At 48.3% G+C, this 143,064-nt stretch overlaps 1 protein-coding gene across 3 annotated transcripts; it reads left to right on the top strand.

Annotated features, from left to right (window-relative positions):
• The first annotated feature begins 41,037 nt into the window (after positions 1-41,037).
• Positions 41,038-137,493, top strand: Atp2b4 (ATPase plasma membrane Ca2+ transporting 4). Of its 3 annotated transcripts, none has more exons than XM_051147416.1 (22): positions 41,038-41,462; positions 87,604-88,255; positions 101,060-101,257; positions 101,766-102,023; positions 102,586-102,711; positions 103,350-103,484; positions 104,988-105,023; positions 106,393-106,554; positions 109,396-109,610; positions 109,917-110,159; positions 111,093-111,334; positions 112,532-112,763; positions 113,647-113,826; positions 114,487-114,574; positions 115,521-115,627; positions 123,626-123,817; positions 124,242-124,455; positions 125,344-125,555; positions 126,743-126,850; positions 128,246-128,419; positions 131,886-131,993; positions 136,658-137,493. In XM_051147416.1, exons 2-22 carry the CDS (start codon positions 88,066-88,068, stop codon positions 136,961-136,963), a joined length of 3,726 nt encoding a protein of 1,241 aa, XP_051003373.1. In that variant the 5' UTR covers positions 41,038-41,462; positions 87,604-88,065; the 3' UTR covers positions 136,964-137,493. The 3 variants fall into 3 exon arrangements, with proteins under 3 accessions (XP_051003373.1, XP_051003372.1, XP_051003371.1); XM_051147415.1 differs by having other exon boundaries at positions 41,040-41,462; positions 131,886-132,060; positions 136,658-136,824; XM_051147414.1 differs by lacking the exon at positions 131,886-131,993 and having other exon boundaries at positions 41,041-41,462.
• Positions 137,494-143,064: the final 5,571 nt, after the last annotated feature.

The following is a 143,064-nucleotide window of genomic DNA, read 5'->3' as shown; positions in this document are numbered from 1 at the left end:
AGGATGAAAGGAGCCTGCCCCAGTTAAGTTTCTGTTGTTGTGATAAACACCGTGACCAAAAGCAAAGTTGGGAGGAAAGGATTTGTTTCAGCTTATAGGTCAAAGTCCTTCAGGGAGGGAAGTCAGGGCAGGAACTCAAGGCAGGCGCCTGGGAGCGGGAACTGAAGCCCAGGCCCTGGAGAAGCACTACTTACTGGCTTGCTCAGCCTGCCTTCTTATCCATGCAGGACCACCTGCCCGGGGTGGCACTGCCCACAGTGGCATGGGTGCTCCCACATAGTCAGTAACCAAGAAAATGACCCCCACACTTGCCTATAGGCAATAGGATGGAGGCATTTTCTCAATTTAGATTCTTCTTCCCAGAGTTAAATTCTCTGTCTGTCTCTCTGTCTCTCTCTGTGTCTCTGTCTCTCTCTGTCTCTGTCTGTCTGTCTGTCTCTCTCTCTCTCTTACACACACACACAGACACACACACACACGCACATACACACACATACACACACACACACAGCCCAATATAACAGAATCCCCTGGAAGGGAGGTAGCTGATGCCATGTTAAAAAAAGACACATTGCCTAGATGATGTGGAGACAAATGGACTCTGTCCCTTCACCAGTCACGATGGGGCAGCTGATGGCAGGGAAGTGGGTGGGAGTGGTAATCTTTCCCTGAGATCTTTGGTTTCCTGGAAGAAAAAGCCAAGTAGATCTTAACCACCACATCTTGGGAGGTATGGCTGAGGAGATGTGATGGGAGAAAGGGAGGGCCAAACAGCATCCTGGTCACATGATCACAACAACCATTATGTCCCATGCCAAGTGCTCTGCCCCCTTCTCCTGCCCCAAACCCCAAAACTTGTCAGACTGCCTGTCCCAAGTGCTTGGCTGCTCAGCTGCCATCCTTCCACCCACAGCTGGTCAGAGCTGGTCAGAGCTGGTTTGAGACTTGAACTCTGACCCCTTCCCCTGGCCCCAGCCCTTCCTTCCCAGAAGCCTTGCACACGACTCATAGGAGGAGGTTGGGAAAGCCCCAGGCCCAGGAACTACAACCTCCTGGCTCTCCTCACCTGCTCCCTGAAGATGGAAAACCTGAGCAGGGTCCCCTTCCTTGGTGCCTGCCCAACACCAAGGTCAAGGTCTCTGTGCATGCAGTCATGGGACTAGGAGAGTGTCGGGCTATTTGGTTTTTGGTTGGTTGGTTGTTGGTTGGTTGGGTTTGTTTTACTATTGTACCACACCTTCAGAAACTTCTGGAAGTCCTGGCAAAGGAATTCTATTGACAAGGCAAGAGCAGCCAGGGGCCAGGTCTAGTGAGGTCCAGTGTTCTATTCTCTAAGGAGAGACCACGAGCTGTCCAGAATTGTTGGGCATGGGTATTTCCCAGCTGTGCTCTGAGGGCTGGTGCCATGGGCTCATTTTCCAGGAAGGGGACTTTCTAGAGGGGAGGCAGCTCCACTAATTACTAATATAAATGTCTTTTGTTCTTAATGAACAGTCTGTCTTCTGCTTCCGGGCTCCTGGTTCGATCTCCTGCTTTCTAGGAATGGAGCCCTGAGGTTCAGTGGGGGTAGAGACACCCACTCCTTGTTCCCCTGCAAGCCATATCCTTTCAAAGAACCCAGGAGCTTGGCCTCTGCTTTTCCCTGGAGGAGTTAGTGAGGAGAGAGGTCCGGGAAGCGGAAGCGTTGGGGATAAGAAAAGGAGGAAATGGGGGAGGGAGATGCATCATCTTGATAAGAAAGGTGGGCAAGGCTTGCAGGATTCCTGCAGGAAGCAGGATCTTGAACCTCTTGCCTTTTTCCTGTGATGGCACCTGTGTCCCTTTATCACTCCTTCACCTCCCTCTTTCCCAGTGGCTCAGGAAGGAGAATTCTAGAGCTGGCTCACATTTTACTCTGGGCTACGCTGAAGGGTAGGAGGTAGCAGAGGGAGACAGAGTGGTTAGGGCCCAGGCTCTTGCTCTCTCTGTTCCCACTCTGCCCTCCCCCACTGTGTTTTAAGGTTGCCAAGGAAACCACACAACTGATCCGCGATCTGCATCTTCTATTTTGTTACACCCCCACCAGCAAACTTTGTGAGGCCGAATCAGTGGGAGTGTTGTCACAGCCAAGATGATGGGCAAGGAGAGGGTGCCGATGTCCACCCACACAGCTGTACATGCCTGCGTGTGCACAACACACACACACTCCAGCCTGAACATGCAGAAGCTTGTGCCAATCCCTAAATATCCTCCCTTCCACCACACCTACTTGAGTAGAGAAAATGAAAAACAACCTGGAAAAAAAAAAACCCTTTGCTGTACCCCACCATCTTATGCAGGAGAGCTAGCAAAGCAGCCCATCTTAGGGATGAGTCCTGGGGAGCCAGGAAAAAAAGCAAGAGAATGATCCAGAAGGGCTCCTGTGGGAGTCCCCTGTGTGACCTTGAGAAAGGCTCTGAGATTGCCTCAGTCTCACAGCTGCTCCGAGGCATGACAAGTTCAAGCACGTCCTGGGTGCCAAACGACAAGGTCAAAATGATCTGAGGTTCTGCTCGCCAGTTCAGCTTTGCACTCTCTTGGTGCATCATGGCTGAGGCACTAAGGACAAAGGGACACTTTCTATATATCAGCCACGATGCCTGGTGATGTGTATACGTGTATATGTGTGCATGCACATATGTGTATGCATGTGTGTCTGTATATGTATGCATGTGTGTGTATGTATGCGTGTGTGTCTGTATATGTATGCATGTGTGTGTATGTATGCATGTGTGTGTGTGTGTGTGTGAGTGTGTTTACATGTATGGGTGAGCATGCATGTGAAGGATCAAGGTAAATTTCTGGAACCATCTTCCATCAGTCTTCCACCTAACTCATCGAGGTAAGATTGCTCAGTCATACCCAGAGTTCAGGGAGATAGGTCATCTTCCTAGACAGCTCACTCTGAGAATCCCCAGTCTCTGCTCTCTGAAGCTAGAACTATAGGGTGGAACACCATGCCACCATTTACATGAGCTCTGGAAATCCAAATCTTAACCATTGAGCAGTCTTCCCAGCCTCCATGACTGTTCTTCCTGGAGGGCCTGAGTGTTTGATGTGTGGACAACTGTGGAAGAGAGGGAGGCATCTGGTGTAAGATGCTTGTACAGCCACCCTGGGATGAATCCTGTCTAGAAAGTCGATGTCTGTTTAAAATTAAGTCATAGCACAGGCACAGTGCATGCACCCTTAATCTCAACCCTCATAAGGTAGAAGCAGGAGTATCACTGAGAGTTTTGGGCTAGCCTGGCCTACATAATGAGCTCCAGGACAGGACCCTGTCTCAAAAGACAAAACAAAGCAAAAGAAAGAAAGAAAAAGAAAAAAAGAAAAAAAAAAAAGGCATAGGAATCGGCTTCAAATGTCAGGAAAAGGAGTGTTGGCGAAGGGAGGGAACACTTTTGTTACATGGCAGGGCTTCAGATAGGGTGCCAGGCTAGACCTGTTCCTCACTGCCCACATCCCGCCTCCAACAGGTAATGGATGCTCAGGTAGGCTCACTCCGCACAGGCCTGGTGTGTCTGTCTCTACCAACGCATTCTTGTTGGATTGTCTTATCTTCCCTTCTGTCTTTCTTGCTGGGCTAAACGTTTCTTTCCGGGTCTTAGAATGACCCCTTGCCTGTACCCCCTATTCCCTGACCCCCAGCGGCTGGCCCTAGTGAGAGCTCAGGAAATGTGTGAGGGAATGAACGTGACTATGTGAGACTCCTCCCATGGCAGGAGCTCGGTTTATAATGTGTCAAATGCCAGGCTGAGTGGGCTGTACAGGAGCCTCACCATGGAGACGAGGGCTGAGAACCAGAGGGAAGCTGGGTTCTTACGCTTTGAAGTGCCAGAGAAGAAGGCAGTTAGCAAATGCCCCTCTCCACCAAAGGGCCGTGGGGGTACATCTTCGAAAATGCTCTGCGGAGAGGGGCCTGCTGGTGTGCATCCAATAGTAACCCGGAGGCTTCGGTGGCTGTAAACCCGGAATCATGGGGATTGAGATGCAATTGCTTTACAGTCATTAAACCCCATTGTGAAGGCAATTATACAAAGGCCTGCTGCAGATACCTGGGCCAGGAGTGGGCTGGAACTTCCTGGAGCACTCCACCTCCCCTGTTGGGGAAAGGATCTAGAGAGATATAGGAAAGTAGCAAGAACTACTTAAAATAGAAGGGAAGAAGCGGAGCGAAGGGCGAGAAGCACCGGGCGAAGGAGTGTGTGGGGGCCAAAGCTGGGCCTGTTGACAAGAGCAGGGAAGGAGGAGCAGGCCTGAAGCCGAGGAGCCAAGGGCTGAAATGGAGATACTGGTAGAGATCTCTACGGCACAGAGTGAAGCTTGCGGCCATTACAGAGGGTCAGAGAACACCTGCTTCAGTTACACAAACACATATCGCATGCCTTCTGCCTGTCCCACTCACTGTGCTAGGGCAGCAGGCACACAAACCCTTGCCTTCCAGGCTATACAGCCTAGTGTCAGAGATGCACACAAGACTAGAGTTGTAGACATTGACCCCCCCCCCCCGGAGGGGGTCTGCCGAGCTCAGTGTTGAAGGATGCGCTAACCAAGGAAGGAAAGTAAAAGGGAGAGACACACACACACACACACATACACATACACGCCAGTAAGTGCAAACAACTAGAGGCTTGGTCCAATGGGGACCAGCACACAGAAGCAGACAGGACAGCAGGCGAGATGGAGAGGACCAGGGAACAGAGAGTCACATGTGCTCAGCCAGAGTCTGTCTAGATTTCAATTCACAGGTGATGGGGAGTCACTGGTGGGTTTTCTTGGGACACGATATGGTAAGGTTTGAGTATCAGGAATGTCTCATTGACCACTGTAAGGGAGGTGAATTCATATGAAGGAAAGCTATAGTTGGGGAGATCAACTAGGAATTGGGTACCAAAGTGAAAGAGATGTGTACCATTATCTGAGGCGAAGGACTCAGAAGAGGAGCGTGTAGCAGCATTGAGAGAAGAGAGTGACATGTGTGTACATCACCTGAAACAAAGCAAGCGAGCAAGACTAGCTAGAGATCAGGACTTGGGCTCCATAGGCAAATGAATATGGTTTTGGCAAATGAAAGCGGATAGGCACTCCTTAAAAGATAATATCTAAGGCCAAACTGGAGTTGGGGATGCACTTCCTCCAGCAAGACCACACCTCCTAATCTCTCTCAAGTAGTGCCACTGCCTGATAACCAAGCATTCAAATCTGTGAGTGTATGGAGACCGTTCCTGTCCAAACCACCACAGGCATGTGGCTTATGCCTTTAGATCCTGGCACTCAGGAGGCAGAACCAGACAAATCTCTGTGAGTTTGAAACCAGTCTGGTCTACATAGAGATTTCTAGGACAGCTTTGGCTATATAGTGAGGCCTTGTCTCAAAAAAAAAAAAAAAAAAAAAGACCAAAAAACACACAAAACAAAACAACAACAAATCCCACAAGAAAACAACCCCCACACACAGAAAGAATAACTTCATAATTTTAGTGATGTGGTAAGTTTCCTTCTGACCCATTCTCTCTAGTTTCTGCTGCTGCAAAATCAGAACTGAGCCGTGCACACAGCTCTGCAGCTTAAAAACACGTCACAGGCATTCATGACAGAACATACACTCCAATGTCCTTCTTCAATTCTGTAGGCCCCTCATCTCAAATTCCTGGCCTTTCCTCTCTCTCTCTCTCTCTGTGTATGTGTGTGTGTGTGTGTGTGTGTGTGTGTGTGTGTGTGTGTGTAAGTATGTACACATATAAAACAAATATATGTGTGAATACATAACTACAACCTGCCAAGTCTGTTAAGTGCTGCTTGTATGTATGATTTCAGAGCTGGCACTTTGTATGGGATAATTCACTGGGGGCTTATCCCTGGGGAAGACTAGCTCCCCCTCTCTCACCATCGTCAGTTGTCTGTGATGCTTTGTCCGGAGTTGTTCAGGTCTTGTTTAGCAGCCACGCTGTTGAGGTGTCATGGAGGGAGCATCTCTATTATATTTAGGAGACACAATCTCAGCAAGTTTCCTGGTCCTGGTCCTCTGGCTCTTACAGTTTTTCCACTCCTGTCCCCTAAGTTGTGCTACAGATGGAGCCACTGGAGCTGGGTACTCGGTAATCAGATGTCCTCTGCATTTTGACCAGGCTGTCGCAAAGAGAAGCTTTACTGGTGAGCCTCGGAAGCTACATTTATCTGTGGGCATAAAGATGAAAATTTAGGTCACTGTTAGGAATTATTCTGCTTTAGTAAAGTGGCGGTACTAGGTTCTCCTCTACGACCCATTACCTCACTCAGGCAGTTGGCTACGTCTCCCTCTTGTTAAGTGGGCCTCGAGTCCAGTTAGAGATCTGTTGGTTACTGCCAACATACGAATGCCACCCTTAAAGCTATCTTGCCACACTGGCCTTTGTGGTTCACAGCATCACAGCTGAGCAAGGCTGCTGGTTGCTTTCTGTCCTTGGCAGATTTTGTAGCACCTTCTGAGACTATGATAGTCCTCGGGTCAGATCCAGCTTGGATCCTCCGTGTCCTCTATGCCCAGTGTGTGATGTCCTCAGCAATAGAAACTTACCAGCAACCTATGGGAGGCAGCCAAGGCCAACAGTAGCCTGTGGGTTTCCCTGACCAACACCTTGAAAGATGGTTTCTCACACCTGGAACTGGAAATTTTATTAGGTAGTCTATGGCTCTTAGGGGAAGCATGGTCAACTCAAGTGGCTTAACTACTTCATTTAATCTATATATTGTTTAATGCCCTTATTATACATATACATGTATATGTCACACACAGGGTTATATGTATTATATATAATAATTTGTGGCAAATAAAAATAATATGGGGACTGGAAAGATGACTCAGAGCTTAAGAGCACTGGCTGCTCTTCCAAAGGACACTGGTTTAGTTCCCAGCACCCACATGGCAGCTCACAATTGTCTGTAACTCCAGTTCCAGGGGATCCAAGCAAAACCCCAGTGCACATAAAAAATAAAAAGGAATCATTAAAAAAAAGTTTTTTAAAAAATAATATAATTGCTTGTAGCCTTTTCAAACAACCTTACTGTTATTTTTCTGTCTTCCCTCCCTCTCCTTCTGTACTGGTCCCTATCCCACTTGTTTTAGTTTTTGAGGCAAGGTTTCTCCATGTTGCCTACCCTGGTCTCAAACTCCTGGGATCAAGTGATGCTCTCTGCCCCAGCCTCCTGGATCCGTGGAATTACTGGTACACATCATTAAGCCTGCTCAAATTGTCATCACTACTAAAGTTGAAAACCACAGCTCAGTATGATATCACATACTGAGTGTCCTAGAACTTGGGTTGTGGAGGCAGGAATTCACACACTGAGTTTAAAGCCATTCGCACACACACACAAACCTTGGTTAAAAAAAATAATGAAAACAGAGCTCAGGAGGTGGCCCAGCAGTAGGGAGAGGTGTTTGACTCTGTGTTCTATCAGATCCCCAGAACCCACAAAAGTAGAGAGGAATGACTTCACAAAGTTGTTGTCTAATTCCTGCATTGAACCATGTGTTGTATTCCCATTCTGCCCCCCTCACACACACACATGTGTACACACACACACATACACACGTGCACGCGCACACACATCTCTCATACACACACACCAACAATTACAATAGGATGTTTAAAACTTAAATAAAATCACAAAGAAAAAAACCAAAAACAAAAACTGAAACAGCACATAGCCTTTTCCCTGCCTCCCTTTAAAAATAAATGCTGCCTGTCTTTTCTGTCCCACCAACTAGGAGGTTGGTCCAACCTCTGCCCAATTCAGGCCTCCACCCTGGTCTCCATTAGAGTCCTACCCCAAGGCTATGCACTCCTATGTCAATCTGCAGACCACCCAGCCCAGCACACTAAGTCCCTTGAGGATAAGATTGCTGTCTTGCTCTTTTTGGACCCCAGAGCCTGGCACTCATTGTGGCAGGCACATTCAATAGATGCTCTTAAGTCACCTTTGAGTCAGGTATTGTGGCTCCCCACCTGCAAAGCCAGCATTCAGGAGGCTGAGACAGGAAGATCACTATGAGTTCACATCATCCTGGGCTACAGAGGGAGACCCTGTCCCATAAGCCCTGAACAAATGAATGAATGAATGAATGAATGAATGAGTATTGCTTCGTGAATCCCCCTGTGGGAGAGCGAGCACAGGGATTAGGTATCTATCTAGGGGTCTCCAAGGTCACATCTGGCAGGGACATCCTAACAGCTGAGCAACCTGGGTCTCTCTGACCCTCCCCTGGCTGTCCTGTCTGCCAGATCCCCTCTCAGCAGAGCCAGCGGGGAGCACTCAGGGTGCTCCTTACTTAATGGTCAATGGCCCAGACTCATCGCCCCATTGATCACATGCAGGCTGCTTGGAGCCCAGCCCCGATTCCCATAAATGGAAAGCGATTTGCTCTCAGTCCCAAGATGAATCATTTTGTCTTTAATAGCCTGTCCTTTGCTGGCATTGCCACAGCTGTCTGCTCAGCCTTTTGGCCGTCTGTTGGCAGGATGCCCTTCTGGGCCCTGTTAATTACCAAAAAGGGGGTTATAAAGAGAAGGGAACCCCTCAAGGAGCGGGGGAATGGTCAGCAGTGGGCCAAAGTTAATGAAAATGACACAACTGTCCTTCCTGGGCCCAGGCAAAAGTCTCAGGCAGGCAGGGAGCAGCTCTTAACATATTGCCCACTTGGGGAGCTTTTTGGGTCACAAGACAGAACTAATGGGATGGAAAATCCAGCCAACCTGTGCTGGCTAGTTTTATATCAACTCAGCGCGAGCCAGAATCATTTAGTAAGAGGGAAACTCAATTGAGAAAATGCCCTCACCAGACTAGCCAGTGGAACATTTTATTGGTCAATGGGTGATGTGGGTGGGGCCATCCCTGGGCTGGTGGTCCTGGGGAGCAGACAGTAAGGAGCACCCTTCCTACCCTCTGCGTCAGTTCCTGCCTTTATGTTCCCGCCTTCTGGTGCTGGCCTGACTTCTCTGGGTGACTATAAGCCATCAGCTGAAATAAACCCTTTCCTCCCGAGTTGCTTTTCATCACGGTGTTTTTTATCACATCAATAGAAAGCTAAGGACACCACCTGAGCCTCTAGGGAAACTACCCAGCCTGGGGTCCCTCTGCGCTGGACAGTCTGGTGGTGTGGAGTTCAGCAGATTGGGGCAGGATTTTGCATGCTGAAAGTGAACGGAGAAGCTTCAGGTCCTAGACTGAGTTTCACATTTGCTATAAAGAAAGCATCATGGGGAGAAAGTCCAGTCGGTGCCTATAGTCCTTTGGAGGTGGCCGTTCTGGGACACCATATAGGGAGGCAGCCATAGATTCTCCCTCTACGTAAGAGTGCTGGTTCTACCCTTCTATGGGGAGAGGCCAGCCCACCAGTAGCTAAAGGACTTGCTTCTGGCCCCAGTCTCTGGCCTCTACCCATAATGGTGGTTCTGGGACCCAAAAGCTATGTTGCTAATGCCTAGGACCTGTCTCTAGGGCCCGGGGTCCCCAGAAGCCCAGGAGTGTATTTACTCTTCCACAATGGGGTGCTTTTTAAATACGAAATATGAGCCACCCAACAGATATGATATGGAGAAGCTGATTATAGTGGTGGGGGTACCCCAGAAAGAGAGAGACAGGGAGAGAGACAGAAAGATAGAAACAGCAAGAGAGAGGAACAAGAGGGAGAGAAAGGTGGGTTTGTCCTTTTTATAATCCTGGGTAGGGCCACGCCTATTGGGAGGCAGGTAATGACATCATAGGTTGCTAGGCAGACTAGGGCCAGTATGCTAACAGGACTTATTGCTCACATCCTAACCTGGCTGGAAAGGCTGTGGGAAGACTGACTTTGAAGGACACTGACCTCCCTGCCTGCCTAACTGGTAAGTAAACACATGCCTGGTGTTGGGTTGGGGGGGGGGGTTTGGGAGGGGGGGGAGCGAGTCTGATGCACAGGAATTGCACCCTGACCTCAGGAGACCACCTCTTACCTGAGGGATCTTGAACTTCAGAAGTTCACCTTGTTTCACGAGCCACAGCCTGGCTGGGAGGAAGAGGGAACCATGGCCTGTCCCCAGTGAACCACTGAGGCTGTAACCCTACTAGGCCGCTGCTGTGGGGTTGAGAGGAAACATCTGTTTGCACAATATACAGCCTCTAGGGAAGATGGCAGACTGCCCCAAACTTTCCACCTCTCCTACTTCCTCTCTTCTTGCCTCAGGCAGCCTGCCTCCTCCCCACCACACCGGATTTGTCCTGAGACTACAGACTCTTGGAGGCCCCAGCCTCCCATGACCTTGTCAGAAGTTTGCTTTCAAGAAACCTCCCCTCACCCTCCTGCACTCTGACACACCAGTGCTTCCTCAGCAACGTGGTGACCCTGAGGGGAGCCAGGAGCCCAGGGAAGCTGACGGAGAAAAGCCAGGATGCTCCCCTCTTGACTCACTCCCACATTACGGGCCTCACACAATGTACAAGGGCGGAGCCACGTGAGTTTCCTAGATAAGGCTGTCCCCGCAGAAGAAGGGGCCAAAGACTCATCCAATAGTATTTTCCGGGCACCTACTATGTGTCTAGCGATGTTCCAGGGACAGATGTGCACACACAGGAACCGCCCAGCTCCTGGGCTTACACTCTGCAGCTCCTCCTCTAGTAGGATCAACTGGTGTCTGAGCTAGAGAGAAAGTAAGGAAGGCTGGCAGATCCAGGATAGGCCGGCCCAAGGACCCCACTCTCCAGTCCACACCCTGGGAGGGGGGGTTGGGCGGGGAGAAGGGGCACCGTCAGTGATGACTGCTCATTAGAGAGTCTATCAACAGTGAAAGTAAGGATGGAGGTCAGGGCTAAGTGCCTGCCTAGCATGCACAAGGTCCTGGCCTCTGTCCTCGCAGCACCACGGTAAATAAGTAGATGAAATGAAATTCGAAAATGAAAATGTAAAGAATGAAAAAGAAGAGCAAAGGTCTGTGGGCAGGTTGGAAAGATGACGAGAGAAAGGGTCACCATGGCCACCATTGATCCTCCCTCTCTGTCCTCTTCCACCTTCATCCTCCTGACTCCTCTTCCCCCCCTTTCCCCTCCCCTTCCTCCCCCTCTCTCTCCCCCTCCTCCAGGCCTGTCCCCTTCCCAAGCCTCCAGGTGACTCTGTTTGCTCTGTCAAGGCCCAATGCTGGGACAGCAGCCCCTAACAATTTGTTCCTCTGGTTCTGGGGCTCCCGACAGCTCCTGGGAACAAAAGCTACTGGGGGAACACCAGCCTTCCTTACAAAGATCCCGGATGGAGCAGAGAAAAGAAAGGGGAAGTTGTGGGAGGCAAGGAGTTAACCTAGACTAGGTTAAACTATGTGAGATAATGTGCGTGAGGGCTCCAGAAACCCTGATGCCTCTCATTCTCAGGAAATATTAATCTTCTTCCTTTCCTTGTCTATGCTGGACAGTTCAAATGCTTTATTAATCATTTATAACACCACCATAGTAATAAGATTCATAAAAATTCAAATTGTAGGAGCTTGGCTCTGCTCTTCTGGCTTCAGCTCAGAAAGCCACGTCTCACCATCTGCTAGGAAAAGGGTGGGCATCATCCTTGGAATTCTCTCACCCCATTACATTCTGAGCACGCCCCTTGCTTTAGATGACCTTGGGAAAGGCAAATGTCTCGAGTCTTGTCTGCCAGAAACAAACTGAGATAAGGGATGAGGAAGGTCTAGCTCTCTTCCCCTGGCTGTGCTTTCAGAGGCCTCACCTCACCCCAGACATGACGCCAAGGACCTCACTGCACCTGTCTTAGATCCTGGCACCTGATCACAGGCCCTGGTCATAGCTGGCTTCTCTGTCCCTCTCATCTGTTTTTCATCTGTCGCTAATGGATGTCTCCCCCATGAACTTAGGCACTCACAGATGCACACTGACTGACCTGGATGGAGTCTTTATGTCCGCCTAGAGAAAGGGAGGAGGGAAGAAAGGAGGTGAGAAGGACTTGGGGATTGTTGTTGTTGTTTGTTTGTTTGTTTGTTTTTTAAGTAGAGTTGTGCCCTTTGAACAACAGGACTGTGTTCTGAGAAACGTAGAGTTATCCACTATGGGAATATCATAGAGTATATTTACACAAACCTAAGTCTGGGTCAGTCTCTCCGCATGTCTCTTTGTTAGTAGCATGTTTTTTCAGATAGAGCCTAACTTTACAGCCCCATGTAAGATGTGTGTGTGTGTGTGTGTGTGTGTGTGTGTGTGTGTGTGTGTGTTCTCTCACATGTGTGTGGGAGCCCATAATGACCAGAAGAAGGCATCTGATCCTCTGGAATTGCAAGAGGTTGTGAGGCACCTGACATGATGGCTGAGAACAGAACCCAGGTCCTGGCTTAGGAGTGTAGCTTAATGGAACATTTGCCTAATATGTGGACATTTGCCTAGGCTCACTCCCAGTACTGGGGAGAGAATCAGATCCAAGCCCATGTCTTCTGCAAGAGCAGCAAAGGAAGTGGATCCCTGCCTCTTAGCTGCTGAGCAATTTCTCCATCACCCAGACTAACCTAGAACTCACTGGGCAGCCTAAACCGGCCTTGAACTTGCTATAGTTCTCTGGCCTCAGCATCTTGACTACTGGGATAGCAGGTGTCCACCACTATGCCCTCAAATCATGGCCTCTTCTTACGCTGTCAAGGAATAAAGTACATATGATCCCAGCATGGTGATACATCTGTGGAATCCCAACATTCAAGAGGCTAAGGGAAGAGAATTGAGGGTTCAAGGCCAGCATGAGCTACCATACGAGACTTCATCTCAAAACAAAACCAAAAACAGAGCTGGAGATGTAACTCACTTGGTAGCATGGCTGCCTCACATGTAAAGGCCCTGGGTTCAATCCCCAACAACATATAAACCAGGTATGATAGCCCACACATGTAACCCTAGGACTCAGGAGGACCAGAAGTTCAAGGTCATCTTTGACTAAATACCGAGGCCAGTCCAAGCTATGAAAGATACCATCTCAAAACGATTAGCAGCCTGGGAGGTTTGCACACACCAGCATCATCACAGGCATGAACGCACAGCACACTCTGTTGGGACCTTTCCAGGTATCAGGATTCTTTCTACTATAGTCTTGTGGAATGGTTCTCATAGATGCACCCCTCCTTAGCTAAGCTACCATCCCGCAGTGCAGGACTATGACTATAAAGTGTCCTCTTTCCTTCAGAGAGGCCACCCAGCTCTCAGTTGAACCAAACAAAGAAGTGAGCAGGGAGCTGGCCTTCCCAGGGGCTGACTCTACGGTAGAAAGACAAGGGCTCCGAACCTCTCCAGGCAACGCCACATACACTTTCGACATCTCGGTGGATTCCTGCCTGCGTCAATCCTGTCCCTTCTGCCCTTTCCCACTGTCCTCACTCCCAATTTCCCTCCCTTTTTCCTGGACCCCAAGCCCTGTAAACCCTCCTTGCTCTGCTAAACCAACCCTCTTTCATTTTTTCCCCTTTGCTGTTTAGAGTCCTCGTCCTTCTCAGTGAACCGGCCTTCCCACCTGTGATCCTGCTCCCTGGCCAGCCTACTGCCACCCTGTCAGTGCCACTACCTTACTTTGTGATCTCACTCCTGGTCGTTACAAGAAGTGACCTGTTCTCCTCAGGCTCTGCTGTAGCTCACCCACTACCCCCTTGAAGACCCTCCCTCAGCCCTCCCTGTCCACTTCTGGGGCTGGTGTTTCTTTCTTGGAGTGTTTGGAAACTTGCTTGGGTTAGAGCAATGGCTCTGTCTCATGCACACAACCCTTGTCTGACCTGTCTCACTACACAGACAGACTGAATTATTCATTAGCAGGAGCGAGAGCTGCTGAAACCACCTGCCAGGGGGGCTGGGATGTTTTGGTACCTCTTACTGATGCAGTAAGCTATCTTTCTGAGCTGCTAAAATTCCATCAAATAGGAATGGGGGCCAAGATGATGGCCAGAGATAAAAGCCCTGTGCATTTGAAGCCTGACTTTGCCATTTCCAGGTTTGTGGTCTGTGTGTCTGGCCAAAATGCTTCATTTTCCCAGGGGTACCCAACTCTGGTGTACGGGAAAGGGGCTTGTTTTCTCCTCCCGTGTCATGGACCACTTTGCCCCCTGGAGAATGAGGTCTTCACAAAGTGATTTGGAGGATCTGGAGAAAGAGGCTGTTGGTTTTGGTCAGCTTTCTCACCAACAAGCTGGCGCAGGGACATGGCAGGCACACCCAGTCCTGAAGGTGAGATGCAGGGAGCGGGTAAGTAGTCCATAGAAGGTACCATGCTGGAGACACCATTCTGCACTTAGGACATTTCTATTCTGCAAGGGCCAACAGGTCCAAGAAAGACAGGTGCAGAAAACAGCAACTATGAGTCCCAGAAACAAATACAATGTGGAGACACACTCTTCCGTGGAGAATGTTTAGACACAGAGGCCTAATGCATGCGAATGCCTGTCAGACCACTGTTCTTGGTCTCTGACTCCCAGCCCTGTCTATCTCAATAGCTAAGAACCCACAAACATTAGGCTCTGGGTCAGTCCTCAGAGGAAACGTCCATGACCACAGCTTCAGGCCTCTGGTGTCTGCTTTATGAAGCTGATGGATGTAAAGATCAGAAAGGCTAGAATCCTGTCCCAGACCATCCAGGTCAAACAAGTCCTCTTCTGAGAGAGACATATGAGATGGCATGACCACTGTGGCCTGGGATGCCGCTAGGTGTGTGTTTGCCTGCTCACTATAGGCTGGTAGTCTCCCCCACCCCACTGTGCTCACAGAGATCTGATGGTCCTGTTCTGCCAGCCCCGTATGAGCTTGGGGCAGTAGGCAGGCGGAAGAATGGGAGGAAAGGGGGGATGGTTCAAACCTGGTGATTTCCATTTTAGTCACGGAACTTCTAGATGAGGTTGGGAAGCCAAAGAAGCTTTGAACGTAAGGAATTCCCTGCCGTGTCACAATCCTCCTCACGTCATGCAGACCAAAAGCAGTGGTCATACATAGCTGCTTTTTATTTTATGTGTGAATGCTTTGTCTGCATGTATATGCGTGCACCATGTATTTGCAGTATCCACAGAGGCCAGGAAAGGCCAATGGATCCCTTGCAACTGGAGCTGTAGTGGGTTGTGAGCCACCACATGGGTGCCAGGAATTGAACCCGGGTCCTCTTTAGGAACAGGTGATTTTAACCTCCAAGCCATCTCTCTGGTCCTCAAGAGCAGCCTTTTAAAATGTATGTTATGTGGACTGGTAAGATGGCTTAGTGGGGAAAGGCATTTGCTAGCAAACCTGAGGACCTTAGTCAATCCCAGTACCCACATGGTAGAACGAGGGGATCAACTCCTATGAGTTGTCCTTCAGACTCCACATGTGTGTCATATGATACACACACGCATGCGCACGAGAGAGAGAGAGAGAGAGAGAGAGAGAGAGAGAGAACATAAATCAAATATAATTTTAAATGTTTAAATAAAAATGTGTTAAAAGTAAGGAAAAAATAAATTTCAGAGATGGCTCAGCAGTTAAGAGTACTGGCTGCTCTTTCAGAGGACCCAGGTTCAATTCCCAGCACCCACATGACAGCTCGCAGCTGTCTGCAATTCCAGTTCCAGGAGATCCAACACCCTCACATAGACACACACCACACCGTCATACAGACACAAGTGCGGTCTAAACACCAATGTACATAAAATAAAAAATAAATAATTTTAAAAAAATAACTTTTAAAAAAGAAAAGAAAAAGAAAAAAGACATTCCAAAGCTTGCCTGTGCTAAAGTGAGAATCCAGGACAGTCCTGGGCAATTTAGCAAGGCCTGGCCTCAGAATCAAAATATCAAAACGTCTGGCATGGCGACACATACCTGTAATCCCAGAACTCAGGGCGCTGAGGCAAGAGGACCATTCGTAAGTTTGAAGCCAATCTCATCTATGGAGTTCCAGGCCAGCCGTGGCTTCACCTTTTCTTTCCATTCTGAGACAGAGGTGTCTCTAGGTTGACTCCTGGATTGGAGTTTATCCCACACCAGCCTCCTGAGCAGATGAAACCAAAGGTGTGTACCATCACACCCCGGAAGCTTAGTCTCATTCTTGGCCACCTAATCTAGACACATCAGCCAACTCCTACAGAAGAAAATTTTCAGTGGGCTAAGGATGTAGCTCGGCAGCAGAGTGCTTGCCTAGCATGTGTGGGGCCCTAGGGGAAAAGAACAACTTTCTTTCTTCCTTTCCATTTCATTGTTTTCGTTCATTCGTTTGCTTGTTTGTTTTCATTTTGGGTTTTTGGCTTTTTGAGACAGGAATTCTCTGTGTAACAGATCCGTGGCTGTCCCGGAACTCTCTTTGTAGTCCAGGCTGGCCTCAAACTCACAAAGATCCACCTGCCTCTGCCTCCCGAGTGCTAGATTAAAGGTGTGCACCACCACTCACAGATTGAACAATTTCTAAGGGAAATTCTTAGTGTGTTCATTTTTTTTCTCCCTCCTTAGTTTGTCCTTAATCCTGAGTCCTTCATAAGCATGTTTGTTTGGAAATAAACAACAATAAAAATTATAACAAACGCCAGCATAGGAGGCAGGTCATCTCCACTACTCCTCTCCCCAGAGCCCCTGCCCTAAACCTGAAGGATCAGCCTGCAGCGTCAGTGGGGTCGACAGTAGAAGTGGAGGCACAGGGATTATATGAACGGGGCAGAGATCACTGAAGGATGCTGCAAGGTCGGCGCCCAGACCTGTGCCTGATGTGCTCCTTAAACTTGCAGCTCTTAGGATGCTTTATCTGAGCTGAGGAAAGAACACCCTCCCTTGGCCTGCCTTGAAGAAGGAAAGATAACAAGGCAAAGTCTGGCTTGTCTAAGGCTGGCCTGTACCGTCCATAGTCTTGTGTCAGCTTCCCAAAGCCTGCGATTACAGATTTGTGTCACTGTGCCCCAACCTCTATTCTCCCCTGATACACACTTGTGATGGTAGTACTTGGGTGTTTCAGTTGCGTGTGGCCTCAAACTCTTCTTGTCTCCATCTCCCAAGAGCCAGAATTACAGACAAGCACTGCCACTCTCAGTTCGGGAATCCCTCCTGGAGAGCTTCTTCTTTGCCCCTGGGCAGCTCCAGACTCCACTGGATGGATCACTGAAGTCTTCCTTGAGGCCAGGGTTGGATGCCATGACCTCTCCAGCCACCAGACAAACTGTCATGGATGGTACAGCCACACAAGGAGATACCGAAGAAAGTTCAACAGCCTCTGAAGAGCCATGTTTCACCTAAAGACATTGCTAATTCTGCTTCCTACACCCCGTGAGGCTGACAACAGCTCCAGATCCTTGGAGTGGGTGCTCACCGCCCTAGGACACCTGCCTGTCCCCTTTGGACCGCCCAACTCCCTCACATCAGGACCGCATGATAGGCTGCCCCTCCTGCCTGGCCTCTCTAGTTCTCTGCACGGATGGCTGAGCAGACAATCAATATTTATCTGACTCTGCCAGGCTTGCCTCTCAGGAGGCCCAGCACGTCCCCAGCGTGGGCGGGTTTTAATGCAGACACAAAGCTGGTGAAGAGACCAGCCAGGCTTCCCGTTTCTTGCATCCTGGACTAGGTTGAGGTCAGTGAAAGCCAGGTGGCCACAGTCTGGCATTCTAGTGACCACTCCCTCACAACTGTCACGGTTCATCTATGCCCCTATCTCACTGGGGCTGTCTTGTCCCTGACCAAGGCTTATGGCTCCCGTTCACGCTGATGTTGACCTGACAAAAATCCCTGAGTAAATCAAGGGGAGAAGAGCAAGCAGCTGATTCGACACCAGGTGCACAGCAGGGCACAGCTGCCAGGCTAGAGGGGGTCTGGGGAAAGTCCATCTGCTCCCTGGGTCCTCTCTTTACCAGCTCCTCCTCCTGTTTATCTCATCATCTATCACTCTCTTGAACCTATCCCCTGCTCTGCAGTGTCCCCCGGGGTCACCCACACCTCCGCATGGCCCCCTTGTTTTCCTGGCTAGCTCCATCCTCCTCTGGATGTCTTCCCTGGCTAAGCCTCCCCAGCCCCGACCAGTTGCCTGTTTCCTTAGTTCCCACATGAGCAGCTGGCACCATGGTAATCTCCTCTCGTGAAGAATCAAGTCTCGTGTGCTATAAATTGTCTCCCCTGCATCTGGAGAGCAGGGACTGTGGCTAACCGACCCTGGGCACTTGTCAGAGCCATTTCACAAGCTCCACAAATGTTTGTTGGTTGACTGAATGACCTCTGTCCTCCACACGTAAGCCAGAGAATTTCTCAAGGATAAGATAGAACTAACGCCCTCCCTATCTTTTCTTGGACTCTCCAAATAGAATCAATGAAAGGACACCCATCCCTAATTGTTTATTGAGTGGAGAAAAACCCAGAAACATCTTTGTAGCTGCCCACTGAGCTTTCCTTCCCTTCCCCCTGCTCAGTAGACTACTCCGAGGCCCTTTAAACAGCTAAAGCACCAGTCTTGATCAAATGGGTCTCGGTTTGGTTTGAGAGTTTGCCTACTGATCCACTTATCAGTCTCTATAACAGTTGTATCAAAACCATCCCAAGGAGCTGGGCGTGGTGGTGTACGCTTTTAATCCCAGCACTCAGGAGGCAGAGGCAGACGGATTTCTGTGAGTTTGAGGCCAGCCTGGTCTACAAAGCAAGTCCAGGAACCCTGTCTCGAAAAACCAAAACGAAACCAAACTAAAACAAAACAAAAAACCAAAAGCTGTCCCAGGGTTCAGAGACTGTGACTTAGTGGTAGAGCCTAACCCTGGGAGGCCCTCTTTGATCCCTAGTACTGAGAAAACATTTTAAAATCCTAAGAGAAGAAAAGCAAGCTCCGCCCAACTTTCATGCTTCCCCACTAGCACAGGACTTTTACCACGCGCACTCCATCTTCATGGGTGGGTGTCTACTCTGCCGGCGAGGAAATCGAGGCTAAAGGCATAGTAATAGATGTGGCGTCTCTGTTTGGACCATGTTCTTCCGACTCAGCCCCGCCACCGCCCAGCCCTTGTCTGCTCGGATGTGGATGGCCCTTGTTACAAACCACACCCCCAGAAGCAGTCTCTGGTCCTCAGAGACAACGGAAGTTCCTTGAAGAAAAGAGGCTGGGATGGCCTCTACTCAGAGATGCCCATGCCTTGGGGATTCCTGCTGGAGTTGGGGGGTGGGGGCGGAGCATGGTGGTCAGGGGGCGGAGCATGGTGGTCAGGGGGCTCCTTGGCACTAAGCCAGGGCTCTAGGCCCAGGCCGTCTCCCCACCCTCGCAACTCAGACGACAGTGCATTTTAGCAGCACTCAGGAACCAGCAGAGCAGCCTTTTCTCTCAGTCCTTTTTAGTTCCTTTCAGAGCCCACAGTGATCTAGGAGACCCTGATCAGGTTCAAGCTTTTTTTTTTTTTTCTCACCAAAAAACCAAAACAAAATAAACAACAACAAAACAAACAAAAGTCAAAGAAGGGAAATTCCTGATGACACACGACATGGAGACTCAAAAAGTTCAGTCTTTTTTGTTGTTGTTGGGTTTGTTTGTTTGTTTGTTTGTTTGTTTTTCGAGACAGGGTTTCTCTGTGCAGCCTTGGCTGTTCTGAACTTAATTTGTAGACCAGGCTGGCCTCAAACTCACAGAGATCCGCCTGCCTCTGCCTCCCGAGTACTGGGATTACAGGTGTGCACCACGGCTCCCAGCAAAAGGTTAAGTCTTAACACTTGAGGCAAATAATGGTGGTGTGCCTCATCCCTTCCTCATTCTGCTTTTTGGTGGTTTTTGTTTGTTTGTTTGTTGTTTGTTTGTTTTTAATACAGAGTCTTCCTGGGGTTCCAGGCTGGTCTTGGACTTATTCAGTAGCTCAGGCTTATTCAACTCACTCAGTAGTCCAGGCTGGCCTTGAACTTAGTATCCTGCTTCCACTTGCAAAATACTTGGAGCTGGTGTCCAAAAAGTGAGTGGCCCTTTTAAGAAGCAGAAGATACATCATGCAAGATAGTAACTATATGGAAATATGCTTTCTCTTCCCCCTTTTACACAGATGGCAGAATGTTCTACATATTGCTGTGTGCTTGCACTTATTTTTACTAAACAATATGTTCTAGGGATTAGTCTGTCTTCAGACACAAAATGCTTTCATTTCCTTTGATTAAGTGGCAGATATTCCATTGTCTATAAATTCATTTAACCAGTCCCTTTGAAGGTTGTTTCAGTTTTTGTTTTGTTTTTTTTTTTTAACCTTTTTTGAAAGAATCTTTCTTTATAGCACACACTGGCCTCAAAGGTATGATCCTCCTGCCCCGATAGCGCTGGGATTATAGCCACGGGACACCAGGCCAGGCTCCCATCTCTTTTTTCCTTTTGGATGGTAAAGGATGCTGGAGACAGGATGCAGGACCTCATTGATGCATGCTGATCATGCACTCTATTGCTGAGCTCCCTGCCTCACTCTGTGTTGGCTGTGATGTGTTTTTCGGATGTGGAAGGTCACCTTCAGGTACAAACCTAGATGGGAAACTGCTGCAGGAACTTAACTCCCTACGTGAAGGGGCATGGGACAGTGAGGGGACAGACTACAGCCCTGGCCCTGTCATTCCCCTCTGGGCGCTCTGGTGAATTATGTAATTGTTCTTGTTGGTTTCTTGATTGGTTAGAGAGTGTGCCCCTTGTGAGGCAGCTTGGAGGGCTGAGTGTTGAAGTTTTATGTATGCAATGCCTGGCACAAAGCCCTCATGGGAGCACTTAAAAAGCAGGAGCTTCAGACCCCCCCCCACTCCCCCACACCCCTACCCCACCCCTGCCAACCCAGCCCAATCACCCTCTGTCCCTCCTTCCTTCATTCCTTCCTCCTTTCTTCTCCGCTATTGCTGTGTTGGACTTTCTACATTTTGTTTGAAGCAACCTGGCTCTGTAGGCCAGGCTAGCCTTCTCAAGGCAATCCTTCTGTCTCAACCTCATAAGCGTTAGGATTACAGGTCTGACTCAAACCAGCACTCTGAGCTTTTTACTGGCCTCCCAATGCCTCTTTAACACCAACTGCACAGCCACCTGGATCTCTGCAAGCGCTTGCCCACCTCCCAGCCATCTCCTGCAGGGATAACCTGCCTCTGCTCTGCCATCTTACCAGGTTCTGACATACTGGCAGTGGTTCAGCAAAGGTCTAAAATGAACTCTTCCCTCCTCATCCTCCCAGACTCAGCCCTTCAGCAAAGAAATGCAAGGTCCTTTCCAGCAGACTGAAGAAGCCCAGCTTCCTTTTTTTCCCCCTGTGGAGCTTGATAATGGGAAAAGGGTTTTAACTGTGTATTTAAAATCCCTAGTGTCTGCATACCCCGTCTCCCCACAGGCACCCACATTCTGGAGGAGCCTGGTATTCAATATCCAGCTATTCCGCCTGGGGTGGGTGGGGGGAATTGTTCCCTGGCCCCTCTCCGTCCTTCTCCCTTGTGTGTCCCTGGTTTGGACACACCACCAGAGACAGCATCACTAGGGACTGCTGCTGGAGGGTGGAGGGCAGTGGGAGGAATTATTCTGGTTTCTCTCTGGGAGCATAAATGCTTTTTTAATTGCTGTCAAAGGCGGCTCTTTGGGAATGTATTATTGATAGCAATTGAAATGAAAGGAAAGACAAAGCCGCACTCTTCCCTTTGCTTGCTCAACCCTCTCTCCCTCCACAGCTGCCCACCCACATCCTTCCCTCCCCTCCAGACCCCAGGCCTCTGGCAGCCTCTTTCTCCCATGCTCCATTTGCCAGCTAGGCCTTCTCACCTGCCTACTCTTCTTTCCCCGTTTTCCCTGAGCCTGGTCCTCCTCCCCTCCTCCCCTCCTCCTCCCCTTCCTCCTCCTCCTCCCCCTCCTCTTCCCCCTCCTCCTTCCCCACCTAGCAGGAGAAGTGCTGTGTTCCCTTCCTGTCTCTGACTCTGCAGCTTCACAACTCTTGTGCTGCCCTGCCTTGCTGCAATTGGACCTCCCACCCCTCTCTGAAATGTCACCACCTAACCAAGGCCACTTCTGCTCCTTTCCCTTCCCATTCTCCTCCCCTCCCCTCTCCTCCTCTCCCCTCCCCTCTCCTCCCCAACAAGCTCCCCTTTCTGCTCGGCTCTTTCTCTTGCTTGAGGCCTTCGGTGCTCAGTGTTCCTCCTCCAACCTGGAGCAGCTGGGGTACTTTCTCACTCCCAAACCTTTTCTATTTCCATCTTCTTTGTACAGGGTGGAGCGCCTACCCCAGGACACAGTCCCAGGTTCTATCTCGTGTGTGTGTGTGTGTGTGTGTGTGTGTGTGTGTGTGTGTGTGTGTGAACTGGTCAGGGGCTTCGGTTTGTCCTGCTGGCTCTGGAGGGGTCGGCACCAGCAGAAGCACCATAAGCTATCTCTGATGGCAAAGGTGTTGGAAAGTTCTTTCCTGTTTCCAACTGCCTCTTCAGACTGGCCGGCTCACTCATCTCACTGCAGTAGATCTCATTTTTTCCTATTTCCTCTACCCTGGAACAGTGTCTCTTGACCCTCCAATTCCTCAGCAGGGTCCCCTGTGCCTTTAAGAAAACTCAATGCCTGTTCTTCCCCGTGTGGAGCCCCCACTTCAGACAGCTTCAGAAATAATAGTTAATCTTCCCATACGGGCTGTTCTGCTCTTGTGGAGCCTGGGTAAAGGGCTCATTTACTCCCCACCCCACCCCCACCCCTCTAACTCCCCTTTACCCTCTCCCCTCACCCATTTCTCCCCGCCCCACCCCCAGCCTATAGGAAAGGAGAAAAGGGATAAGACTGAGGAGAGATTGGTCCAATCTCATCCTCTCCCTAAGGCTCACTTGCCCTAAGTCACCATCTACAAGTGTTTCCTGAGCAGCTACTGCTAACCCTGCCAGCCCCTTCTCCCTTCCCCAGGTCCCCCAGGTCCATCCTCACTAGCACAGCCGAGAGTCCTGATCACATACAACCGGACTCTACCTCCAAGGAGGACCGGCTGTTGCTGGGAAAGCACGGCTTGCCTTTGCATGTCCGTCCTAGATGGAAGCAGTGCCTTGGGCCACTGGAATCTCCAAGTCGGGCTTCTCCTTCCCCATGGTTGCCTTCAGCGATCCCTCTGTCTCCCCACAGTGATCCACTCTCAAGTGTAACTACGGCATAGCTCACAGTGCCAGCCTACTCTGGCTCAGTTCAGCTGACTGACAGGCCTCCCAAGGCCAAAACGAGGCATGGGAGGCCTGAGAGCAGATTCTCGCAAGTCCCTCCAGGCTCTAACTAGGTTCTACCACACTCTCACTTTCACTCTGGCCAGGTCTGCCTTGACTCTTGCCATGGCAGCCGGCACAACAGTGAAAAGGCTCCATCCGTTCTTAGAACCCACCCTGCAGGAAGCTGGCTGGCCCCAGACTTCAGGGGTAGCTAAGGTAGACTTTGGTCCCTATGAAGGTGTGGGACCAGGCTAAGAGCAGGAGAGTTGGGCCGTTTCCAGCCAACCATTGCTACAGCATACAAACTCTAACAGAGGGCTCCAGGGGACCAGCCAGATGGGGGTTTGGTCTGGGGCTCTGTCTCCACACTGGATGTCCTCACCCCTGCTGACACCTGTGCTGAGCTCCACCTCCAGCTGGGAGCCCAGCCTGCTCTTGCTCTTGAGCTCTCTCTCCCACTCTCCCTCCCACCTCTCTACCCTCTCACCTCTCCTCTCATCCTCCCTCCCTCCCTCCCTCATTCTGCCTAACTTCCCTTTCCTGTACTACTCTGCACTGCTTCCGCTTTTTAGCATCTTCCCTGCCTTCCTTTACTTCTCTCCCTCGCACCATCACCACTGTCTCTTTCCTCTCTCCCACCTCTCTTCTCCCTCCCTCTGCTCAGATTCCCTCCAAATCCACACCACCTTCCCGCCTGCCACTATATTTAGCTCAAAGCTGGGGGTTTCGGACGGCGCCCGCTGCTGCCAAACGAACGAAGCTGGCAGAGCTGGCATCTAGTCTTGAAGGGTCTGTGGCGTTTCCATGAGAGGCTCCAATAGCCTGACTACGTAACTGGGGCCTTTTTCCTCTGCCAGCACCAGGCCCTGGGCTGAAGGAGGGCAGAGATGGGCCTCCAAGTACAGTAGTGGGAGTGGATCTGGACCCTGTCGCTCACAATCAGGAGAGCACAGAAGGTTAGGACCAGCTAGGTGAAGAGTGCCAGGATCTCACAGATAAAGCAGACAGTTCGCAACAGAACCATGGTGACCCCCCCCTCACTGCAGCCCACTGTGGGCTATGAACTGTGTGTGTGTGTGTGTGTGTGTGTGTGTGTGTGTGTTCATAATGTAGAACTACAACCCCGTCTCTCATCATGTCTTTGTGTTGGGCATGTGTGCTACGTTTGTCATTTGTGCGTATGCACATGTGTGCATGCACATGGAGACTAGATTTCATGTCAGACATCTTCCTTAGTCATTCTCTACCTTATTTTTTGAGGTGGCTGCTGGGATGGCTAGGCAGCAAGCCTCAGGGATCCTCCTGTCTGTGCCCCCCCCCCCCCCCCCCCCGGCGTCGCGGTCACAGGTGAACACTTGCCCGTCTGGCTTTTTATAAGGGTGATGAGGATCAGAACCCAGGTCCTTGTGCACACATACACAGCATCACTTTACCCACTGACCCATCTTCCCAGCTTCACAGCCACTTCCTGGTGTGACATCAGCACTTCTAGAAGAAGAGCTTCTGTAAAAAGCATGTCCAAAGCTAGGCCTGGTGGCACATGTCCATAGCTTGAGCATCCAAGAGGCTGAGATGTCACCATGCAAGTCTGAGACCAGCCTGAGCTACATAGCAAGATCCTATCTCAAAGGGAAAAAGAAATCATATCCCAGATCGGAGCCTATGGTCTCAGCTACTTGTGATGTTGCGGAAAAAGGACCGCTTGAGCCAGGCTGAGCAGCACAGCAAGATCTCACCTGAAAAGGAAAATCATATTCAGGGCCAGCAAAATGGCTCAGTGGGTAAAGGAGCTTGCTGCCAAACCTGACAAGTTGAGTTCAACTCCCAGGACTCACGGGGGAAGGAGAGAAGTGACTCCTACAAGCTGTCCTCTCACCTGCAAACACACACAGCACAGACTCACACAGGCACACAGGGAGACATATGCAAATACACCCGCACAAATACATGCAATTAAAATGTTTAAATCATATTCAATACTTGAGGGACACTTTATAGATACACTAGGTGGCTGGAACATACCTTTTGCTTTCTGTATTGTTTTGGTTGGTTTTGAGATAGGTTCTCATTCTGAGGACCTGGCTATCCTGGAATTTATTTTGTAGGCCAGGCTGGCCTTGAACTTCCAGTAACTCTCCTCCTGCCTCTACTTCCCAAGTCCTGAGGTGACAGGTGTGTGCTGCCATGCTCGGCACGCCATTGCATGTGGTGCTTACAGTTATTATCAATGGTGATGTGGTCCTGACCTGTCTGACACTGGGCCTGAACTCTGGTGTCCGTTGATACACCGTTTACAATTATCCTTTTTAAAAGAAACTCCTGGGGTTTTGAGGGTTAGTAAGAGGGAGATCACCATAATGCCAAATATGTAGATGCAGAAGCCAAGGTTGTGAATGGAGAAATGGCTTGCCAAGGTCATAGCCAGCCATTTCACTCACTCGCTCCTTCTATCCCGTTACTACCTACTATGGCTGACACTCCGCTTCACTGCAAACATTCTCAACAGAGCGAGAACCAGAAGCCAATGTTGTGACAGCCCATCCCAATGAGTTCAACGTGATGAGGCCACTGAGATTCTTAAAAGGACAAAACTACTCCGGATTCCACTGGTGTGAGGGGCATGGGGGGTGGCGGGTGGACCTGGGCGGGCAATGAAACACAAACGCAGGCCAGTTTGGATCACGCCTGACTCCTTGGCCTTATCCTGACTCAGTGGAGCAGGACCTTACAGAGGCTGGTGAACCGGAGGACCAATCAGACTTTGCCTACCATCTTGGGACTTCTCAACCTCTCTGTGTGACATACTGATTTCTTCCTCCTGGTGGGAATGTCACTTATGAGAAACTGCAAAAAGGCTAAGACGGGAAGAAGAACAGAATAACTTGAGGGATTATAAAGAGGAGCCTGGAGCGGGGAAGGTGTTGCCCGAGTCGTTGTGCAGCTTTTCTAAGTTGTACCCCTGCAAGCATCCTTCTACTCGCTCACCTCCGTCCTCCACCTGTCCCTCCACCTGTAACACCAGCACTTGGGAAGCTGAGCTAGGAAGTATGGCCACGAGTTCAAGGCTAGGCTGTGCTGTAGACTGAGGCCTTGTCTCCAAAAAGAAAGAAAGAGAAGAAGGGAGGATAAAAGAGAGAAAAGCCCTCATCTGGAACTCTAGCTCTATTACTCATACTTAAATGACCAAAGCCTCAAATAATTGGGCCTCAGTTTTCCCATCTGCAAAATAGGCACAATAATAATAATAATACATTGCCATAAGGATCAAATGGGATAATGGATGGGAAGCAGTTTTGTAAACTGTAAGCTGCCCCACTCCTGAGAAACTTATCATTAATCCCCTCGTTTTCTTCAACACCAAAGACTGAAAAGCTGAGGAGAGGCAGTCAGAGCTGGGGCTGAGGCATTCCATCCGAACCCTGCCCTCTGGCCTTCCAGACAACCGTGGGAAAGAAGCCCTGGAACCCGTGAGCCTCATCAGGAAAGGAGGAGGAGTCACCCAGTCCGCCACGTCAGCCCAGGACGAGAAGGACTCGCAAACAGATGGCTCATCTCTAGTCCACAGCCATTCTGTTAGTCCGGAGCCATTTACTGTGTGTTGAGCACACTCAGTGTGGTGGCAAGAGCCTGGTCCCCAGCAGGAGCAGGCAGCCTGGTCTAGCCCTTGCTAAAAGAGTACAGAAGTCCCCACCCCTGCTTCCAGATTTCCTGCCCATACTTCCCCTAAGTGACTGACCTAAGTAGGATGGCAACTGACGTCACCCCTGAGGGCACTCCATACGCCCAGTGGGGACTTAAATGACGGCAAAGGAAGGACATTCTGAGCAAAGGATGTCTTGTTACTGTCACTGCCTTTTGACGTCTGTCTTCGTCCGACTCCAGCTAACACTGTGGTCCCTTCACTGGTCCCCACAGCTCTGGCCAGTCTTTCCCATCTATTCCACTTCCTGCTGTCAGACAATCTTCCTACAACAAGGCTTCCTGCTAGACACTTCCAGTGACTTCCCCTGTCACCTACAAGAAAAAGAACAATCTAAACAGCAACTTCAGTGTCAAACTGGCCAGGAGCAAGTCCCAGATTTGCCCTTCGTGGGCAGGCTGCTTCAGCCTCGCTGAGTACCTCCGTCTCCATGGCAAAACGAGGCCAAGAGGACCTGATATATTACTGCGATTAAATGTTAAGGTACAAGTGTGTCTGTATCTGGCTCAGAGAATCTGTTCGGTATTTGTCACCTTGTTCTCTTTTGCTCTCCTCTTCTACTCAGAATCACAGCCCTCTACAGTCTCCTCTCACATGGGGCACAGGTGGAGGCTAATTGCGCCTCCACCAAGGGAATTCTGGGAGACTGATCCTGGCTGCAGATGTATCACATGGACAAGGCACCAGGGGAGCTGAGAAAAAGATAAAAGCGAGGGCTTTCTTTGAGGCCGAGGGTTGCCACATCAGGCTTAAAGCCTCAGAGGAAAAGGGGAGGCGAGGTTGGCTGCAGGACTGAGTTGTGGGAGCCCTGAGTCAGTGGGAACTAGCTCATCTGCAGTCAGAACATTGGTTCTTGATGCATACGACATAGATAACATTAAGCAGAGCCTTAGGGAGGCTTAGGGAGCAAACGCTTAGGGAAGCTTCTGCTCAGCCTCGGGGGAACCCACCTTCTTTCAAAGGCAGCATACAACCAGGGAGTCATGGTTCCCACAAGTCCGGCAGCACAGGGGAGAGGGCAAGTGGGTGGCCAGAGAACCAGCCGACGCAGGGACGGCGATGACAACAACAACACGATGACTTCACTTACCGAGTTGTCAAAACCCACAATGTCTGCAAACCACAGCATCTGCCAAGAAAGAATGAGTCATCAGAAGACACAGGAAGGAGGGACTGGGTGAAGTGGGTGGGACGGGCTGGGCAGCATGGCAGACGAGAAAAGCAAGTATTTGACAACACACCGGTTCAAATCCTGACATAGCTTTGGGGCCTAAATTCTCAATCTCAGCTTTCCTTTGACAAATGAGGAATAACAAGAGTACTTAGCTCATGAGGTTGCTCTCTCTCTCTCTCTCTCTCTCTCTCTCTCTCTCTCTCTCTCTCTCTCTCTCTCTCTCTCTCTCATTTAATTTGAGACAGGATCTCACCCTGTAGTCAAGACAGACCTCCAATTCACAATCCCCATGCCTCAGCCTCCCAGGTATTGGCATGGAAGGTGTAATCTCTCCATGCCCATCCAGAGATCAGCCTGATCCATTTTTGTTCCTTAGTATCGAGCTGCTACGTGCTCCAGGCATGGTGGCACACACCCTTAGTCCCAACACTCAGGAGGAGACAGAGGTAGGTGGATCCTCCGAGTTCCAGACTAGCCTGGTCTACATACCCTGCCTGAAAAAGAGAGGAGCTTGGCATGAAGTCAGAACATTGGCAGAACTATTCCCAGGGCATTTGAGGAACTCGTGAATTGAAGAAAAATAAACACTGTTTAGTCAATAAAATCTCATCTCTCCTGGGTGCTCACAAGAGGCAGAACCTCCTTGAAAAAATTCTAGTTTTCAAAATGTAGCATTTTTATCCTCTGATAACTTGGATTAAGGCACTTGTGATCATGGGGCACAGTGTCACACTTGTGCAATCACAGAACTCTGGAGCCTAAGGCAGGAGGAGAGTGAATTCACAGCCAATCTGGGCTGCAGAACGAGACCCTGACAGAGGCAGCTGTGATGACAGCCAGTGTGAGTCGGGTGCCCAGGCAGAGGAGGGTTTGCCTCTGCTGTTACAGAAGAAGGTGAGAGAAATCTCCCAGGCCACAGAGTGGAAAGAATGGGAATCCAGGAGATAGACCTGGAAACGTGGCTGTGGAGGGCATGGCAACCCATCAGAGGTCATGGGGACATCAGACCTCTCAGGGGCCACAGGCTGAGCTTATCTACTAAGTGACTAGACCCAGGATCTTACAATCTTTAGTCAGGGAACTTGGGTTAAGTGCAAGAGAAGGCAAGAGGAGGTAGGAATGGAGAGAAGTCAGATGTCTAAGAGTCATGGACGCCAGGACCACAGTCTTCTTAAAAGAATGAACGGGCTGGGTGTGGTGGCGCATGCCTTTGGTCCCAGCACTCAGGAGGCAGAGGCAGGTGGATAGCTGTGAGTTCGAGGCCAGCCTGGTCTACATAGGAAGTCTAGGACAGCCAAAGCTACACAGAGAAACTCTATCTTGAAAAACAAAACAAAACAAAAACCAACAAAAAAAAAAAAGGAAAGAAAAGAAAAAAGAAAGAAAGAACAAATGGAGGTTGGGGTGGTGGTGGGAGAAGGGGGGGTGTGCAGGGTGTGGGGGACCAGACTGGAAACTGAGTCACAGCACATACAAGCTGAATGAACTTGCCTAAACTGCTGAACCAGTCTGGCCTTTAGTCTCTTCATCTATAAAATGAAGATAATAGTAGCCTCAATATTGGGTTCAGATACAAGGACGTAACCAAAACTTGTAGTATAATTCTAGAAACGCTGGAGGCTATGGCCAGTGCTAGGGCGTCCTTTAGATTCTATTCCAATATTTTTCTTGCTACAGACAGATTCAGAAATATACAGAGAAGAGGGTCTGTTCCTAGAGAGGACCATTACACACTCCTCACTTCCCTGAGTGGTTACTCATGGTTCTGCCCAGGTCAGTCCAAGCCAGGTGGCAACATAATGCTGCTCCTCCTCCTCCTCTTCCTCTTCTTCTCCTCCTCCTCCTTTTTCTTCGTTTTTCAAGACAGGGTTTCTCTGTGTAGCCTTGGCTGTCTTGGACTTCCTTTGTAGACCGGGCTGGCCTCCAACTCACAGAGATCTGCCTGTCTCTGCCTCCTGAGTGCTGGGATTATAGGAGTGCCTCACCACCACCAGGCTATGATGCTCTTTTTAAAAGACTCCTCCCTGCCTTTGGAATATGTCAGGCTGCTCTTTCTTATAAGTAGCCCTCTCCTTTCAATGCCAGCAGCCTTTACATTCATTCCACCTTTGGCTCATTCTTTAATTCTTACTGTCATAATTACTGAGATATGTTCTTTCAGGCACCATGCTAGCCACTGAAAGTACAGAAAAGCATAAAATATTTTTGCCTTCAAGAAAACTGAGACCCAGGCAAACCAGGCTAATAAACAGACTGTGAACTCTAAGTACCTCCACAGAGGGAAGCCCAGAACACTACGGAATCCCTGAGGATCCCATGCGAGGGAGCTTAAGGAAGGCTTCACTGAGGAGCCGAGTCCTAGGGAACTCCCGAACAAGCAGATCTGCACTGAAGTTAACACACCGCTTACGTTCCTCAGCCCTTATTTCACAAGAAGCTCATTGTCACATTGTCAGCCAGGTGTGGTGGTGCATGCCTATCATCCCAGCACTCGGGAGGCAGAAGCAAGTGACTCTCCGTAACTTTAAGGCCAGCCTGGTCTACAGAGTTCCAGGACAGCCAGGCCTTCACAAAGAAACCCTGGCTCAAAGGAAAAAAAAAAAGGAGGAAGAAAGAGCAGCAGCATCTCATGGCCAACCTCATCGTTACAAGGAGATCATGTGATGCCGCACCTGAGTAGTTACGAGCAGAAGTTAATAGCCCAAGACCTACGGCCATTTGGGTGAGTGCTATTCTCTGATGCTAAAGCAGGCGGTCCGGGCAGGATGGACCACCTGAAGCCTCCATGTTCAATGCAAACTGCAGGAATAGAAGTCTATGCCTCACAGAGCAAAGTGGAAGCATAGCCTGTGGGGACAGTATGGCTACACAAGGCTATTAAAGACCATGGTTTTCAGAACTAGCTCCTGAGCCACCACAGCTGCGGCTCAGTGATTGCAAGGCACAGCCCTTTGGCTTTCCCTCAGTCTAACTAGCTCGGTCCCATACTACCAGAAAAGGCAGCCCATGGCGTTCCCCTCTCTCCCTTTCTGTGATGCCACCGGTGGAACCCAGAGAAGCCTGGGGAAGCTGACCACTGTGCAAGTCAGGACCAGAGCCCTGTGGCCATCCACGCGCCTCAGGTAGTACACACTCCTCCATGGGCTCAAATATGTTTAGCCTTTTCTCTCTATCACTTTCTCCCTGTTTCCAGAAACCACCCAAACCAGAACAAACCAAGGCATCAGATAGTGCCTGGTAGGAGCAAGCCATGGAGCAGTCAGTCCCTCCTTGTCTCTGTGGCTTTCAAGCATCTCTCTCACTACCACATGTACCTCTAAGGGATGAAGATGACTCTAAGTTGGGGCTCTAGGTCACTGATGGAGGTCTAGAGCAGGGGAAAGCCTGAAGAAGTTATGAGTACTCTCGAGTTATTTCCTGGTAGGTTCTTGCATGAATCTGCAATGAAAAAGACAAAGTGAGTCAGGTCTATTCAATCTTTTGACACTGTGACACAGTGTCATCTGCCAAGCTGACAGTACAGAACCACACCGCTGAGTTGAGAGAGAGTGTAGGGTCTTATACTGGGGTGCACTCATAGCCGTCCTTTGTGACGTGTGCTGTCTGTAGCCTCTAGCTGAAAGTGAGACATACTTGGGAGACCCTATGACGAGTTTGCTTCTCTCAGGCTGGGTCTGGTGGCACTTGTCTGAAACCTCAGGGCTTAGGAGGAGGCAGCAGGAAGATCTGGAGGCTAAGGCCATCCTCAACTACATAGAAAGTTTGAGGTCATTTTGGACTAACTACATGAGGTCATCTCTCAAAACAAAACAAAGTCGGAGGTGTTCTCGCCCTCCCCCTCCGTAAGGAGCCTGCAATTGTTAAGCCAGGTGGAGGTTAATTCTGTTTGGAGTGGAGGTGGGGCCAGGGACCAAGTGATCTCCCATCAGGACAGGATACCTCTGTTTCCCAGTGCTTATTGGATACCCAGAGGAGTTGAGGGCAGAGCTGAACAGGTAGCTGTCAGAGAAGGATCAGTTTCTGTTGTTTTGTTTTCAGCATTTCTTGTTCTTATGAGAATCTGTGTTCTGAATGTTTGTTTCTCTCCCCCCACCCCAGAACATACACCTAATCTCTAACGCAATAGGCATCGGTAACTGGTACCCCAGTAAAGACAAGCCTGGGACAAGGGTGGGGCTTAGTGGGAGAGTATTTGTCTAGCATGTGTGTGGCCCTGGATTCAATCCCCACCACTGAGGGCGCTATGTGCCCTTCCCACCATGTGAGGACAGGACCTAGCAAGAAGGAACCATTTAAGAAGTCAGAGTGGGTGTTCATCAGACACCAAATCTCTAGGCAAAGCGACTTCCCAGTGCCTAGAACTCCAAGACTACATTTCTGTCTATAAATTACCCATGCTAGCTGGGCACGGTGGTGCTCACCTGTCATCCCAGCACTCAGAAGGCTGAGTCAGAATGGCTGAGAACTGGAGGACAGCCTGGGTGCTGGAGCAAGACCCTTTCTCAAGAAAAGCCAACACCAAACACATAACTAAACACCACAAGGTGGTTCACAACCATCCTTACTTCCAGTTCAAGGGGATCTGACAACCTCTTCTGACCTTCTTGGACACTAGGCATGCATATTATGCACAGACCTAAGTACAGGTAAAACACACACATAAAAATAAATAAGTCTGAGGTAAGTAAGTAAGTAAGTAAATAAATAAAATCACACACACACACACACAAACCAAAACAAAACAGGAGAGTCTCCAGAAGTTCCTTGGGTCAGCTAGCCTGCATACTCAACGTTAATGCAACAAAGAGGCCCTATCTCAATTAAGATAAAAGGTAGTGTGGGGGCAGGGCACCAGAGGCAATCCTCTCATCTTCCATGTGTACTATGGCACAAGAGTGCCCTTGCTCACACATGAATATATTCACATACACATTTACATACATGCCATACACACAGAAAGAGAGAGAGAGAGAGACACTTAGGAAGGAACCCTTTGTAAACTACAAAGAACACAGAAGGCTTTTAAAGCCTCTGAAACAGGGCGTGCGTGTGTTGGGGGACAGGTGGCAAAGGCTTCCTGTCTAGCCTGGGAGCCAGGAAGGGTTCTTCCATTGGGCTTCCTTTGATCTTCATTTGAGACTTAATGAGCACTTAGGGCATTGCTGACACTCTAATTAGGATTAAGACTTAGAGGCAAAGCACATCACGTGTTCCCTCCCCTACACATCCCTTCCTTAGCTCTACTGATCACAGCCATTAAACAACAACAACAAAAACCCTGTTTTAAAATGGCATTAATTTGCTGTAGCCCAAAACAAATGAGAGACAAATATTTTGCTAGGAAAACAAATCATGAAACAAACTAGAGTTCAGAGGGGGAAAATCCCCCAATAAAACAATAAGCTAGCTAATGAGTTCAAAGTGAAATTAAAGCCGAACCACTGTAGCTTCCAAACAGTTGAACCAGAATGAAATTTGAACAGCAAAATATGTTCCCAAGAAAGTCAAACTAACTCTGCATAACATCTCTCTGCCTCTCACCTCTTAGGTCTTCCAGACCAGAAATGGTGACACCTACCTGTAAACCCAGCACTTGCAAGTTAGAAGCCTGACCAGGCTGCACAGCAAGACCCTGACTCAAACTTGACAAATGGATAAATCAGTCCATAAAAAGGGATACAAGGGTGTCCTCCTGCATTTCACAGATGCACCAAATGTCTTAGATGTGCTACCACCGGCCTCAGAGAGGGAAAGAAAAAACAATCCTTTCCTTCCCAGAACCCATCGCTGAGCACCGGACCATCCTAGGAAACTGACACCTCCTGACCAGCGCCATCCTCATCCAACACTCATCTACTAGGACCTAGGCAATCCCAGTGAAATGGGACTTGGCACGCCCACTCAAACGTCAATGCTGCCATAATCAGAGCATGAAACCAACAATGTAACAGAAAAGCAGACAGCCAGCAAACGCAACTGAGCTGCAAAGCTCTCCCTGAAGACAGTGGCTAGGTCAGCAGTTCTCAACCTGTGGGTCACGACCCTTTGGGGGAGCCCAGCAAGCTTTCCACAGGGGTACCCTAAGACCACGGAAAAATACAGATATTTACATTATGACTCACAACAGTAGCAACATTACAGTGATGAAGTAGCAATGAAATCGGTTTTTATGGTTGGGGATCACTACAGCATGAGTTGTATTAAAGGGTCGCAGCGTTAGGAAGGCTGGGAATCACTGGTCTAGGTGGTTCTCCAAGACCCAGCTCCTTGAGCCCAGGGACGAAACGTCCTCTGTTTGCACTCAGATCCTACCCTCGCTGATGCACATTTGCTTTTTGAAGGGCTCAGGGAAGAGGCTGGCCCTTCCAATTCTCTCCACAGGAATCCCAGGAAGTGGGAAAGTGAAACTGTTGCTTGGGTGATATAGATGGCCACCCACACGCACTAAAGGACAAGCTGGAAGGAAGCCAGGGCCCCTTGCAGAGGACTCAGCAAGAGGCCACTGGTGAGGTAACCTGTTGGGAAGCTGCGTTTGCTAGGCTGCAGCTGCTGATGTTTTTCACTTATCTCTCTTAGGAACACAACCAGAACAGTCCATCCTTACGGTCTTAACCTAGAAGCTGCAGCCACTATTGTCTTCCATGAGTACAGCCTTCCCTACGTGGGTCCTGATGCCATCTTCACATGGACTTGTCTTGACCATGGACGAGGATGGCTTGGGAGGAGGGTGGAGGGGGGTGCAGACTGGCTACTTGAGTTCCCATCTAGTTGTCTAGCCGTCCCGTCTCCTGCCATCTTGGCTCAGGCCAAGCTCAGGGCTGTACGCGTGGTGTGTGTGTGTGCTTAGCACTTCCCCCTGGTCTTCCAGCTGGTACTCATTGGTGTCCCCTGCGTTTTGGACCAGCCTGCAGTCACGTTAGCACCTCAAGCAGTCCTCTTGTCCTGGTTTCTTCCTCATCAAATCCCTCGCTCTGCTTATGTGTCGGAACACACCCAGGACATGAGGTTCGCCCTGCCTGCAGCCATCACCAGGCTCATTCTGCTGGTTGGTAGAAGGAAAACCATTTAGGCTGGGCATCTTGGTGAAAACCTGTAATGCTTAAGAAATTGAGGCAGAGAGATGTCTGCCATTTACTCCAGTCCAGCCAGGATGCCAGTGCACTTTCCATTTCGCCGGCATTAAGCTTTCTCTGAGGTTTTCAGTGAGGGCCAAATTTCAGACTTCACCAAAAACTCCATCTTGATTTTACCTGTTTTCAAGACCCTCTACACCTGCACCAGAACCCTCTGGAAGGCAGGGACTCTGATATAATTTAGCCACCTGAAAGATTTTGATTGGCTTTATTTTGTAATTCCAAAATCAGATAACATTTCATTCTGTAAAGTAAAATAAATATCCCACCAATCTGTCTAGATGACGTAAGTTTTATAGATAGAGAAAGGCAGACAAAAGTCAAAACAAAGAATAAGAAAAATTTCAAAGTTATCTTGCTTGCCAGTCAAAAAACAGAGAGACAGAACAGAAAAATAACTAAGTCATTAACTTGTTTGCGTAAGGATTTGTGCTGGCTAGTTTTATGTCAACTTGATACAAGCTAGAATCATCTGAAAGCAGGGAACCTCAACTGAGAAAATTATTTTATAAAATCTGGCTGTAGCATATTGTATTAATTAGTGATTAATAACAGAGGGCCCAGCCCATTGTGAGTGGTGCCACTTCTGCAATGGTGGTCCCGGATTCTATCAGAAAGCAGGCTGAGCAAGCCATGAGGAGCAAGCCAGTAAACAGCACCCCTCCATGGCCTCTGCATCAGCTCCTGTCTCCATGTTGCTGCCCCTGTTTGAGTTCCTATCCTGACTTCCTTCAGTGATGCACTACGGTGTGGAAGTGTAAGTTGAATAAACCCTTTCCTCTCCAACTTGCTTTTGGTCATGATGTTTCATCACAGCAATAGCGACCCTAGCTAGGACAAGATTAAAGTACATAAAAATAACTTCACTGTCTTAGTATTGGCATTTCCTTTCTTGGTATCTTCTCTTTGGTTATTTTGCTTTATTTTTGAGAAAAGGTCTAATGTAGCCAGGCTGGCCTTGAATTCAGTGTGTAACAGAGGATTATCTTGTTTGGAGGTTCTAGCAGGGGAGAATAGCTACTTTCATGTCAACCGAATCAACCCCAGCTATCAATGGGGTGACAGATATCGCAGCCAGATCGTCCTCCCATTCACAAAGCATGGTTTTGAACTCCTGATTCTCCTGCCTCCACCACCCTCTCCTGTGCCTGGCGTATGGCATTTGCACCATACCCAGCCTCCCCCATGGGTTTAGACAGTCTGGCAATAGTTGAGTTATTGGCAAGGTAGAACTTTAGCATGGGTGACTCCATTTTGAGTTTCAGCCTGGTCTGTTGTGGCCCAATGCAGGAACTTAGTCCAAAACAATTTCATTTAACATATATAACTTTGCTCTATGACAATGCCCAGCAGTTACACTGTGCCGGAATTGTCCTTGCTCACCACTTGTAGGTTCCCTATTCACCCTGCACGCTACTACCACAGTCTTTAGGGCAGAGGCACATGGACCTTACTCAGGGCCTGCTGTGCACTAGACACAAACCGTGTCCTTGGTCTTCATTCTCACTTCTCACTTTAGAACCTGTTCCTTAGCACCTTGACTGTCCTGCCTCATCCTAGTGCCTCTCCAGACAGCCAAAAGCTTACTCCTCAAAGTTGTTTGTACACTTCCAAGCAGTCTCCTTCCCTGCGCCTGGCTCCTATTCCCATCAAAAGCAAGTTCCCCCTTGGAATGTCCATAGAAGTGGACATTCATACCCAACACAGAACACACACTGCATTTGAAAGGACAGCTATAGCATCCTCTTATTGTAACTGTTTGTGCTATGAACACATCTTCCATACCCGTGTCTCTGGGTGCAATGGATGATGAAACAGTAAGCATCCAGTGTGGGTATACTGCACTGGATGGCAGGCATTCAATAGTCCTCACAGAACAAACAAACATGATGAATATGTGTCAAAATGGAGGAGCCACCTCAGAGGGCTTCCATATTATGTTTCTATATTACTTAGTACAAATGACAAACATCCCAGGTCCACACAGCTAGGCTAGGAACTCCTGTACCGTGTATCATTTGTCATGGACCCCATCTGTAGAAAAGGAAGGGTGTGGCTGTGTAGGAGATACCACTGACTCCATAGGCTCAGATTTCTTTTTTTGTTGGGTTTTCTTCATTTTTAAGATGGAGTTTCCGTGGTTCTGGCTGACTTTGAACTCACGACCCTCCTGCCTCTGCCTTCTGAAGACTGGGGTGAGGCCAGCCCTCACTTCTCAGCTTTCTTCTTTGCCTCTCTTTGCATGTGACCTTTTCCCTTCCCAAGGGTGGGTCTTTCCCACAGGATATGGAGCAAGGCTTGCATGAGACACTTCCAGTTCACTGATAAATTGAGCCTTTTCCTCTCTTTCTTCATCTTACATTCAAACATCCCAGGGAAGAGAGGCAGCAAATGCCTCAGTGGATAAGGGCTCCTGTTGCCAAGCCTGACACCCAAATTCATTGCTGAGATCCACATGATGGAGGGAGAAAACTGATTCCTATAAGTTGTCCTCAGATCTCCACACTTACACCGAGACACACACACACACACACATACACACACACACACACACACACAATTTTTTTTCAAGATAGGGTTTCTCTGTGTAGCCTTGGCTGTCCTGGACTCACTTTGTAGACTAGACTGGCCTCGAACTCACAGCGATCCTCTTGCCTCTGCCTCTCGAGTGCTGGGACTAAAGGCATGTGCCACCACTGCCGAGCCCAGATTCATTTTTTTTTTTTTTTTAAGAGTGCTGGATTGTTACCATGTTCATCCAAATAGGAGTGATACCGTCTGCGTTTAAGGGAAGTGCAGAGGACTAATGAGGAGTCCTGAGTAACCCAAGGCTGAACTCTCAAGAGGCAGGGTAACATTCTGTGAAACACCTAGCGTGGGATCACAAGCCACATCTTCTTCAGCTGAAGGATGAACCTGGACAGCCTGACTATGAACACTGAGGGCAGTGCCCCACCCCTTGCCCCAGAGAGGCAACTCCACTTTCCCACATCTAGTGGTTATTTTTATGGATAGACTTATTTTTATCCATTCTCGACCTCAAACCTGCAGCCAGAAGAAGCCAGACCCCAAGGCTGCTAGGTTCCTGGAGCACACAGGCTGCCGTGGCTGGGGCAGCTACAGAATTCAGATTGTGGTCTCTCTCCTCTAGAATCACCTGGAAAAGTAGAGGAGGAGGGTCCTCTTCTCTCATCCCAAAAGCCCAGCCAACAGAAAGTGCTACTTTAAGAAAAGAAGGACTTAAAAAAGACAAAAGGCCAGAAAAAGAGAAACCCTGTCTCAAAAAAACAAAACAAAACAAAAAACCAACCAACCAACCAAACAAACAAACAAAAAAGAAAGAAAGAAAGAAAGAAAAGAAGGACTTATGGCTTCTGTAGACATCAGTACCCTGGCCTGCCAGCCTGGGATGGGACAGCAGAACTTCTCTCCCTAGCAACAGGCCCCAGCACCGCCCCCCCCCCCCCCCCCCCCCGCACCATGCCCATAGCCCTGCAGCCCAGAGACCTTTAGGAGATAATCTTGCTTTTCATAAACTAGCCAGCTATGGTCATGTATCCATCACCCATGGCCCCCGGAGGCCAGGCAGCCATAGTACATGTGTCCTGTCCTAGGATGACACATCTGGTCTAAGCTGCTATTCCCCCAAGACACGCTTACCAAACAGTTAGGCAATGCCCTCACTTCTGCCACCACTGAGAGCCGGAAGAATACTTTGATACATCCAGAGAGCCATTTTCAGAGACTGGCTTCCTCTTGATAAAGATGCAACTGTCTCTCTTACTTGGGCACTAAGATGTCAAACTGTTGCCATCCAGCAGGGAGCCTGACAAGCTGTTAGCTCTAAGTCCCTGCAGCTGGAACCTCTCTCCCTTCCCCAAGGACTGACATGGTGGGCTCCTGAAGTTGACGGGTTTTTGGTAGGACCTACCACATCTAATGAGGCACATGCTTATCTTCCAGTGATATGACTAAGGATAGGAGGGAGACCAGAGGAGTTGGAGGTGTGGGGACAGAGAAGACCAGTGTCACCTTTGGTGTCTTCTAAGTGCCTCAAGGGTAAGAGCTATTTCCTAGGAAGTAATCCTTGGTGGTTTTTTTTTCCCCCAGCAAGAACTACTCTAAAATCTCCCCTTACCTTGCAACTGGGCGGGGCTTGTGGCAGGGTGGGGGGTTGGAGGGTGGAGGGATGGGAGTGGGATGGGGGGTGGTGGAGTGTTGAATGCCTAAGGAGGAAAGGCACCAGCCCATGCAGGGCTTATAATGTATCTTGTGCCCGTATTAGACAGGTCCTGAGTTCTGAGCCAGTTGCTCCAAATAATTCCTTTACTTTGCCTGTTTAATGTCTCCCTACCTCAGGAAATAGGAGGTAGATGAGTTATTGAGAAATAGCAGAATATGTTAGGTGCTGTCATGCAGGCACACGGTCCCAGCAATTAGGCTGTAGAGACAGGAGGATAGGAGAACCAACATCTTGGTTTCTTCCTGCTCATGGCCTCTGCGTCCTGGGGGCAGAAAGGACGCCCGCGCAACACAGGTGTGACGTGCATGTGGTACTGAGTTAGTTAGTTTGGGCATTTGTCTTGCTCCTTTGGTGGAGACAAGATCTTTTTTGTTGTGTAGTTATAGCTGACCTGGCACTCACTGTGTAGTTCCGGCTGGCTTCGAACTCCTAACAGTTCTCTTGCCTCAGCCTTCTGCTTGCTATGATTTCAGGGGTACTCTACCATGCCTGGCTAGGTGTGGGGAGGGCCTTTTTGAAGCTCTATTAATAGGCTGGAAGCTGTGGTAATCCTCTTCCTCCTAGCATACCGTTCTCCATAACCTGTGAGGTTATGTTAGCCTGCCGGCGCAAGCATATAAACAGGAGCGAGTATGCCTGCTGAGGTGGGTGTGGGAACGTATCAGTCAATGAAGACATGTTGTGTGAGGCGGCTGAGGGTGCATGCTTGTACTTGAAAGCCATAAGGTTCCATGCAAAAGCTATGGGTGGCACTGTTGCACAATGCTGGTGGGTGTGTGGCGGCACGGAGGTGTGATTAACAGTTTATAGGCTGTGTCTAAGTGTGTATGGGTGTCTCAGCATATACAATCTAAAATGGAAATGTGTGACATAGTATGGTACAGGGGTAGAAAAGCGCATAGGCGCTGAAATGGGTCTGACTTGCCCTTGAATCCCGGTTGTGATTAACCAGATCTGTAACCTTGGGCAAGTCACTCAATCGTTAATTTCCTCAACCATGAAATGAGGACAGTAATGGGTACCTTTCGAGACCGCCACGAGGGCTAGAAATGATATTGTAGACGCAAAGGTTTGGCTGTGCAACCCACACACAGACAAGCAGCCGTTCTCTGCCCTGTGGACATCCCTTTGGTTGGCTACACAGGCAAAAGAGAGCGAGTTGTGACTTGTGACCTACGTGTGAAGGCTGATGAGACACATATGTGTGAGCACCGTGAGCAATTGCCTCGTCTTTGCCAGTGAACTCTCAGTTCAGATGGGGTCAGTAGGACAAATGCCCACAGCCTCCTGAGGTTCCTGGGTCCTGGGTCTAAATCAGAATGAGACTGAGAGGCCTGGGGCAGCTGCAGGAAACCTAAAGGCTTGCAGAGACTTCCTTTATTTCCCCTCCACACAGCAACGGTTGAAGACCGCTGCCCACATCCACTCCCACCTCCACCCACACACACCCCTGCTCTGCTCTCCTGTAAACAAGTACCAGCCTGGGAGGAAGCTAAGAAGTCAGAGGATTCCCCCTAGCCTTCCTCATTCCGCCTTAAGACCGACCAAGTAGCATCATCCCGCCGCGCCTAGCACTCGGACCACCTTAAGAGCTGAGCAATGCTCTGGCCTCCCGCCAAGCCCCACCCCCGCAGGCTCTCGCTCCGCCCCTTTCTCCTCCCGCTCTGCCTAGGGAGAGCTGGGGAGCCCTAGTCTGGCCGGAGTTGGCTGGAGCTGTTGCCATGACAAGCATTTTCTTAAGACAGCTCTTGCTGTTGAGCCGGTCTTAGGTTGGGGGTGGGGTAGGGGCACGAACTTCCTGGGGGACCATCCCTCCGAAGACACAGGAGGTCAGACACCCGCCCAGCTCCCTGCACCCATTTTCTTCCAAGAAGGTCTTTTGCGTGGAAGGGCTGAGGAAGAAGACCCAGCCCACTCCCCCCCGTGCTGTAGCTAAAAGGCCAGTGCGCAAAGCCAGCATCACTAGGTGGTTTGCCACACCGGGGAGAGCAGTGGGTGGTCACCCCACCCTATTCGGTCCATGGAAACGCGGAGGGAGAGTCCCGCTCGGAGACACCTGGATCTTTGCTAGAAAGAGAGGTAGGCTTGCAGAGAATGAATTGACTCGGGATTTACAAACTTTGTTTCTTTCTTTCCTCTCAATGGCTTCTCAAAGTACCCGAATTTCCTCATGCTAGCAAATTCTGGGAGGGGTGGGGTGACGGAATGAGAGAGAGAGAGGAGGGCGGGGAGCGGGGAGAAAATGCGAACGATCTTTCTGACACTGAATTTCTTCCCTGTGTTCTGAAGAATCACATAATCAAACAAGTGATTTCTTTGCGTTTTCCTCTGGATCATGGGATGGGTAGAGGAATGGAGGGGCTGCCTTTTTCGCACCCGAATTAAGCTTCTGGAACAAGTATTTATTCCAGCCGACCCCCTTCCGCTCCTGCCCTCCCCCTCGGCTTGGGAACCAGCCTTAGAATGGAAAACTGTTGCAGAAAAAAAAAAAAAAAATATTTTCCGCGTCTGTTCCCTTTCTCGAAAGCCCCAAAGAGAGATGGGAAAAATAGAACCAAATAAATCTTCAGCGGGAAGCAAGGCCTTAGGGCCAAGAAGGGGGCACACGGGGGGGGGGCATAGGCTAGAAGTTGGAGGGTGAGAACCAGGAGCGCACAAAATTAAATTTCTTTGGCTTTGCATAGAAACCTCAGCAGTTTCTCTCTGAGGCTTACAAAACATCCTCAGACTTTGACGTCTATAATTAGCTGTGGAAAAAGCTGGGAGTTCCCTCGCTCTGCTGTTGTTTGAGTGTAAGCGTCCAGAACCAACTGTAAGAGTGAGTGTCTCCGAGGGCACCGCCCCACGCGTCTCTGCCTCCACAGGGAATGAAAGAGAAAGGACTTGAAAAGTTTTTGGTTTAAAGCCCAAAGCTGTGGGGCTGGCTTGGGCCTCTGGCACCTTGAGAGGGTCCTTAAAACAGATCGATTAAGAGATAGACATTATGGATTGCCACCCTCACCGCCCCCCCCCCCACTTTCCTCTCTCCTGTCTTGGACCACCTGGCATCTTTCCCTGAGATGGGTTGAGCCTTATGCTCTGGTCCTTAAGAAAGAGTGCCCGTTTGCTTCTTTTCCAGCTGGGTGTGGGGAGGGGGATGGGAGGAGGGACCCGATACGTCCTGGGAGGATTCCCTGACCAGAGCCATCTCCTTTCTGGGCACTCCTGCCGGGTTCACAGCCCCCCCCTCCCTGGGATCCCCAGTGCCAGCTTGCAGTGTCAGGTGAGGAATCAGACAGTTGCCTTGATACCAAGAGAGGAAAGAAGTGGAGAGGGAGGGAAAACAAATTCCCGTTCTGCAGGCCACCTCCTCCTCCTCCGGTTGGGGTGTCTGGCAGGGACTCTTCCGATCCACCTGCTCCATGCTTGACACCCCCACCCAGCCATTTGAATTCCCCCATTCCTGGCTCTTCCCATCTAGAGACCCTTTCCCAAAGTACCCCCCCCCCCCCGCACTAGGTTCTTATGTAGAAGGAAGAAGACCAGGGCTTTTTTTTTTTTCCCCCCAGGCTGGTATCAGCGTGGAATGGTGCCTAGGGGAGAGAAGAATTTCAGAAGAGGGCCGGATGATTTGGGCAGACTAGCTAAGTTACCTTCCGAGGCAATGAGAAAAGCCTCGCTGAGACCCTGGGACAGAGCCGGAGGCTCAAAGCAGAGTTTAATGGTAGCCAGGAAAGGAGTGTTTGGGGATGGCTCAGACTGTACCCAACCTGTATTCTGAGTTGGTGCCCTTATTCTATAGGAAGCGGGGAGGGAGAGGAGGTGGGGGGGAGGGAATCCTAGGGGAAAGATGCTGGTAGACGGGGAAGGGTGGCTGTTGTGTGAGGTGCCTGCTCTAGTGGCCTTTGAGTCCTGGGTCTTGGACAGCCTCGGGGTAGGGGACCCGGGAGGGGTTGGACACTGGACTACTTTTCAGCCCAGCTGTGCCCAGGCTCTCCCCCAGCTGTGACGTGAGCCCCACAGGGCTGGGAACACTGCAGCAGAATCTGGGCCCCCTCCCCTCCAGCTGCCTCTGTGACCCGCCCTATTGTCAGCCTCCCAGCAGCCAGGCTCCACCCTTCTGGCTGGCTCTGCCCTGGTCTGAGTACTCAAAGGAGAAAGGGCTTAGAAGGAGTAGAGGCTTCTTGCCTTCCAGTCCCCGCCGGTGCCTCAGTCCCTTCCCCTTCTATTTTCCATCTCTGTGTCCCTGGATCCAAGGTCAAGTCGGAGGAGCTTAGCTTGCCTCACCCGTCACATCCCCAGCTTCTAACACGGTGTTGGGATGTATAGAGGGTCCACACTTATGAGAAAAAAAGGGCAGTTTAATTAAACAAACAAACACCTGGAAGGGCATCTGGAGGTCAACACTTATAAGAAGAAAAGGGCAGCTTAATTAAAAAAAAAAATCCGGGTGGGGGCACATCTGGAGGCCAGAGGACACCAAGTTCTCTCCTACCATGTAGGTCTATGGAACCCAAACTCAGGTATTCAGAGACGTCACTGCAAGAGACCTTATCCACAGACCCATCTTGCTAGTCTCAAAGGATGGAGTATTAGCACCCCCCCCAAGCCTCACCCCCCATAGTCGATTGCATGAGGAGGGGCAGGAATAGGGTTCTCCTTGCTCTGGGAACCCTGCTCACCACAGAAATGGTGGGAGGGAGTGGCTGAGTCAGATTTGCCATACAGCTATGGTCTTGGATGTTGGAAGAAGATCAAAATGAGGGCACTAAGTGAGGGGGCCAAACTAGATTAGTCAGAGTCTTCCCAAGACTAGGTTCTGGGAGAAGCCATGTGGTCTGTGGGGAGCCTCACTTCCATCCCACTTTCACTTCCTATAAGCTCTGGAGAGGGAGAGGGACTGAGGCTGCCCTGCTACCAACTATCAGCAGCTCAGACTGCCACCTGAGGCCATTAAGCTGATTCCTCTCCGTACCCATGATCCTTTGCTCTTGATTCAGCACTCTGGGCCTCATCGCCCACATTAAGATCCATGGAACTTTGGAAGGAAGTGAGAGATACATATTTTTCTGGGGTGCCTAGGATCCTAGGAAGCATATTTGATGCTACTTTACAGGTAAAAGACTTACTCTGAGCCTGCCCTTCCCTGGAAGGATATCTGCCAGGCCATCTGTGTTCCTTCCCTTCCTGTGACTCCCGGGCATACCACGCACCTCGCCCCCTTGCCTGCTCATAGGAGGGCTTTGCTGCCTCTCATCCCTGTGGCCAGAGGGGAAGCAGGAGTGAAGAGGATAGGATGGGGCAGGCACCCTCTTGTTGCAATCTAACTGGGCTAACATAATTTCTCCACTTTTTTCCTCTCCAGAAAATATATGATATGGCCATTGTTTTAAACTGGCACAGAACCATACATATTTATAGATGCCATGCTTTAATATACATCTGTACAATATAATGTTCAATTCGAATCTCAAATATTTATCATTCCCTTGTGTTTAAAAGCACGATTCAGCGGGGTGTGGTGGCGCAGGCCTTTAATGCCAGCACTTGGGAGGCAGAGGCAAGTGGATTGCTGTGAGTTGGGAGGCCAGCCTGGTCTACACAGGGAATCCAGGACAGCCATGTATACACAGAGAAACCCTGTCTTGAAAAACTAAAAAGCAAACAAACAAACAAACACATCCCACAGCTCAAGTCTGAAGTGAGCAGCGTGCTATCGTTTTCTCCCATCATATCATCTGATAGAACAGCAGAATTTACTCCTTCTCCCTAACTCCAGCTAGGTGGTGACCATCTTCCTGTCCTCATCCCTCCTCTCCAGCCTGGCAACCACCATTCCACTCTCAACTCTGTAAAATCACCTTTTCCAGATTCCGCACGAGGTCGCCTGCGTTTGCCTTGCTGCGCCTGGCTAGTTTCGCTTAATGCGGTGTCCTCCAGTTCCTTTGTGTGTGGCTGCGAATGGCGGATTTCCGTTCTCTTCATGGCTGATACCATAGTATATACCTGTGCCACGTTTTCTTTGCCAGAAGTTGGTAAAAAGGAAATACCAATTTGGGCCGTTTTGAATAGTGTTTCAAAAAACATAGCTGACAGATATCTCTTCTTCATATTTGATTTCTTTCCTTTGCATATGTACCCAGCTGGGGGATTGCTCGGTCATATGGCAGTTCTGTTTTTAAGTCTGTGTGTGTGGTGCTAGGAATCAAACCTAGAGCCTCAAGCAGGGCTTAACCGCTGGCCTCCACTCCATCTCTATTTTTACTGGCTTGAGGAACCTGCGTGATGTTTTCCATAATGACTCCCATAATTTCCCCTTTTCTGTAGGTCATACAAGTGAGTGTGCCCCAGGGCTAAAGTCCAAGAGAGCTGTGTGGAATGTTTCATACTGTTTCCTCTCTCGGCATCTCTTTGTCTCCTCTTTTCCTATGATGAGCCGCTCTTGTTCCACTGGCTTATTTCCTCTGCACGTGTTCAGACAGAAATGACAAGGGCTCTCTTACACCCCCTCCTTAATCGCTTCAGCCCACAGCAACTTGGGTACAAGAGAAAAATCAGGAAGGCCCTATGATGAGTCAGAGCCAATGGCTTCTGGTCAGAGAAGTGTCTGTTGGTCAGTATGGAGCAGGGACAGAAGAGAACTGACGAGAGAGAAAAGGGAATGCTAACGGAGGGTTTGGGTCCCTCCCTCTCTCCTGGCACTGTTCTCACTCTGTCTTCTCTCAGGCTGAAGTGTCAGCCTCAGCCCTTTTCTCCTGGCTTAGCCGGGTTTCATCCACGGATCCCAACAGTTGGTGCAAATGAACTGGAATGGCATTGGTGAGGCCACCATCTTCCTGCCTGCCTTCACTTAGGATGGGCACCGGGGCTGAGGCGGGTGCTTACTGCTAGACAGGTCCAGGTCTCTGGCTGGGGTCAAAGTGTTTCAGCCCAGGGTGCTCACAGTGAGCTCTGGCTAGTTTGCAGCATCAATGTTGGGAGTTCCTAGAGGGGATGCTTGCAGTATCCTACAGGATACGTACACATTTACACAGCAGCCCAAGTTTTTATCCCAAAAATGCCTATCCGTGAGTAAAGGAAGATGTGAGTTAAGGTGCATTCATAATAGAAACACTTGAAGCCTGTCCTGCTACCCATTCTTAAGGACACAGCTAACACTGGGCGTGCTGGTACATACCTGTCATCCCAGCACTTGCACGCTTAAGGCAGGAGAAGTGCTATGAATTAGAGGCCAGCCCGAGGGACATAAGAAAACCTCTTCTCCAAAACCAGAAAGATGTGTGTGTGTGTGTGTGTGTGTGTGTGTGTGTATACTTGTGCATATGTGCATGCACACACAAATAATACATTGGAAATAATAAAATGGTCTCCTATAGGAGCCAGACGAGGTGACAGGCTGGGAATGAGACTTCTTTGCTTATGCTTTTTCAGTTTTGATTAAATACTTACATAGTTAATGATTAAATTGCAGTTTTAAAAAAAGGCAACCTAAATCTGACTACAACAGAAACACTGACTATAGAGTAACAATTTTATTACAAAGAGATTAATTTAAGTAAAAATTTTTAGTTTTGTGTTTGTTTTTGTGTTTTGTTTGGTTGGGGGTTTTTGGGGGGGGCAAGGTTAAGAACTTGTAGCAATCCTGCCTGGTCCTCCCTCCCAAGTGCAGGCATGCGCCACTACAGCTGGCTCATTCAGTTATTCTTCAGTCTTAGCACTCTGATCTCTAGTCTTGGTAGAATATCTACTCTGAGAACTGAGAGAAGCTTTGGGCTTTCCTTCATAGATATGTCGCCATTCATGGCATTGTTGTCCCGAATAGAAAGCAGTTTTGTTTGTCGCAGGGCAGAGGAGATGAGTGTCTGTGCTTGGAACTCAGCTGTCTACAAGGCAGGGTCTGAGAAGAACGGGTGCAGAGGGGAGGAAGCCCAGGAGGGTTTGCTTCTTTATCTGTTTTAACTGGTCTGCCCACCAAAAGCTGCATCCAGTGCCTGGATATTTTACTTATGCATTTTGTGTGTGTGTGTGTGTGTGTGTGTGTGTGTGTGTGTGTGTGTGTGTGTGTGTAGGGTGCATGCTTGAGAAGGTGGTCAGAGACCAACTTTGTGGAGTCCAAGGATGGGATTCAACTTGCCCGTCTTGTACAGCAAGCACCCTCACCTGCTGAGCCATCTGGTTAGCCCCTGGTTTTTTTTTTATTTCTAGGTACCATTTCCCCTATTAGAAGCCAACATCGCTTGGCTGTTATCAGGTCTGAGACTGGACAAGGACGGTGAACTATGCTGTACCAAGAAGCCGGAGCACGCTCGTGTCATAGAACACGGGAGCCTGAGTACAGGGGCTTCCCCAAGAGTGTGAGACCCTGGGAAAGGAGAGAGAGAGAGAGAGAGAAGTAACCTCTACAGTAAAAAGGACTCCAGGGGCCCTACCAAACAGCTGAATGGGGCAGGAAAGAAAGGAAGGGGAAACTTAACAGAAATGCCACCTAACCAGATGCTAAAGTGAAGGAACTCTGCATTTCAACTTAGCATGGCCTGGTGGCTGTCTGGGAAGTTGAGGCAGGAGGATGACAAGATGAAGGCCTGCCTGGTAACCGCGAAAGGGAGGAAGAGAAGAAGGAAGCAGGAAGAGAGAGCCATACTGGGCCTACCTTAAGCATCTGAGACCTCAAAGCCCACCCCCACGGTGACACACTTTGTCCACCAAGGCCACACCTCCATATAGTGCCACTCCTTTGGTGACAAGCATTCAAACATAGGAGTCTATAGGGGATGCTCCTATTCAAATCACCACAGGTGGTGAGTTCGTGGCCAGTCTGAATTGTTTAAAATTTATTTATTTATTTATTTATTATTTGAGACCTCAAACTCACAGAGATTCCCCTGCCTCTGCTTCCTGAGTACTGGGATTAAAAATATGTGCCACCATGCCTGCCCTTAAATTTGATTTTTAATTGAAAAATAATTATATATGGAAATAATATGATATCTTGATCTATACTATGGAATGAGTAAATTAAGATGACTAACATGTCCAGGACCACACACTTATCTTTTCAGTGTTATAGTGTGAGCATTCAAAGTCTATTCTCTTAGTAGTTTAGCTAGACAACAGATCAAAAAGACTAACTGAAACTTGGCATCTCTTAGCCAATAGCTCCTAACCTGCCCTTTCCTACGGAATTTCCCCCAACAATAAGCTGATTCAGGCTAGGCTCATTAATAGATGGTAAAAGTTATTAAGCAGGGAGGGACGAGTACCGAGATAAAAGGTTGGTCCCAGCATGCATTGCAGAATGACTGGCTTAACAGTCATTGCTTTTTTTTCACATTTCTGAAAGTCAGAAGTCTAAGATCAGACACCAGCAAACCCAGAGTCAGATGAGGCTTGTTTCCTGATTAGGCCCATTTCTCTTCTTATCCTCAGGAGCTGGGGCGGGAGCAGAGATGATTAAGCTCCCTTGTGTCTCTTAGGAAGACACTAACCCTATTCACCAGGCTCCTGCCCTCTTGATTGTCTCACGGCATCACTTTTGAGGATTTAACTTCGGGGGGTGGGGGGGGGCACACAGCAGCATTCAGATCACAGGACAACTGATCACTTCACAGATTGCTCTTCCCCGGGGGTGGGGTGGGGGGGGTCTGTCTTTGACAAGACCATACACTTGTAACCTTAATAAGTAATCAGATATTCTCAGTAGTGAGGATCCCTGTCCCGCCAGACAGGAAAGCTTCCCCAAGCCTTTCATTAGGAATTTCAACCATACTCTGTGGTCCGGTCAAAACTGGTTAGCCAGATCTAGTGTCAAAGAGATGAAAGAGAGACATCTAAATGGGGAGACATGCTGAATAGCAGCCAAGACTCTTAGGAAGGAAGGAAGGAAGGAAGGAAGGAAGGAAGGAAGGAAGCCATGAAAACATAAAGGGGGAGGGTCCTGACAAGATACTTGGTGTGTGCAAGAGGCATGAGGACCCATTAGATTGAACCATAGGAAGTTAGTGGTTTGATTTTTCATTTTTGTTTTTGTCCTCCCTCTTCCTCCTCCTCCTCATCTTCTTTGTCTTCATCATCATCTTCTTCTCCTCCACCTCCTCCTCCTCCTTCAACATTTCAGGCTTGGTATATTTAACAGTCTAAGATAGAGACCTGAATAGCAGAAAGGGCCATAGATTCCTAGGCTCCTTCCCCTACCTCCCCTAAGCACATGCAGCCTACAGCTCACAGCCTTGGTGACTGGGCTAAGCAAGGCCTTCCAGATGCTGCCTTGCTGGGGACAGTCTACTTGATTGCACTGTCAGTGCCCTCCTCTCACCTCCCCAGCCTGGTCCTGGCTCTGAAAAGAGATCCAGTTTCAAGCATTGCTCATCTTTCTCTCCCTGGAAACCCCTTGCTAGGCCTGATGTGACTCAGAGCTCTTTTCATATAGGACTGCACTATACCTACCTCTAACACTGACTAAAGGTAGAGAAGCCCAAGTCTTTAGGGAGATGTGTTTAATTGGCTAAGAGTGTCAGCCATCTGATACGGGTGTTGGGAACTGAACCCGGTCCTTCACAGGAGCAGGGAGCCATTGTGCCTGCCAGAGGAGCACGGAATTAGGAGTCAGAGGCCTAGTAATTGCATGCTGCATCTATGACCTTGGCTGTGGCAACCATCTCTCTGAGCCTTCATCTCCCTCACTGTACCAAGTGTGCATGAAACCAAGCATAGACACTCAGAATCTAGATGCTCCAGCCTGCGGCTCACGCCTGACGTCTACTTGAGATGACCAGAAGAGAGGAAAGCAGGTAGGCTCTGCCTTTTTACTGCCCTCCTTGGAATTAGACGTAAGACAGGTTTTAGGTTCCCCACTTTGACAACTTCAGTTAGTGAGGACTTAGTATTAATACTTCCTAGTGCCTTAATTACTGTTCTATTGCTGTGAAGAGACACCACGACCAAGGCAACTCTTATAAAAGAAAGCATTTGATTAGGGGCTTGAGTACAGTTTCAGAGGCTTAGTCCATTATCGTCATGCCAGGGAGCATGGTGACACGTGTGGTGCTGGTCAGTAACTGAGAGCCACATCCTGATCCTCAGGTCAAGAGAGACCTTCCAAGCCCACCCCCAGTGACACAATTCCTCAACAAGGCCCTGCCTCCTAATCCTTCTAATCCTATCCAAGAGTTCCAAGACCTGGTGATTAAGCATTCAAATCTATGAGCCCATGAGGGCCATTCTCACTCAAACCACTACACCCAGCGATGGCTACACCATGTCTACCTCTAATGCTGACTCAAGGTAGAGAAACCCAAGTCTTTAGGGATTTACTGTCTTGTAGGGGCCACAAATCCCAAGAGACCCATTAGACTGAACCATAGGAAGTTACCAATGTGCAAACACTTTGATCTACAAAAGGTAGTTTCCTATGGTTCAGCCTAAATAATTAGTGTTGAATGTTGGAAATCAAGGATTGTACAGTTAGTGCTGTGAGATGGTGGGGTTGGCAAAAATTGGGTAAGCTGCCACTTGCTAGGCCAGCTTGCCTTCTCTCAGGACAGATTTTAGCCCTTGGGGGTGGTTCACATTTTGGCCATGTCTTTGTCCAAACTTCCACTGAAATCCTTACGTTAACCTTCTTGGAAATGGCTAAACCAGCTGCCTATGGAGAGAATAAATTGCCATCCGTCGTCACAAGACTGTCCCCATGTCCCTACTACCTGCCTTGACACTACTTGAGGATGGAAGAAACTTCAAGGAAACAGAAACAAACTACCCTTCTCCCTTGCTGAGGACACAAACTCACAGGGGCCCCAGATTAGCCTAGAACTCACAGCTATCCTCCTGCCTCAGCATCTCATGTGCTAGGATTACAAGTGTCACCATGCCTAAGTAGCCTTTTTTTTGTGTGTGTGGTACTAGAAAATGAAGCTGGAGCCTCGGCAAGCATGCTACCACTGAGCTATACATCCTCTGCCCACCTTTTACTTTGAGGCAGGGTCTCAGTAAGTTGACCAAATTGTCCTTGAGTTTACTCTGTAGCCCAGAGATTGAACCTAGTGCCTCAGCAAGCCTGCTATTTACCCTGCCCATCTTTTCCTCTGAGATGGGGGTGGGGGTGGTCTCAGTACCTTAACCAAGTTGTCCTGTAGCCCAGGCTGACTTTGAACTTTCAACCCTCCTGACTAAGCCTAAAAAGTAGCTGGGATCACAGGCCTGTGTCGCCAGACCTGTCTCAACTGAAAATAATTCTTGGGGGAGGCTGTTGCTAGACAGGCTCTGAGGGAGTAGAAAGGACGGGTAGGAGCAGGGTGCAGGGAGGCAGGGCATAGCTAGAGGAAGGTCTGTGAGGCTGCATCCGGACTGCAGACACTGAGAGCTGGAGAGGCGGGCCATTTCAGCAGGTGAGGGAGGCTGTCTACGCCCACCTGCTGGCACATCTCCAGCCTTGTCTGAGCCAGCAGCTGTCGCAGGCAGGATGACATCTGGCCTCAACAGCACTGCTGTCTACCTGCTCCCCTGGTGCTGGGGACCATTAGGATGGTTTTGATGTTTCCACCCTTGCTGTCTGTACTACAGCCTTCCTTGTGGGGGAGCACTCGGAGGACATCTGTTGGGATGCGAGGACAGACACAGCTGGCATCCACAGTTCCAGGAGCTGTCTGACCTTGTACAGAGAGGTGGGTCAACTGGCTTGGGGCTGGGAAGCAGCTTGGTTTATTGAGCCAGAGCCTGTGAGGTGAATGGAGTTAAGGAAACAGTCTCCTTCAACAAAGGAGAAAAAGGAACCCAGAGGCTTACCCCAAGGGTACCGGACTCATTTGAGGCAAAGCTAGGGTCAAAACCCAGTTCTTTCCCTTCCAAGTCTGCTCAGCCCCAATATCATCATCATCACTGTGTGACGCTGTTCAACACTGGACCTCCTGGTCCCAGAATCTAATAGGATTATTCCCGTACGTTGGAGGAGGATGTGCTGCACCACCAGGTCATGTGCTAGGAGCTCTTTGAACGAAGGATGCTAGCAACCATGAAGCTGCTGTGCTATTGATAGTCAGGGTCATTAGCACTAAGGAAAATGCAGAGCAGTGCTCTTGGGAGCACCACCCTCATCCGCGTAGCTGCTAATGGAGCCAGGCTCTCTCCTTCACAGCTCTGCATATAGTGGGGGCCTTGGGCTGGAAGAGGCAGGACCATTTTGAGGGAAAGCAGAAGTCATGGTAGGGCATGAGTGGGCCCTTCCTTATCTGCCTAGGTGTCCCAGGGCCTGCCTTTTCCTTGTCGTGGACTCCCTGAAATAGGAGCAGAGAGGAAGCTATGCATCTTTACTTCTCCCAAGGCAGCTGATAAAGCCAGATTAGCCTGGGACCTCTGATTTGGGGATCTAAGAGCCAACAAGCAGGGTCACTATAACATGACAGCGTACACTAGTTTTGTGGGTGGAACTAATCTGTTGCTCATTTGCTTCTGCACCTATTCATTCATTGAACAAACAGGAAGTGAGTGCAAACCATATGCCAGCCATTATGTGGGGAGTGGGAAAGGGGTATTCAGGTGACAGAGAGGACCCAGAGTGCTGATGTGAAGCTCACAGAAGCTTTTTCTGAGCCAGGAACCTGCAGAAAGCCCTGACTGTGGCAGTAGTCCAGGGAATTCACCTTTGTTTCTCTAGAAGGGACTTCTAGAAGGTAAGGAACCTCCGAGCTGGGAGGGATGTGAAGACACCATTGCTGGCAGCCCTTGCCTTTAGGGCAGAGGGCTTGCTTCTGCCCCCTGATTGAAGAAGCAGCACTGGAGCAAAGGATTGTGCTAAAACTGGGTGTCTGTCCAGTCTGGTGGATTCAGTCCTCTGGTGGCATCTCAGCCTCACCTGATTTCACATGCCAGTGTACAACCAGAGCCCCCTGCTTAGATGGAGGCAAAGGATACCCTGTCTGGATACCCAGACAGGATCCAAGTGGTACCTAGGAATAAAACAATAAAGATACAGGAAACCCTCTGTTTCTTCTCTAGCCCTTCCTACGCCCTTCAGCCCCTCCACCCCGCTTTGCAGAGGCGGCAGACTCAGCCTCAGATGGCACACACTGGACACAAGTTTACTGAGCCTCTAGAAAACATATATGCCGCCTTCCCTCCTGTAGCGTTGCGACGGCCAAGTTAGGTATGGCGAAGAACATTGTGCAAATGGGAGAGTGCTGGGTGTCTGTGAGGCTTGCTGTATTCGCTCCTCCCTCTCCATTTCACCCGCTTCTCTCCACTGCCCAGCTCTCTGTCCTGCGGGCTCCTCTCCTCCCCCACCCTCCCACCCCTGCCCCCAGCGTCTTTCTTGTGCTGCTGTCATTGTGTCCTCTGCCCTTGCCTAGACATAGGCTAAAGCAACATGTGTTGCATCTTAAATAACAGCACAATAATCCAAGCTAACTTATTAATTGTGTGTTCGGTATCTAACCTGGAACATCTCACGCAACACTCCCCACCTTACAAAGAGATCAACGGCAGAGTCTCCACTTTACAGTTTAATGAAGATATTTCTAAAAACGAACTGGCTGAGAAGCGACCTTAGTCTGGCGTACTCAGGGGCTTCCTCTTTCTATGTCTGAGTGACTGAGTAGTTGACAAGAGCATGGAGGAACGTGACAGCATCTATTGAATGTCAACTAAGCACCAGCTGCTTTCAAATTATGTCACAACAACCACCTTCTGAGACAGGTATAGGATTTGACTTCCAGCATCTGGTTGTGGGAACAGAAGCCCACTCAAAAGAGCAGGGGGGAAGAGGATAGATGGGGCTTTTTATTGAAAGATATGGGGAAATGTTGCAGGGCTTGCGTGTGGCAGGGTACCGCTGACAAAGCTGGGCCTTCTCCCTGGACCTTGGAGTATTCCTTTCACAGAGGCTCCCTCCTCCTCTCCCTTGTTCACCTGCACAAAGCTTAAGCAGCAGGCTCAGCCCAGATCTCTAAATAAATTAGCCCAGGCTCTCGGTCCAAATGCCAGAAGATGCTGGTTCCAGCTGAGCTCTGATGTCCTCCCATCATCTGTGGCCTTCTGGAAGGTGTGGAGCCCCGTCGGGCATGGCTACCCAGTCCTGTCTTATCCAGAGGCCGTCTGGCTGGTTAACGTTAGGACTGATCTTCAGCCCAGGCCTGTCTGACATACACCCTGTGCCCTTCCTACCCAGGGCTGCCTGTTGAATGAAGTCATTGGAGTCTTGGTTCTCTTGGAGTGTTTCTGGTTTCTTTCCCTAGGCTCTCGGATACTGGGGATTGAGCCCAGGGTCTTGTCCACAGTAGGCAGGTGCTGCATGCCACTGAGGCACATCCTCAGCCCTGACTCTCCCGGGGTGTATGTTCCATTAGGACAAAGATCTTAGCCATTTTCGTTCAGTGATGTCTTCCACCATGTGGCAAGAACTCAGTAAAAGACTGCAACAGGGCTGCGGTGGAGCTCTATGACAGGAGAGATGCATAGGCTTTGTCTACCTACCACACAACAATAAAAAAACCAAAATTATAGGTGGTGGGAAATCCTGTATAGCTTTCCTTTGGGAAGCTTTTGACCTCTGAATTCCTCAAGATCAGAAGAAACGGGTTTATTTTCTAAACCTCGGAGATGGCTCCTGAAATTGGAGGAGCAGTCCTGTGGAGTGCCTAAGTTTTATGGGGAAACGTTAGGAACCATGTTTCACTATGGGGATGAAAGTGTGCCTTAGATCACTGTTTCCTGTTTGATGCCTCTAACCTAGGATGCCAGTTGTATGTGGAAAACGAGAGAAGGGAGATTTCCCCTAACACTGAAAAGTCCATTTACCAGGACTAGGAATAGGTTAGAGAGGTCCTATGTGGAGAGGGGAAGGATGCTGATTTCCACTGGGCTTTCAGCCCAAAGGCCAGAGTTGGCCAAATCCTTTATTCCCCTTTAATGATTTTCTCTACCACAATTCCTGTGTCCCAGATCACCCAAGCTGTATTGATCCCAGCAAATGATTTCTGCATGAGAGCACAGGTTTAGGGAGTCAGGTGGAACTGGGGTCACGTTTGTCTGGCCGGTTCTGTGACCGCGTGTAAATCAATGAGTGGCCCATAGTAGGTGCACAACAAATGTTAGCTTTCCATCTTCTATTGCAGCGGTCCTCAATCCTTCCTAATGCTGCGACCCTTTGATGCAGTCCCTCGTGCTGTGGTGACCACCAACCATAGAATTATTTTCATTGCTGCTTTATAACTAATTTTGCCACTGTTATAAATCATAATGTAAATATCTGATATGCAGGATATCTGATACATGGCCCCTGAGTAAGGTCGTGGATCGCTGTTCCATCCCTGTATCCCTCCCTTCTCCAACTACCCAGGCATCTGTCATCGTCCACTCTCTCCCACTAACTAAGCCGTTCCCCGACCTGCAGCTCTCCAGCAAAGCTCTTCTCGGGAGTGGTCCAGGAGCTCTGTTTTTTTCCAAGTCATAGCTTCGCTTCTTGAGGCCAGAACTAGGATTTTTCTTGATGCTTGAGCAGCAGGGATCCCGACAAGATAAGGCAGAGCTGAAGGTGAGGCAGTTCAGCCATTTTGCTGTTTGTTCTTGCCCTGAATTCCTCTTGTTGGGGGAAAAAAAAAGAGAGAGAGACGATACTGGGAAAACTCTTGTCTGCAGAGGGAGTCAGGCTGGGTGACCCAAGGGAACCATCACTATTTGGTCACCCAGGTCAACTGCCAGCTGCAACTGGAATTGAGCAGACCACTGGATAAGCAGGCGGGAGAGTCCAGGCTGGACTCTCCTTTGCTTTCTCTAGTGTACACTCACAGAGATTTCAGCTGGGATGCATCGGCTGCTGGGTCAAGGCAATGCATGAGCCACTTTTGCTTTCCTTGCCCTGGAAGGGGCTTGGCATGGAGTGCATCTTGCTCACCCTTCCTGTGGATTGGTCCAGGGATCTGGGCTCTGGGTAGAGAAGAGTCTACAGTCCTCTCTCAGTCCATGAGGGTAGCATCTGGCGCTGGGACATGCTTTCAGAGGGAGTGAATCACAGATGCGGGTGGGAATCTTAGCTGAGAGTTCAGGTGCTACTGCAGTGTGGTTGCTGTGGTACAGCATTCCCAGCAAGCCCACTAGCTAGCCTGTGCGCTACTTAAAAGGAGGAGTGATGCTTTAGTCATCTCTGTGTAGCCAGTATTAACTGCAGCACAGACATTGCCTCAGTGTGTGCCATTGTGTGATCAGTGAAGGATGGATGGATGGATGGATGGATGGACAAATAAAGCTGTTCTTTAAAATCAAGTCAAAACCATAGTAAATTTACCCATTTCCTTTCCAGAGCCAGCATCCGTGCTCAGTAGCTCATCGCCCATGCCTGAATAATTAATTACTCTAGACAAGGTGGTCTAGAGTAATGCTGCTTAAACTTTTTCTAATTATGACCCCCTTTGACCAAGAAATCTTCACAGGAGACCAAGTATATAAGTATATACAATAAGTATACAAATCAAACATTCACTGATAATAAATGATAAATAAAGTTATTTTAAAAACAACTCTTTGGTTGGTACACATATAATTTTACCATATATGAAAAGCAAAAGCAATTTTGCGTGCTAATCAGACGTGCCTGCTTTTTTTTTTTTTTTTTTTTTTTTTTTTTTTTTTGCCTGTTTATTTTTAGACAAAGAATTAAATACTGGCTGCTGATTTGACACCAGAGAACATAAAACATCTTCAATGGTTTTCAGAATTGACTAATATTTTGATTTTATAATTGTCAATTCTGAGACTGCTGCTCTTATAAATACAAAGTAGAGCCGGGCGTGGTGGCACACGCCTTTAATCCCAGCACTTGGGAGGCAGAGGCAGGCGGATCGCTGTCAGTTCAAGGCCAGCCTGGTCTACAAAGTGAGTCTAGGAGAGCCAAGGCTACAAAGAGAAGCCTTGTCTTGAAAAACCAAAAATAAATAAATAAATAAATAAATAATGCAAAGTACAAAATGGCAGAAGCATGTTTACAGGCATTTCAGAAATTGTTGTAGATTCTTCTTAAGCACAACAAAATTTCAGCTTAACTGTTTTTTTTTTAACACTTACTCATTTGTGTATTTTGAACCTGTTCTGAAGACATGGCAGAGGGTGGGGTGTTGGTTGGGAGAGACTCTCTTGCCACAACATGAGCATGTCAACTTGAGGCAGTCGTTCTTTTCCCTCCATGTGTGATCAAACTCAGGCCATCAATCAGGCTTGGCAGCAAGTGCCCTTACATGCTGAGCCATCTCATTGGCCCACACAGTGTTGCTTTGTTTTGTTTTCTTCATAAATGGAACTCAAGCCAGCAAGTCAAACAGAAATTTTAAAAATCAAAATCCTGTGAGATTGAGGCCAGCCCGTTCCAGTGTCAGAACAGCCAGAGCTTCATCATAGAGAGACCCTGTGTCAAAAGCAAAGTAAAAGAAAACATTCGGTTTGGTTTGGTTTTGTTTTTCAGACAGAGAGTCTCTCTGTACTGAGATGGTCTCCCTGGCTGTCCTGGCACTCACTCTGTAGACTACAGCAGCCTAGAAATCAGATCTACCTGCCTCTGCCTCTGCCTCTGCCTCTGCCTCTGCCTCTGCCTCTGCTGGAGTTGAAGGTGTGAGGGCCACCATGCCCTAGCTAAAATGAAACACTAACTTGATACATACTGAAATGTTAAAAAAAAAACAAAAACTTTATCCTCTGTAATTAAATCATTATGCTTGTATAAGTGGGAGACACTTAGTATGCATACTTAAACCATGGCCATACAGTAGGCAGGGATCTGAGCCCAGCCAGGTGCTTCAGACGGTGGGACATCACACAGGGGGCAGAGTGCCTGTGCTCTGTCGTAAGAACCAAGGCTGCAGTGAAGTCCCACCATAGGGCACAGGCGAGCGCCTGGCCAGAACCCCCTTAAAAGTTCACCTGACTTTGGATTCATTCTGAGCCATTACATGCTCAGAAACCACCTCTAGTTGCCAGATTTTTTTCAAGATCCCAATGCTTGGCCCCTTGTGGATCAACAGATCAACTAGGAAGCTTGGCTCTAGGTGAGGGGAGCTGATTTGAGACCAGAGAGCCGGCTTTGAGTGGTTTGAGTTGCTTCTGGCCTCTGGAACTCACCAAAACATCCCAGTTCTCAGTGTGTCCGTGGCTAAAATAAAGTTTGGGCTGAATATACTTCAGGGACATTTCAACTCTCAAATTCTCTGCTTCCTCCTACCCGAGCAACCCTGCAGGTTAATTATAGTCGGTTACCAAAATTTAAAAGTAAGAAGATTTCACAGAGAAACAAATTCCTTGCTTTCCCACTACCACCATCACCACCACCATCAAAACCAGAAGCCCAGATGATAGATACCCAGCCTACCTTTTTCCCCATGGCGACGGTCAGCAGGAGCTAAGTATCTCTGGTCCTGTTCTGATGGCCATGAAGCTTCTCCCGGCTGTGTCTGCTCTCCTGTTGCTGAAGGCTCTGCCTGCTTCTCTCTGTTTTGTTTTCTGCTTGGGCTCAGCCAGCCATTTGGACGTGCAGACTTAAAACGGGGCTGGGGTGGGCGGGTAGGGGGGGTGAGGGGGATAACTCCTTGAAGAGTGGACACAAGGGGACATGGAATAGGGTGACTGCCTGGGAACCTGTTCTTGCTCCCTCAGCAGCTTCAGATGACAGCGCCTGGGGGTGTCTTCATGTGAACTTAGTAACTGGGATGTGAAACACAAACCATGGCCAATCAATGCCCCAGGAGATGTTACTTTGGGTGTTCTTCCCGCAGTATTATGAAAACTCTTAGGGGAGTTTATTTGCTTGCTTCTTTGCTTGTTTTGAGGCAGAGTCTTATTCTATTGTCCACCCTGACCTGGAACTCACAGTGTAAGCCACACTTGGCTTGAACTCCTGCCTCCAACCTCCCATGCGCTGGGATTTTAGGTGTGGCCCACCATGGCTGGTAGAGGCCTTGTTTGAGCAAACTTCACTTTTCAGTGTCTCACCTTCTTCAGACCCACGCTAGGAGTCTGAGAGTTCCCAAACCACGTGTCCCCTGCTCCCTTTAGGTGGTCACCCTCCGAGGTCTATGGCAGTGTGTGTGTGTGTGTGAGCTCCTCAGGAGAACTGAGGTCCTGGTGATAATCCAGCTCAGCCCCGCCCCTCCTCCCCACCTGTTCCTGTCAACAGCTGCTTTTCAGAAGCCTTCGGGCTGGCCCCTTCCATACCCTAACCCCCACCACCACCCCCCCCCCCCCCCCGCCGCCAAAGTCCCTTGTCTAATTTGGGGTTAACTTCAGACCCAGTTTGAGCTATAGCTACTTCTCACTATGCCCCTTCGTCATCCTGCTGGGGCCCCAGGCATCGCGGTATCTCTCTAACACCACCGGGATAACCCAGCAGGCCGTCCTGTCTTACTCTGCCTGCGGCCTCTTCTCTGGTACCTGGTGCTTTGTAGGCGCTCCTGCTCTGGTTTTCTCTTGTGGCCTTGATTTGGCTTGGGGGTTTTGCTTGTTTTGTTTGAGACCTGGTCTCTCTATAACCCAAGATGGGATGGACCGGGACTCTCCGTCCTCCTGCCTCAGCCTCCAATGTTCTGAGGTTCCAGGTGCCATGGAGAGTGGCTGTTATTTTCAATTAATTAATTAATTAATTAATTTTGAGACAGGGTTTCTCCGTGTAGCCTTGGCTGTTCTGGACTCACTTTGTAAACCAGGCTGGCCTAGAACTCACAGCAATCTGCCTGCTTCTGCCTATTTTTAAGCTTATTGCTCGAGAGTTTGAGCAGTTATTCTGTGGTCTGATCTAGCTAGTTTTGTGGGTTTGGTTTGGGGTTTTACTGTTGGTTTTTTGTTTGTTTGTTTGTTTGCTTTTTGTTTATTTGTTTTGTTTTCTTCAAAAAATCATCTTGAGCTGGAGTGCAGCTCAGTGGCAGAGTGAATATTTAGCCCTGTTTTCTATCTCCTGTACCATAAGAGAAACTGCCATCTCTGTTTTCTTTCATGAGCCTTGTGTTTGTCTCAGTCATTGCTCCATTGACACCCTTTCCCTCTCCTGTTTTTTTCTTTTTATATGACCATTTACACATCTAAACCACGATTTGTGATTGTTCTTGCTCCGGTCACTGGCAGAGACACCTTTTGAAGAGGAAAGGGGCTTTTGTTGGCTTCTTTTAATGTAAATGGTGTATCTTTAGTAAAGTCTCATATCCCAGGGGAGCATCAAACCAAAATGTTATTTCTAAGGATGTTTACTTCCTCTCTAACAATAATAGCAATAGATATGTACCCAACCTTTGTTGGGAGTCTACTCTCACCCACCCAGACAGATGCTAAGTGTCATGGCCACTTCTCCTCTGTAAGGAAGGTGTCATGCTCATCTTCCCTTTCAAAGAGACATCAAGGCAATCAGATAAAGTCACACTTTATCTGAGTTCCTCTGAGTACCAAGTGACAGCTGTGGAATTCAAACCATGTCTCATGGACTCCATAGTTTAGTTCTGTTCTGCTTCTACTCAAAATTATTCTGGATGGTTTAGAAAATTAGGTAGAGGGAAACAAACCTAAAAAGACTTATAATAAATTCAAATATATAGCTATTAATACTTTTATTACATATATAATACATATATTATATATTACATTTATATTTGTATATTTCTTTGCTCTTTTAAATGTATGTGCAGAGAGCAGCAGAGGCAGGCAGGCAGACAGACAGACAGACAGACAGGAGACACTCTGACTATTGCCCAGGCCATCTTTTGACTCCTGAGCTCACGTAATTCTCCTTGAGTAGAATTAGCAGCCCCCTGCATACCTGAGACTGTACTGTGCACTCAGGTTAGCATATACATTTAAAAAACCATTTTGGAACATGTTCCGTACTGAGCTATTGGCTTAAGTTTTCCCCTGCTTGGTAAGTATAGTGTATTGGTCCTACATCATAAGGAACCAGTTACACGTTCCAACAGAAGCAAATAGAAGGGGAAGATCAATACAATTCTACGGAAGGAAAGAAGGAGGCTGAGGCCCCCCAGCCTGTTCCTTGAGAGCTGTGATCTGGAGCCAGCCCGGCAGGGTGTGGAGTCTGAGCTGTGATGACAGGTCAGAGAGGCAAGAAGGCTTGGGAGTCTTAGACAGCCCTTGGGGGAAATTTCCTCCTCTGCACGGCTGGATCCCACATGAAGGTGTGAGATGAACAGACCAACTTGTGTTTGAAGTGGGAGTTAGAAACGCAAAGAGGCTCAGCTCCAGGCCAGGCATGTGGCAGAAGAGCATCCTAAATAAAGCCCCCTATAAACCCACTAATGCCCATGACTGACCCCTCCTGCAGGGCTGAGCCCTCACCATGGCTCCTGGCTGGCGAGAACTGTGAGGTTTTCCTGCCCTTGTTCTGCTACAGCGTTCATGGGTAAAGACAAAACTATGTATATTCTATCTGCGGCTATATTTTTAAAGAAAAGAAATGTTAAAATATCATCCCAAGAATAGAGCAGGGACAGAGCAAAAAGAATTAGGGAGAGCAAGGGGACTGTCTACAGCAAAAGGGTGATGAGCAAATGTGTGACCAGAAACAAACACAGGGTGTATATGGTGGGGACGGAGAGGCCACCTGACACCTTAAAGCAGTTAGGATAGTGCTGAATCCGTCTGGACGCCAGCCTGTTGGAGGTTGTACCAACTGGTTTCCATAAATTCAAGAATGATGAAGAAGCCAGGCATGGTGGCACATGCCTTTAATCCCAGCACTCAGGGAGGCAGAGGTGGGCAGATTTATGTGAGTTCAAGGCCAACCTGGTCTACAAAGTGGGTCCGGGACAGCCAGGGCTACACAGAGAAACCCTGTCTCAGGAAAAGAAAATAAGAAGAGTGATGCAGAGTCCCCGTGGCCTCCATGCTAGCACATGTTCAGCTCAGGGCCACAAGCTGGGCGTCTTGGGTTCATTCACAAGCTGTATGACTCTGGGTAAAATCTGGACCGTAATCTGCCCCTGCCAGTAGAAAGGTTTCACTCTTTCGTCTTCCTCCTTCCTGGGCATCTTTGGAAGATGGAGAAGAAAATGGAAGGAAGCGTTTGGGGTTTCCATCATAACTACAGAAGAGTTGGTTCTTACTACACAGATTCACCCAGTACCTCTTGCAGCAGCGCCCAGAGAGGATGAGCCGTGCTGCTTAGCTCTAAATTCTGCCTTCTGTCTTTTTCTAAAGTATCAGACGATATAATTCTGACTACCTTACAGGGCTGTCGCAGAAACACGTAAGACACGAAACGCCTTGCACACCATCAGGATGCCCGCGGGCATGCAGGGTGTTCCTTTGAAGGTTGGAGTGAGGCAGCCAGGCCAGTGAGTGTCCTGGGCTCCCTTATTCCAATCCCAGGAGCTTGGACTGTGTTTCTCCAGCTCCTATAGATTAAACTGAGCAGAGTGGGTCTTCTTTATGCTGCAGATAAGACAGAGAGTCTCAACCAGTGAAATGGCCTACTCAGAGTGGGGGAAAACAGGGAACCCTGGAGGGATAGCAGAGAACCTGGGGACTGAATTCCCTCGTGACTGAGCCTCTAGCTAGAGTAAGGCACTTAACCTCTGAGCCCCATTTGTCATCTGCTTCTAACCACAAAGAATTATTATGATAATCTGGAGTATGCAATCTAAATTGATGTCCTCTGGGAAGTTAAAAATATCGTGATTTGCAGGCAGATTAAAAAAAAAAAAAATCAGACTGTAAAACTTGAGGTCAGAGAAACTGGTGACCGCCGATAATAGAAAAGGCTGGTCAGTCTCCACTCTGTGATTACAGGCTCACCACTTAACTCAAGGGGTGCTGTCCAGTTTGCCTGGCCATCTCTGCTGCTGAGAGGGAGACTCTGGGGCCTCTTCCACCCAGTGCTGTCTTCCAAGCTCACAGCCCAGAGCCAACTCTATGCGGTTCACATCAGGCACCCCTTGATTTACCAGCGTTGATTAAGAAGACGTGCTTTGCAACGTGTGGAGCTGTGTTCCCAGGGGTCTTGGGGGCCTGCACTGGGGCCCCCCAGAGAAAAACCTTGTTAAAGCCATGGCCATCACCTGTTTTCTGTTTAAGGTTTGGTAAGGTAAGGTGAAGGGCGGGGTGGGGCCTCCCCTGAGTTTGGTGGGAAAGGATAGAGAGGGGGCGGGCGTGGAGAGGGTGGGGCCTGGGCCTCTAGGTTGCCTGCGCTATTGTGAGTCACAGGTCTCCTTGAGCAATCCTTGCTGCCAGGGTGGAGCTAGTCGCGTTATTTTGGGTTTCTGGGCTGAGCCAGGCCTCAAGGGCTTAGGCCTGTATTTCCCCCAGCTGCTCACCATCTTCTGCAGTGTTGGGAGCCAGCTGCGCTGGGCGCCTGCGGGCGGAGGACAGGGAGCGGCAGGTCCAGACACTGAGTGCCTGCCCAGGGCAAGGGCAGCAGCAAGGTCCTCATAGGACAAGTCCCCTTGCACCAGTCATGCACCCGGCCTCTGGAGCCCACAGCTACCTCTCCTGCTTGGGTGGGGTTCAACTCCATTTAGAACCCAGCAGCCTGGCCTGGAAGGGCTATGGGTTCTGCCCTAAGCTGTTTTATTGTGGCTCCCTGGGGAGATATACACTCATGCCTGTGGGGACAACTGAGCCTCTTTCCATTGTGAAATGTAATGACTCTGCAGTCCCCACCCAAGCGGGGAGACCAGGCCTCTGCCATTTGCTGGCACCTTTGCTTTAATGCCTCTAACTCAGTAATAGAGAACTTCTGCTCTGCTCGCTTTGACTATGCCTTCTCCCAACCACACTGCTCGCTAGTGAGAATTTCATTCACTGATAAAAGGCTCATGTGTTCAAAGCAACGTGTTGGGTTAGGAGTTGGGTGTCTGAGGGCCTTGCCACCACTGGAAGCTTTGACCATGCATCTGGAAAATCTCCCCCTCTTCCCTCTCCCTCTTTTATTTAGAACACACCCTCACCCTCTTACCCCCTTCCCCCTTCCCCCAACACCCCCCTCGCTTCCCCCAACCCCCCTCCCCCCACCCCGCACACACACTCTCAAGAGGCTTGTTAGGTACCCTAGGCGAACCTGACGATCACAAACGAACCCTTGACTTTACAGTCCTCCTGAGTATTCCTGTGTCTTCTGTTCTACGCTGCATTTGCCTGATTGCCAAGGAGCTTGAGCCGTAGACATAATTCAGACCAGACTCCCAGAAAAGGCAGCTAATCAGAGTTAGCAAGGTTACTGAAAGAATGATGAAGAGACAGAAAACCCAGCTGGCCAGGCAGATAAGAACCAAATAGAATAAAGGGAGTTCATATTTATTATTGTTGTTAGAACAGGAGACAGGGTTTCTCTGTGTAGCCCTGGCTGTCTTGGAACTCACTCTGTAGACAAGGTTGGCACACACCTGTAATCCCAGCATTTGGGAGGCAGAGGCAGGGGGATCTCTGTGAGTTCGAGGCCAGCCTGGTCTACAAAGCAAGCCCAGGACAGCCAAGGCTACACAGAAAAACCCGTCTTTAAAAAAAAAAAAAAAAAAAAATATATATATATATATATATATATATAGATAGATAGATAGATAGATAGATAGATAGATAGATATAGAGAGAGTTAGTTAGTTAGTTAGTTAGTTAGTTAGTTAGTTAGAGAATAAATCCAAATGGCAAGCCCTTTTTTTGTAAAAAGGTCCAGAAGGCAAGCATTTTAGATCTTATGGCCATATGGTATCTTCATAACTACTGGTTGTTCAATTATGGTATGAAAGCAGTCATGGACAATATTTGAATGGTAGTTGTGGCTTTGCGTCAATAAAACTTTGTTTACAAAAACAAGCAGCCCTCTCATCTTGGCCTATATGTTTATAATTTGCCAACACCTAGAAAAGATCCTGTTTGAAGACACAATGCTCAAAAATTGATGAAATTCAACTGTGTGTGTATGTGTGTGTGTGTGTGTGTGTATTACATATACATGGTTTTTGCTTGTTTGTTTGTTTTGGTGGTTTTGCTTTTTGAGACAGGGTCTCTCTCTCTCTCTACATAGCCTTGGCTGTCCTAGAACTCACTATGTAGACCAAGTTGGCCTCTAACTCACAGAGATCTGCCTGTCTGGAGTGCTGGGATTAAGGGCATGTGCCACCATGTCCAGCCAACAGCTGTTTTCTTAAAAATTAGAAGACAGTGAAAATAATTGTGGACATAGAATTCTATTATCAGTAAAGACCTTTTTGTGAGTGTGGGTAAAGTACAGCCCTTTGGAGACAGATGAAAACAGAGGTTTCTACCATAAGACTCTGCTCAAATACAAACACTGAAGAAACTTCTAGAGGACATAGTTCAAGAAGAAAATTTACCTAAGGAAAAGACCTAAAATTCCAGAAGAACTGATAAGCTCAGAACTAAATCTACACATTGATGGAAAAAACAATAAAGATAATTGTGTCTAATCTGTCAGGATAAAGAATGAAGTTGTAATTATCGACCCAGTAGCTATGGCATATAAGTGGGAACATGAGTCACTGGGGTGTAAGTGTTGGGAGATCCTGGTGTAATTCAGAAAGAAATTAAAGATGATATCAGATACAGGTTAAGGTTTTTAGGTGAGAGCTGGAGAGATGGCTCAGCAGGTGAACACTTGCCAAGCAAACTTGACAGTTAAGATAGTTCAGTCCTCGGGAAGGTAAAAGAATAGAACTGACTTCCCAGAGGGCCCCCAACCTCCACATACATACCCCACACTAATATAAAATCTTTGTAAATGTTTTTTAAAGTCTCTAGATGAAAACCGTATCTTCCAAACTAGTAAAAGGAAAGAAAACACAAATGGAGACTGTAAACGTTGCAGTTAAAAAAAAAAAAAAAAAAAAAAAAAAAAAAGGAAAGAAAGAAAATTAAAGCTTGGAGCTGGGTAGATGGCGCAGCAGTTAAGAGCACTTGTTGCTCTTGTTTCTGGTACTCACGTTGTAGCTCGCAGTCATCTGTAACTCCAGTTTCACAGGATCCCATGTCAATTTCTATCCTCCACAGACACTGTGCTCACGCAATGCGCAGACACGCCCACAGGCAAAGCAGGTACACTCGTACAATAAAATATGCTAAGGCTTGGATCCAAAAGAAAAACAGCTATTGCCACTTCCGGGGTAGCTGATGTGTTAGCCACTTTAATCAGTAATAGTCATACTTTTGTGTAATATATATAATGGTGCAGGCGGCACGAAACATGAGAGCTTCCAAATCAAAGCTTGGAAGTTGGGTAGGGACTCATACTGATTTTTAGAAGGAATCAAGTGGGCATGAGTATATTCCTGCCTAAAGGTTTGCAAACAGGGACTCTGGAAAAGAATATGCTCAGAAGTTGGTCAGTCGGTCGGTCGGTAGGTCGGTAGGGTTCTTCTCCTGCTGAGGAACTTAGTGGTTGTAAGCAAAGTACTTTTCTGCAGAAACAAGGCATGTTTCTCCTGTGTTCCTCATGTTACATGGCCACTGGGTGGTGGATGTTGGTGGGGGAACTTGTGTAAAATCAGAGCTTGGCTTCCAATCCAGGCCACTAGAATTCAGTGAAAGTTCCTTTTCTTCTACCACATGGGACATAGTTTTTCTCGCCTTCTGACTTGTGAAGCAGGTCCCTACTGGCTCCAGACCCAGCAAATGAAATGATCTAAACAGTCCAAACATAGCGTTGAGGACATAGTTCAAGAGTAAAGTCTTATGTTTAGCATGCTTGAGGCCCTGGGTTTGATACCCAGCACCACCAAACAATAACACCAACTTGCCTTCCCCCTCACCCCATTGGTGGATGTGTGTGTGTTCATGTGTGTGTGTGTCTTTCATGCCTAAACTTAGGTGACAGACTTTTTTTCTTTTTTAAAACCTAATTTATTTCTTTTATGTGTATTGGTGTTTCATCTGCATGTATGTCTGTGTAAGGATGTCAGATCTTAGAGTTAGAGACAATTGTGAGCTGCCATGTGGTTGCTGGGAATTGAACCCCAGGTCCTCTGGAAAAGCAGTCAGTGCTCTGAACCACTGAGCCATCTCTCCAGCCCAAGTGCCAGTGTCTTTAACTACACATGCCAAGGTCAAACAGGTGGTGGTGATGGCTGTGGAGTTTGGGCCAGCTGTACACAAACAGCCATGTCCTTGACCGCTGCACATTGCTTTGAAGGGACTGGTGCCTTGGAAGGGGTCTCTATGCCTAGAAAGTATCTCAAAAGGCAAGACTGTTGGGGGGTAGGGGTGGGGATGTGGCTTTTGTCAACCTCTGATATGGATTCTGGCTCTGCTTCTTTCTGTGTGAAATTGAGGTAGTAGGCACCCTCTCTCTCCCAAGGCTGTTGGGGATCCAGTGAAGTGATATAGGAAGTGCTTAGGGACCCTCTGCCTTGGGACAGGAAAGCCTCCTTTGTCCTTACTCAAGTCAGGTCTATGTATTCTGAGGAGGTGGTGGGGTGACTTTGGAAGTGAGAGTAGATGACACCTGCCTTTCTCCTCCTGCTCCTTCAGAAGGTGATTGGTCGCCCTATTGTCCAGCATCCTCGCTGCCCTTCCACCACCTCCCACCTTTGTATTGAGAAAGCCCCGTCTGTTTCCTCACCTCCAAGGCTGGGTCACCCATCCTCATCAGGTCACTTGTCTGCTATTCGTAGCTTACTCCTTGGTCTCCCAGGCCTAAGCACGTCAGAGATCACTGTCTATGGTGACTGTCCTTTGCAGCTCTGGCTTTTTATCTCTCTAACCATGGTGGGCCCAAGCCCTGAATTAAGATCAGCACTACCTACATGCACAGGCACGCACACACACACACACACACACACACACACACACACACACACACACACACACACGTGTGTGCAACATGCCTTCAACAGCACTGCCCTTGTATTTGCTTTCTGTTCTCAAGGTATGTGTGTGTGTGTGTGTTGTGTGTGTTAAAATACATAAAGCATGAAGCGTACCTTTTTCACTGTCATTAAGTCCAGCCACACTGTTGTAAAGCCATCTCCACCATCCATCCCCAGAATTTTTCCTCCTCTCACAGTGCCCGCACCTCCCACTCACCCTGGCCCTCGGTCACCAGCACTTTCCTTCCTGTCTCTATTCCAGGTCCTTCATGTGAATAGAACCCACAGTATTTGTCCTTCTGTGTCTGGCTTGTTTCACTTAGCATCACGCCTTTGAGATGCTATACTGCAGCGTGTCAGGGTTTCCTTCCTCAAATAACTGACTGACAATTCCACTGTACAAGTGTGCAGTGTAGCGTGCTCACCCGCTCCTCAGCAACCGGGCTCTTCTTTGCTGATTCTCTGGGCATAGTGCAGTCGGCAGTAACTCAGAAGCAGGAAACCAGGGGCCTGCTCTTTCAGAGTGTGAGGGCAGGTGCAAAACCTTCTAGGCTTCACCTTCCAGAGATGGGTTTTTCTTTTTTTCTTTTGTTTTATGTTTTCTAGACAGGTCTTACTATGTAGCTCTGGCTGTCCTGGAACTCCCTATGTAGACCAGGCTGGCCTTGAACTCACACAGTCCACCTGCCTCTGCCTCCCAAGTGCTGGGATTAAATGTGAGGTTCACTGCACTGACTCTAGACATCTCTTTTCATCAAAGTGGATGACGTCGCATAGGCAGGCCCAGGATAGCTACTTAGGGACTTACCAAAGAGGATTACCTGGGGTCTCAACCTCGCTTTAGCCCACCTGTCCCAGGGACTGTGCTTTCTGGGGATCATGTTTTCTAGTGTGTACAGGATCCACAAGCAGCCTTTTCTCTTTACTTTTAAAAATGTCTGGGGGGTGGCGCTGTTTGTTTCTACTTTCTCCCCAGTACTTCTCCTTGTCTGTCTGTCTGTCTGTATGTCTGTCTGTCATATCAGGGCTTCACGTTGGTCTCAGTGCCTCCCGAATTCCTGTGTATACACTGTACTGTAGTCACGGGCTCTCTTTGTACGGTACACTCTGGCTCCTTCTTCCAGACTTCTCCAGACTCGGAGTTCCCTCAAGAAGAGAACCCTCTCACTTCCTTTCTGCCTCTTCCTCGGCAGCCCTCCCTTTTATGTCCCCTCAGTGCACCCGTAGCTTAAGCGCCTCTCTCTAGACCCTTAGGATGCCTGTGGCCAATGACAACGATGACACACACAGACACCACATATACACAGTCACCTCTGAGAGAAACCTGTAATAATCCTTGGGTAGGAATCCCCTAGCTCCAGTGTACTATCTGAAATAATCCTTTCTGTGTGTGCCACTCTCCTTTTCTCATTCTGTCCCTTTCTCTCTACTCTCTCGTGTATGTATATCTGTGGGAGGCAGTGTTCCTAGGACTGGCCATAGAACCAGAGCCTCATACATACTAAACAAGTGCTCTGCCCCTGAGCTCTATGCCTAGTACTCTTTGTCTGAGATGGGATCTTATGTAGCCCAGAGTAGCCTTGAACACTGGATCCTCCTCCAAGCACTGAAGTTACAGGCTTGACTGGCTTTTCTATTTATCTTGAGACAGGCTCTCACTAAGTGTGACCAGGGATATTTTGGTGGCTCTTCACCAGTGAGCCCCATGTGTTATTAAAAATCTGCCCATCCTTAAAAGAATCTCACAAAGACCAAATGGCAGAGTGCTTTTAAACCCGGGAAGCGGTACTTCAGGATGAGCTCCCGCAGCATTCTTTTAAATCAACTATGGACTTTTTTTCTTTTCTTTTAAAAAATTTTTATTTTTTGTTTGTTTGTTTTCTTCCAAGACAGGGTTTCTCTGTACAGCCTTGGCTGTCCTGGACTCGCTTTGTAGACCAGGCTGGCCTCGAATTCACAGAGATCTGCCTGCCTCTGCCTCCCAAGTGCTGGGGTTGCAGGTGTGCACCACCATGCCTGGCTTTTGCCTGCATGTATCTGTGTGAGGGTGTCAGGTCCCCTTGAACTGGAGTCACAGACAGTTGTGAGCTGCCATGCGGGTGCTGGGAATTGAACTTGGATCCTCTGGAAGAGCAGCCAGTGTGCTCTTAACCACTGAGCCATCTCTCCAGCCCCAACTGTGAGCTTTTTATTTATTTATTTTTTTCTGCCTCTGCCTTCTTGCTGACACCACTTTACAAATGGCCAGCAGATTCCTCAGACACTTGCAAAAGCTAGAGATTTGGAAGAAGTCAAAACAGGGAATGCCAGTGTCTCCCTGGTATGCAGAGCCCAGGGTCAGACCCGGGATGGAGAGCATAGCAGCAAGGTGGCCAGAGGAACTGTTAGCCTCTGGCAGAGGGATAGGCAGTTACTTCTATTGTCCAATATAGTCTTCCTACTGTAGCCCTTCTTCATTCAATGGCCATGGCTCTATCCCCAAAGGAAACAACCCTTTATAACATCCCCACTTCTATATAGTGAATTACTTGGTTGGTTGTTACTGTTTTGAGACCGGGTCTGTTTAGCCCAGGCTAGCCTCTAAATCTTGACCTTCCTGCCTCAGGCAAGACTCAGGAAAGACAGACTGGGAAAAGCGCCCGTGCATCTGAGCTATTGAGGTAGCAGTACGGCTAGGAGTGGGTGGCTCTGGTCACCTCTACAGAGCTGTAGGTGGCTTTGGAACCAGAGGCATATGTGCCTGGCTGCTTGGGCATCCTAAGCTCTGCTTCTGGTATATCCCTGGCCCGACTGGACTCCCTGTTGCTTTTCTTCTTCAGATATTGCTCGAGGTCTTGTCAGTCCAGAGAATGTTCCAGGCAAGAGTTAAGGATAATTAGTTCCATTAGATTTCTTTGCAAAGATTTTAGGAAGATGAAGATAGCCCATGATACACGACTCATGTCCCTCCGCCACAAAAAAAGTGTAGATTTTGTGTCCCACTCACATCCTTATTTGGTATTTTTGTGCAAGGCATGCCCTTCACAACTGTAGGTAGCAGCCTGGAAAAAGGAGAAAGGTCTCTTTTGCTCAGGGCATAGGGCTGAGCCCGTAAGGGGTGGGGGTGGGGTGGGGCAGGCTGTGAATGAGCACTCCTGTATGAAGCCTGATTGCCACAAGTAGTATGGCCCCAGGGATGTTGGATACACGTGAGTGAAGAGGTAAATAAAGGTAGACAGTGCTTGCCCTCACCTCGCCTCTGCCTCTACCCTGCTGTCCTTTCTAGATTGTACAACATGTGTGCCCAATGCCTAGGCCCCGTGTTTGGCTCACAGACAGTTTGTGTAAAGCCATGAGGCTCATATTAGTTTCCCCAGAGTTCTCTACGGAGCTGGGATTCTGGAATTGTGTGAGTTGTTTGATGTGGTAGCTCTGTGGTTCACAAGTTCCTAATGCCGAGATCCCTTTAATAGAATTCTTCGTGTTGCAGCAACCCCCAAACACAAAATTATTTTCGTCGCTACTGCATAACTGTAGTTTTGTTACTGTTATGAATTGTAATGTAAGTATCTGGTATGTAGATAGTCTTAGGCGACCCTTGTGAAAGGGTCATTCAACACCCAAAGAGGTCACAACCCACAGGTTGAGAACCACTGTTATAGTTGGTGGGCAAGCAGAAAAAGTTCCCAGAAAAAGCCAGGAACTTACTGGTGCATTTGTCAGTGATAGAATTGTGATTTATTGACCTATTGACTATGGTCAGCTGATGAAAGCCCCCCTGTTTTGAGAAAGTCACAGGATGCGGTGAAACTTAGTCTTCTGTGGTACCCAAGCCTCTGTTTCTAAAGATGGCGGAACCCACAGCAACTCCGTCTTTGTCGCCTCTCCAGGAGGAGGCAAGCTGACATGAGCCGTATTGCTCTCTGCCAAATGGAGGATCTCAGGAAGAACAGTTTCCTGTGCCCTAAAAGGGACTTCCTTGGCTAGGTGGCCACATTCTGCTGACAGCTCCTGCTGAGAGGACATGGTAGCAGGCTGACCCTTGGCACTGTGCCACTCATCCTGTCCTTTTGGATTGAGAGTCCAAAGACGAAGCGACCAGGAGACTTGGGAAGGCAGTGTGTCAAGGCCATGGAGGCGTGGAGCGGCCAAGACCATCTTCGCTGGGACAACTGCGCCTTCACACACACTTTGGGGCTGTGGGCCTCACCTGTGCTCTCCAGGCCCAAGCTCTCCTGAGGCCGCTCAGCCTCAGCCCTGTGCTTTCTAGGCTTGGGTGAGACGTGCTCATCTTCCTAGGCGTCTTTAGGTGGTCTCACCCCATAGGGCCTTATCCTATAAGGACCTCCTCCTTGCTCGAGGGAGGATTGGGGCAGTCGACACTGCACAGACTTTGTTCTGTAACCTTCTCCTCAGTTTGCACACACCCTTTTTTCTTGAAACTATTCCCATAGGAAGAAAAAGGGCAGTTCCCCTCCTACCCCTCTTTTGGGCCAAATCTCTTATTTGTCCTCCCAGAAACCATAGCAACCTGGCCTCAGAGGCCACTTGTACCATCTTAGAAGCTAGTATTTCAGACCTCTGAGTGCCCTAGCCATTTTTCCTTTTCCCAAAAGGCCGTGAAGCCTCTGATTTTTCAGATCTGCTAAAAGGAGAAAGTTTCCAAAAGCGCATCAAACAATCCCCAGCAGCCGTTAGACACTCCTTCTCCTGGGTGGGTTCCTAATGGGAGCAGAATTCTCCATGGGGTCAGGAAAGTGGCTACAGGCAGTGTTCGATGGAAGTCTGGAAGCCATCTCTGCCATGTGGCTCATGCCCGTTTTTTTTGGAGGGGGGTGCTCTTGTTACAGTTTCTTGGATACTCCAGAGTCCGTGTTAGAGATGCTTACACCAGCTTGCACTGGCTCGTCTTCTCCCTGACATGTTTGTCTTTCTTGCTGCAGGGCTACCTTTTAAAGCTCCAAGTTGGGGATACAGCTGAGCTGTGATGATTAAGGAGGAGCCCAGTGGGAGAATTCCACAGCCTTAGACGGCAAAGTTTCTCCTAGCCTGCTGCCTGCGTGCCCTGGGTCTGCCCCTGCTACCTCCCCCTGCCCCCCACCCTCCCCCCAGGAGACTCCTCTGGGCCTAGCTGGGGAAGGTGGGAGGGAGAAGAGAGGTGGCTCCTCAGCTTCTCTTTGGGCCAGCTACTCACAGGGATGGGGAGGCACAAGCTTTCCCAACACCTAAAGGAGGTTGTTCTCGGGTGATGGAGATCTTACTTGTGGGGAAAGCTCTCTTCGGCAAACCCCAGCCCTGAGCAAATGTGCCGCAGCTCCTGTGAGAAGCCTATGGGAGTTTTAGAAGTTTGGCTGCTCCCTTAGGGAGGGTGATACTCCCCTTCCTCGAGAGGCTGGAGTGGGCCTCTGCCCCCAGGCAGTGGATATCTCATCCTCCGTTTCTGTTCCTCACTCAAAGTCTATAGGGACAGCAGAGCCATCCTTGTAGTGTGCAGCAGCTTCCCACCCTCTCTGCTTCCTTGGGAACCTTGAAAGCACTTAGCTTGGCGTGTGTCCTCCATCCTCCCCGTGTCTCAGCCCCTTCCATTATCAGCCCACTCCCTACTTCAAGGTTGGCCGAGCACATTTGGGTTCTAATTCATTGGGGGTTCTTGTGTCTCTCCTCTTCCTCTTTCCATTAGTGGCAACTTTTAAATATGAAAAAATAAGATATGAAATATGTGCCACACAACAGATAAGATATGAAGAGGTTTATTATAAGAGCATGGCGGGGGGGGGGTCGTGCGGGGAAGAAAGGGGGAGTGCCCCAGAGAGAGAGAGATAGAGACAGAGGGAGAGAGAAAGAGAGAAACAAAAGAGACAGGTAGGTGGGTTTGGCCTTTTATATAGTCCAGGGCAGGGGGATGCCCAGTGACAGGTAGTCAATGACATCACAGGTTGCTAGGCAGAGTGGGGAAGCATCCTAACAGTAATAGCTTGCTTCTGCTCCAAGCAGTCAGAGGCCACAAGACTAGCTGATCAGGCCAGGCAGGCTCTGATGGATTTGGGAGAACGCAGAGTAGCCATAGAGTTCCATCCTCTGGGACTCCAATGCTATAGATGGCACCGTGTTGGTGCCAGTGATGGGGGCTCTGTGGCGTCTAGTTGCTTCTTGGCATATCCATGTGGCTTTGACAGCCTGTGTGGACTGGGATGGGGGGGGGGGGTGATGAGGTTCACAGATTATCCAGGTCAGGCGATTTAAGTTCAGCACAGTTAGACTGTCCTAGCAGATGTCTAAAGAGAGAGGATGGGAGGGGTTAGGCTATTGAAATAAACAGATGGGTGGTGCTAGGCCTAGATCTGAGAGTAGACTCCATGCCTTAGGATGATGCAGAGAGGAAATTGTGTAGGAATAGTGATGCTAGACATCCCCCCCCCATGGTGCCTGATCACCTGGTACTTCTGACATATAGAACAATCCATAAAAGATCTCTCTCGCCTCTTTCCACTCTCACCGCTACCTACAGTCCTCCCAGGTTCCTCTTGGAGATGTCACAGGGCTTTAGGGGACAGTGGACGTGGTAGATGTGACGGCTTAGTGTAGAATGAGTTTGTTCCCTTCTCCCCTCACCAGAGCGTGAGTGAGTCCTGTGCTGATGGCCCCCACGTCTCCTACCCCCAAATCCCAGAGACCGTGGGAGAGGTGCCTCCGATGCATTCAGTCTGCCAAGGTCAGAACCTTTGAAAGGGGAGATGGGCCAGTGCGGAAGGCACGATGTTGGCACATACACACACACACACACACACACACACACACATACACACACACACACTTCCAGGACTTGACTACTGTTCCTCGCCTTGGAGATGATATTTCACAGGTTCACTCCTATTCATTAATTCCACACGGCTGCAGCTGGGATACAGAGGCAGCACCACCTTTCTGCTCACTTGGAAGGAAAATACACATTCTCTGTCTGCCGAGAGGCCCATCAACAGTGACCAGCTGTGGCTGAGTCACCTCTTTGCCTGCTCTTTGCCTCTTTCAGCAGGGAGCTCTGTGTCCATCATCAAGGAGCTGAGCCTTTTGGCACAGGTGTCCTTTACAGCCCACGATTCTGGAAGCTTGTGCCACCCTCGGGTTCTGAGACAGGCCGATGTCGGCATCTGTTTTGTTTTATAAGTTCCTGAGCAGTGTCCACCCGCCTCATGCCCAGGAGACACGCGCTGGTACTCTAGAGTGTGAGGGGTCGCGGTTGCTACCTTCTAACCAGCTTGTGCTCAGCTATTGGGGGCAATACCCACCCACCGCCTGCTTTGCACCCTTCCCTCATCCTCCCCTCACCCTCCTACCCTCCAGGAACTGGGAGACTGATGACAGTTGCTTTGACAGGCTTATAAACTCTGTCTGCTCTGCTCTTTTGACCTCAAGGTGCTGCCAAGACTGATATGTGTCTGGAGTTGTGATTTTTGCCATGCCACTTTATCAGGCCACTGGGGCTGTCAGTTAGACTTTGACCTCTCCGGAGGCAGCAGAAGGGGGTGCCCCTCGGGCGGCGGGAGTGGGGGTTGGCATCCTCCCCCTGCTCTTCCTTCCCTCTCTTTTCCCTGCGGGGGTTATTTTCTGTAGCCTTTCCCAGCTATGGTGGTGGCATGCAAAGGGCTTTCGGTCAGTTATCTTTCAATATAGAGGGAGCTAACAGTCTAGGAACTTGTACTCTCAAAACCTGTCCTCATTTTGTTTCTATCTAGTTAATACTTAGCAGTGTAGGCTTCTTCCTTACTAATTAAGAGTCAACAAATCAGAAGGGAGCTGGAAGAAGGTAGGGGAAGGGCATGGTATGATCTGAAATCAATCAAAGTCAGTTTCTCTCCCTACTCACCCTCTCCCCCCCTTTTTTTTCTTTGTGGTACTGGGGACTGAACATAGGGTCTATCTAACCTTGAGCTGTTTCTCCAACCAGTAGCGTCTTTTATAGTCTAACCAATGGCTGCTTGAAGATGAATCTCATCTCCAGCATTAAATGACTACAGAATGCTCAGCAAAGTCAAGAGACACTTTCAGCATAGATCTCTCCCTCCCTCCCTCCCTCCCTCCCTCCCTCCCTCCATCCTTCCCTCCCTCCCTCCCTTCCTCCCTCTCTGTATGTAGATGCAGATGCTTACACCATAACTAGTGATTTCTCTTGCTCCTCTTGAGCTGCCTGTAATCCATGGCCCATTGCTTTTCTCTTTCTTCTGTTTTTTTTTCCTTCCCCCCCCCCCCCGCCAAGACAGGGCTTCTTTGTGTAGCCTTGGCTGTCTTGGAACCCACTTTGTAGACAAGGCTACCCTCAAACTCAGAGCTGCCTGCCTCTGCCTCCTGAGTGCCAGGATTAAAGGCTTGCACCACCACTGCCTAGCATTCTTTCTTTCATTGGTTCATTCTTTCTCATTACTTATTTTACTTTGGGGTGGAAAGTGGACAAGGCATAGTTCTTAGAAAGGTAGTTTAGAGGACCTGATTTCTGGTCACTCCCTGTCCCTGCCAAAAAAACAAAAAACAAAAAAAAAACAAAAAACAGAAAACAAAAACAAAAACAAAAACTTCCCATGCTCTGTGGCCTGGAGACCCACGTGTCTAAGCAGAAATTAAGCTTGTTTTTAATCCTCCTGTAGCATGTGAGCTTAAATACCTACTCAGTAGTATGGCTGGGGTCCTCATCACCTCTGCTAACAGATGTGTTGCTTAGGGACACACACACACACACACACACACACACACACACACACACACACCACTGGAGATGACAAGTAGAGGAACATGCGTCCCTTCAGAGCCACCCAAAGAGTTTGTTTCCTGCAAACCTCCAGCCACATGTGGCCAAGTTCCATGCCAGATGGCCCTGTGGCCCATGTGAGGGTGTGGCAGCTTTGAGGCTCTCCTCCCCTTTCACTGGAGGGATTGTGGTGTCCCCATCCTAGTGACAGGATATGGGAGAGTAAGGAATGCCAGTGACTGGACAACAAAGACAAAGCGGCTTTGTCTTTTCCAGTGGTAGAAGTTTATAGAGAGGTGACCGGAACCTGGAGCTGCCCCTTCTCCTTGCTGAGCTGGGGCTTCAGTTCCCAAGTGGTAAGGCAAGCTCTCACTTGAGTGTCCCTGCCCCCCCCACCAAAAGCTCAAGGCATAAGCTTTGTTTTCTAATTCTATTCTTTTTGTTCCTGAGAAAGTTGTGGTTCCCTCCCCTCCCCTCTTTTTTTTTTTTTTAAATGTCGTTCTAGGGGGTTGGGAAAGGAAAACTTTCAAAGTAAAATAATAAAAAACATACCACTCTGCCATTTCAGGCACATAAATAGCTTCACCGTAGCCAGGCTACACACTCTCTTTGCCATAGCAACCTAAAACGAGTGTTTATAACAGCCTGTCAGCCAGCCTGGAAAACAGCAGCTGCTGCCCCCACCAGCACACTGAGGCCCTTGGCCTGGGAGCAATGGACAAGCTGCCCGGGAGGTGTCATGGAGACAGTGGGCCTGGCCCTTAGGCAGGGGCCCTGGGCAGGGTGGGGGTGAAGTGGAGGGTAGAGAGTGTGTGGGGGGGAGTGCTCCCACCCACCCCTCCTTTCCTGTAGAGACAGAAAGCAGGAGTGACGGAGGCTTGGGCTCTACCTGAGCCCAAATTCCTAAATAAACCCAGGCTCCTGCTGTAGCCTATAAAAAGAGGCAATGCTCCTTGGAAAGCTCACGGGGCCCGGAAATGAAGAAAAAGGACACCGTCATCCAAGGAGCACTGGCAGGGGGAAAGGACAAGAGCTGAGAGGTGGCATGGCCTTGCCTTCGCCTGTCAGCCTGGAGCTGGGTAACACTCTGACTGCCTCAGGCTTTCAAAGCCTTCGCTGCTGGTTCACATGGGTGGGTGGTAAGAAGCAGAAAACCATCTCAAATGATGCCCTGACCGACGGCTTCGCTATCCAGCTGTTAGAAATATCCATTCCCAGCCTGGCAGCGGTGGTGGGGCACGCCTGTAGTTCTAGCACTTGAGAGGCAGAGGCAGGCAGATCGGTGAGTTCAAGGCCAGCCTGGTCTACAAAGCGAGTTCTAGGTTAGCCAGGGCAACACAGAGAAACCCTGTCTCGAGAAAAGGCGGTGGCAGTGGAGGAGGAGGAGCAGCGGGAGGATGGATGGATGGATGGATGGATGGATGGATAGATATGAGTGATAGATAGACAAACAGATACAGACAGACCAACCTACTGACAGACAGAGGCATGGATGGATAGTACATACATACATACATACATACATACATACATACATACATACGCACACACACACACACACACACACACATACATACATACATACATACATACATACATACATACATACATTCCCAGGCTGGCTTTAGACCTGATCTGGAAGCTGGTGGAGGGCCAGCTCCCAGGAGTCCCTGTTGTTCCTCCGGTATCCAAAGCTGCTTTCCTTTCCTCTCTTCTGACTCCTCTACACATCCTCCTTTTCTTTTCCCTCTTTTCTTTTCTTTTCTTTCCTTTTCTTTTTTTTTCAAAGCAGAGTCTTACAATGTAGCCATACATTCACGGTAATCCTCCTGCTTCATCCTCTCAAGTACTGAGATGACAGGTGTGTGTCACTGCACCCAGTTTTGTTGTGTTGTTGTTTTATTGTTGTTGTTGTTTTGTTGTTTTTGTTCTTGCTTTCTTTTCAGCAAGCTCACCTCATTCCTTTGCCTGTGCCTTCCAGGAACTAGTTGGGATGAGAGACATCCAGGAAGGCCAGGGCGTCGAGAGCTCTTTTCTCTGTATAGTGGGACTCATGGGGTTGAAAGAGGTAAATGGATGGCCACTACGTGATCCCCAAATGAGTGTCTACGTCTCTTGGCAACATTGCTTTATTGTCTTTCCTGTGGAGACCCTAGGCAGAGGGCAGCTGCCCAGGCCCCTTTGTGGTGGATTAGACAAGGTGCCACCTAAGAGCAAGCAGGTCCATACTCCCACAGCTGAGAGAGATGGACCGTCCACTTCTCCCCAGGAGCAGGACAGAATCTGATGAAATTGATGTTTCCAAAAATAGCCCCCAGAGCCAATCCAGCTGCTAAAAAGCCCCTTTGTTCCCTTGGGACCAATGTGTGGAAAAACCAAAGCGGCCCCAAGAAGGGCAATCCGTGTCATCTAAGAGCATGTGTATACTGAATGCTTGAATGTCACTGCCCTTAAGCAGTGGGACTGGACTGCGGCCCAGAAGCTTCCTGTTCTAGTTCCGAGGAGTGAGAAGCAAATACTCCAACTGACCATCTCCCCGGGCATTACTCATGATCAGGGGGCAAGGAGGCTGCCCTCTCCCCAGATGCTACACTTCCTAGATGGTACTGTCCCTCCCACCCCAAATCCACTCTCAACCTCCTTAACCAATGGAAAGATACGGTTTTCTTCCCTCTGCATATCCTAACACAAACGCACGCACACACCACCATCTAATCGAATCCTAGGGATGGAAATGACCTGGGTCAATGTATTCCAGAAGATTTGGGACAGGGTACCTTCCCATGGCTCTGGGTCCCAGGACATTGCCTTTTCATGCCCTGATAATGTCAGTGCTGTTTTAGGATGGACCTGGGAGTAGAGGTAGGCTGTGACATTGCCCTGGAAGGAAGGCTCATTTCTGCTCCCACCAATATGCCCATGCCACAGAGTACCTGTTGTCATCTACTGTGTATCCTGAAGTCTCTGGCACAGGCTGGATCTGAGCAGGCCAGTCAGGAGCAGGCCATCAACCACAGATCAACTCACAGTATCTCTACGGGCGACCTTCTTCCAGCCTCCCACAGACCCGGCAAGGTTTGCTGTCACCGTTACAGCATGCCCAGACAACACAGCCACTCCACAATGGGAAGACCTTTCCTTATGTTGTATTTTCTTTGTCTGTTTTTGGACAGGTGGTGTTTTTTGATACACAGTCTCATTCTATAACCCATCCTGGCCTCAAACAGTGATCCTCCTGCCTCAGTCTCCCAAGTGCTAGGAATTACAGATGTAATCCACCATCCTTTTGATGGCGTAGACGTGGCCACCTGCTGTAGCCAGGTTCTTATGCTGACTTTGATTCAGTCTCACTGTGTAGTTCTTGATGGCCTAGACCTTGGAGTTAAGTGGATTCATCTATGGATTCATGACTCACTTGTAACGTCAGTCTGTGTCAGGCCCCTCTCTACTCAAAACTTTCCCCAGTCCCTGGTTCTCTTCTCTGCCTGTGGGCCATATTTTCACGTGCTAAGGTATCTTTTTACATGCACTATGTCCCTTAAAATGGATAGGTTGGCTTTGGATGTGTGTCTTCTAACTCTTGTAAAGTTATGCAGCTATTGAACTCTTTGTAAAGGCCCTTCCACCGAGCGTGGTGGTTTTATATCCCCATGTTTGCCGGTATTGTGTGTTTGATCAATCACTGAGTGTTTGCCAGGGGGCTTCCAATCAGCTGTCACAACAGAGAACATGGCAGGGAAGTCACTGCGCGTGCCCTCTTCAGGTCCTGCGTGAGGCTTAGTTTACTGCCTCCGGGGTGTGCTTTATACTTAGTTTGACTTAGAAATACCTGGTGGCTTTGCGGAGGATGTTGGGTTATGGACCTCTGAGGTCACACTTTGTCCAGGTAATTACCGTAATGCTCACAAGGCACTCCTTTCTTTCTCTTGTATCTCAGGTTGGCTTTGAACCCCTCATCCTCCTTCCCCCACTTCTTGAGTGCTGACTGGGGTGGGACCAGAGACACACACTGCCACATCTAACCAGGGAGCAGTGCTTTCCCTCAGGAAGGACTGGCCCACTACAACCCAGGTCTACAAGATAGCAGAGCACAGCATCGGGTTCGTGGGTCTGGCGACAGAATGCCATCCTGTGGTCCGTGCCCCTCTCCTCTCTTGGCTTCCTGTCCTAAGTGTAGCTGCTGGGCAGGGATGACACCAACCTACACGTCACTGGCACTCTGGTGAAGCCATGCGTTTTGCCTCCAGCCTCCTTCCCATGTGTGTCTGAGAAAGGGCGTGTGCTCATGTCAGTCTGCCTGGGAGCTGAACCAAGGGCCAGCTCAGGACAGTTCAGATGTGGCCGCCTGCTGTAGCCAGGTTCTTATTCCAACTTTGAGTCAGTCTCGCTGTGTAGCTCTTGATGGCCTAGAGCTTCTGTGTAGCCTCAACTAGCCTTGAACCCTCCATCCTCCTGCCTCTGGCCCCTGAGAACTAGGAGAACTGTATGGCCAGGCTCTTGCCAACTTTCTTCCTTTACCTTTAAAAACAAACAAACTTTAAGAGTTACGTTTATTTATTTGTATTGAGGAATGTATGTGTGTGTGTGTGTGTGTGTGTGTGTGTGTGTGTATACACACATGTGTGCCAAAGCATGTACGTGGAGGTCAGAGGACAACTTGTAGAAGTCCATCTTCTCTCTCTCTTTCTACAATATGTGTCCCAGAGATCAGATTCAGGCCATCTGCCCTGGCAGCAAGTACCTTTGTCCCCTGAGCTCTCTCATTGGCCCACTTTTTCCTTGTGTAGACAGGGTCTCATGCAGACTGGAAATTTAGTATGTATTCTGGGTTTGAACTCCTGATCTCCTGCCTCTCCCACACAATAGGATCGTGTAAGTTCACCACCACTCGGCCTCTGGTTTATCTGGTGCTGGGGATGGAACCCAGGACATGGTAGGCAAGCAAGCACTCTACCAGTTGAGCTACATGCCCTAGGCCTCTCGACAGGGAGCAACTCTTTGGAAAGTGTTGGAATGCCAGAGGGGTGCAGACCTGAGAAGGACCTCTCAGTGCAGGTCACTGGAGGTTGAAAGGCCAAGAGATGCTGAGGCACAAGATGGAGAGCACAGATAAATCCACAGCCCTGGGCTCTTCTCGGGTGGGGACTGCAGGCTCTTAGAGGGCCCAGTTCGTCCTCTTTTCGGGTGGTGTCAGAGTGGTGGTACGAAGTGGGCGACAGAGGAGAATTTGGGCAATGTCTTCCCATGATGAGCTTTGAGTCTACTAACTACCTAGAAACATCAGAAGGTGTTTCCCACACCTATTTCAAAGCCTTTTTGAGTCATGAGCAAAGGAGCAAGGTTTCTGTGGGCCTTTGCGGTGTAGGGAATAAATCTATAGCTTTGTTTCCATTTTCCTGTAGCTTTGGTCTTGTGTTTGAGGTAGAGTGGATTTGGATTCAGACTAGGGCGCAAACCCTGGCTTTCCCAAGCCATGTTTGTCTGCTGTAAAATAAGCAGACAAAGTGATGATCTTTTGGCAACACGGTGTGCATGATAATGATTATAGCTACTGGGAACACAGTACCCAGGGCTTCTTAGCCACTGTGCTACTTGCTATGTAATATTTGCATTCCTATTACATATACTTAGTATCATTCTCATTTTCACATGAAGTGTCAAGTATAGCGCCTAACACATTGAATGTAGTTCGTTTGTTTCTCTGTTTTTTAAAGTATTTTCCTCCTGTCCCACCTCTTTTCACTCCTGCCCGGTTCCTGAATCTGAGAAAAGTGAAGCCTCGTTTGGGGCAAGGGGCACTCATCAGAGTGGATGACGGGTGCTGCTGGGGGCCTCAGTAGCAGCTTTCAGATTTCACTTGGGTGCATCCCATAGACAGGACCAGCCTTCTTACCCACCCAGAGTGCCCTCCTCCCTCACCCTCTCACTGCTTAGTAGTGATTCCTCGAGTACTAAAAACTCGCCCTCAAGCAAAAGCTCAGAGAAAGGGACAGAAAAGAGTAAGACATGAGCGTCTGCTCTCCCGAGCAGCCCTGGTAGAATGACCCATGTCAGGCCTAAGTCCAGGCCCGCCTACCCCCTTTCTCCATTTCCAAGCATGCTTTGTTGCCCATGCCTCGTCAGGTTTCAGAGGCACCTGTGGCGTGGGAGGATCAGGGGACAGATTCCTTCCATATCTGCAAGACGACCTTCCCCGACACCTACATAGACAGTTACTCCTTTCCCTGATGGTCTGCAAAATGAACCCCTTCTTCAGTACCCCAGGAGAGCCCTTGGGAGGGAGGAGTTCCTTGGACAGAAGTGAAGGAATGACTGTCAGGCTGTTGTCAAGTTTTGGTGTACTTGCTAATGAGCCTCATTATACACCGTTTCTCAGGAGGTGTGGGGTGGGGAGGCGTGCATCCCAGGTGCATCAGGAAGCAGGACTTGGTGATCACATGAAGTCATGTGATTCTTGCCCCTGGAAGAAAGGCTGAGACTTCAGCCTTCTAGCCTACTGTATTTTTTGGACCATAAGACGCACCCAGTTTTTTGAGCAGTAAAACAAGAAAAAAATATTCTGAACCAAATTAGTACTAGTATAATAAAATGTTTATTAAAATATGACAAAATATGGTAATATCAAACAGTGTTAACGCAACAGGAGGAAAGATGTAGAGACTCAAGCACTTTTCTAGTTTTCTCGGCTGGCACACTGAAGACATTGGTAAGTGACCTCTTTGTTGATGTCCCATGGACAGCATCGGACCATAAGGCGCACCCTAATCCCTCCCCACTTTTGGTGGAGGAAAGTGCATCTTATGGTCCAAAAAATATGGTATTACCCCCTGGGTTAGAATAAGCTGGAGACAGGATCAAGAACATACGTAGACCAGAATACTTTCCTCCGAGTGACTGGCTAATCCTGACCTGACTGAGGTAGCTAACACCTCCCTGGCTGGAGTACTGAAGGCTCGCTCGCTGCCTAATAAGGGTAGGAGCAAGCTCAGCAGCCACCAAGAGCTCACATTCTAGAAACCTCATGAATCCCTCAGTGCAGCAGGACTGTAGTGCATCCCGCTGAAACCTGAGGTCTCTGTCCCATGCTGCTCCTGAGACTACCAGTGGCTGGACAGCTGACCAGCGGGGTATACATCTCTGCCTCTCCTGGAGCTGTTCTCGAGCATTCTGCCTTCCCATCATCCTGCAGCTTCCGTGGATTGCCTGTGTGAGAAGCCTTTCTCTCTCTTTCTCTCTCTCTCTCTCTCTCTCTCTCTCTCTCTCTCTCTCTCTCTCTCTCTCTCTCTCTCTCTCTCTCTCACCCGGGGACAGGACAGACTCTGGACTTACACTGCCCTCTCTCATTCTCCTCCGAAGACCCCAGACCATAAATGCTAGTGACTGTTGCTAGTGGCTACAGCCCAGCTCATGGTATTGTTAAGGAAGCTGCCTTAGAATTTTCTTTTCCTATAGCGGTGGGGTCTCCCTGGAGAAGAAAAATGGAGATGTTCATGGAGCAATTGTCCTTCTTGCTTAAAGGACGAGAAAACAAAAGTTCACTCCAATCAAGTGAGGTTTTCTCCCATCACCTGAACACTCTACTCTGAACACCGAGCATCCTTCCGGCACTCTGAAAAGCTTGCGCATTAAGTGCAGAATCCCCTTCCTTTATTACTCCCTCAGCATGACATATGAGGTAGGGCTGACTCCTCTCCCAGTTAAAGGTCCTAAGCAGGAGGAGTGACTTGCTGAAGGCGAACGGGAAAGCAGCCGGTGTGTTTCCCAATGTGCTGCCGGCCGGTGCATTCAGTTATAAAGATGTCAGCCAAATGTCCAGTAGATACAAGTTCTCTTCTAGGCAATGGAGAGCAAAATGAATGAAAGAATCCCTGGCTTCATGGAGTAAACATTACAGTGGGCAGGGACAGAAAAAGTAAAAAGCTTCTGTGGAGAGTAGCGGCTCACATCTGTAATCCCAGCACTTGGGGGATCACAAATATACAGTCAGCCTGGGCTATTCAGTGAGCCCCAGGCCAGCCTGGGCCTCATAGCAAAACTGTATTAGATTTTTTTTTTAAAAAAGCACATGCTGGAGAGATGGCTCAGCAGTTATGAGCACTGGCTGCTCTTCTAGAGAACTCAGGTACTATCCTCAACATGCACACGGCAGTTCACACCTGCCTGTAACTCAAATTCCAGAGGATCTCCTAGCCTCCTTGGGACATACGTGCAGGCAAAATACACATATACATAAAATAATAAAATTTTAAATTAAGAAAAGTAAAATCAGCCTGTGTGGTGGCGCACACTTTTAATGTGAGCATTCAGGAGACAAGAGGCAGGTGGATCTCTGTGACTTCGAGGCCAGCCTGGTCTACAGAGTGAGTTTCAGGACAGTCAAGGCTACATAAAGAAATCCTGTCTTTTCTTTAAAAAAAAAAAAAAAAAAAAAAGGTGGGAAGAGAATGGAAAAGGAAAGTCTGACTTCGAGCTTCATGCTCACCATCAGTCTTGGACATCCCCTTCAAAGGTTAAGGGTCAAGATGGGTCTCTTGCTGCGGTAGTCCTTCTCACTCCTTTCAGGCTTGAAGAACGAAACGGGAAGAAAGTTCTGTGACAGTTGGTGAAGGGGGAGATGCATTCCAGTATACCCACTGGAGCCTTGAGTAGAACGGAACCTTATACATACAAGATGTTTTCCTAAATGAAAGTACAGGGCCTTGCTTTAGTTCAAACTTGTATCACTCCCACCTCAGGCCCCTGAGTGCTGGGATTATAGGTGTATGCCCCTGTCCCTAGTGCTAAAGGTTAATTTTAGAGATTAGCACAGAAGCTGCGGGGAGAGAGCCCAGTTGGTAAAGTGCTTGCCATGCAGGCATGGAGACCTGAGTTCAATCCCCAACGCCCACATAAAAAGCCAGGGTGGCGGCATGTACTTGTAATCCCAGCTCTGGGTAGGCAAAGACAGGGGGATTCTGGAGGTCACTGGCTAGCCAGCGTAGTCTAATTGGGGAGCTCTAGGTCAGTGAGCGACCCTGACCCAAAGTTTACCTCTGTCCTCTGAGCACGTGTGTACACACACACACACACACACACGTACACACACGCGCACATATACACACACGCACACATACACACACACACACACCACATGAGTATAGTAAGAAATTAACAAAAATAAGAACAAAATTGGGCAATTACAACAGCATTAGTTATGTGAATGGATGCTCCTTCTTGTCCATCTTCAATTCTGCTTTCCTCGGATTTGACTAGGAAGAGGTTGCTAGTGTTGGGCCTGCTCCTGCTCCAGTCTGAATGAGGGAGTTAGATCCACTGCCTCAGGCTCTTCTCAGACCTTTCCTTCAATATTCCCTGGTTGCTTAGTTTCTTGTAAGTCAGGATATTAGGAAGGTGGATGGGGCACACAGGCTGAGGAAGAGGTGTGACATCCTCCATCCCAGAGGGACCTGCCTGAAACAGGATTGCTTGGAGTCAGCAGGGGCTTTGGCCAAATGGGATTTCTAGAAAAAATAATTGCTAAAGAGAACCAAGCCCTTCTCTAATGACTCTTGGGTTTTGTTCACCTTCTAGAAGCGGGAAAGAGATCTGTTTATTATCCAGCCAGTTGGAGTGCCTTGTCAGCCCCTGGCAGCATAACCCAAGTGCAGGGTGGGTATTTAACCAGAACGGGGCCCTACATATTTGAGCCCCTCACACTGGAGTGGCTGAGCCAGGCCTAGCCTTGTCTGCAGCCTAGCACAGGGATCATCCTTACATACATTTAACTGTGCCCACACGCCTCAGCCAGTGTGTGCTCCAGGTAACATCTGTCCTGCTGAGGGAGAAAAGCCTGCCTCTCTCTGATGTGTCACTAAGCTAGCATGGGTCTGGGGCCCCCTCACTCTGATGTTGGCATTGGGGCCCGTGCACAGGCTGAACCGACAGCTCTCTTATCTCTCCTACATTGGAGAAACTTGAACGCTCATAGGCTTGAGACTTACTATCTTTCTTCCTCAGAAGTCCACCTGCCCCTTATAGAAAAACTGAATCCACCCTGTATCATAAACAGCTAGAATGCTTTACTCTTTCCTTAGCAGGAAAAGCCTCTGGGAGGTCTTAGCCCTAAAACTAAAACTACCATAGATTTCCAAATTTCCATACCACTGAAGGCTGAGTGTTCTTTAAAAAAAAAAAAAAAAAGTCTTTTCTCAACCTGTCTTCCTGGTTTGTAATGAAGTAGGAAGAAACGGGAAGAGAAGGCAAGAGACACTGATCAGTTTGAGGGAAACTCTACATCTTCCTCTGTGTTGGGAGCAAGGGAAGACTATAGCACATGAGAGTAGATGGTACGTGGGCAAGCCATCTTCCAGCCCCCTTGGATCTAGACTCCTGTTCTGATCTCTCACATCTTACAGGTAAGGCCAGACTAAAGTACCCTGTGATCAGTCAGCCCATGGGTGGGGGAAGCACTAGCGGTTTTACCCTGTTATATGCACGTTTCTTAAGTTAATTTGTGTGCCTTGGCATGGAAGAGGTCAGACTTAAAGGTGATGTTTCTGAGATAAATTTCCTACGTCGTCAGTCGTTAGGCCCACCCAGGGCCTCCCATGAGTCTGGCCACTCAGCTTAGGCCTCAGCTGTCAGTTCCGTTCAGACACCAACTGTCATTTAAAGCCTTGTGCTGGAGAGTACCTTGCAGATCCTAGATCCTCATGGCTGTTCTAATTGTTTCTTTTTATCTCTTTTTGCATCTCTATTCCAGAGACCTAGCTGTCATCGTTATCGAGGGAGCCCTCCTCTTTCTCCTGACGCTGCTCTACCATCGCAATTGCTGGTTGTTGCTAAGGTTGCCTCCATGGTAACATGCGTATCCTGTTTACACTTCTATATGGACAAGTAGTCTAAGTTAGGAACCTACCTACTCTGGACAACTATTTCCATCACCACCCAGAGGACACCAATCTTCGTGACACCAAGTCCGTCTTCTACTAAGTTCCCCCAACCTCTTCCTCCTCGCACAAGTAGAGTTGATACAGAAAAAAGGATCTAGGCTTGGTGTTACTACTTGAAGTTTATTGCACAAGATATTGTCAATTTATCCCCTAACTGCGCCCCCAGAGAAGAAAGAAGTGGGAAGAAACAGGAATAGAAGGCAAGAGACACTGATCAGTTGGAGGGAAACTCTACATCTTCTCTGGTAGAGAGTCTGGTAACCACAGGCAAAATGACGAACTCATCAGGACATTTGCCGGCCAACGCAGTAGCTGAGAGCTATGAAGGGGAGTTTGGCTGCACATTAATGGACCTGAGGAAGCTCATGGAGCTTCGAGCAGCTGATGCAGTGACCCAGATTAATACCCATTATGGAGGTGTACAGGATATCTGCGCTAGACTGAAAACCTCCCCTATAGAAGGTAAAGGCCATTTCAAGGGCTGGGGATTGGAGGATAGTGACTAGGATTGTGAAATATTATGTTCCAGTTTCTCGGGAAGGTACATTTCTGGAGACCCAATGGGTTGGTTTTCATCTGGTGGAAGGAGCACAGTCCTCTAAAGCACTGAAGGAGGGGGCCATGGAGAGCTTTCTTTCCCCTGCCATGTTTAGGGACTATGACTCTCCAAAGCATTCTCGCCTCCTATTTATGTATCAGCGATAGGACGGAGGGAAATTATTTGTGATGTAGACGCACTTATCAGGACATACTCAATTCAGTATATAATCAATTCCTCCTTCTATCAGCCTTTGATTAGAGAGGAGCTTAAAATAGAATTCTACCTCACAGTGATCATAAAGTTCAGCGGCTGAGAAAAAGCTACAGGAAGTATCTGTATTCCAGCCATCTGAGTACCTTCTTAACACAGTTCAAAATGAGATGGCATAATTGTGTCTTTGGATCAATTGCTGTTTTCTGTCTTTGGGTTGCTGATTTAAAAACAAAAAAAACAAACAAAAAAAAAACTCTGTCTGATAAACTTTTTTCCTCACTCTGTAGTATAGGCAGGCTTTCAGCTCCTGATTTCAGTCTCCCAAGTAAGTGGGATTACAGGCCTGGAATATATCTCATAATCTTTGCGTTCAGATATTTGAAATAATGTTTATATCTAGCCCCTAGAGTTACTAGGATTAAATAGTACAGTGCGCATGGGCACATGTGTGTTTGGGTGTGCATGGGAAAGCTCATAATAGGTGTTGAATAAATTAAACAGAGCCCATGTGACCAGAGATTTCGCTGGAATATGAGTGCCCATGAGTTTCCAAAAATCATAATCTCTAATGTGGTTAAGGTGTGTGTGACTACAGCCGATGTCTCTCTTCCCATGTTCCCCGTCATCGCAGAGGCCTGGCTAAGATGGCAGTGCTTAGTTGCTGAATTTCAGGCTGTTCCCTGGGCCTTCTGCTTTGTGTCTGATACTACCCATTGGACACTGTCTTCTTCTTTCCAACTAAAGTTTTTTTTTTTCTTTTTCATTTTTATTTATTTATCGAAGCAAGCTCTCAGTTTGGAGCCCAGGATGGTCTCAGACTCAAACCAATCCTCCTGCTCCAGCCTCTCAGGGGCTGGAGTTCACAGGCGTGCACTGCCAAGCCCACCATCTCCTCCTGTGTTTATTTCTCTGAGACAGTATCACTCTGCCACCAAGGCTGTCCTGGGACTTGTGATCCTGGTTCAGCTTTTCTAAGTGCCAAGATTGTAGGCATGTACCACTGAGCCTGTCCCCTAAGTGACCTTCTCAGCGACTCTTACAGAGTGGACTGTAAGGAAAATCTCTGTACCTTGTGCTTTCCTGAGACCATGCAGATCTTTATTTTACAGATCTATATGAGAACTTAAGCTGGGTTTCTCTTTCTTTCTTTCTTTCTTTCTTTCTTTCTTTCTTTCTTTCTTTCTTTTATTGTTCAGGTTAGATGTTTTTTTCACAAAGGGATCCAATAAGGTAGAACCTCAGGGCTTCTCAGAGCAGGATCCAGACTTTCCTCCCATTTCTCTAATCCTTTCATATAGCTATGGCCATTTACTTTTTATAAGAAGCCAGCCTGTTGCCGGAAGACCACTCTCAGATGCCTCTCAGCCTCATACGGTGTCGTCACCTCTGAGAGGCTCCTGGAGATTAATAGTGGGAATAAAGATATGAGAGTGAGTTCAGGTGATAGTTAGAGACCAACATGAAATAAGTTTAGGTTGGAGTTGGGGAGCCTGTGCTTAAAGTCCCCCTTATTCAGGAGCGGCAAGGACGATCTCATAGCCTGGGTATTTGAAGCTAGCCTGGCTTCTGGGGAGTCGGGGGGGGGGGGGGAGTAGTGCTAGTGGTGAGGAAAACAACCCTTATTCTTTTATTTTCACTTGGATTGACAGCATGCTTAGTGTAGATAGAAATTTTAAAATTAGAGCTAATAAGGAGCCTTAAGGGAGCTTGGGATATTTGACACTAACATGATTTTGTTATCCTCTATCTAATTCCAGAGGCATACAGGACTTCGTTTTTTAATTATTTTTTTCTTACCTTTTACTGATTAGGTTTGCTGTTTGATTAGCACTTAATTTTACTATTCTCTGTCTAGGCTAAAAGGTTTTAATGACCTGCCTGAGGTCTTTGAACCAGGTAGAAAACAATAGAGCAGCTTCTGTTTTCTGGCTCACAGCCTATTAATTTTCTGTTGCAGCTTGTGAACAGAGGTACAGAGGACTTAATATTGGTTTTGCATTTTAAAAGGTGTGTGTGTGTGTGCGCGCGCGCATGTGTGATTATGTGAGTGTGATTATGTGCATCATGTATGCCGGTGCCTGAAGATGCCAGAAATCGGTGTCATGGATCCCCTGGAACTAGAGTTACATGCAGTTGTGAGTTGGCATGTCAGTTCTGGGAACTGAACCCAGATCCTCTGCAAGAGCTGTAAGTGCTTTTAACTGCTGAGCTAGCTTTCCAGCCCGAGTTTTGCATTTTAATGTCTGATGAAATGTGAGATTAGGCCCAATGTGCATGCTAATCCTGTTCCTGCGTCGCATTAATGTGCTGAAAAGCTCCTCAGTCTAGAGTAGGCTAGAATAAGGAAGACATAGGGCAGGGGGTCCCAGGTGACCTCAGCATTCGACTGTGACTGACCACAAGGTTAAGAGAGTGACCAGAAAAGAGGAGGGACATTTAGAGAAAAAGAAGGAGTGTTGAAGATGTGGAAGAAGCCACAGACTCCAGTCTAAATCTATCATCTATTTATTTATTTATTTATTTATTTATTTATTTAATTTACTTATTTACTTATTTGATGTTGCGAGTGTCGGTGTCTTGTTTGCATATTGTGTATATGTACCATGTGCAAGCCAGTTGCGTGTTAAACTCAAATACAGCACCAGATCCCCTGGAGCTGGAGTTACCGATGGTTGGGAGCCACCAAGCGGGTGCTGGGGACCAAACCCAGGTCCTTTGGAAGAGCAGCCATCACTCCATCTGCAAGTTATCAGTCTTTACATCTTTGTATAAACAAAACCTAAGACGCAGGGATGAGAGTTAACAGGACATTTAGTCAATGTGGGCTTGTCAGGAGAGGAACTCCACATGTCACACCAGTGGAACCGTTTCATTTTCTTGCATCTTTCCCAGTTCCAATTCCCTTCTTTAAAAATATGTTTATAATATCATATTATTAATTATATAGAATAATGGCCTCCATTACAACATTTTTATACATAGTATAATGCATTTTCACCACACTGACCATCACCTTTTCTTGTCGCCATCTCTCCCCTCATCGCTTCAATTTCCCAACTCATGTCCCTTCTCCTTTGACGTGGTCATTGCTTCTTCCTCCTCCTCCTCTTCTATTGACCCATTGAATTTCCCTAGGGTTGTTACATAACCATGGGTGACAGGCTGTTTACAGGAGCACTTAAATACTCTGTACCAGTGTGTACACCCCTGGGAAAAAGAGTCTCCTCCTCCCCCTGTGAAACCATTAACTGCCTATAGACCTTCAAGAAGGGCCGGGCCTCAGGAACCCCTCTTCCATTCCAGTTTTTCTCATGCTCTTCCTCCTGACCTCATCGTGTAAGCCAGCCTAGCTTCAAATTTTCAACCCTCATTCCTCCACACCCCCTTTTATTTTCTCATCTTCTCTCTCTGCCCCATTGCTAGAAATCTCTCCAAGGCCCACAGAGCAGAGCAGTTCAGCCCTTATCCCCCGAGCTTCCCCTCCACCCCATCTCAGGGCCTCCCGAGGAGGGAACGCAGGGTGAGTCTGGAAGGAGGAGCCCCTTGCCTTGAGGACAGCAAAAGGAGGCACGATCGTGGTCTCAGTGCTTCTTGGTGTGGAAGGAGGGTGCTGGGTGAGAGGCTCTAGACTAGATGGAAGCCTGTATTTCTTCCACATCGGAGCCTTCCATGTGCCCCCTTTGTCACACTACCCTAGCCTGGAGAAACATTGCTTACTGGGGAGCAGGTAGGCTGACAAATGGAAGTAAGATCTGGACACAGAGAAGAAATGTCAGAAAAGGCAGCTTTAAATAAACTGTAATTCACTGACAGGGCTTCTTTCAAATGGCTAAGGACAATTTTTGAATTTGACCAGAGATAAATGTTGCTCGGATTTTCTATTTCGTATTCCATCTCTAGCCTTCCACATCCCTCTCCCCCTCCCCACCCCACAGAATCGGGTATGACAGCACAGCATGAGATCCTCAGATATGCCTCCAACAACGTGCAACAGCCAATACCTACTCTGTAGATGACCTCACATTGCTGACCAGGACAGCAGGCACTGTCCCTCCTACCAGAGAGCTTACAGGCCAATAGAAGTTACACACAAATGAAAGAAAGATAAGCCTAAGGTACTGCCGTTGTGCTGTGTGGGGGAAGAGCAGTGTTGAGGGAGCATACAGACTGGAGCTAAGATGAAGGACTGATGGAGAAGAAAGGGGCTTGGGAGCTTGAGCTAGACCCCGCCCCCCCCCCCCCCCCCCCCCCGTGTTGCCCAGATACTCCAGCGTTGCCATGCTGTGTGGTGGTTGCAGCCCTTCCAGAGTGCTCCTAGTGTGCAATGCAAGCATCTTTGCCTTCCCTAACTACCGAGGAACTGTTGGGTTTAGGGAAATGAGATTCTTTGGGGGGAATAGGGAGAGGCAGAAGAATCTGAAGATAGACCAAATTATGATTTGGAGTTCATTAATTTCAAGATTGACAGCGCCTGTCACCTTCAGATCTCTGGGATTTTACTGTGTTCTTGTCCCTGTGTACTGCCTAGAAGTGGCCATCTTCCCACTATCTGTAACATGCTGGCTTTTGACTTTCCCTCCACAGGGCAGACTAAAATAAATCAAAATTCCCCCTCTACTACCGTCCCCAGAAAGGTGCTGGGGATTAAACTGGGGGGGGGGGGTGCAGTCTGCCAAATGCTGGAAGTGCTCAGCACTAAGCTGTAACCTCAGACCTGAAATGTCTAGGAGCATTATCAACCTGGGAAAAAAAACTAATTTGATACACACTCAGTAAATGTCCATTTGTGACACATCTGAATTACTGTTAGTCCTTCTAACACTAAAATTATATAATAACATATGCAGGCATAAAAAATGGATAAGGTAATATAGAAAGTTCAAATACTTTCTCCCTGCTCTCCAACAGGTAGAAGCATGAAAACACACACACACACACACACACACACACACCGTTCTAGGGAATGTTAGTGGTGGAAAAAATGAAGTGCTAGGTGAGTGAACACTGGTGGGAGCGATGTGAGAAGCACCTGGCTACTTAGGTTTTCTTTCTTCTCTAATGTTCATAGTCCATTCCAGAATGTCAGTTTGGCAGAGCTCATGAATCTGAAAGGTGCAGCCTCTCATCATGGCCTCTGCCTCTAGCCTTCCCCTTGGACTCTTGCCCCACCTCTCCTAGGGCTGCGGAGTTCCTTCCTAGCAATTTCTCTGGGCCTGGCTTCAGAGTCTAGTGTTCTCTGGTCCACTGGGCTGTCCGGCCTCCGGTAAGTTGGCTAGTGCTCATTTAAGGTGCGAGTCTCAGGTGGGAGGAAAAGGGAGGGAAAAGGCACACACACACACACACAGCCTGATTTGAGCCTCTGGAAAGGGAGGACTGGCTGCCCTAGGTGTGAGCAGTGTGGGCTGGGCCAGGGACTTCATTAGAGAAATTCTTCATGCTTTCTGGAGGAGTGAGAAGCGTTCCTGTAACATTTGGAGGAAAAGGATGGGAAGAGTGGGGAAAAGAGGAGGATGAAAATGCCTTCCCTCCCCAACAGGGAAGGGCTCTGGCACCCTGGAATTCCCCTGCCTTGTTTAAGCTTCATGCCTTGAGCTGAATTAGGCCAGGAGAGCTGTCCCCGCCCAAGCCCACACTGCCAACTCTTAGCTATCCAGCCCTTCCTTGCCCAGAGTGGAGCATCTGAGTTTGCTGGCACAGTGTCCCAGGCAGGGGTTAGAGCTTGGCATAAGAGAGCATAAGGAAGGCTTCTGAAACTGAGAGCCTTCCCTGCTTTTTCCCCCTCCCTGCCTCCACTTGTGTCCCCCCACCCGCATGCCTTGTGTGGAACCTTTATGCTGAGCACCTCGGCAGCTCAGCAGCAACTCGCCCAAGTAATTAATGTGTTCTTGAGTTTGGTTTGCCTTTTTTTTTTTTTTTAAATAATGGCCTCTACCTTTATTCCCTCTACCTCTGAATTCCACTCTGCCTCTAATTTGAGGTGACTGGGGGTTTTGTTTGTTTGTTGGCCTTGTAATCACAGTGATGCTTTTGCCTCAACCTCTCAGATTCTGGAATGATAGGCGTGTGCTCATTCCTGGCTCCTACTTTGATTTTTTTTTTTCTTTTCTTTCTTTATGGTTATTATTTTTTAGTTTAGTACATGTATATAAGTGTTTTACCAATGTGTATGTGCCATGTACCATGTTCCTGCCTGGTGCCAGAGAAGGTCAGAAGAGGCCATCAGACCCCTGGAAAAGGAGTTAGAGATGGCTGTGAGCCACCTATACATGCTGGGAACTGAACCCAGGTCCCTGACAAGAGCAACATGTGCTCTAACCACTGAGCAATCTCTCCAGCCCCTTCTATTTCTCCTCTTGAGACAGGGTCTCATGTAGGCTAGGCTGGCCTCAAACTGGCTGTGTAGCTAAGGGTGACTTTGAACTTCGGATCCTCCTGCCTACACCTCCTAAATGCTGGGATTACGGTATTGTACTGCTTTGTCTTCTTTTCTGTGGTGCTGGGGATCAAGTCCAGAGTTTTGTACAGGTTAGGCAGGTGCCCTACCAACTGGGCTATGTCCCCAGCCCCTCCTACTTTTACTTTTAACCCTCTATGCTGCATCGAACCTTCAGCAAAGGGGAAAGAAAATCAGTGTTTCCTCACTGGCTGAGGCAGACAGTGGCATCTACCCTTAGAAGTAGGGCTTTCACTCTTTTTATTTAGCTCAAAGGTGTGAGCACTGGGGATATGACACTGCTTAGAAGGAAGTGCATGTATGCAATGCAGGAAGGTGGCAAAGCAGAGGCATAAGGAGGGCGGAGGCTCTGGGGAGCTTTCTCTTCCCTGTGTTAGAGCTGCCATGGAGTAGGGGGGAGTGGTAAAGATGGGCCTTGGGGAAGCTGTCACTCCGGAGGAAACACTGTTGTCCAGTCCAGTGTCCTCTTATTTTGACCTTGAGTCTGTCCCTCCATCTCAAGGCTGAGAGTCCAGGACAGCATGTCTCCTGCTTGTGTCTGTGTTGAATGGGAGGCGTGAAAACAGGAAAGGGATTCTATACTGCTTAAAAGCACAGCATTTAGCCAGGAGCAGGAGCTGGCTCCAACCCATAGGCCTGATCTTAAGCTGCTCCTCTCCTTAGAAGCCCAGCTGGTGTTTTAAGTAGGACTTGAAGATGCATTTTTGTGTGTGTGTATGTGTGTTTTTGTTTGGTTTGGTTTGGTTTTCGAGACAGGGTTTCTCTGTGTAGCCCTGGCTGCCCTGGACTCACTTTATAGACCATAGACCAAGCTGGCCTCAAACTTGCAGCAGTCTGCATGGGTGAGGACTGAGAAAGGAGCCAGGTCATCTGTAAGCCAGGCAAGCTCTCTACCCCTGAGCTCCATACCCAGATATTGAAATGTACCCCAGTGTCTATTCTCATGCACCAAAGAATGACTGCCTTCAATCCACCTCAAGAAACTTCTCCCTTGCCCTCTGTGTGGGAGAGGCGTTCTATCCCACCTCCTTTGGCAAGGTATCATAATTCAGACAGCTGGGAAGTCCCTCATGATGTCTGACCTAGACCCACCCTTTCTGGGGCTGAGCCTGCTCTGATAAGAGGTGTCTCTGCCCACACCATCCTTTCCTGCTGGAGCCACACTCATGTGGGCCGGGCTCACAGGCTTACAGCAGACATCTATGCTCACTGCTGCTGATTCTGGGCTGCCCGGCCTGGGGAAGGCGCCCTGCAACTCCCAGCATGGGTGCGGGCAGTGACTTCACAGATTCACCTTCTCTTTGTCTCTCCCTCTCGTGTGCTCAGTCTGGTTCTAAGGGCTAGAAGCATTCTCGGTTTGGGTGGGGCCGTCTGGGGCTGTCTCTCTCATGTTCTCAGGGACAAATTTCCCTCCTGAATTTCTCAGGGAACCCCTTTTCCTGTGTTTTCTGCATAGCCTTCTTGCCAAGCCCCCCTTCCCTCTCCAGGAGGCTGTGTAAGTATTTGAGAAGCCACTGTGGAGAACGGGGCCCAAAACATTTTTTTTTTCTGGGCTGGACAAGTATTTGTGTGAAATTAAAGCTGCTGAGATCAGGCCTGGGAGGCTTCTCTGGGGCGGAAAGAATGGAGTGGAAAGCCCGAAATTGGGAATTGGCAGGACTCCCAGCCCCACATGGCTTTCCTGTGCAATAGCACATATCAGAGAGGATTCCCAAGATACTCAGGCTAGTGTCCAGGGCCCGCCCTGCCCTCCTGCGGAGCTCTCTGGGAACCTGGGGCAGCCACTGGACTTCTTAAGGAAGCTATTGTACAGTCTGTGTGTGACTGTAGGTGGGGCAGATAGATGAATAGAAAATAGCTAATGGGGGCGGGGCAGGCAAAAATGACTCAGTGAGTCAGGGCGCCTGCTGCCAAGTCTGATCAGCTGAGTTTGAGCCCCAGACATTTGTAGGGGAAGGAGAAAATGAAGTTCTACATGTGCCGTGTGTGTGTGTGTGTGTGTGTGTGTGTGTGTGTGTGTGTGTGCGCATGCGCGCGCATGTGAGGGCAAGAGGGAACAAGTGTGTTCCTTTGAGGGAACATCCACGTGAGGGCAAGTCCCACCTTTTATCTAGAATGGGTTTTGTTTCATTTGCTTAAGTCCAGAAAAGGCCATAGGAGCCTTTGAGTGAACACAGACTTCATAGGCTGGACTCTGATGGTCCTGAAGCCACCATCCCTGAGGACAGGAAAAAGGCAGGAACCAACCTCTCCAGTCATAGCCCATAGGGCAGCCCTGGCTTACTCAGAGGTACAGAAGTGACAGTGTGTGGCCCAATCCTCTGGCATAAGAAACAAGGTGGCCACCTGCCCAGAAGGCCCACAAAATCAGGGCAAGTTGATCACACTAGAATGTAGCCTCCCAGGACCCTTTGGGTATAGGTTGGCATCCAGCTGTCTTCTGTGGGTGATCCAGACCCTGACCCCCTGCTAACACAAGGAGCGCATCACCTCTTCAAACTGTAGCTGTCTTGCACATCAAATGGGGTTCATAGTAACTGCCTCCAGTGGCTGTTGCTGTTTGAATGAGAAGCAAAGTGTGTCTGCCACTAAACAATCCCTTAAACATTATCAGCTGTGTTCACTCAATGCATTCAACAGGCTTGAGTGTGTGCATTGTGCCAGGTGCCGCTATAGGCCTCAAGAACAAAGACAAACACCCCGCTCTTGGGGGGGGGGGGGGTGGGGGATGGGGGGCAGAGGGGAGTCAAGCAATAGGTGACTAGGACCTCAGTGTTATGGATGAGAAGACTGTGGGGAGCAGTGGTAAAATGTGTTGGGGAGTGGGGAGCGCCACAACTGAGGACAGCCGTAGCCTCGCTGAGATGAGGAGCGACCTGAAGGACCGAATGACAGCCCAGGAAGAGGCTCTCAGAAGACTGGGAAATGGGATGAGAGAAATGCTAGAGGTCTAAGTGGCCTTAGAGGCCATCAAAGGTCTTGATACCCAATTTTACTCCAAGTAAGTGCCACATAGGGTTTTGAGTGGCGTGTACTGCCTTATATCTTTAAAAAAGAACTTTATGGAGCAGACTGAGAACCGGAGAACAAGGGCGGAAGAGAGAGAGAGGTGAGAGAAGAGGTGAGAGCCCCTGCACACTGAAATGGTTTGCTCAAGCAGGCTCTCTTGAAGAGAGTGTTAGTAGGGTATCTCTTTAAATGATCTTTGGCAGCTTTTTAAGATGGGGTTCTATAGCACAGGCTGACCTGGAAAACTCAGGCTGACCTTGAACTTTCAGCCATCCTCCAGCGTTAGCCTCTTAAGTGCTGGGAATACAGGCCTAATTCACCACACCCGGCTCTGATCTTTACCCTCTGACATCCCACAGTGCTTTCCTGGTCCTTTCCGTAAAGGAGGGAAGAGCTTTTCCTCCCAGCGCATTGAGAATGTCTGCAAAACATAATGTCCAGACTTCTGTTTTCCTCAAGCTAATCTGTCTGTCCAGAGCCGAATTTTCAAGCTGGCACAGCTCTGCCCTTTCTGGTCCCCTAGGGCAAAGAACCAGTAAGCTCTGCCTCCTGGCCACCCTGCCCCTACCTCTGCCCCTGCCCCTGCCCCTGCCCCTGCCCCTGCCTGCCTGGGCATCCAGATGCCCTGCCCAAAACACTTTTCCCAGGCCCTTCCCTGCCTTTCTGACTGGGAACCTGACTTCCCAGGGCAGGGCAGGTGGAGGAGGCTGGGGACTGGGACCAGAAAGAAGTTCTACTTGGCTTCTAGTGCTCTGAACCCAGCCTTGCTCCCTGTGGAGCCTGACTAGCCGCTCAGCTGGAGTGAGGGACTAACGCTGGGTTATAACCTCAAACACCATGTTCCCAAACAGTCCCCTGCCCCTTGCCTCCTAACGAGGAAAAAAACTGACCAGCATACCCTCTAGTCCCTCACTGCACAATATGATACCATATCATGCCACCCTGCCCAACTTTTCCAGCGGCCTGTTTCTGACTCCTCCCCCTCAGGGCTGCAGGGCTCTCCATGCCAGCTGCTACCAATTTTGTGAGCATGGGAAATGGAACCCACCCCCACCCTGCAGGCAGTGTTCCTTGTGTCCCTGTGTACTCGTTTGCCCATTTTCAAGACTGTTCTCTGTCTTGAGGTCTTCCTAAGGCTTAGTCCCCTTCTGTCTTCCTGTCACACTGTTTTGTGCTGCCCAGTGGGGGTGAAATGTTTGCCCTCACACTGTGCCTGTTTCTTTCCCCATGGTTAGAAGTCCTCCAGGATGACCGAGTGTGACACCTTGACATCCTGACCTCCCTTCTGTCCTTGCTTCTTCCGGGCATACACTTTTCCTTGCTTTGTGTGAAGCTCAGTGGAGGATCCCCTGCCCCCAATTTGAGCTTCCTCAGCTGTTGACCTGTTTTCAAGACAAAGATTGCCCCACCCTACCTGGGAAGGGACCTATCAAACAGGCAGCCAACAGCATCCAGTGCCAAAGCCAAGCCAAAGCCAAAGTCAAAGCCAAAAACAAAACAAAACAAAACAAAACAAAATAAACCTAATTTGCTGCAATATGTAAACAACATCATGAAGGCCAACCAGTGTTAACTGCTATGTAAGGTTTCTCCCTGTCTCTAACCCCTGTAGGGTCCATAAGAGGGCCCAAATTTCTTGGGGAGCTACTGTATAATTCTGCCTCCCCACCCCCACCTTGGGAGTATGGGTGTGGGGGGGTTGTGTTGGGGGGGGGGGATGTTACATGTTTTGTTTAGTGGAGGAAATGCTGGTTGTCAAGAACTGTGTAGCCCCTGGAGGAGACCTTGTTGCCCTTACCTGGTTTTCATTCCACCTGAGCTATAATGCTTCATCTAGTTCTTATGAAGTTCTTAGCACTTAGTAAAACAGCTTATGGGAGGTTGTGTGAGAGACAGAAAAGCAGGGGTGCTTCACCTTGCCTTGAGGGTTCTACCTCAGTGATCTACAGCTCCTAGAACTTGGAATGAAAACACATGGGTAGCCCCCTGCCTCCACCTTGCATGACAGAGAACGGGTAGCTAGTTCTTTCTGGCCCAAGTGTGCGAATGAGCATGTTTAGGTCATTGCCAGAATCTGTGCACTCCTGTGAGAGAAGAGTCCTGTGCATCCCAAGAACCTTCTGGTGTCCTGTTCTTAGAGCTAGGGCCCGGGTGTGCAGCACAGCCCCTGGTCACTAGAAGCAAAAGGCTCTTATCCTGACTTCTTACCATTTGTTCATTTTAAAGCTTTTTGAAGGTTCCATGGTCCTGGAGCCCTGAGCAAACTGGGATGGTTGGCCACATGCCCACTGCACCCCCACCCCAGGCCTTTTACTTGGACAAGGGGTCTTGATTTTTAATTGTTCTTTTTTCTTGTTCATATCTTTTATTAGCCCATACACAGCCTTCTGGTTTTTAAGTCAGACAATACCTGGCACCTTAATGTCTGTCAAAGGACCTAGCCATAAGGTACCCCTCCAAAGGGTCGGGCTGATGAAGGTGACTCATTTTGCCATTTTCATCCATTTTATAATATTTCAAATCTGCCAATTTAACCTTCTTCTGCTTCTTGAGGGTAGTTTTAAGCTTTCCTCCCTTTCTAAACACCACCAAGCCTCAACACTAGACCAGGTGTGGGCCTCTGTGCAGTGCTGGAGTTCTTTTGAGCAAAGATCCTCCTTTGCTGATGAGGAATTCCTTCCTTATGCTAGATTCTGGCTTTTACATCTTCTGTGGTATCTGAGGGTTCAACCATGATAGTCTTGCTGGCCAGACACTTAGAAAAACCTGTATCATGATGGTAGGACCCACATTAGGCAGGTCAGACGCACCTGCAGCTGCAGCTCCAGGAGACCTGATACCCCCTTCTAGCCTCTACAGGTGCGTACACACACATACATGGCACATACTTTCACAGAGACACCCATATACACATAAATAAATAAATAAATAAGTAGGCCTTTAACTTGACTTCTGATATCGCTTCCCCCACCCCTTACTCTCTCTCTCTCTCTCTCTCTCTCTCTCTCTCTCTCTCTCTCTCTCTCTCTCTCTCTCGTCTCCATCTCAGGTTTATCTGGAAACCCTGCAGATTTGGAGAAGCGTAGACTTCTTTTTGGACGGAACGTGATACCTCCGAAAAAGCCCAAGACTTTCTTAGAACTAGTGTGGGAAGCCCTGCAGGATGTCACTCTTATCATCCTGGAGATTGCAGCCATCATCTCCCTGGTCCTGTCCTTCTATCGACCTCCCGGCGGAGACAATGAAAGTGAGTGTCTAAGCTATTCCCTGTGGCTGACCTGAGTCCTTGCTGCACCCACCAGCCACATTCAGGACCAGTGGCTGACAGATTGAAGTGTAAAAATATTCCTGTCACCCAGCAGGCTCTGCAGAGGACAGCAACCAGCAGCTAGCAAGCCAGTCTCCTAACATTCCCCTTTACCTACCGTATTTTTACTCAGAACGCCACCCATCCGGTGTTCTTCCCTCTCCTTCTCAGTGTGTCCCAACCATAGTGTGTGGGAAATAGCAGTGAGCCCAACTGCGCGCACTTCAAGTGACTTGCATCAGCATACTTTGTGCTGTCTAGAAATTAACACAAATTAGACCTAGTGATGACAAGATGATGCTCCATCCCACTGTCTCCCGATCTCCTCAGAGGACATCTTCTACCTCAGTTTTATTTTCTATTGCTCTCTTTCCATGACTTTCTATCTCGTGGAGGTTGTGGAAGCAGCACCCTTATTTTGATGGCTTTTTCTTCCCTCTTTGGACAGCCTGTGGTCACATTGCAAGTAACCCAGATGACGAGGCAGAAGGAGAAACTGGCTGGATTGAGGGGGCAGCCATTCTCGCCTCGGTGATCATTGTGGTATTGGTGACAGCCTTTAATGACTGGAGCAAAGAGAAGCAGTTCCGGGGGCTGCAGAGTCGCATTGAACTCGAGCAAAAATTCTCCATTATCCGGAATGGTCAGCTCATCCAACTCCCAGTGGCTGAGATTGTGGTTGGAGACATTGCCCAGGTCAAATACGGTGAGAGCACAATGTTTCTCCGGCGCACACATGGACGTGCACACACACACACACACACACACACACACACACACACACACACACACACAAAACACATCTCAGGAGTAGGTTCATTGATATGAGGGGTTAGGAGTCTCTGAAAACCTCCCCCAAATAACCCCCCAGTCTGTGCTAACTTATCAGGTAGAATTTAAGGGGATTGTGGGAAAGAATTCTGAAGAAAGCCATAGCCAAAACTCTTCCAAGGGATTGTCATGTTTGTGTCCTGTGAAGCTTAGGAGTAAAAGTATTGAATGTTCAGGCCACAGGAAGGTGTCAGTTCGAGATATGTGTGGCACTAGGGATCCAACCCAGGGCCCTTTGCAGTGCAGGTAAGCCCTCTGTCACTGGACACCCCGCCCCCGGCTCTAGAGTTACCTTTAGAGGCCTCTCACATTCTCATGGGACCATAGCCCTATAGATTTTGCCAGGAGAGCTGTCCTAAGGCGGAGCAGAGGAGCTGGGCGGGGAGGTCTTACTGTCACCCTCACTCCTTATTGTCACCCTTCTCCTCACACACCAGGTGACCTGCTGCCCGCGGATGGAATCCTGATCCAGGGGAATGATCTGAAGATTGACGAGAGCTCTCTTACGGGAGAATCGGATCATGTCAAGAAGACTGCAGACAAAGACCCCATGTTGCTCTCAGGTATAGCGTGTGGTTGCCCCGGTTATCGTTGCGCAGCGCCCAGATAGTCAGGTCATGGGTTCTGGGCCCTTCTACAGGCTCCATCCTTTCTTCTCTTGTGCTTGGATAGAGTAGAGACATGTAGGTAGTGCTGATGCGGCATGACAGTAACTTGAAGGACATTTTTCATAAAGTGTTGTAGGAGCTCTGTTGTTTGGTTAGGAAGACAGCATAAAGCCAGTATATTAACCTTAGCCTCTGTGTTCTTGCTTTGTTTGTTTGTTTGTTTGTTTTGGGTTTTGTTATTGTTTTTGTTGTTGCTATGTTATGTTATGTTTGGTTTTGGCTTTTTGAGACAGGGTCTCTCTGTGTAGCCCTGGCCGTCCCGGAGTCACTTTGTAGACCAGGCTGGCCCCGAACTCACAGTGATCCACTTGCCTCTGCCTCCCGAGTGCTGGGATTAAAGGCATGCACCACCATACCCAGCCTTTGGTCTGTTTTAAGTGGGCTCGTCGCCTAGCTTTTTCTTATTGCCTCCTAAATAGATTATTATCCGTCGAGGAAAGGGAGCACCATGCTTTTCAGTTTGTATTTCTTACTAAATCACAACTAAAAATGTCAAACAGAACTCATTTCCACCTTCTCCTCCTCCCTCATAGGGACTCACGTGATGGAAGGTTCCGGTCGGATGGTAGTGACTGCTGTGGGCGTCAACTCCCAGACTGGCATCATCTTCACTCTCTTGGGGGCTAGTGAGGAAGAGGATGACGACAACGACGAAAAGAAGAAGAAAGGTAAGGAGCATGCTGGTTGAGAGTCTCTCTCATCTCTATGGATGGACTAGAGGTCAGAAAGCAGATGCAGATGGAAATGCTGTTAGAAAAGTCTGCTGGGATGATGCAACAGGTACCCGAACTCCTGGCCAAGATGCAGATGTCAATTGTGGGGCTGCAGAGATGGCTCAGCGGTTAAGAGCACTTGTTCTTTTGTTTGTTTGTTTGTTTTTTGAGACAAGGTTTCTCTGTGTAGCCTTGACTATCCTGGACTCGCTTTGTAGACCAGGCTGGCCTCGAACTGACAGCGATCTACATGCCTCTGCCTCCCAAGTGCTGGAATTAAAGGTGTGTGCCACTGCCACCCGGCACACATGTTGTTCTTACAAAGGGCCTAGGTTTGGTTTTCAGTACCCATATGGCCACTAATAACTATCTGTGACTCCAGTTCCAGGCCTAAAGTGCCTTCTTCTGGCCTGTGTGGACACCAGGCACACACATAGTACACAGACATATATATGTGCAGATACACACACACACACACACACACACACATCGACCTTGTGTCTCTGAGGAACTCTGAAGAAAACCACCAAATCCTGGCTCTAAGCCCTCAAGTCAGAGGCTGCCTTCAAACCTTAAATTCCTGCGTCTGTAGTAGGTTGTGAGGGGTTAAGTTAGCCCTACCATCAATGAGCTGACAGGTGCCAAGCTGCCCCATGCCCTCTCCTCTTCCCTTACTGTCTTTCTCAAGGATTAAGGAGTCAAAGAACCATCACAGCTAAGAGGGAAGTGACTTAAAGAAAACGTGGATCCTGCTGAAACGGTGGGAACAGAGTGAAAGAGTAGGAACAGAGAGGCCATGCTGTCCTGCAGTCAGACTAGGCTTTGACTCTCGCTTGTTCCTGGAGTGGGAATGGCAGGAGGAAGAGACCCAGACTCAGATCTGAAAGCCGAATCTCGTCTTTTTCTGAACACTCCTCTTTCTGTGGGAAGAGAAGGGTTTCTACCTTTTGGCCAAGGATCGTCTTACGTTCTTAGTGGAGAGAAGTTTATGAAAAAGAAACAACCTCTCAGAACCCAACTATTCATTTTTACAGCTGCCCTTGGGTGAATACTTAGGAAGCTTGCCTGGGGGTATTGAACTGACCTGGAAATGCCTTTTAGGGCCTTGCCATGGGCAGAAACATTTCCTGCCTCTCTCTCCCTAACTCCTATCCCCACTTCCTCAAGAGCTATGACTCAAGCCAGGAGCATCCTCCCTCCTAGCTGCAAAAGAAGCTTAGGTGTGAACACATATGCACCTGTCTAATGTTCAGATCCCAGGGATTAATTTGAATCGATAGGAAGGATAAATGAGCTGAGGCCGGGAGCATCCTTTACAAATGTCTCCCTGCCCTGCAGCCTGCCTCCTTCATTGTAGCCCTTCTGTGCTGGGAAAGGACCAACAAATTGGATATTTGGTCATCTCTTACTAGTCACTTTGGGTCTCCACCCCCACTTTTTTCTTTCTTGTTCAAACAGGTAAAAAACAAGGAGTCTCTGAAAATCGCAACAAAGGTAACCTCTCCACCCACTCATGTGCCATCTCTCTCTGCCCACGCTCAAACCAGACCTCTCCAGGCCATCTGTCTCCCTGCCCTCTCCATAATCTGTTGTTATCTGCTGCTGTGTCCCAGTGCCTCATCCTGAGGATGGTGCAGAGATCTGGGGGTGGGCTCAAGGCAGAACAACAGCACCCTCTGCTGTTGTCTTGAGGAAGCGCGTGTCCAGAATTCTTCGGGTGTGGGATACAGATTCTGCTCTTCCCAGAGCGCTGAGCTCTGTTTCATGGTGGAGGGCCTTGGCCAGACAGTCCCTGCACCCTCCTCCGCTGGCTGCCTCATTAGTGTTTTCTGGTCTGTATTTCTTCTCTGCTCATCTGCCCAGAGGCTTTGGAGAGAGGCTTTTCCCTCTGCCTCTCCGCCCACTTCTTTGCTCTCATGATCTGTTTTGTTCTTCTGATGTGGCTTGTGTTTTTTCTTGGTGACTGTGTCTCCATCCCATCTCTGTCTTGTTTGTGGATCAGGCAGAAGAGACTGTATCCCAGGGGAGACTTCCTAAGCAAACGGTGACATTGGAGGGGGCTTGGGGGTCAGCAGGAAGTAGTCTTGAGGCAGTCCCTGAAGTTTTTCCCCCTTGTTCACACGTCATAGTTCTCTTTAAAAGTGAAGCCACCACATCAGAGCAGGGCTTGCACAGAAAGACCTTGGATTTCAGGTCTCTTTATTCTTCTTCTGAAGGGGAAATCAGTGGGTTTGGTGTCCTGTGCATCTCTGCTTCCCCTTACTCTACCTCTTTACGGCAGCTTCTTTCCTTCCCCCTAGAACACTCGCCTCAGCTCCTGCTCTGAATCTACCTCATCCCTTTTTCCTTCAACTTATAGAGGTAGCTGAAGAATAGCTTTGGTCTTAGGCCAGGGGGAGTCCGTGTTTCTTCCCTGATTAGGGGGAAGGGGGCTTTTATCAGAATAGGCAAGGACCCTTATGTTCTAGAAACATCTGCCAGACTTTCCTTTTGGCCCCTTTCTACAGTAAACATTCGCTGTTCTAAGCTCTGGATTCCAGAAAGGATGCTTGTGGCAACGGCCTCATTGGTATAATTGATCCCCTTGTTGCTATGAACCTGGCGTGTAGCTCTGAGGGGCACCAGGAAGCTGTTGTGAAGAGGAAGTCCAGACCTAAAAAGCATCCTTCACCTCCTTTCTCTCCAGTTGTTAGACTTGCCTCCAAGGCCCTAGCAAAGTCGTATGTCTGGCATGGGTGAGGAGCAGTCAGAACTCAGGTCAGGGCCCTAAGGAACATTCCAGGAAGAAGACTGAAGGGCGTCTTGCCTTCCACCTGCCTGCCATTCACCTGCTCACTTGTCCCCATTTGTGTGTCTACCCTAGCAAAGACCCAGGACGGAGTGGCCTTGGAAATCCAGCCACTCAACAGCCAAGAGGGTGCCGACAATGAGGAAAAGGAGAAGAAAATAAGCAAGGCGCCCAAGAAGGAGAAGTCGGTGCTACAGGGCAAGCTCACGCGCCTGGCTGTGCAGATCGGGAAGGCGGGTGAGTGGCTAAGACTGCCTCCATCTCCCATTCAAAGTACTGCCCAGTGTGTTGGCTGCTACAGCCTCCTTCCTGCCACACCAAGCAGGACTGGCACAAGAAAGCTGGCACTTCACTTCTGTGGCTCCTGGGGTCTAGTTGCTGTATCTCTGGCTACTTCTTGGGCTTTGGAAGAGCGGTTTCTCCCTGTGTATGAACGTTAATAGCCCCCAGGTTGCTTTCATCCAAACAACAGGGGTTATCCCAGCAAGAAGGAAGGCCTTAAGAACTCTCACCTGTCCTGTAATCCCTCAAGGACAGAGGAAATCTTGTGGCCCAGCATAAAACAATAAATACACAGTAAAGACTGGTGGGCAAGAAAGACTCTATTCAGCTCTATTCAGAAGAAAGGTCTAATGGTTAGGGTGACAAGTGACTTCTCACCATCACCCACCCCTACACATCACATCCCTGCCATCTTCTGGCCAAGGGGAGCAGCAGGAAGCAGAACAAGAGAGTATCTGTGACCTCAGGCTTCTGTTTCACCACCATCATACTGGGCATGCTTCTGTGGGAACAGTTCTCCAGATGTCCTCGCTAAAGTGCAGGCCACCTTCAGGAAGTCTGTGGCAGGGCCTGAGCGTCTGCAGGGATCTGTGACAGGCATAACAGCAGCCACTGTCCAGAGCCTGCTCCTGGGTGGCCATGTTTTAAATATTCAATAGCCACATGCATCCAGTAGCTGGCTTAGTGAACAGCACCAAGTGAGAGCATTTTAAGCATCACCGGAAGTTCTGATGGGAGTGTTACTGACCTGGCCAATTCATTTCAGTCTAACACTTAGCTCATTCTGACTTCGTTGAAATCTTAAGCACAGACTCTATGGATGAGATGAGCTATGGCTGCAAACGCCAGTTGTTGAGCCTGGTCCCCAGGTTAGAAACATTAAATGGATCCCCCTAGCCCAAGTGTTCTCATCCCTGCCTCGTTCTTCCTTGGGCATAAGAACCACCCAGAGATTGGCCACTGGTCTCTTGTGTTTTGTTTCCCCCGTATCAAGCTAGGCCAGGACTTGGGGGTTATGAAATAAGCAAGGTACCCTTTCAACCCAGAGGGGGAGAGAGAGCGCTTCCCTAGATATACCATGGGAGCCTTGTTTCCTTACTCTAGTCCTAGCTTTAATCGAGCCAAATCCAAACTAGCCTGCTGTCACTGATATCATCCCCCATGGCCGGAGCATCAGGGTCAGACTGCGGCTTCAATATGAATGTTTTCCAAATGCTGTGCCACGGATGGGTACATAGTAATCCTTAACCCTCAGGACAGCCCCTGATTTTCCCCTCAATATATACGGTGACCAGCCATCCCACTTGGTTGAAACCTGCTCAGTCTTTCTCCCTGAAAGTCCCAGACCTTGTTGCATCTCAGGGAAAACAGGATGGCCACCCTGCCATCAGAAGCCACGTCAGAAGCTTCACTCCCCCAGCTTTCTCTTCCTTGAAACAGGAGTGATCGTAGTAGTCTGTCTCCTAGGGCTGTTGTGAAGTGCTTATGAAGGCTTGGCCGGCCAGTGGCAGGCACTGTAAAAGTCGTTGCTATCACTGTCATCTCCGTGACGTGTTGTGATAAGAGACGTCACGTAGGCTACGTGCTAGCACTATGGGGACGTCCCTGTAACCCGGGTGTGGAGCATTCATGGACCAGTGGAGGGAAAGTCAAAGGCAGTTAAGCTACTAAGTGGACGGATGCACGTACTGCTTGGTAAGCGACGGAATACAATCATAAAACGCAGGCCACCTCGTTAATGTCGCAGAAGTGGCCAGTCCCCATGTTGCTGACACACGGTCCCCTTTAGAAGTTGCGGCTGCTTAGGAGAAAGGGCCTCGAGGCCATGAACCCGTGAGAGAAGGAGTGCTAGACCCGCACTCTCTGAACAAAACTCAAGAACAAAGGACAAATCAAAAGTGTAGGGATTGGGGCTGGAGAGATGGCTCCGTGGTTAAGAGCACTGTCTGCTCTTCCAAAGGACCCGGGTTCAATTCCCAGCACCCACATGGCAGCTCACAATTGTCTGTAATTCCAGTTCCAAGGGATCTGACACCCTTGTCCCCATACCAATGCACATAAAATAAAAATTAAATTAATTTTTAAAAAAGTGTAGGGATTATGGCAGGAAGTTTCACATTGAGTGACTGAGTTCAATGTAGCACACATGAGGAGAGGGCAGGTGCCGCAGACTGGGAGCACTCAAGCCGCTGTCCAGTCCTCTCCTTCCCTGCTTAGTTCTTCCCAAGGTGTGACCTGATCTCTTCAGGCTGTGGAATCTGGCCATTTAAAACTAAACGTGGGCTTTTAGGGGGAAGCCCACATCCTAACTTTCTTTACTCTCCCCCTGCTCCCCCCTTTTTGGGAGGGGTAGGTTTTAAGAGCTTGGGGGTTAATTTGTTTTTAAAATAAGGCCTTCCTAGGTAGATCAGGCTGGCCTGAACCTATGACCTTCCTGCCTCAGACTCTTAAGTGCTGAGGTGACAGGTGTACACCACCATACCTAGCAACCCTCTTATTTATTATTGGACAATTTAAACTAGAAACTCAACACATAGAGATCTAACAACTAAACCAAGGGTTGGTGATGTGCTAAGAACAAAATCTGTATCTTTGGAACCACTGTGTTTAGAACTTTTTTTTTTTCCTTTGATTTATTTAAAAACAAAAGCAAATCCTCTAATGTCATTGTATGTAAGCAACAGAGAGTGGGAAGAAGATTTCAACACAGCTTACTAAAGTTTACAGTTCTAAAACTTATCAAAAAGGACATATAACAAGCTAACTCCTGTTCACGCGTCTTATCGCCCTGCACAGGTCTGCTCATGTCCACCCTCACAGTTGTCATCTTGATTCTATACTTTGTGGTTGACAATTTCATAATCCAGCACAGAGCGTGGCTACCCGAGTGTACTCCTGTCTACATCCAGTATTTTGTCAAGTTCTTCATCATCGGCGTCACTGTACTGGTAGTGGCTGTGCCAGAGGGGCTGCCATTGGCTGTCACCATCTCATTGGCCTACTCCGTGAAGGTAAGACTGGGAAAATACTGGGTTCCGTAAGGACCGAGATGGAAAAGAAGGTTACCATATGCCCTGCAGTTAAAGGAAAAGCTATCCTAGCCTGTATATGCTTTAGGTAGCCTCTCATAAACAGCAGTTCTAGGAAGTAGGCATTTCAGTTAGTTGTAGCATCGTACCACAAAAGTGGTACCCTGCATTTTTGTGTAGGACTGAAAAACAAATTGAAAAAGATTGACTAGGGCTTAGCCTATGGCCTGCGTTTGGGGGAGGAGCACTGTTGGTCCCCTTTCAGCTCATTTCTCTTTTCTTTTGTAGAAAATGATGAAGGACAACAACTTGGTACGGCATTTGGATGCTTGTGAGACAATGGGCAACGCCACAGCCATCTGCTCTGACAAGACAGGCACGCTGACCATGAACCGCATGACAGTGGTACAGGCCTACGTTGGAGGCACTCATTACCGCCAGGTCCCAAACCCTAATGTCTTCCCACCCAAGGTTCTGGACCTCATAGTCAATGGCATTTCTATCAACTCCGCTTACACGTCTAGGATTCTGGTAAGCTTTGCCACTGCCTGGGCAGCTGGAATAGGTGACGGGCAACAGTGTTCATTTTCCCAGGGAGATATCTTCTGTCCTAGTTGCTTTCCTATGGCTGTAAATGTGCTAAAATGCCATGGCCAAAGCAACTTACAGAAGAAAGAGTTTATTGAGGCCTCACAGTTTCAAAGGCTTATTAGAGCTCATGACTGTCGTGGCAGGGAGCACGGCAACCAACAGGCGAGCCTAGTGCAGGAGCAGTAGCTGAGGGCTCACATCTTGATCCACAATCAGGAGGCAGAGAGCACACTTGAGATGACAAAAGAGTTTTGAAACCTCAAAGACTTCCTCACCCACCGCCCCACCCCCAGCCCCGCCCATACCCACCGCCCCGCCCCCAGCCCCGCCCATTGACACTCCTCCTTCAATGGGGCCTCACTTCCTAATCCTTCCCAAATAGCTGTCAACTGACAACGGAGTATTCAAACATATGAGCCTCAGGGGACCAGTCCTCACTCAGACCACCACGCCCTCTGTTGTTTTTTCCATCACATTCCACTTCTTACACATGACTGATGGAGGTCAGGGTGACCCGATGGCAGTGTCTCTGAGAAGGAACCTCATGCCTGCAACAGATTTGCACTTATCCAGATTTAAGTACTCACTTTCCAGAAACAGAGAGGGGGGTGAGAGGGGGAGGGAGGGAGCGTGCATGAGGATATGATTTCCGGGGGATGGGGCCCCTCATTACTGTAGAGCCACTATAAGGTGCCAAGACCTGTCGAGCTGTAAATCAAAGTCACCTTTGAAAGAACAAAAGCAAATGCTACTTGCCCTGTTGGCACTGGTATGCCTACCACATTTACCTGCCTCTGTTTTCTCTCTGGTCCAGAGATCTCACTTGCTAGGCCCACGTCTATTTTTGTTCCTGTTTTTTCTTTTCTCTCTCAGCCTTCGGAAAGGGAGGGAGGCCTACCCCGGCAAGTAGGCAACAAGACAGAGTGTGCCCTGCTGGGCTTCGTCACAGATCTGAAGCAGGATTACCAAGCAGTCCGCAATGAGATCCCTGAGGAAAAGCTCTTCAAGGTGTACACCTTTAACTCGGTGCGCAAGTCCATGAGCACCGTCATCAGGAAGCCCGAAGGCGGCTTCCGCATGTTCAGCAAGGGAGCCTCTGAGATAATGCTGCGCAAGTGAGCCCCTTTCCTCTTATTTTCCCCTTTGAAACTCTCCTCCCTCCAGAAAGTCTGAGGACCCGTGCCAAACCAGTCTGAAAGAAGAGTGACCCTCCAGCCAGGTAGTGACATCTGAGCTTTTACTCAGCACAGTTATTGCTTTTAAGAACTTTGCTGACTCCTTTTATTTCATCCTCACAAGGTGGGTACTATTTTGACCCATTTGGCAGAAGAGAAAATAAAAGCCATGATGTTGAGTAACTTGGTCATAGAGAGAGAGCAGCTAACAGTGCCCACAGCCGGGAGGATTCAGCCTGGAACAGCCTGAGTTTCCATTTCCATTTCCCAGTGAGCAAGTTCGTGGAGGTAGTCAGAGTATGACCCGTGCCACTGTGCTCGAAGGCCTTGTGCAGACCAAGAGCTAACAGAGCTGCTTCTCTGTTCCCGTCTCATTCCCAAGTCTGATGACACGCTATATACCTTTAAAAGTAGCTAAGCTGCCTGCAGGTTCTTACAGTCAACCCAACTTAAGTACATAGCCAATAGGGTGGCACACACCTATCATCCAAGCTCTAGGGAGGCTAAGTCAGAAGGAATACAAGTTCAGGATCATTCTAGGGCACTCTGTCAAAAAGGAAGGAAGTGGGGGGGGGAGAGAATGAGAAAGAATGAGTATTGGGCATAATGGTACACACCTTTAATCCCAGCACTTAGGAGGCAGAGGCAAGAGGATCTCTGTGAGTCTCAGGCCAGCCTGGTCTTCATACCAAGTTCTAGTATAGCCAGAATGAGAGACCCTGTCAAAAAAATAAATAAATAAAAGGAAGAAAGGAAGGAAGAAGAAAAAAAGAATCCTCAGGAAAAAAACATGCGAACTAGGGGTATATCTCAGTTGGAACAGGGTTTGCCTAACGGGCCCTATAGAAAGCAGGTGTGGTACAAGCCTGGTTAAACCCAGCACCTGGGAGACAGCATCAGGAGGACCAGAAGTTCAAGGTCAACCTATATAGCAAGTTTCAGGCTAGCCTGAGCTACATGAGACCCTATATCAAAGGAGAGAGTATGTGTATGTGTATGTGTGTGCTATAGATGAGTGACAGATAAAAGATATCTCTAGGGACACTGCAGAGTCGCCATAATGCCTGTGAGTATGTGATTGTTGGGCTGTGTCAAGTGAGAAGGCAGAAACTGATTTCTGACTATGCATCTGCCCAGATGTCATCGAATCCTGGACAAGGAAGGAGAAATCATTCCATTCAAAAGTAAGGACCGAGATGATATGGTCCGCAAAGTCATTGAGCCCATGGCCAGCGAAGGACTCCGGACTATCTGCATAGCTTACCGGGACTTTGATGAAGCAGAGCCCAATTGGGAAAACGAGGGTGAAATCCTCATTGAACTGACCTGCATTGCCGTGGTGGGCATTGAGGACCCTGTGCGCCCAGAGGTAAGGGCTGTCTGTCAGTTTCTACACTGAAGAGAGAGGGCAAGAAAGCAGAGGTGCTTGTCTCCCGCTGACCACTAGCTAGGTTGCAGGGTCCGGTGTAACCTAACAAGCCATCTGTGAGTCAAAGGAAGAAGGCTTGAGTTTCCGGCCTAGCTGTGACCCCAGACACGTTGCCTAACTACTTGTCACTTACAAGGCAGATGACTCTCCAATACCTGCCTCCTGCATCTGCTGTATAGTGCCACGTCAATAGTAGGCAGCATCCATAGGCCTCATGCTCTCATTGGGGTAGGGAGTGACAATTTCACTGGACTTATTACTTGGTACATAGGAATAGTCTGGGGCAGAATTAGGCAGAAGGCAACTTACTCTTCAGCTGACATATTCTTGCTGAGCAGACCCCACATGCAGAACACTATTCTAGGCATGAGGGAATTAAAAAGCTGAAAATCTCAGATAGATGGGACCAGTGCTTGTCAGGGCTGAGATGGTGAGGGTGTCCTGTCACTGCAGTGAGCTCGTGGATTGGAGTCTGGACCAGGTGGTCAGAGACTGGTCAGAGCTGCCTCTGGGAAGGAGAACAGTGACCACATCATCCGACGCAGACCCAGCCTCCCAGGGAGGAGGCTGAAGGAAAGGGAGGCACAAGTGTTCACATCTGCCTCCCAAAGCAAATTCCCTTTTCAACCTGAGGGTATCATGAGTGAAATTTAAATGTCCACTGTGAGATGGACATGACCAAAGGGGGTACTGAGCATTATAAAAAACGACAACCAGACATGGCCTCTGTCCTGTCTTCAGTGAGGTGAGAGCTGAACCAGGGTAGTGTGCCATGTATCACCCACCTCAGGACCACTTGTCTTTTTGCCCTCACTCTCCCAAGGTGCCAGATGCAATTGCCAAATGCAAACGGGCTGGCATTACAGTCAGAATGGTGACGGGTGATAACGTCAACACGGCACGGGCCATCGCCACCAAATGTGGCATTCTGACCCCTGGAGATGACTTCTTGTGCTTAGAAGGCAAAGAATTTAACAGGATTATCCGCAATGAGAAGGGCGAGGTAAGTTGGTGGCAGGACCAGCGAGGGCATCACTTAAAAGAGAACAGCTGGTTCTAGTGTGCAGCAGCTGGGGCTTGTGGGAGCAAGTGGGTGGCTTCTAAACTGAAGTCTGTTCATTGTGAAACAGCCCTTCCCACCACAGCTGCTCACATGGTGAATGGGGAGTCATCTCATCTTCATTCAGTGACCTGTGGGGGACAGGACCACTAACTTCATTATCTTTCTGGTTTTTTAAACTCACAGAATAATTTTTATGCTACTTTCCCCTTAGCCCACCCCTCCAATGTCACCGCCCTGTGGCTGTGGCTAGCACAGACTTGTGCCTGGATACAGTGTGAATATAGAATAGACAAAAGCTTCCTGGTCTACACGGAATCAGACCTAACACCCCAGCAATTCCTTGGTAGCCTCCTGAGCCAGGCGTTAAGCCTGACCCTCTTCCAGTTGAAAAGAGATAGGGAGTTGGGAGGGAGAAGAAAATAAAAAGGTCCTACATGGTCACCATCAGTGAAGCCACAGTGGCTGAGGCCAGGGCCTAAGGGTCCCTCTAGGCCTAGGAAGTTCCAACACTCTTGGAAGCTGGGATTATATGGAGGGGTAAGATTTCACTGAACAGGCTGCTCTGAGTTTGACTGATCGAGGGGCCTCTGGTATTGGCAGGTCGAACAAGAAAAGTTGGACAAGATCTGGCCCAGGCTTCGGGTGCTGGCACGATCTTCTCCCACAGACAAGCACACGCTGGTGAAAGGTGAGGTCAGCCTGTGAGAGTGTCCCTGCCATAGATGAAGGCGGGCCAGGGTAAGGATGGTTAAAGAGCCATCCTCGGCCAAGCGGGAGATGTAGCCAGTGGCAGAGTGCTTGCTTAGTATGCATAAGGCCCTGAGTTCAATTCCCCCAAACCCCCCCACCCAAAATAAAAAAGAATGGAAAAGGCATACCCATTGAAGACTTAGACATGGTGACATACACCTGTGGTCCTAAAACTTAGGAAGAGGTGGAGGCAGAACATAGTGAGTTTGAGGCCAGCTTGAACTATGTGGGACCTTGTCTCAAAACAAAAAGAGCCATCACCCAAACTCCTGTCCTGTACCCAGTAAGGAATCCTGGGAGAAGGCCCAGGCTAACGGGGGGAACATTGAGTTTGGCAAATGTCTGATCCCCTGGCGAATATGTGAGGAAAAGAGTTGAGCTTTTTGGTTGGGGTTTGGGAGATCTTTGGTGGTTGTTATTTTCAGAGGTAGAGGCGTGAGACAGTAGCCCAAACTGATCTCAGATTCCCCCTAAAGCTGAAGATGACCTTGAACTCCTGGTCCTCCTTCCTTTACTCCCCAAGTACTGGTATTAAAGGGGGGTTAAGGGGTATGCCGTCACAGCTATCTAGAGCTGAAGGTAGGATTAATTAGTCCCTAACTGGTAAGTTGAAGTGGTAGGCTTGAACCCAGATGTCTGCCGTGAAAGCCATCTCATGCCCTTCCAGCTCCTGAGCAACTTCCTCAGGTGCTGGATGAAGAATGCCTCCATCCTCTCACAGTGACCTTGGTGAAGCAATTGCCCAAGGGTGGAGAGAGAGTAAGGCAGAACGACAGGGATGGGAGAGAGGCCAAAAGTGTCCCTTTCCTGGGAAGCAGTACTTGCCCCATGACCTCAGCTAGCGCATGTGTGCTCACTATTGTGTGTGTGTGTGTTTTTCCCAGGTATCATTGACAGCACTGTTGGGGAACAGCGGCAGGTGGTAGCTGTCACCGGTGACGGAACAAATGACGGGCCCGCTCTAAAGAAAGCAGACGTTGGTTTTGCCATGGTAAGCTCTCCAGGGTCTCCGCTTGGGTCACCTTTTCATCAGGAGTCAGGGCAAAGCTTCTACTTCTTGTGCCTTCACACCCCAGAAAAACAAGAACACTGTGGTGATGCCGTTTGCCTGGACGAGTGTCCACATAAAACCTGTCCACTTCTGTGCTCTTCACATGTGAGGTCACGAGTCTCTGATCTCTTGGCGAGTTCCTTTAAAAGTCAGTAATTCAAAAGAGGCATGTTGCTTCAGAAAGGTAGCGTAGGTACCAGAAGTATTTGGGAGTTGTGATTTGGTTTGAGGGTTTTGGTGGTGAAGGTGGAAGTGTGGTGATTTTGCAAGCATGGCAGTTAATTCAGATGTCCAGAGAGGTTTGGAAGTCCCCACAGCACAGAGTGCATCCTCGCATTCAAGTAGCTTATTGCTACCAGCCTCTCGTCCATATCTTACTGTGGTTGGGATCTAGTAGTGGAAGGGAATTTAGGAGTGTGTGTGTGTGTGTGTGTGTGTGTGTGTGTGTGTGTGTGTATGAGAGAGAGACAGAGACAGAGAGACACAGAGACAGGCAGGGAGGGATGGAGGGACGGAGGGAGGGAGGGAGGGAGGAAGGGAGATCAGTCAGGTTTGGAGGTGTACACCTGTAATCTCAACATTTGGGACATTGAAGCAGGAGGGTTTCAGGTTCAAAACCAGCCAGGCCCACAGGCAGTTCCAGACTGGCTTGGATACATAATAAGGCTCTACCTCAAACATAAAGAAAATAGCTTATCTCTGTAGTGCTCTTTAAAAAAAAAAAAAAAAAGATTTTTGCTATAGGTGGCTTTTTCTCTTATCCCTCAGCTCCTGGAATAATGATTCATGAGACTCATTATTTTACAAATACCTAGGCCATATAGCTAGCTTCTTCTCTGACTAGCTCATAACTTAATCCATTTATAATAATTTGTATTCTGCCATGTGGCCGGTTACCTGAGCTTAGGTACTATCCGTCCATCCTCCTCACATCCTGCTGGCTGAATCTTGTCCACCCCCACCCCCACCACCACCACACACTGGCCTTATCCCCTCTGCCTATAGCAGGTCCCATCTATTTTCTACCTCAGCCATAGGTCATAGGTTTTTTAATTGACAGGTGTTACATTCATACAATACACAGGAGACTCCCTCTATAGACTTTTTAAAACATAACTACATGTATATATGTGCATCTGTGTATGAGTAAAGTGCGTAAGTATGCTGATGTTCAGAAGAGCAGACACAGTCGTGCGCCACCCAACATAGGTATTGAGGATCAAACTCTGGTCCTCTAGAAGGGCAGTGCATGCTCTTAACCACTCAACCATTTCTGTAGCCCAGAGGGAACTCTAAAACAAAACAAAGCCACCGTTTTAATTCTAAGAAACTTTTAAAATATGCTTTCAAGGTTAGAATTATATAATGGATTCCTATAGACCCGTCCCTCTGTTTCAATAGGTACCCTTACCATCTTCCTCCATCCAGATCAATTATTCTGTAGGCAACCTAAGACATTTTGTCATTTGTATTCATAAAATTATAAACATATCTTCTAAGTAATATATATCAATAAAGTATGTATAAAGAATTATTATAAAATTTTTATTTAAAAAAAAAAAAACTCCTGAAGGCCAGGCGTGGTGGCGCATGCCTTTAATCCCAGCACTCGGGAGGCAGAGGCAAGCGGATCGCTGTGAGTTCAGGCCAATCTGTTCTACAAAGCGAGTCCAGGACAGCCAAGGCTACACAGAGAAACCATGTCTACAAAACAAAACAACAAAAACTCTGACAATTCCTTACTATTGTCAAATTCCAGTCAGTGTTTAAATTTCTCCTACTGACTCATAAATGTTTTGTTTTAGTTTGTTGGTTGGTTGGTTGGTTGGTTGGTTTAGTTTTGTTGGGGAGTTTTTGTTTTATTTATTTTAGTTTGTTTGTTGGTTGGTTGGTTTAGTTTTGTTGAGTTTTTGTTTTGTTTGTTTTTTGAGACAGGGTTTTTCTGCATATTCTTGGCTGTCCTGGACTCAATTTGTAGACCAGATTGGCCTCAAACTCACAGAGATCCACCTGCCTCTGCCTCGCTGAGTGCTGGGATTACAGATGTGCACCACAACTGCCCAGCTCATAAATGTTTTTATAGTTTATCTGTCCAAGTCAATCCAAATAGGATCCAGACTTTATGGTCGTGTGAGGCATCTATGGGGTCTCTGAATCCATAGCAGTGGCTCTTAAGTTCAGTGAGGAAGAGCACTGTCTAACAGAGGATGAAAGGTTCAAGTCCCAGCATCCACAAAGCAACTCACAACCATCTGTAACTCCAGTTGCAGGGAATCTGACTCCCTTTTCTCACAGGCACCAGGCACACATGGGGTACATATACATACATGCAGGTAAAACACCCACACACATAAAATGATTTTTTTTCAAATTATAGCCCAACTTCCGATGCACCAGCATTACCTGGGAACCTATGGAAATCCAGACTCTCAGGCACCTCCCACGTCTACTGGGCCAGAAGGCCTGGAGTTGGGGATCCTAGTGTGCCCTAATGTTTAAGAACCACTAGATTTTTGGGTTTTTTTTTTTTTTTTTTTCTTCTTCTTCTTTTAAAGATTTGTTTATTATGTATACAGTGTTCTGCCTGCATGTACACCTGTCCTCCAGAAGAGGGCACCAGATCTCATTATAGATGGTTGTGATCCACCATGGGATTGCTAGCAATTGAACACGGGACCCCTGGAACGGCAGCCAGTGCTCCTTAACCTCTGAGCCACCTCTCTAGCCTGTGTTCATTGTATTTTTATAGTCTCCTTTAACATTGATATCGTTTGGTCCTTGGTTTTGATTTGTGTTTTTGCTTGTACCTTGCCCCCCCCCCGTGTGTATGTGTGTGTGTGTGTGTGTGTGTGTGTGTGTCTGTCTGTCTGTCTGTCTGTCTGTGTCTGTGTCTGTGTCTGTGTCTGTGTACCTACTATGGTATGGCTCTGGAGGTCAGAGAACAATTTTTGGAAATTGATTTTCTCCTTCCACTGTGGGATCCCAGGATCAAACTCAAGTCAACAGATATGCATGGCAAGTGTTTCTTGTGAGACAGGGTCTTACTCTTTCTGACTGGCCTGGAACTGGCTAGACAGACCAAGCCTACCTCTGCCTCAAGCGCTGGGACTAAAGGGGTCCTGCACCCCACATCTGGTTAGTTTTGCTTATTCGTTTATTTCATTTTGTTTTGTTTTGTTTTCCTGCCTCGTTTTGGGCTTTGAGACATGGTCTGTCCTTCCCCTCAGTCTGTAGCCCAGGCTATCCTCAAACTTAAAGCAGTCCTCCTGGCTTAGCATCCTGAATGCTGGAATCACAGAGCACACCCTATGCCTGGTTTGTCCCTTGTATTTTATATAGGTTAGTTCTAAAAGTAGTCAGCTTCTGTATCTCACTGGGGATTGTGAAATGACACTGTTCTGACTTTTTGTTGTTGTTGTTGCTGTTTGTTTTTTCGAGCCTAGGTCTCTCTGTGTAGCCTTGGCTATCCTAGACTCGCTTTGTAGACCACTGTTCTGATTTTATTTATTTATTTATTTACTTGAATGCTTACACAAAAGGAGCTTTCCCTTCCCCCTCTGTCCTTACTCTGTGGTCCAGTCCTCACACGAAAGGCAGGTTGAATGCTTGATTCTTTTTCTTTCTTACCACTGATGACTTGTTTTGGTTTTTATTTTTAATATTATTACAAAACACATGGAGGCTTTTTAGTATTTGGATTGAACCTTCAGCCTCATGCATGTCAGACAAGTGCTGAGCCACCGAAGTACCTTAGCCCAAACAAGGAAACTGGAATATGTTTGATAAGTTTTAACCCATTACTCTGGTTATTGCCATTAGCCAGGAGAAGCCTCTTCAGAGAGTCCTTTTGATGTCACCTTAGGTGTCTTTTCTTGGTTTCTTGTCTGATAAACACTGCAGAGAGATTGAGCCTTTCATTTGTTTGTGTATTGTTTTTCGAGACAAGGTCTCTCTGTGTAGCCCTGGCTGTCCTGAAACTCGCTCTGTACACCAGGCTGGCCTCGAACTCACAGAGATCCGCCTGCCTCTGCCTCCCAAGTGCTGGGACTAAAGGCGTGTGCCACCACTGCTGCCACCACCACCTGGATGGACCTATTTCTTATCTCGAGCCTGGCATCATGCATTCCTTCAGTGCAGTCTGCCCTGCCTCATTGTCGTGACAAACCAAACTAGGGAACACAATCGTAGCATGAAGATAGCCTTCCCTCTGGGCACGCGCCATTTCTAATGCTATTTCGTGGATAAGGAACGAAGAGATGAGCTCTCACAGCCTGCTTGTGTGTCTATACCAGTTTTTAGGATAAAATGCTTCCTAAATTGATGTTCATGTTTCTCACTCAAATTTAAAATTCTGGAATGCTAGGCTCCTAGTTTATTTCTAATCCTCTAGTTTGTTTCTAGCGTCTCTAATTTTTTGTCTGTGGTTCTTAAGATTAAAAACGGGGATTCCTGGGGGCTGGAGAGACAGCTCTCTCCTGGTTAAGAGCTTTGCCTGCTCTTCCAAAGGACCTAGGTTCAATTCCCAGCACCCACATGGCAGCTGACACTGTCTGTAACTCTAAGATCTGACACTCTCACACCGATGCATATAAATTAAGATTAAATTATTTTAAAAACTGTGATTCCTAATGCTGTTGATGTAATTATTGACTTTGTGTCTAATAACATATGTAATAATTATAAAATAATTACTAAAATAATATTTTATCATTGTTTTTTGTGATAGGATCTCAGTATTAACCGAGGTTGGCCTCAACCTTACTATGTAGGCCAGGAAAGCCTTAAACTCACAGTGCCCCTGCCTCAGCCTCCTGAGTACTAGAATTATAGGCATGTGCAACCATACTGAGCTAAATATATGTCTTTTTTTTTAAGTCTTTAGATTATTTATTGTTTGACAACTTTGTGTGTGTGTGTGTATATATATATATATTATTCTTACTGTCTTTTTATTTGTATATATATCTTACTAGGAATACATCTAAAAAGCATAGTTTTTTTTTTTAATTTAAAAATATGGTTTGGGGGCTGGAGAGATGGCTCAGAGGTTAAGAGCACTGGCTGCTCTCCCAGAGGTCCTGAGTTCAATTCCTAGCAACCACATGGTGGCTCACAACCATCTATAATGAGAACTGATGGCCTCTTCTGCTGGGCAGGGACACATGCAGGCAAACATAGTATACAAAATAAATACATAAATCTTTAAAAAAATATATGGTTTGGAAAGATGGTCTAGTGATTAAAAACATGATCCGCTTTTCCAGAGGACTAAGATTCTATTTCCATCACCCACGTGGTGGCTCACAACTACTTGTAACTCCACTTGCATGGGATCTGATGCCTTCTCCTGGCTTCTGGAGGCACCACACATGTTCTTGGTGCATAGACATACATGCAGGTGAAACACCCATGCACATTAAATGAAATAATTAATTTTTTAAGTTAAAAAATAGGGGCTGAGCTGGGTGGTAGTGATACGTGCCTTCAATCCGAGCACTCAGGAGGCAGAGGCAGGCGGATCTTTGTGTTTGAAGCCAGCCTCTGGCCTATAGAGTGAGTTCCAGGACAGCCAGGGATCCACAGAGAAATCCTGTCTTGAAAACCCAAAAAGTAAATAAATATTTTGTGTTGATATTATATATTTCTACTCCATCCCCCTAGATAAATGGTAGCATCTGTATGTTCTTTCCCATCTCTTTTTTTTTTTTTTTTTTTTTCTTCAGCAAACAGCGTAGACTGAAGGGTACTTCCTCGTAGTGAGTAGACGCAAATATACTACCCTTCTTGTTTCTTTTCACAGTGCACAGATGCTGCACAGGTGGCAGCATATGTAGCTGTATTGAGGTTCGGGGGAAGGGAGCAGACTCGCCTAGTCTGACCTCCTGCCTTACAGTTATAGACATGCTACCATGCCCTGCACTGGAGAACTTTTTGATAGGGAAACTAAATGACATACTCTTACCTAGACAGTCTTCATTTGCTGCAACCTAGATAGTAAAATAATATTACTGGGTAAATAGAACAATCTAGTATACACCAAAATAAAGAATACGTTCCTGGGGCTAGAGAGATGGTTCAGCAAAGGACCTGAGTTTGGTTTCCAGCATCCACACTGGGTCGCTCACAACAATGTATAATTCCTGTTATTCAAGGAACCTGGCATCTTACTGTGGCCTCTGCAGGTACCTGTACACATTTGCACATATACACAGAGACACATGAATAAAAATTTTTTAATTTTAAAGGATTTTACAAAAAAAAAAAAAAAAAAAAAAAAAAAAGCTCCCGGGTCTTAGGAGTTGCAAGGTGCATGATAGAAATGCAGATTGGGGCTGATCATGGTGATGTGCCGCAGCCTTGGCAAGCAGAGACAGAAAACTCAGGTATCTGGGGCCAGCCCTCACCACCTAGTGAACTTGAGACTAGCCTAGAGGACATGAGACTCTGTCTCAGAGAAGAAGAGGAGGCAGAGGGTGGAAGCTCTGTATAGCAGTGACGTGTGTGCTAGGATGTTAGTATTTAATCGAACTGGATATTAAAGATGGTAGGATTCAAATATATGGTGAAGGAGGATGCTTCGGGCTTAGGGAAATGACGAGAATAAGAGCATGGACTCTAATAAGGAAAGGGTGCTCAGGAGATTTCTAATAAACCAGTAAGTTTTTGGTTGGTTGGTTGGTTTTTTTGTTTTGTTTTGTTTTTTGGTTTTTTTGTTTTGGTTTTTTTTGTTGTTGTTGTTGTTTTGGGTTTTTTTGGTTTTTGTTTTGAGACAGGGTTTCTCTGTGTTATCTTGGCTGTCCTGAACTTGCTTTGTAGACCAGGCTAGCCTTGAACTCACAGTGATCCTCCTGCCTCTGCCTCCCAAGTGCTGGGATTAAAGGTGTGTGCCACTACCCCCGGCTTAAACCTGTAAATTTTGAGCAGAGAGCTTGCCTAAGAACAGATTGGAGCTTGAACCCAGGGTCACTGTGAGGACATGCACTGTCAGCCTAGAAGTTTCCCAGCCATTGACCTGTCTATTTAGAACTCTTTCACGTGTCCCCAGTGACAGGGCTTTGAACAAGGACAGAACTTTGTTTGCTACAAGACTACCCCTCCTAGAACAAACCGCAGGGTTTCCAAAATGTGCCAGGGAGACATGGACCTCAATCTTGCTCAGCAATGAAAGAAGTGTAAGAATTTGGAGATAGAATAGATAGGACACGCCCACTCCCTTTCAGTCCTGAGGTGGGGGAGTAGTAAGGGAATGAGAAAGAGAACTATTCAAAGATGCCTAACTCCTCCTCCAGGAGAGGAGCCGGACAATGATGTCAGACCCCAGATGCATGAAAGTCTCTCCTCTGCTGCCAAGCAGCCACAGGCGCCGTTTTCACAGTGGGAGCCTGGCCAGGCTTACCACTTCCAACCTATAAGGAATCAGCCCGTCACTTCTCTGTCAGCTGTGCAGCATTTTCAATCCAGAGTCTCCTCAGGACAAATTGCAGAGGCAATGAGAGACGCTGAGCACATGCGCACACAACTCTACACGGGACTAGAAGATAAAGGCCCTTTTCTCTCTCTCTCTCTCTCTCTCTCTCTCTCTCTCTCTCTCTCTCTCTCTCTCTCTCTTTTATTTTATTTATTCATTACATATACATACAAGAGGGTGTCAGATCACTTTATAGATGGTTGTGAGCCACCGTGTGGTTGCTGGGAATTGAACTCAGAACCTCTGGAACAACAGACAGTGCTCTTAACCTCTGAGCTATCTCTCCAGCCCAAAAGGCCCTTCTCTTGATCACTTTATGGAGTCTTTTCTCTTGCATGGCAGGGGCCCCTTTGTTGTCTGTTGTGGCTACAGTGTCCTCTAGTGTCCAAGCCTGGTTCTGAGGCTTCCAGGTTCTCAGCCCCTGGGCTCAGAGCACGATACTTATTGCTGACCATCTTCTCCCGCCTCAGGGTATTGCAGGCACGGATGTGGCTAAGGAGGCGTCAGACATCATCCTGACCGATGACAACTTCACCAGCATTGTGAAGGCAGTGATGTGGGGACGGAACGTGTACGACAGCATTTCCAAGTTCCTGCAGTTCCAGCTCACCGTCAACGTGGTGGCCGTGATTGTGGCTTTCACTGGAGCCTGTATCACTCAGGTTGGGCGGGGGTGGGATGGCAGGGATGACTCAAGGACTGAGGAGTGTAGGGTAGAGGGTATAGCATATCTACTCAGGAGTAAGGCTAAGGGTGTCCTAGCCCTGCATGCACAGTTAGCTCTACCAGGTTTACAGCCTCTACCTGCTTGATCAGAATAATGATTTACCTACTATTAATTTAGCAACTTTTTTGGTCAGCGGCTTTGATGTACACTTAGGTGGATTATTTTTGTCTTTTCAAAACAAGCCTGCGAGGCAGATGTTATTATCCCCTTACAGTGATGAAACTGAAGTTATGTAAATTTGTCAAGGTCACTCTGGAGCTAGGTTGCAAAAATTCAAGGTCTAGTGGGTGAATGATGGAGCTGTGAGATGGGCTTGGTTTCTGGAGAAAGCTGAAAGGACCGGTTCTTCTTCCTCCTAGGATTCCCCACTGAAAGCAGTACAGATGTTGTGGGTTAACCTGATCATGGACACATTTGCTTCCCTGGCCCTGGCCACAGAGCCCCCGACTGATTCTCTGTTGAGGCGTCGCCCCTACGGGCGAAACAAGCCCCTGATCTCGCGCACCATGATGAAGAACATCTTGGGCCACGCGATGTATCAGCTCTCCATCATCTTCTTCCTTGTCTTTGCTGGTGAGCCACGCTTGGGAGAGGGAGGGCAGCTGTTGGGGGCTAGATTTAGTTAGGAGAGTGACTGAGACCACAGCGTAGTAGCTAGTGAAATACAGACAGACACTAGCAGCTTCACCAGTGAGTGCCGCCTGAGTAGACCCAGGTCAGACATAGCTTTCTATCATGCTGCAACACAGGGAAACAAATACCAGTAGAGCCAACTGACAGATAAGATCAGATAGGTTGAGACCAGAGCCAGTATTTCAAATATTTCATCAAGGCAGGCTGGAGAAAGAGTTCTGCGATTAAAAGCGCATATTGCTCTTGCAGAGGACCCAGGTTCAGCCCTCAGCAGCCACATTGGTGGTTCACAACCATCTGTAAATCCAGTTCCAGGGGATCCGATGCCCCATTCTGACCTCCAGCACCACAAACATACATGCAGGCAGAAACACTCACACACATAAAATAAAAAAATTTAAAAACCCATAAATCTAAAATAATTTTAAATGGTTTATTTTTTTTTAAAGGATCTTTATTTTATTTTATTTTATTTTATTTATTATTACGTATACAGTGCTCTGCCTGCATATACCCCTGCAGGCCAGAAGAGGGTGCCATATGACATTACAGATGGTTGTGAGCCACCATGTGGTTGCTGGGAATTGAACTCCAGACCTCTGGAAGAGCAGGCAGTGCTCTTAACCGCTGAGCCATCTCTCCAGCCCATGGTTTATTTTTTTAAACAAGTAAAATGTTCAATAACTTAGGTGACTCAGAAACTAACCAATTAGAATGAACTTCCTAATGGCCAGAGTCCACCAGCGTGGCTGTCCCAACACCGTGTGTCTCACCCTGAAACCTCAGTGAGACCACATCACCCTCTAATACGTGGCCTGTGCCTACCAGGTGAGAAGATATTTGACATTGACAGTGGGAGGAAGGCACCTCTCCACGCACCGCCCAGCCAGCACTATACCATTGTTTTCAACACCTTCGTGCTGATGCAGCTCTTCAACGAAATCAACTCTCGGAAGATCCACGGCGAGAAGAACGTCTTTGCAGGCATCTACCGCAACGTCATTTTCTGCTCTGTAGTTTTAGGCACATTCTTCTGCCAGGTGAGAGTCTGTGTGGAGGGCTGGGAGATAGAGGCCAGAGGCCTGGAGCCAGGGCTCTCTAATATGCCCAAGATGAGCATTGAGGGAGTTGTGGGGATGAAGGCTACCAGTAAATACTTGGGGTTCTGAGTTTGCTTCCATGTGTACCTCATTCTAGAACTGAGCCCAGTCACGTGCTCCAAGGCAAGGTAGCATGTTACTGCAAATACTTTCACGGTCTTTCTCAATGTGCACAAGTTCCACATAGTGACCAAGAGATGGGCCACTAGCTTCTACCTCCTGTCCATGACTGCACACATGAAATGAGTATGTCCAAGTGGTATAGCCCCTCCCCCATCCCCATTCTCACCTCTGCCCTTTTGTTCTGAATGGGCTTGTGATTGAAAATGCTGCACACTATTCGCAGAGGGGAAGCGATGGGTTAGTGCATGTATATGTAGCTGCTGGGCTAACCTGGCCTGGGTTCCTGTTATGGGAACCAGGGTCAAGAGCACGGTTGCCTGGTAGTAGAAAGATGGGTTCCTTCCTTCTTGCCCTAGCCGGAGGTTCACTAAGACATATGGCTACAAAGGGTTATGAGCAGGTCACACAACCAAAGAACATCTTCTTGGGGGTGGAGGAGACATGGCTCAGTCAAGAGAGGACCAGAATTTGAATTCCAGCACCCACATCACTTGACTCATAATCACCTGTAACTCTAGCTCCAGGGGAGGATCTGACACTGTCTTCTGACTTCTGTGGCACACGGATTAGAGTACACACACACACACACACACACACACACACACACACACACACACACAAACTTTAAAATGAGATGGCTTTTCTCTCAGCAAAGCCCCTCCATTGCACACACATGTACATGCATGTGCACACACATGCATACACTTTTCTTCTCTGCAGTGCCTTCTCTCAGTCACACTAGCCTCAGTCACAGGAAGCCTCCAGCAGCCTCTACTCCTGCCAAACCGTACACTAATCACCATCACAATAGTCATAGTGACAGTGTGATACCCATTGACATGTTCTATAAGGATTGTATCTGTCACCCTTAACCACTTCTAGAGTTATTCTTTCCTGTTCTACAAGAAAATCTGGACCTGCCCCACAAGGGCCCTGCAGGGGATGCTGTGGCCTTGGTGGAAAGCTGACTCCCTGTGGCTGGGCTGCCCTTTGCTCTGTTTCAGATTTTGATCGTGGAATTAGGGGGTAAGCCCTTCAGCTGTACGAGCCTCTCCCTGGAGCAGTGGCTGTGGTGTCTCTTCATAGGGATTGGAGAACTTTTGTGGGGCCAGGTGAGCGTGAGGTGCCCTCTACAGGTCCCCAAGGCAGCAGACCTGTCCTGTATGAATGTCACTAAGACATATGGCTACAAAGGGTTATGAGCAGGTCGCACAACCAAAGAACATCTTCTTCGGGGTGGAGGAGACATGGCTCAGGCAAGAGAGGACCAGAGTTTGAATTCCAGCACCCACATCACTTGACTCACAATCACTTGTAACTCTAGCTCCTCCCCTCCGTGTTCCTCCTCCACAGTTTCAAGCTCCTTTCGTCTTGGGGTGCCAAGTTAGGGTAGCCATCATCTTCATTTCAGGGGCGCTAGGTTCTTTGCCCGTGCCTAGAGACTGAAAAATGAAAACAGAGCCTTTTCCAAACAAAAGTGGAAACTTTACATTAAAAATTAAATCTGAGGATCTTAAAAGGGGAACAGTTTATAGGGCAGACATCATGCTAACGAAGCAGCAGTCTGGCCAGGGGCTTCCCCACCCCAGCCCACCTCCATCCCCCTACCCCCCCCCACCCCCAGACCCCTCCCCCCCATCCTCCTGTACATCTTGATGGCTGGTTGAGCGCCCAACTCCCAGGTGAGATAAACCAGTCCTACAAATGCTCCAGAGAGGAAGCGTGGCACGCGGGTCAGCACAGCCTCTGGAAACGGCTGGGCTTGAACCACCTTTCTCCTTTTCACAAGCTGAGCAGCCATGGGCAGGCTACTTAACCACTCCATTTATCCCACATAGGATAAAAATTATCACTAATTGCTGTTAAGTAGTAAACAGTTACTATACAGAACATATGATGCCACCTGTTAAAAGTGCTCCATGACTGTTACATTAATTACGATAATGTCACCTTAGCTAAGGGTTTCATCCTTCCCTTCTGGGCTGTTGCCTACAGATGTCAAGTCTCTGCTGAGAATCCCTTAGTGCCCTTTCACAAGCTAAGGATAGGATTCAGGAGGGCAAGATTAACTCTCTTAGCTAATTGTCCTCCAATTCCTTTCTCAGTCCTTCAACTCTGTATGCACAATGTGCCTGTCCCCCAGCTTGGTTTGCCCCAGGCCCCACTTCTTCCCACTGGGTGCCAGCTTTGTAGTTCTGTTGTCTTAAAAGGCAAAGGTCACACTGGGACAGAAGAACCCAGCCGGAGACAGGGCGTGAGTGTAGCGAGGCCCATGGCTGGGAGATGACAGGAACCAAGTCCCCTTCTGTGTGTCTCTGAATGCTGGCACCTTCCTAAGAGTTGACAGCTAGAACAGCTGGTTAGTCTCCTGGGTAGACTGGTGCTTCTTGGTGCTGTGGTGGTGGGGAAGTCATGTGGCTGACTAGCCTCCAGAGGGCCTGGCCTAAGCCAGCTAACATCTTTTCTTCTCCGATTTGCCCACCTCCTTTTGCTGCGACTGCCCTCAGGTCATCTCTGCAATACCTACCAAGTCTCTGCCGTTCCTGAAGGAGGCTGGCCTTGGCACTATCAAAGAGGAGATTAAGGGTGTCGAGGGACTGGATGAGATCGATCTTGCTGAGGTGGAGCTGCGCCGAGGCCAGATCCTCTGGTTCCGTGGCCTGAACCGGATTCAGACTCAGGTACTCTGTAGTGGCTTGTCCTCACCCTGGGAGGAAAACTCTCCCCATCGTGGGAAAGGGTAGGACAGCAATAGTTCCCTGCATCCAGCACCGCTACCCCTTCCTGAGACTTGCTGCTCCTTAGCTTCAGTGCCAACAGGGCCAGAGAGGTCTGTGGAGGATTCCTCCAGGAGGACAATGGGCCACTGTTCACAGAGTTCCTCAGCCGTGGTCTATTCTAGCTCCACTCTTGATCCCAAGACAGGGAATGTGTAGGCCTTCCCTGCCTTGAAGGAATGAATAAAAGACCCAGATTTTATTACATTGGAAGGTACAGTCAGCATCCCTGGCAGTCACGTCGTGATCTCCGTGCTGCTTTTGTGGTGAGAGCTGTGGTCTGGGGAGGGCTTTGGTAAAGCAGCTCACCTTCTTACATCATCCTGCCTTGATTCAAGGCCTCTCTGGGGAATCTGATGATTCAGTGGCTATAAACAGCAGTCTGTCGGTGCCTGGTATCTTTGGAAGGATTCAGACTTGCTTCCCAAAAAGGAGAGGAGGCTGGTTTTTTCTTCTTCTTACCCGTTTCCCTTCTTGTAATTTCTGAACTGGAGTGCAAGTAAGTCCCCCGCTTGTAGCCCTGACTGTAACACTTCTCCCCACTTTCCACACACAGCTACCCTCTGGGTTGAGCAGGCTGGCCTTGCCATTGATACTGCGTTTTCCTCTGCTCTCACCCCTCAACCCTTTATTGTTTTACTCCCAAGATTGCTGAGCAAACCATTAATTCCAAGATCCCAAGGGGACTCCCCTGAGTAAGGCCCGTTTCTTCCTCCTAGTTGGCTAGAGATCTCCGTAATATTTCATTTTCAAAAATTGGCCTTCAGCTTGTTTAGAAAATTGCCTGGCCACCTGCCTCCCCTCCTAAGTGCACAGGGAAGACAAGCAAACTGCACACTCTGCTCACCTATCTGATGGGAAGTGTCTTCACCTCCCCGAGCAAGACACCAGGTATGAAAGTGGGTGAGACTCAAGTAGGAAGGAAACCCTTGGGCTCCTTTCCTCTCTCTCGCAGGAAAGGAATCGAACATAGACCAGACCAGCACAGACAGCCTCATGATGTCAGGTCCCTACCTCCGCCCACCCACCCACCCTCCACTGAGTCCCCTGGGTACCTGCAGGTCTTGGCACCTTGACTCCCACCTATAAAGCCCCAGTTGCTGCCTTTTGGGTCTTCTCTTTTCGAAATAACCTCTCTGCTTTTCTTCCTTTCAGGATCACCTGCCTCCTTTTCTTCTGTGGGATTGTCTTTGCGTTTTGTTTTATTCTGTTTTCCTAGCCAGGATCCCTGGTTCCAGAGCCTCCTTGCATCTTGCCAGTCTTCCTTGTGGGGAGCTGATATTCGTGGGCCTCCCTTTTCCTTCACTGCCAGTTTCCATTCCCCTGCCCTAGCCCCTCTGCTGGATCTCACTGCACACACAGCTTTAGGCACACACTTCTTTTCCTGCTAGAGCATAAGGTAGCTGGGCCAAGATTTGAGGCCAAGCATGGTGGTACATATCTGTAATCTCAGCACTCAGGAGGCCGAGGCAGAAGGATTCCTAGTTCCTGGCCAGCCTGGGCTATATAACAAAACAGATTAGCAAAAGCCTAAACTTGGGCTTCAAGGGCAGCCTATCAAAGATGCCACTGAGGGGAGGGGGAGAGAAAAAAAAAAAAAAGAAGAAGAAAAATAAATTTAAAAAAAAAAAAAGAAGAAGAAAAGAAAAAAGCCCGGGCGTGGTGGCTCACGCCTTTAATCCCAGCACTCGGGAGGCAGAGGCAGGTGGATCTATGTGAGTTCGAGGCCAGCCTGGTCTACAAAGCTAGTCCAGGACAGCCAAGGCTACACAGAGAAACCCTGTCTCTAAAAACCAAAAAAAAAAAAAAAAAAAAAAAAAGATGCCACTGACAGGATCCACCCATCCCGTTGTATTTGGCACCAGCCTGAGCAAATGAGGCTGGGTGTGCTAACTGCACCTTCCGTGTCTGAAGCCCTCCCACCCCACCAATTGCTCAGCCCCAGAGGGATCCTAACAAAGCCCCTTGCTGTCTGGCTGCTGATCCAGATTGCCCATCCCATTGCAGCCTGTGTGGTAGGAGATGTCCCTTTTCCCCTGATTTTAGGCCGTTCTTCCCTTCACCTTTACCCTTTAGTTTGGGGAAGGTAAAATCACTAGAAAACAAATATTTAAAGAATTAAAGGGCTGGACTCTGAGAACAATAACTGCAGAGTGCAATTTTCATTGTGGACGTTGGCCCTTGTAACACTGTGAGCACCTAGGGGCTGGCACCTTCCCTGGGGCTGGCACCTTCCCTGGGGCAGCCCTCACCCCCTACTGCTTCAGCCCCCAGCCCACTGAAACAGAACCGTGCACACGTGAGGGAAGTTTGGTCTCCCCTAAGCATGTCAAGAACAGGAGCCTGACTTAGGTGGCACCTGCCTTCCCATCTTCTAGGGATGCAGGACAGGGTCAGCATCTTTCTGGTCCCCAGGGGGTATTCCTAAAAGGATCTCAACCAATCTCTGAAGGATAAACAAATCCTTTTCTATTTGTTCCTTAGTACTTAGGGGTCAAGGAGAAGGGTAGTAGATTGATTAAGACCCCAGACTACTGCCACTTCTGGGAAAGTGGTGACATTAATGGCCTCCATACCTGAGGAGGAGCAAGCTGAAAGCCCTCGAGGCCTGATCTGGTAGGCAAGTAGGCAGACAGCTGCAACCTCCCTAGCACCACCTGATGCCAGTGAAGGTCTCCAGGGCAGAAGGAGTGCAACGAGTGGAATTCTGCCTCACAATCCTGAGCCCCACAGCATCCAGAGGAAGGGTCGGGAAAGACACCTCATGCAAACTAAGCAGCTCAGCCTAGGAGTCTTTTCACCATGGCCTCCTATATGTGGGCTGCTGCACTGCACATCCTTCTTTAAACGGGTTATTTTCCTGGACATTTTGCCAAAATAATAATAATAACAATAATAATGATGATGATATTATTATCATTATTATTATAACTAATTCATTGACTTAGTTGGTAAAGAGGCTCCAGAGCCTTAAATTTCACTAATATATACTTTGTTTCTGGTATGTCAGATTGCTTGCCTTATTTTTAAGGGTACAGGTCAAAATAATGAGTAAGCTACTGGTCTCTGTGTAGTGTATGTGTTGGGGGGCCGTTCTTTTGCATTTTAAAGGCCTTTGGACAACTGTCCAATCTAGGCTACAGGGAAAAGAAAACGGAATCATACGTGTCTGGGTATTTGAAAATCCAAAGCAAATAGTTCCTTAAATGAAGTGTGATATGCAACTAACCCCATCCTCACCTGTTGCTCTGGGTTTGAGGGGTATCTCTCTTGCTCTCCAGCCCCTTTTCCCCAGCCCTCCTGACCCTGCCTTCCTCTTCCTTCTCTCTTACTGTGGAGCGAAGCTGTCTCACTCTCTGATTCTTTGCAGATCGATGTAATTAACACATTCCAGACCGGAACCTCTTTTAAGGGAGTCCTAAAACGACAGACCATGACTGAACAGCCTGATGTAAAACTGGCTCCTAGCTCCTATTCAGCTGCGGTTGCACCAGTCAAAACTTCCCCCTCCATCTCTTCTGCCGTTCCATCTCCTCCCATGGGCAGTGAGTGAGAGTCTGTTACAATGCATGATTTGCTAAAGCAACCACAAGAGAGCACATGGCATCCACTTTAACCAACCGTGGTTACCTGTCCTTTGGGCTTTTTTTTTTTTTTTTAAACACCTTTGATCTTATGGCTTAAGGAAAGAAAGGAAAAAAAAAAAAATCCTCCTCTGATCCTGGCTAAAAATCAGGCTGTATGCCTTTTCATCTTATTTTATTTTTAAATGTTGGAAAGTTATTAAACCTTAACTATTTTAAAGACAATGACCTTGTTTTCTGACTGTTCCTCTGCATTGCCTCCTGTTTCTTTTCTTGAGTCGCTTTGCTTTGCTTTGCGTTGCCTCCGGTTTTGCTTGTTGCTTTGCTCCTCTCCTCCCCTTCTGAGTCTAACTCCACCTCTTTAGATATGAGATTAGTCCCACAGAAGACCTAGGAACTCTCCTCACTTTGGAGAAAAGGAGCCTTTGCCCAGGGGTCCTTAATCAGGGCCTGTCTTAATGAAGCCAATACTGAGCTTGTTCACTAATTCCTGTCCTTTTGACTACCACTGGCAACAAATGCAGTAACTAGACTAAAAAAAGGAATTTAGTTCAACCTATGTTGTTTACCTCTCAGAGACGACTTTAAATGCGACTCTAGTTCAAGAAGCGGTAGTGGCACACGCCTTTAATCCCAGCACTCAGGAGACAGAGGCAGGCGGATCTCTGTGAGTTTGAGGCCAGCCTGGTCTCCAAAGTGAGTTTAGGACAGCCAGAGCTACCCAAAGAGATCCTGTTTTGGAAGAAAAAAACCTAATTAATGCACATATGGGTGGCAGAAATAAAACTACTTTTTGGTCCATGTGGTGGTATGTGGCACCCCAGCTTTCAGGAGGCTGAGGCTAAGGCTGAGGGTTATAAGTTTAGAAGTTTTTTAAGAGCCTCCTTTTTCTCATCTTTTCATCTAGTTTGATTCTTCACCAGGCAGCCCCTTGTATTGTATTTTGCACATTTCCGTTTCAGGAAACCCTCACTGTCCAGACTTACTTAGCACCTGTCACGCTTCCACTTGAGACTTATTGCCCTCGCTGGTAGATTGTTGGACACTTGCTAATGCCTTCCTATTTCTGGTTGGTTTTACTTCCCCGAACTGAAAGCAGAATAGAGGCGGTCAGTATGCTGTCTGGCGAGGGAGGGTCCTCCACCATCACACATATTCCAGGGACTTGAAATACTTGAGTGTGAGTGTCCAGCCTGTCCCTCCTTATAGCCAGCCCTAAGTCGCATTGCCTGTGGGTCACATGACTGTGGGCCAGGTTTTCCAGGCTTCGGTTTGGTTTTGCCTTTTAGCTGCCCAAAAGAATTGGGAGTGGAGGTGGGGCTTACCGTGATACCAGCTGTCTCTTTCCGCCCAAAGGCAGGCTGGAAGGCACCAAATAAGTCTCGCCCTGCAAAGTGCAAAAACCTCTCACTCTCGTCCTTCCACATTCCTCTCTTAATTGCTTTTCTCTCTTAGTTCTGCCATCCCCCTTCTAACTAGTTTCTGTCCTGCTTAACCATTCATTCCTCTGATAGAAAGGGCTAGTGCTGGCTGCCCCAGGGACTTAGGAGACCAGTGGGCTCGGAGGAGCTTGCAAACCACAGGCCTTGAACCCCCAAAAGCTTAGACCAAAGAGGAGGTAGAGCACACTTGCTCTCTCTCAAGCGCGCCCCTCCCTCCGAGGTCCTAGGAGCTGCAGTTGTGTGTTTAAAATGTTCTTTCCCATTCCGAAGTGCTATAAGCGGCTTCAGCTGTGCCTCTGATCTCCCTGAGGTCCCCAAGGCTTCCCTCTGGAAAGAAGCCCTGTGCCTCTCTACTCCTCCCTAGGAAAGGAGAGTAGAAAAATAAAGTATTCCAGTGGGGAAATGGCACCTTTCATCAGATCTGCACTGAGCTCTCCAAGGTATGCCTGGTGGTCCAGCCTGCTTTAGGCTCCTGCCTCATGAAGGAGTGAGTTATCCTTCAATCAGCCCCTCAGGAAACATTGCCCAGAGGTCTTGAGAAATGATGTTCAAGGTGGCGTAGTGGGGAATGTGTGACGTTTTCCCCATGCCAGCTGCACCAGCCTCTCCTTGTCCCCACATACTGCTCACACACTAGGCTCCAGCCACAGAGGATGCCAGCCTTAGATACACTTACTGTTTGACCGACTATCCATCAGCACGTGGTCTCTGAACCAGCGTTGGAGTTAAACAGTCTGGCCCAGCCCCATGCCTCTATCCCTCACCCTTTCCCCAACCCCGCCTGGGTCAGAAGGTTCTCCCCAGTTCCCTGACTCCTTGCTTGAGCTTCCTTACAGGTGGCTGGCTCCCCGTAGTCTCTAGAAGTCCTGCAGTCTAACTGGATGGCTGTTCTTTGCTTCCCCCAAAGGTGGCCCTATTTTCCCCAGCTGCCTTCCCTCTTTACACTCTTTCTCCTTCATCTGTTGCCCGTAAGAGTGTTAATTAATAATCACCCCAACAGGGGAGGAAAAAAGCTGACAAACAAGCCCCAGACCCTTCAACCCAAATTTTCAAAAATAAACTCTTTTTAGAATGGATTTCACATATAATCGTTGCATTAAAGTGTCCAATTACTTAAAAAAAAATAACTAGAAGATAATGAAATAGCCATAGATATAACGGTACCTGCCCCCCTTTTGGACTGAGGAATGTGGAGGATGCAACAGCAGGCAAAAATACTGCTACTGTACCTACCAAGGAGAGGTGGCTTTGGATCTGTGCCCTGGTCAGGGTATCTATACCAAGGCTAAGGGAGAAGGCATTGAGTTTGAGCTCACTAAAGCTAACTTGTCTTGCTCAAATATTTCCAAGTATAGGTTACAGAAAACTTGGCGCCACCCAAAGGTTAGAAGGAGCCTCCAATCTGCCTGACTGTACCCAGATCTGAACAGAGGCAGCCTGTCTGGTGAAGCCCACCACCAGATGGTCAGTAGAGCCACAGAAGCATGCAAAGCAGGACCTCGCTGTCCTTCCACGAGGTTCCAGATGCCTTTGCGATTCTTGTGTGTGCTGCAGCGTTGATCTGACAGTTGAGTGGCAGAGTCCCTTGTCTTCTTCCGTGACTGGAGAGTCATGGGTAGGTCTGTAGCTATAGAGGAGAGAGCCCAGGGAGGGAAAGCCTTAGTCTGAGAAGACAGAGCCAAAGTTGTGATGGTAAGGCTGCTGGAGGCACTCGCTTTGAGGGAATCTGTGAAATTATGAGAGGGCCCCCCCCCCCCCCGGGACAGGAGATCCAGCTGGCTTATTTGCCTGATGGTGTGTATGCCGCTACCTCCATGCTCTTGCTTCTACTCTAGGGACTTTTTTTTTTTTAAACAGCGGAAAAATGAAAGAGACCCTTTTACCCCAACTTCCGCTACTACTCCATGACCTTCTCCTGGCCCTAACAATTTCTCTTACATCACTCTCGTATCTTTTTTTTTCTGAGGAAGAACATTTCTGAGCCAGACTAGGATTGACCACTTCCCCTAACAAAAAAACCAGCCTACAACCACCTGCCGTTTCTGGTTTCCCTTCTCTGTTCTCTCTGACATCCATCCCTCCCCAACACCACACCCCAATCTCCCAACCGAGATTCTAAAGCCACGCTGAGTGACACAGTTCAGAAATGTAGAGTTAACAAAAAGCAAAACAACAACCGCAACAAAAACACCGAAAGAATTGGCACTTTTACGATTACACAGAAGCTGCTCGGCGTTGGTTGCAGTCAGCCTTTTCTGGACTCCTAACTCATCAAGTCCCGTCTTCTGTGTAATAGGATGAAAACTGACAGGGCAACCTGTTTGTCCATTTACCCAGGAACACTGCAAAGTGTCTCCTGTCTTCATTCTTTCCAACTGGCCTATCAGAAAAGCCACTCATTTGGAAGCCCGCCTCCTGGCAGCCGTTTTGTATTTGCATCTCCTAGGGGAGGAGAGCATGGAGAGGAGGCTTTTGTGGGAAAGGGGACCCAGTAGAGGGAGGTTGTGGGATGTAAAGATGTGCATGGACGGATGGTTAGGGACTTTTAATCTCCTGCATGCTGTTGGAATGAAGATTAGTTTGTCTGCCTGTGCACAGTATTCATGTTCACTTGTCACCCAGTGTTTATCATGTGCAAATTGGTGAACGTTGGCTTTTGAAAGGGCGGGCGGGGTTAAGCAGATAACAAAACTACAATGTGAAATTTCCTCATCCTACATTCACCAAGCACACCTCAAGACAGAAAGTCACCTGTGTGGATTATCATTCGAGTTCATTCATTTCACGTCACCTAGTTTCAACGTGCTGCCCTCTGTCCAAAAGAACTAATGAATGTCTTGGTTTGATTTCATTTTAAGAGTAGATTGTTTGGGAATGCTAAAATTCGTTTTGTGTTACTTTTTGGAATGCAGCTTTTAAAATGTCTTTATTGTCTGCCATCATTCACTTGTGCTTGAGATCTCAGGCGTGTGATGTGATGGGTTGGGTTGTTGAGCCATTATGTTTTGAAGCTGGGGTTTTCTTTCTCTCCTCGAACCACTAATTTTTCCTGTTGTTCCACTTGCTGTTTCTCACCTCCCTATCTCTTCATCTTCTTTCTTGTTCCCCTGGTATAGATCAAAGTGGTCAGAGTGTTCCATAATGTCCATGGTGCCATGCACAAACCCAGGAACCAAAGCTCCATCCACAACTTCATGACCCCACCTGAATACGCCGCAGATGATGAATGTCCACCGTCATTCGCGGAAGACCAAGAGGAAGGTCCTGACCAGGTTCCTAAGGCGGGGACTAAGGTGCTTCTGTTGGATGGAGAGGCTGCTCCTAATGACAACCAAAACAACAATGCCGTGGATAGCAACCAAGTGCAAACTGTTGCCTCCCGTTCCAACAGCCCTCTGCAGAGCCTGGAGACATCAGTTTGAACTTCCATTCTCTGATTCCCATCCCTGCTTTCCCTGTCTCTTTTGTCATCTGTCCCATCTATAAGGTGATGATGGGACTTGTCACTGTTATGTCAGCTGCTCCTAAGTGTGAGAGAACCCCCACCTGACCATGAAGAAGCAAGAGCACAGACCTACAAGGATTCAGTCAAACCTTGGGCAGGCAATGGGAGATCTCCTCCTTAGGTATATCAGTTGTCATTTTTCAAAAAATGATGATATAGTCCTCCTGGTCCCACCCAACTCAGTCTCCACAGCATTCCCACATGTGTCCCCACCTCCCAACTTGGAAATTTTATTCTCCAAGTTTCTGCCATTTACAAGCTAAGCTGTGGGCTCAGGGAGAGACAAATGCCCTGTGTTTGGGTTTCAGTAGAGAGATTATTCTCAAAACATTTTTTCCTGTTTTGAAAATGTCCACTCTGAGCCCTCCAGCTCTTTCTGCCCTTCAGTCTGGCATCCCCAAGGTTCTTTGGATCTTCTCTGATCCTTATCATCCTTCCTTTTCCTCTCTTTTTAAAATTTTTTTATTTTTATTTTAAGTTGTGGTAATTAGAAGAATGGAAAGGACATGGACAAGTTGAGTCAACTTTGGCCCCTTCTGGCCCCAGCAGAACCTTTCATTTTTAAAGGCAGGCAGATTTCTCTCCTAAAATGGTCTTCTGGAAGCAAATGAGCTGATGAAATACTTCCTTGTTGTCACCAGGTCAGCTCCAGCTTCTGAATATCTATCCATCTTCTTGGGTGTGTAAGGGTTTTTAAGTGCCAGGGAAATCAGACATGGCCATGAAGCTTGCGTACGTATAATGCATAGTTTTTACTATGGGCCCGAGCTTCCTCTTTGTCTAGAGAGGCAGCAGAAGAGTGAATGGGGCATGGCCCCACCTCCTAGCCAGACAAGGAGTTTCAGGACCAACATGGGGGGCAGGCCTAGGACCAGAAATCACTGAAGCAGACTACTTTTGAGGGTACTTGCCAAGATTCTTTCAGGGCAGGAGCTACCGTTGGGGGGATGAATGTTAAAAAGCCTCTGGGAAGGGCTAAAGAACCAATCTTCCCAGGATCTGAGAAACCTCTCTGAAGGCTAGGTGCCTGAGTACCAGCTTTGACATTCCCTTCGCTTGCTTAATTCCATACTTTGTTGTGTTCTACAACATATTCCATCTCTAAGGAGGTTCCCCAACTTGTGCACATATTCCAGTGTTGAAAATGTGTAGCCAAAAGAGGAGGCTCCCCAACAGTGCACTGATTCAAGGAGCAAAAGGCCCTCCCTGGAAAGCCCCCGCCTCCTCCCTTCCTTGCTTTCACACACCCTCTCTCAGCCTTCAGAGGCAGCAGCTCCACTCCTGCCTGAGAAAGCCTGTGCCTTTCTGCCCTGAACACTGCCCAGAGCACCCTCTTCCCCACCTGCCTCTCAGGAGCTGGGAACTTCACCAACAGGGACTTTGCCTTCCTGGGACAAGGTGAAGACACCATTTCCAGATGCTGCCTTTGTATCCCCAGTGTGCTGATTTAAGCATTTGTGTGCAGGTGGATTGACTTTATTAGGTCAGTGAGGCCCGCCTCTCTCTTTCTAGGAGGATGGGAATAAGAGGGGGTGTAAAGGCTCATGAGAGGTGTCAGGTTTCCACTTGGGAAAGAAAGGCAAGATGAACCTGTCCACTCCTCGGATTTTCTTCTAAAGATCTTCCTCCCTCCCCACTTGTCACCCAAGCTGCTAAGATTGGGTGAGTGAAGAGACAATTGCCATTCCATCCCCATTGCAGCATTATCCATCACTATAGGAAGTAGGGGAAAGGTTTTGGTTTGGATTTTATAAAGCTTACACATTTCAGCAATCTTTCCTTGGAGGCGGGGTGGGGGGCCTGGGGGAAGCATCTCACTCAAGGTGTTAGTTATTCAAATAAAAATATTTAAGTACTTTAGAAGATTTGATTACCTCAGATCATTTTTAAAAAGCAAGCCAATAACAAGCTTCGAGGGCCATTTTACCATCCTTGCTCCCAAGGCTCTTGTGGTGCCTGACAGGCTACTCTGAGGGCTTAAGTCTACTTTTTCAAAGTCAACAGGTTTGTGTGTGTGTGTGCGTGTTCTAGTTTCCATAGTAAGAGAGAAAATAGAGAAATATTATGCAAAAAACCTATAGTTTTCTTTAGATCAGAAACTGATATTTTGAGTCAGCCATATATATATATATATATATATATTGTTTAAAGACTTTCAAATAAAGTGCCGTCATGTAACACCGTGGAGGGGAGCACACAACCAGCTGTTTGACATGACAGGTGACTCAGTATATTTGTAATTGGTTTAAAAAAAAAAAAAAACAATATACCACACTTCCTTTCTCCAAACAGCCATCTTTATATTTAGGGAAAAATTTGTTGGGTTCTAAACTTTTTTAATATAAATTTTGTTGACATGGAATTGAGTGAGTTCAAGTGTTTCTGTGCATATGTTTTTATATGTTTTTTCTATTCAGTTTCAGTGATCCAGGTGGCAGTGAGTAAATATGACAAAAGTTAATAGCACTTTCCCCTAAATGGTGCTTTGAATTTGAAAGAGGTCTGATGGGGAGAAAGAGACTATATCCTAGATCCGTCTTTTGATAAACCTAGAAAGAGCCTGCAGATAGTGAGGAAAGCACCTGTAAAGAGTCTCCTGGGCTTTGAGGAGATGGGTGTGTGCTGCCATGGAGAAGGAGTGCCAGGCTTGTTGGTAAGCAGGGCTGAGGATCAGTTGGGTTTCTGTTTCTGGAGGGATTAGCTGGCAGAGCAGGAGCAATAGCTTCTCTCCTGGTCGGCAAGGCTACTCTGATGTGGGGTTCACATTTCTTTATGCTTCTTTCACTTCCTTTTCCCCCCTGGAGTGACCCCATTCATGAGTTTCCGTGTATGGATCTGAGTTGTGACACCTTCCTATTTTGTGTACTGCAGCAGATGGGAGACAGAGCTCCAAGTTGGTAAAGAGAATACAACAACAGTGGCTACTTCTAGCTCCTCCATCTGACAGGTTCAGGACTAGGGCCTTCTCAACAATCCTTCGCTGTCCTTTAAAGTACTTTCCCCATCCCAAAAGATATAAGAGAGACCAGCTAGACATCCTCTGGGCACTTGTGGGTTCCTCAGGTTCGGTTTTCGTTTTGCCTGCAAGCTTTAGGGGAGAGCTGCTCAGTTTAATCAGAGTGATTACCTCACTGCCGAAAACCCAGAGGGGCCCTGGGACTTGAGTGTGCCAGAAACCTCTCCTGCATTGCTCCCTTTTTTCCTATTCCCCCTTGCCTTACAGTTGACGCCACCTGTGGTACCATCCCAATCTGCACATCTGATCACCTTCTGCGTCCAGGGCCCGCCCCTTGGCACTGGTGAGGGTGGGCATTGACACCGCCTGCTGTTCTAAAGCCATTCCAGCCTCCTCCTTACAAATAGACTAGGTACCCACCTTCCCTTCCATTTAGCTCAGAGCCAGAACGTTAGACCTGCTGTCCCCTTTCTTCTTGGTTGGGAGAGGTGAAGGGAAGTGAGCTTCCTGAAATGGAAGCAGCCTTTGGTTCATGTTTTCTCCCCATATGTATATATGCCATATGTAAATATGCCATATATGTGCCAACAAATTGATCTCCACCATCTTTTCTAATCGGCATGCAGATAGGAATTTTGAGTTCTTCTCAGTAACTAGTATAAGGAGCACTGGTATTTTTGTACAAAAGGAAAAGGAAAAAAAAAAAAAACAAAATTGACTTTTGTGGTCTGCATGACAGGCTTGGCGATATCAAAGCAATGTATATCCTAGCGTGTGTTGCCATAGTTTGCAGTTCAGCCTAACAGTGCACTCAATCTGTATTTGCATTTGATATTATTTAAGCTCTATGTATAATGTTTTGCATGTATTTATATGGTTCTTGGGAGGGGGGATGCTCTATCTGACAAATCTGTACTGCAAACGTGTTATTCCACTGACACAGGAAGAGGAAGAGTTTTAAAGGGGCTCATTTTTTTTTTCTGAAACAATAAAGCTTTTTGCTGATGAACAGAAACCAATGCCATGCACTGAGAATAAAAACCCATGCCCACTTGTGATGTGCTGTCGTCCATGAGTCTCCACTTCTGGGTTGCACCTCTGGGGCTTCTGGAGCTGAGAGTGGTTCTGCCTTCACCACCTTTGGAGCAAGCCCAGGGCCCGAGCTTGTCTCTTACTATGACATGCCCCCTTTAAGGCCTCACAGTCCTGGGGACCAGCCTCATTCGCCTGAAGAACCAGCTTTTCCGTGCATACCACAGTTAGACTTTGGTGGAATTCAAAACCCAGGTCCTGGAAGGCTGAGGCCTCAGGAAGGGTACCTGGTGTAGACCACCGTTCTCCTTCTTCCCTCCGCCCCGCCTCTTCCTCCTCCTCACCTTGTCCCCTCCTCTTAAAATGCCTTTTGACTTAGTCCCCCTTATAGTGGCTGCTATTCAGGTAGACATTCTCCACAGATTTTTTTTTTTTTTTTTATGGTCCTTTTCGTTGCCTTTGGGCATGGCTGGCATTAGACCCTGAGGACTCCTCCTAGTAGCTCTCACCCAGGTATACAGCCACATTCCATTATCGCTTTTAAATCACCCCCTCTAGAAAAGGACCTTGTCTCTTGCCTGAGTTTCCTTAGGAAACGTATGTTGGTGAAGGACAGCCAGTGTTCCCCAGTGGCTTCTAAAGGTGCCCGCTCAAAAGTAGGGACCAGCCAGGATGGAAAAGACTCAGACTACCTCTTTTTTAAAAAATGGCTGGGTAGAGTCGGGTGTGGTGGTGCACGCCTTTAATCCCAGCACTCAGGAGGCAGAGGCAGGTGGATCACTGTGAGTTCAAGGCCGCCTGGTATACAAAGAGAGTCCAGGACAGCCAAGGCTACACAGAAAAACATTGTCCTGAAAAACAAAGTTCTTTGCAAACGGTTGAGACAAGTCCTTTTAGCTGTCTCAACTTGCCAACCAGGATGTCAGTTACCCAGGGCGGTCTTGGGAACTAAAGCTTTTATTTGACCCCTATTCAAAATGGAAGTTTTATTCAAAGTGACTTCGGTTTGGTTCCTTCTTACATTATGAATCGTGAATCGTGAATACATGATATTTCTGATGACCTATGTGACCCCTGAAATGGGGTCAAAACCAGAAAACTGCTGGCATTGCTGGTACCCCAACACTCCAAGGAATGTTTTGTCTCTACTTCTCAGCAAACCCAGGCTCTGTGTACAAACTCAGCCACTGCTCAGTATCTTCTGTGTGCCTTCCATTGAGAGCCATCGCCGGTTAGCACACACTTCTTCCCAACAGAGCCCAAATGCTTAGACTGATCCTACTAGTGTGCTCAGGAGACTGCTCTGGAAGAGACACATTCCAAACTGCAGGCGCTCACACGAGGCCTATTTAAAACGTTTGTTTGTGATAATAAATACAGAACCCAGACATGCACACACGCACACATGCACACAGAGCTATACTTCCCATCCTTTAGACCCATGGATCTTAGCTGACTAGTTCCCTCCTCCATGTAAACTGGTGTGGATTGCATGCTTGTAGTCCCAGTACTTAGGGCAAGGCAGGAGAATCAGTTCAAGATCAACCTCAGCTACCATAGTAAGTTTGATGCCTAGACTCTATAAGACACCGTCTCAAAAAAATACATTTTTATAATATATATATGAAATAATAATATAGATATATTTGAAAATATATTTGAGGATATATATATATTTGAAAGAGAAGGCTGGTGTATTAGTTACTTTTCTACTGCTGTGAAGAGACATCATAACAAGGCAACTTTTAAAAAGAAGGTGTTTAAATTGGGGCCTGATGGCTCCAGAAGGTTAGAGCTCCTGATCATCATAGCAGGGAGCATGGTAGCAGGTAGGACAGGGTTTCTCTGTGTAGCCTTGGCTGTCCTAGACTTGCTTTGTAGACCAGGCTGGCCCTGAACTCAGAGATCCACCTGCCGCTGCCACCCCGAGTGATGGGATTACAGGCATAAGCCACTGTGCCCAATGAGATCTTACATCTTTATTCACAGACATGGGGGGGGGGGGCGGAGCACTAACTGAGAATGGCCCA

The sequence above is a fragment of the Acomys russatus genome, chromosome 6, assembly GCF_903995435.1.
Source record: "Acomys russatus chromosome 6, mAcoRus1.1, whole genome shotgun sequence".
Taxonomy (NCBI): Eukaryota; Metazoa; Chordata; class Mammalia; order Rodentia; family Muridae; genus Acomys; species Acomys russatus.
The sequence above is the reverse complement of the archived record's forward strand: the minus strand, read 5'-3'. Positions and strand labels throughout refer to the sequence as shown.

Bases quoted from the DNA above. Each gene is read 5' to 3' on its own strand.
- Atp2b4 (XM_051147416.1), top strand. From the start codon at position 88,066: ATGACGAACTCATCAGGACATTTGCCGGCCAACGCAGTAGCTGAGAGC. The intron at 103,485-104,987 runs GTAAGGAGCATG...TTGTTCAAACAG, and splicing joins CGACGAAAAGAAGAAGAAAG to GTAAAAAACAAGGAGTCTCT. The intron at 123,818-124,241 runs GTTGGGCGGGGG...TCTTCCTCCTAG, and splicing joins CTGGAGCCTGTATCACTCAG to GATTCCCCACTGAAAGCAGT.